At 45.1% G+C, this 121,721-nt stretch overlaps 1 protein-coding gene and 1 long non-coding RNA gene across 11 annotated transcripts; both read left to right on the forward strand.

The window, feature by feature from the left end:
- The first annotated feature begins 27,089 nt into the window (after positions 1–27,089).
- LOC309595061 lies at positions 27,090–41,781 on the forward strand. Its single transcript, XR_014229171.1, has 3 exons — positions 27,090–27,175; positions 38,715–38,794; positions 41,671–41,781. It is a non-coding gene; the product is annotated as an uncharacterized lncRNA (long non-coding RNA).
- Positions 41,782–44,522: 2,741 nt separating this feature from the next.
- Positions 44,523–118,087, forward strand: CHD2 (chromodomain helicase DNA binding protein 2). Of its 10 annotated transcripts, XM_082321527.1 has the most exons (42): positions 44,533–44,901; positions 47,568–47,639; positions 48,350–48,439; positions 52,660–52,720; positions 61,869–62,002; positions 75,890–76,097; positions 78,762–78,848; positions 85,240–85,301; positions 86,693–86,815; positions 87,138–87,287; positions 88,237–88,370; positions 89,027–89,252; positions 90,005–90,105; positions 90,765–90,809; positions 90,967–91,142; positions 91,819–91,943; positions 92,576–92,792; positions 93,417–93,506; positions 94,365–94,555; positions 95,582–95,770; positions 96,275–96,437; positions 96,825–96,977; positions 97,492–97,563; positions 98,777–98,926; positions 99,550–99,698; positions 100,227–100,323; positions 101,083–101,175; positions 101,649–101,822; positions 102,749–102,924; positions 104,429–104,470; positions 105,538–105,677; positions 106,428–106,566; positions 106,705–106,855; positions 108,165–108,287; positions 108,612–108,740; positions 109,493–109,633; positions 110,842–110,976; positions 112,361–112,539; positions 112,942–113,041; positions 113,565–113,781; positions 114,152–114,401; positions 114,520–118,087. In XM_082321527.1, exons 5-42 carry the CDS (start codon positions 61,941–61,943, stop codon positions 114,851–114,853), a joined length of 5,493 nt encoding a protein of 1,830 aa, XP_082177653.1. In that variant the 5' UTR covers positions 44,533–44,901; positions 47,568–47,639; positions 48,350–48,439; positions 52,660–52,720; positions 61,869–61,940; the 3' UTR covers positions 114,854–118,087. The 10 variants fall into 10 exon arrangements, with proteins under 10 accessions (XP_082177654.1, XP_082177653.1, XP_082177657.1 ...); XM_082321531.1 differs by lacking the exon at positions 78,762–78,848; XM_082321530.1 differs by lacking the exons at positions 44,533–44,901; positions 47,568–47,639; positions 48,350–48,439; positions 52,660–52,720 and adding an exon at positions 60,603–61,537.
- The last annotated feature ends 3,634 nt before the right edge of the window (positions 118,088–121,721 follow it).

Below are 121,721 nucleotides of genomic sequence, written 5' to 3' on the forward strand. Positions count from 1 at the left end.
CACTCTGCGGCATTAGTCCCGTGGCTTACCAAGTGCACCGTAGAGAATGTCCCCTTCGCATGGACAACGTGGGGTGGGTGGGTGGGTGTTTAGCACCCAGCAATTCTGCTGCTCCTTTGGCAAAGGATTGCTTCCTTCTGTAGCTGCCCTTAAACGTTGTACTTGGAGCCTGGAGGACCTAGATTTATTCCATGGTGTCTCCACTCTGCAGTGCAATGGGACATTATATTCCACCCCGTTGTGTGGGATGCTGAGGAACTGCTCAATTACAATTTAATTTTGTTTTGTTCTTTAATTGGGCCAGATTGGGCTTTGTTCCCATCTGTTCAATAGAAATCTCAAGTGACTGATTCTTAAGAAAATAATATCTAAGCTCTGATCCATTTTTTTCTGAGCTATACAAGGTATTTAGTGTAGTCTCTTCCCCTTCAGATGTTAAAAAGACTGAACCAGTGGAAGATGGCTCAACTTGCTTGAGAACGAGGCATGAAGCCCCAGGAGGCGGTGCATCTCCTGAGGACTTCCCAGCATCCCAGCTAACTTTAGACAACATAAACTGATCCAGCTGTCCTTGCTGTCTTAACTTCCTTTGGAGCCAGAAGAGGGAAATTTTACCCCAGAAGTGCAAATACTAAACCAGCCTCAAGAAATGCTATACTGGAAAGGAATCCCAAAACTGTAATAGAGAGGGGAAAGAGCCCTCATCTCAGCGATGGTCATGGAGTAAGATCTTCCAGGTTTTCAACCTTGCAATAAACCGCAGCCATTCAAAGACTCAGCTTTCAGAATAACATGATACTTGCTTTTCATATTAACATTCAAACAAGTAAATAGGCTGTTGGAGCAGAGGAAGCTTGGAAGCTTTTTTACAGTCCCCCTCCTAAAAATGCCATTCAAGTGGGAAGGAAGACATCCAAAATCTCTGTCAAATGGCAGTATCCAAAGGAAATATTTGCAGATTGTTGTTATATAAATAATCTGTAAATATTGCTCCTGAATTTTAAATTAACTTTGCAGTCCTAGCTCCAGATTCTCAAGATACTGAGGACTTTTTGAGTAAATGTGTTTGAGGTGAAGAGTCATTAACATGACATTTTTGGAGAACATAATTTGTTTCATGTGGCTTTAGGTTTTTTTGGTGGGTTTTTTTTGTGGGTTTATTTTTTTTTCTTGTGGTTGCTTTACTGATATTTCACATGTCATTTGCCTAATTTGGGAATCATTCCTGGTTCCTGGTCTGGAATGTGGGATTTCGCAATTCTGTTCTTCAATGACATCATGTGGTTTGTTCTGAACAGAGCGGTAATAAATAAGAGCAAGGGGAGTTTACCAGCCCTTCTGTAATAAACATTTTATCTGAAGAGTCATCTTTTGGGGATCTAAACTAATTTGTGGGGTTTAGATTTTACCTAGTAAGTCACGTTTTCCATGTATACAGGACAAGGAGTCCCACTTGGATAACAAGGAAACTACATCTTGGTTTCTTCACCCCCTTAGCAGTGCTTGATGTGAAAGCCGGCGCTCCCGAGAGCTTGGGTAGAAGCACGGGGCTTTGAGAAGTCGAGAGGAAATTCACAGTCAGTGAAAAATGCAGAAAGTATTTGGTTTCTTTTCTGATGAGAGCTTGCTTTTCTTTCCTGCTACAAGCATGAACCTGGAGGAGAAGGCTTTGCTGATTGCAGGGGTGGGAGCTGGTGTAGCTTTTCTCCCTGCTGAGCTGTTCTTCCAGTTTACACCTGTTCAGTACCATTGTAAGTTTGAGCTCTCACTAGCAATTGCACTTTCTGTAGAAGAGTCTGGTGCTGGCTAAATAGAACGAGCCAGAGTGTTTCTATATGCAATTGCTTCTGGGAATGGCAGATTTCTGTGTTTATGGATGTCTGTTACAAGAGCATCCCCATTTGTGGGGAAGGCTCTTCATGTATTGCTTAGCAATGCATATGAAGCTCAGGCTGCCCTTTCCTTTGTGCTCTCTGATGGCCTCCGGGCAGCACCCAGATGTATTTTTAGCTCTCAGAATAGGGGAGAATTTGCAAGGAATTGTGCAGAGAAGAAATAAACAAAGGAGTTGAAGCTGGCTCAATCGCTGGATTTAGGCAAGCTGGATTTGCAGGAATGAATACATGTTTCTGTGTGAGAAATGAAATGTGTACAAAATGAGGCAAACTACCTTCCCAAGGATTTTCTGCAGAAGTAATAAACCTTCTGGACAAAGACCGGAGTTCCAGTAAGGAAGGAAATAAACTATAACATGTAAGGGATCAGTGCTACATGAGCACATCTCTGACGTCTCAAAACTAAAAACCCAGGCTACTAGCAGAGATATGAATTCAAGGAGCGACCAGGTCTCCATCAGAGAGTCTTTGAGCTTGGATGTCAGACAAGAGAGCACATGGTAATTGCAAGGATTAATCATTCTTCCAGTGACTATCGATAGATAACCTCAACCAGCAGCGCAGTAAAACTGCAATGCCTCATCTATCACGAGTGGTCTGAGGGCTGCTGTGAAGTCCTATCGCTAATTAAAGAGCAGTGATCTAGAGCAAGCAATAGCTTCAGATGTACTTGGACAAGTCTGACTCCTTTGCACATTCCTAGTTAGCACATCAGAGTAGCCTGTTATTCTTATAACCCTGTAAAGCATTTATGGCTTTTTACAGACACTTAAAAGCCAGTGTTATTGCTGCAAAAGGCTTGCAATTTAAGTCTATGATAAGCAGCAGATTTCTTTTAAACAAAGATTGGTGCAATCATTAAGCTGGGTTGCAGAGATTATCTCTTGAACAGGTTCCTACAATATTGCTAATACGCACAATGTCGCAGTGTAGCAGTTAATCTGAAAAAAAAAAAAAAGGAAAAGGAAGGACACCAATAAACCACAAATCTTTGTTTAGATTGGATAATAATAATCAAAGAACACAAATGCTGATTATGACTTTGCCTCCCACTGCTTCGCTGCCTATTCATGCAGTGCGTCCTGGCTGGCCCACTGAAGTGCAACCTGAAGGAAGCCAACAAATAATTCAAGTCATTTTTTTTTTAAAGATAATTTGCAGATTGTGTCCTTAGACTGTTTTTCTTCATCTCAGCTATATGAAATAAACTCATTGGGGTGGTAGCTGCTAATCTTGCAGCCTCAGATGGCTTTGGAGGTTTATTGATGATGTTAAAGTGACTGCCAAGTAGCAGGACTCCATCCAGAATTACAAGTGACCTGGATATGAAAAAAACAGAATTGGATTTTAACCCTTGCGTATACGATCTCCTGGTCCAGCTGAACTATTGTCACCCTCAGACATGGCACTTATTTTGTCATTGCAGGACAGAGAAGTCAGATCAGGTCAAAGGGGATGTATGTGTGCTGTAATAGTATTTCTCATCCATCAGTACCTGCTCACCTATGTCTTAAAAGTCCTGCAGAGGTATAAGAAGCAGAGAATCCACCTGAGCCCTTGTAGGATGCTGCACTCACACATCGTGGTCATTACCACTGTGAAAGCAGCTCTGGGATGTCTGCACACCGTTTGTCACGCAGACATCCCTTTGGAGGGCGTAGCTGGTCTCTAGAAAGCCTGAAGCTCACAGAGTTGCTCTGTGACTTCCCTGTCCATCCCGTGGTGGAACATCTCACCGTGAGGGGTGCCCTTGGAGGGGTTATGCACTCTCCCCGTGATGCACCGTGCCCGTGGATTGGAGTGACCCCGCTGGTCCTGGGTGCTCCTCGGTAAAGCACATACCATGTCAAAGTGCTACAGCAGAGCTAGTTACTGAGAGCAACACGCCTTGCCAAACATCTGCTTGCAGTTCACAGGAATCCTAACAGCCGATGGAGCGGGGATGAGGCAGACTGCCTCCTGGCTCTACGGAAACATTCCCCTTTAAGCAGCAGACAACTTCTTTAATTCTGGTTTAACAGAGCAATGCCTGTAACTGTCATCCCAGCACCAGCCTTTCCGCTGGAACGACAGTGATCTTGAGTTGCCTCGAATAACTCTCCGGGTGGAGCAGCTCCCCTGGAAGCTGTGAGATTAAACCCTTGTGGCATTTTGTTACAGGAATCAGCAGATAGAGGATTATAGATGTGCAAGTGGCACCCGCTCTCTGGGGAAGGTAGGGAAACATCTGTTAACATCTGCAGCCGGGCTTCCAAATCCCCCGTGTGAGCCAGGCCTAAGACTGTTTCATGGCAAGATGGATACCAGGAGGACGACGTCCCAAAAGGTGTACTGACAGGAAAATCCATGAGCTCTTGCTACAGTTTGTTGCTCTCAAAAAGGGCCAAACGCTGTGGCTCGTTGGCGGTGGTTTGGGTTTGTTGTTTTTGCTGATTTCCAGAGAAGGATTTCTCTGTTTTTACTTCAGAAACATGAAGCCTTATCTTTGTTTGGCTGGAGGGTCTCTAAGGATGAGTGGAGAAATAGCAGGATTATGACCTTACTAGATCAAAAGATAAAAGATAAGCAATCAGGAAAGGAAGGATTATTTCTTAAATTGCTAGAAACCTGCTGTTGCTTGTTATCATGTTTAATTCAAATATCAGAAAGACACCTGGGGTAAGAATCTAGATGTTCAGAAGATTCAGATATCTCATCACTTTAAAAAAGCCTCACACCTACTTTCCACTCTGTTTAAAAAGCAAAGCAGAAAGGGAAAATGTCTTGATAGTTCTCAAATAAGAAACACGTTTTTCCAACTAAATTTTTAAGCCTCTGTTACACATGAAGAGTAGGTGTAAAATGTATTTGTTTCCTTTACAGAGCACATTTAAATCAACCAAATAAATGTCGCTTCCCTCTACACAAATTGTCACTTAAGCCAGCCTTTGTGAGCTGCATTTTCTACCCATCTCTTGTTTTTGCTGCCTGAAACACCATTTAAAATATTTTCAGCATCACCCCAAATACAGCTGATGATTTTTGGAAGCAAGCATTTCAAATAAGGTTGGCTGTAAAGAATTTGCCTGGCACTAAACATCTGCTGTCAGTGCTGTTACAGCACGGTGCCACAAACCCTTCCTCACCTGTGGGATGCTAATAGGTTTATTGCAGTGGGAGATGAAAGATGCCTAGTCCATAAGCCTATCCTGTTTCTCCCCATTTTCTTTCCCCAATCCAAACACCTGTGAAAGAAGGTAGTGTTTATGCAGGTAGAAATCTAATAGCACTGTTTGGAGCCAAAGATAACATACAATCCTCCCTAAGGAGGCTAATTCACTGTGGTCCTAGCTATGAGGATTTGCTAATCTAGCCTCTACTCCAACTCCTGTCCCCTGCCAAATTTGCTGTGCCTCTAAATCCTGAGCACCAAGACCCCTACAAGCACTTCTCCTGAGCCAGATGTACTTAGTGTCTTCCAGTGTACCATAAACTTAATCTCAAATCAAACCCCTTAAAATTTCAGTCCTAAACTTTGAGCACATATCTACCCAGTGAATCCTTACTGGTAGGGTGAACCTTGTTAGTGCGTAAACCTTCACACAGTCCAGGGAACGGCATGCTCATTCTCTAGAAGAAGGGCTGATAGAAAAATCAACTCATTTGAATTCAGCTTGGAAAAATTTCCACTTTATGTCATGCTTCCTGCCAGCAGAATGCAAAGCCTTTTTATCAGACTAAACCTTCTCCAAATCCCTGGGCACTGGGTAATAATGTCTCCTTCTATAGTGTACTTCAAAGCATTTCTTCAAAGCCTTCACTACCTGCACAACACCATAACGACCTTTAATTTACAGGCAGATAAAGCCACGCTCAGGAGCAGTGTAGGCCAGTGGAGTACGGTGCGATGGCACAGTATGCTCTGCGTGCAGAGCTGTACATGGCGCTTCGGCTGAGCGAGGTCAGTGGTAAATTGGAAAGTGCTTCTAGGTCACAGAAAAATGAAATCATGCAGACAGTTGCTCCGCAGGCTGGTGGGCATTAGCTAATGCCAGACAGGGTGGGGACCTACAGGCAAAGGTCATTCCTCTGCTCCCACCTAATACAAACCCTTTAGCATTGGGTGCTCTGGGGCCACCTAAAGCAATCTGGCCTTGGGTTCTCTTGTGTTCCCTGGCTGCACTGCTCCATCCTGCCATTCGTCTGGAACATCCTTCCCTGGCTGTTTGCGTAGACTCTCGGAGGGAGGGATGCCACAGCACAGCAGCGAAACCTGCGCAGAAGAGCTGCTCTAGACTGGCTCAATTTGCCCAGTTTCCCTAGGGCTTGCAGATCGATGATCCATTTGCAGTTGAGAGTGTCCCTAGGACTCCTCCGCCTGCTCCTGGTCCCCTTCTCCTCCAGCCAAGAGGTGCTGGGCAATGGGTTGAGGGAACTGCAGACTACCTGCCAGGCCACAGCAGATTCCAAGTCCTAAACCCTGTTTGGGATCTCTAGAATCCCTCCTTAAATAGAGGTTGTAACTTCAAATCGAGCCCCAAACACCTAAAACAAAGGAAAGACAGGAGACATTTTCACTTGTGAATTTTCGTCTGCCAGCAGAGGAGCGAGTGTAGATTTCAGAGAAATAAGAGAGAGTTAGTTACACTTCCTTGAATAATCCACTCTTGTCAACAGAGGTTGCTAATAGAGGCTCTGCCTGGGCATTTGGATGGAAATTAATGCATTGAGGAGACAAAGCCTTGTGCAGTTTGCAGACATGACACTAGCTCAGTGAACGGAAATGATACATCGAGTTTTCTTATAGAAGATTCTTGATAGACGTGTTTATTAAATGGCTTGCCTGCCAAAAGTGCTAAAGGATTCTCTCTTGTTTTCATTCTGGCTTGCTGCATCACATATCTCTAGGGCTTCAGGTGGAGCATCTCCCCATACATTACACTTTTTAGGCTTTCCCCCCCATGGCATGATGTTAACGAGCATCGCCTTTAAAGCCTATAGGCATCAGCAGATACAAGACTTCCAATCTGCCTGGCTCTGAGGTTCACTGCACTGAGATATTTTCACTCTGAGTTTCTAGTCTATCCAGCTTCCTTTGCATTATCTTTCTGGTTTCCCTAGTGTTTGTGATCCCTTTCAACTTCATGTCACTTTAGTGAATGCCTGTCATCCTTTTGTCAATCCTTCTTTAGAGTCATCAATAAAAATGTCAGAAAAAACCAAAGACCTGATTTCTGTGATGCCCTAATAAACATAATTCTATAACACAATAACTCCCTGTTTAGTATTCCTCTTTGTTTGCAGCCGCTCAGCTGTGATTCGGTCCATGGACTATTGCATTCAGATCATCCAAAGAGCTACATTTTATGATATGATATCAAATGCTTTACCAAATCCAAACATGCTCACAGATTTTTAAGATCAGAAAGAAGCATGAGAGCATCAAATCTGCTCCTTTCAATCCTCAGTTGAGCATGCTAATGGGTATCACTAAAGCATCTCTTCCAGAATGTCTGGAGTTGAAGACCCCATGAGATGGGATATCAAATCTTTGCTTCATTAATCACACATATTGCTTTTTTTGTTTTAAAAACTTACTGTTAAATTTAATCAGGCTTTACCTTCTAGACATTGTTTTTGTGTCTTTTTTCCCTAGATTAAAGATTGTCTAGTACCCAGTTGTTTCTTGCTATGCTTATTGATGTTTCATGCAGTGATCTTTTGGGGTTTTTTTTCTTTTTCTTACTAACACTGCTCTTGATTCTGCAAACTCTTCTTTTCATACGTACCTGCGTGCAGAAGTCAGTCAGTCTCTGTGATGAGGAGAATCTGCTTTCACAGGGCAATTGGCAGACTTTGAACTAGCGTTCCTAATTCTACCCATAAACATCTATCTGTCAACTCTGGCAAGGCTCCCGTTCCTGCACATCTTGCTATTGCTTGTGGGTTCCCTGATGTACTTTCATTTTCATCTCTCCATACATAACTCACTTTCAATCATTTAAAAGCTTAGGTAAGGTTCAAGACTATGTTTAAACAATGGTCCTGATTCCCTGCTCACTCAAATGTGGGCAAAGGCAGAGTAACTGCTTTGAAGTCAGCGATGGAAAACAGGTATAAATGTCAGGGGAGACAGACACAATCTCTTTTGATATCTCCGGAGCAGGTCATGCAGAAATAGCATCCCAAAAAATATCTATGACCAGCTGTTCATCCTGTGCCTCCAGTCATTCTCCACATACCTTGGATCCCATCTCCCAGCTGACAAGAAAACCAACTAATCCAAAAATGGAATTACCTAATTTTCTTCCCCATTATCTGAGACTCATAATAGAAATGTGAAACGACTTGCTGTATTTCAGCAGCAGAACCGAAGATGCTAGTTGACTTTCAGGTCTCAATTCTCACTACATCATATTTCCATTTGCAAAGGTCAGGGTCAAGCCTGGCGGGGTTTTTTGTTCGGGAAAAGCTCCCTACAGATTAAGGGGATTTTTTTGGCGTTAAAGAGGGAAGGGTGGGAAACAGGAAAGAAAGAGCTGCAGGATTTATTTAATGGAAAAAGGCTACTTCTCAGGTGGTATAATTGAGGGTAGTTCTACTGACTTACACCAGTTGAAGACTGGGAGCATCCTGTGCCTGTGCTCCACTGCCTCACCCCATAAACTGTGGCCAGGATGATCCAGGCTTCACTCTGTCCTTTCATCTCAGCCAACAAGGGCTGCATCACACCTTTCTCCGGGGGAAGGACAGTGACTCACCTGCCATGATGTGGGATTCCCCAGAGCCACCGGTGGCAGAGAGACAGGCAGCTCTCTCCTCACACTCGTACCTGTGATGAATAGTAATCCCACAGGCAGGGAATAGAGAAGAGGGAGAGATATTTAAACATTGTCTTTACTTGCTCAACCTCTGAGTCCAAATATATGGGTTTCTAGGTCCGGGCTTCAGCTTGAGAGCTGTAAATAAGGACCTATAAGCTATCTGAAGCTTGTAAATCTCCCCATCATCCTGAGAAATCAACTGACGTCGTCAGTCAGACAGACAAGAACACACTCCGTTACGCTCATTACTCAGGGTTGAAAGCAAGCTCCAGTGCAGCCCGTAGAGCTCAGACCTCGCAGAGCAAACAGAAAGCGGGGCGAGCACAGCACCCGCAAGGAGCCCACGGACCTGGTGTCACTGCCAAGGCCATCAGCAGAGCTGAGATGCTCCCTCTCCGGGGCTGTAGCATTAGGTGAATGCGGCCCAGGAGCCAGCTGCGATGCCACGGAGAGCCGGCGGTGCGTTCGGTTCCCTGGCATTGAGGTTGCCAAGGAAGCAAAGCCACAGGATCTTCTCCACGACCATCTGCGTTGTCTCAAAAGGCATCAAACACGTCAAGGAGATTTCTCCCCTGGGCCATCATCTAGACGCTTGCCAGTGTGTTTGACTTGCATGGTAGTGAAATGCCATGAAGTTAAATGAATGATTCCAAAAGCGGAGAAGGTGGAAAAGCTCTGCTGTGAGCTCAGTGCCACAGCAGTAGGAAATTATTTTGCTCTTGGTTTTGGGTTTCACAGTGTTAGAAAGGCCCACATTTTATATCTGAGTACCAGACCTCTACATCCTTGTTCATGTGCCTAAACGAGTGTCAGCCCCAGGCTGTGAATTCAGGCCAGGGCATGTTTGCCAGGGCCCCGCAACAGCTTTTCGTAACGTGCTGCTCTTGGAGCAGCTTCCCCGGTTGCATGGCTTCCCACGCACGGCACCACTTCAGGGGCAGGCGGGTGATGGGGGGCACGGGACCTGCCTGCCGTTTAGTGACCACAGCAGTAAAGACATCCTTTCTTCCCTGGCCATCCTTTTGCAGTGGGACTGTGGAAGCGCAGGTTTCTCTGGGGACAGTGAAGCCAGAGGGATGAAAGGGAGCAGCTTCTGTGAAGTGAGGAAGGGGAGAGTGAGTCAGGTAGGAGCACTGGTCCACATCCTGCACTGTGAAGCTGCTGTACAGCACATCGGGGGCTTTTTGGAGACAGAGGCCAAGCCCTGGCTGGCAAAGTTACATCCAGACAGTTGCGGTGATGAATGGGATGTGATTCATGTAGCAAATGTGATCCCGTGATGGAAATCACTGCTGGAGAATTGATGATGCTCGGCATAGGTCAGTTCATCTCTCCCGGTTCCCTGCCTCTCTGCCCTAGATCCTGCAGGACACAGAGACCACAGCTCACCCTCCAGCAGCCCCAAGCATCGCTCAGGTTGTAGGAGTGACTGAAGGGATCTCAGGGGGTTGGATCTATTGGAAGGATGGACGGTTGTCCAGATCCATTTGTGGGCAGCTGAGAGTTGTTGGGGAGCTTTGGCAGCCTGGCTGAAAACAGCTTTGCAGCCCCCACTGAAAAGCTGCCCATGGCTGTAGGGAGGCTGCAGTGACTTTATGCTGCAGGCTGTGCAGTCTGGGCTAGATAAGCAGATTGTGAGGGAGAAAAGGGGTCTAGAAGAGCGTGTTTCTTGGTTCAGACCGCAAGTAAGAGTGGAAGTTGCAATAAGGCAAATCCTTGGTGGGAAACAGGAGGAGGAATGAAAGCTGGAGACTTCTGTGCTACCGTGCGAAAAGGTGTTTGGGACTCCAGGGCTACGGTAGTCCTTTTAAGCTCCTATTTCATTCTGCATCAGGGTGCAGTCAAGAAACAATATGAGAACAGTGATAGGACCTGGGGACAGGACTCCAGTTCTCAATGAATAAGAGGTTAAGTCCAAGAAATTTTGTGACTTTCTTTTCCCAAGTTCAGGTCCATCTTGCGGAACCTTTGGGGATAAGAGAAGGAAATTTTCCTCCTTGTCCGAAGCATCATTGCTGTGCGATGCAGGCAGGCTGGGAAGAACCGCGGAGCCGCATGTGGTGGATGAACAATGCCAGCTGCCTCGGAGATCGGTGTTGCTGCAGCTTTCCCTCCTGCTATATTTCAAGAGGTTTTTAGTAACTCTTGGGTCCTCTTAAAACAGATTGTCTGATTCTTGGCAGTATATTTTGAGCGCCCAATTTGTTTCATGGCACAGAAGCATTTGTGGACCATGATGTTTCTATGTCAACACGTGCTTGAGGAGGTAATTTTTTCAGCAGAAGTGGCAGGTGTTAGAATCCAGATCAGAGCTCTCTCTACATCATTATTTTTAGTAAAGGACTTTTTTAATAAGACATGTTGATATGTTTTCTCTATGTAAGATTAAAAGCACTTTAGGCTCATGCACGGAATTTTGCTTTATAAATCTGTGGGAGTGCAGATTTTCTCCACTCTTGTCCACTCTTGTTATATTGCCTTTGTGAAATGGGAATAATAAACCTTGTCTGCCTCCTGAAGGGGCAGAGAATTAACTCTTTGAAGTTTGTAAGACCATATAAATGCCTTGCTATTGTTAAAGTTACTACTACTCGGGGCTTTTAAGCAGCTGCCACATTTCACTTCAGAGGAGGTTGCCTTGAACTGGTAGGTGAAGCGAACACAGTATATCAGGGTGTTACGCTGAAAAAAAGCTTTGGGATCTGTTAGGTTGAAAGGCACTATATAAATATGAGTTATTTGTAGAAATGGATTTTATAACCCTATCATTCTCCTCTGGTGTACCTCTTAATCTAAGGGTTTCAGTGTCCTTTATGAAGGTTTAACAAGACCTATATTAAGCTTCAAGCCTCTTCAGTGCACATATTTTACATTTACATCAAGTCAATGCAGCAGGGACAGATCCATTTTTTTGCCCAGCTCACACAGCAGGTCAGCAATGGACCTGACTGGCCAGCTTTGGTAATTAGTAATTCATAATGAGCCGCTGCACAGAAAATGGCAAGGGAAATGCCGTAGCTTTAGGAAGAGTGGCTTCTCAACGCTGTCATGGTTTTGGAAGATTCGCTGCCTCTTTCTGGCCTTGCAGCTTTTCTAGGAACAGCTGAAGACCGATGGTCTCATTTAACAAATATAGGCTCCCACTCCGTGGTTTTGGATTACAGGCACAAGGGCCAGTCTCCAAGGCTGGTGTCTGTGTTTGATCTGCTGGTGTCTGTGTTTGATCTGCATACACCCGTTCCCACACCTTTCATAAATACCGGGACAAGAATAATAAATGAAAGCCTGTGAGTGTCCCAATTAATGCAGTTATGGAGACACAATGGGTAAATTATACAGACTGGGAAACTAAGGCAATGAGCTGGTATTTCAGACAATTCTGTATCCAGAGTGCCAGACTTTTGTTTGCTAGAAGATACAGGATTTAAGCCCAGATAAGCATTTCTTGAAGGAAGATGCTGAGGACTTCACTACTCCTAGTCCTTACATTTCTACACTGGGAACCTTTTCAATCTGCCTTGAATCTTTGTCAACGGAGCAAAACCAATTTTTCTAACCTTTGATTTAGTATTTCTGCTTGAGGAAGAAAGAATCAAATTTTGATCTGTGATACTTCGGCAGTGCAGAACGACACTGATGGACAGTCGCTGTTTCAGCCTGTGTCTGGTAACTCTCCCTGAGCTTTCAAAGCCGCAGAGCAACAACAGGGCAGTGCAGCTCTCTGGCCTCTTCTCAGGCAAAGGCTCTTCTTGTGATGTCCTCAAGACAGGGTGTATGGGAAGGTAGCAGTGTGTAATGTGGAGTGGAGGAAAGCCAAGAAATTAGTTGCTTGATTTTTCCAGTGTCAAGCTCAGACCAAGTTCTGTAAGCCAATAGAGGCCACAGGGATGCATGGGCAAGCCCACGGCGCTTCTCTGGGCACAAGGTTGCAGGGAGGTTCTCCGTCACCTGGTGACCCAGCCCCTTTCCATGGGAAGCTTCCACCTCCTAGTGCTGGAACAAGGTCTGTGTGCACCATCTGTCAGGGGATGGAAAGCAGCAGGGTCAGAGTCCGTCCAGTCATCTCTGCAACCTGCTTTCAGGCCTCCCAACCTTGTCTTTATCTCTGTAATACTTAAAAAAGAGCAAACATTATGTTTCCCCTGTGCTTGTTAATGAAGCCCATGTCCTTGGCCATACCAGATGGTAAATTTGTCCGGTCTTAACTCCAGTATCTCAACAGGTGCACGCAGACCACAAATGGGTACGTACAAAGGAGACTGTTATTGCAGGGAATGGACTCTAAACCGCCTTGCCAGGAAGGTGCAAAGCAGGCAGCCACAAGAGCCTCTGCAAGCTCATACTGACGTGCCGCGGAGTGTGCCAGCCTGCCCACCTCTCCTTTCTCCTGAGTGGGAACAGCACAGGGAGCAGGATGCTGCTGACCGACAGGGTTGTGTTTGGATCCCTCAGCCCTGGCCTGAAGGGACCTTACCCATGGCCAAGGGGAGAGTTCAGTTAACGAGCCTGTTTAATCATGGACAGCTTTTTTTTTTTGCCAGTGAAGTCTTCGCTGGCTGATACGTTACACATCAGGCAGCTGCAGACCGGCTCACTCTTGAATTGCAGCCATAGCCACCAGTTCTCACATGATGCCCAGGCCTGGGACAGTGTTTTAGCACCGAGTGGCTCTTGATCCTCCAGCTGCTTCCCAGGAGCCCGAGACATTCAGTCCTTCTCTCTCCTTCTGTTGTGCCTACTAAAACTTTTCCCACTGCGCTGGCTCACAGCTGCTACACACTGCATCCGCTGCTTGGAAGGGAGAAACTGCTTGAGGCAGGGAAGGCCCTGAGCCGGCCTGGGCTCTGGAGTGATCCACCCACCCCTCCCAAGCCCAGACAGCTTCAGGGCATGAACGGTCTGATGAGCCTCTTCCCTCATCTGGGAGAACTGCTGTTGTGTTCAAATTTATTATCTGTGTAGCAGAAGGCTGTACTAACATATTTTTTATCCTGCTGCAAGCAGCAGCGGGCACATTTGGAGGGGGGTGCAGGGGTACGCACGTGGACGTATGTGCTCTCCCCTGGGGGTCAGGACCAGGACGTGGGTATCCAAGCCCCTGTGTTCTTCCATGCCATCTGGGTGCCTTCGCTAGTTTCTTTGCCAAGTATCTATTGATTTCAGGCACACTAAATGCAGCCCCTTAAATGCATTTGTTGCTTTATGTCTTCAAAGTACTCAACAAGCATTAGCTAATTCATCTTTCTAGTGTGGCCTGTAAAATAGGTAAATATTATTCTTGCTCTGGAGCCAGAGAAGTGAAAACAAGAAGATACAGTGGCTCCACCAAGCTGTCCCAGAAAATTGTGTTGAAGCCAATAGCAAAGACTCCTGACTGTTGATGGCAGCCATCATTTGTGCTGCCACGGGCATCCGTATGTGTGGCATCCTTTTCTAGAGGAATTAACAGTACAGACCTCATTTGTCATCATGGTGATGTGCCGAGATGCTGCACGAATGCTGATTTCTAGCTTCACCAAGTACGGAGTTGCCAGAAGTGATGAAGTGGAGCATGGTCCCCGTTCTCAGCATCACTGTGTATTAGATGCTCAGCTGTCTATGCTCAGCTGCATTTACAGGTGCCATGTGAGTTAGAAAATGAAATACTGTGAGACAGCCTCTTCTTTTACAGCCACTTCATTTACAGCTGCCGAGTAAATTGGATTTTGAAGAGGCATCTGAATTTAGGATGTTTCTTTCCACCAAACCACTGAAATTCCCAGACAGGTGAACTGTGGAGGCGTGACGGTACCCTGGACATGAAAAATAAAGCAACTTCCTATTGCTGTTCTCTGTTTGATCTAAAATTTCCCTATGAAAAATATGTAGCTGCCAGCACTGTGGGTGGAAATTATTTGCCTTACTTTTTTGAATAACATAAGTCTTAATAAGGAAAAAATACAGCCTAAGAGCTTGACACCGTTTTGCCCAGTTTGATGATCAAAAATGCTTTTGTTCTTTCTGCTGCTCCTGTTGTTTTACACGCAGAAGACTTCAGTAAACAGAGAGCGAGGCTGCCCAGGCAGCGGACGAGAAGAGGATTAAACTCCAGGAGTGAGGCACAGATGATACCTGGAGGTGATGCGTTTTGTACTGAACATTTCATTACCTTCCACAAAGCTGTCTAGCTGACGCCTGTTCATGAGCCACATACATCCCAACCCAATTGCCCATGTAGCTCTGCAAGGGATCCCATTGCTCGATCCCAACTGTGCCGCATACAAAGCAGGAAAGCTCCAGATTTCAAGCTAGCCCCTCAGTAGGAGATATAATTAGGGAGTCTGGTCCATCAATATTTCACCGCATCTCTGCTCCATGAGGGAACGGGCTGTGGGATGTTTCTCTGTAGCTCATGTGCTTCTCAAACTTATCTCCTTGACAACTCTTTGGTTTAAACAAAGATTATTTTGGAACTGGAGCTGTCAAAAAACCCAGCAGCTCCAGGAAGTTTTCTTGTTAAAATATGTTGGCTCGGCAGCACCATCTTCTGTTCTGCCCTTTAAACAGCCTTAGATGTCACACTTTAAAAATGAGCGCATGTGCCTTGGCTAGCTTGGGGCAAAAGAACAGTTTGAATAAGATTGAGTTAATGTTTTCCATGCTGGGAGTCGAAGCCATAAAACAGACAGAGCACAAGTGTGAGTCCAGCTCTGCAGAACGATGGGGAGGCAGCGGGGTTGCGGCAGGGACCGGTAAACCCTGGCACCTTGCAACCATGGGCAAATCGCTCCGAGTCAAGTGGTTTCCCAGGTGAGGTACCTTCACTTTGGTGGTTGTACTCCTGCTTATAGGATTTTTCAACGACCGTGACTCCCTTTTTTCTGCAGTGGCTTCGGGGGAGTGGGAACTCAGCTCCTGCTCTGCACAATCCATCTTGCATGCTCGCTGAGCCCCGCTTTCCCCAGATTTTTGCTGTTTCATTTGCCAGGCTTTGAGGGGAAGACATTCCTCCTTGCCAGAAAAGTTGCCCGATGGTTGCTCTTTGGTGGTGCTGTGTAAATGCCAGGTCCCACCCGGCAGAACCCGGGGAGAGCCAGGGGCAGGAGAGGAGGCAGGGAGAGGGCAGAGGGGAGGAAGGACTCGGAGGAGCCAAGGCAGGCTGGGGAGTTCTCATACAACGGCGAAAAATCAGGAATTACAGGAGGAACTGCTTCTTGTCCCCATTCTCCACAGCACATTGGGATTCAGCCAGAGATTTGTGGCATGAAGGTTAAATTAGGAGGGCAGCTACAGTAATTTCTCATATCTTCTTCTGGCTGGCTGCTGCCTCTTCTCAACGTCCTGCATACATCTTCTGGGCTGGCAGCTCACCTCCTTTCCCTCCAAATACAGCTCTGCTTCTTCAGCCCACCATGTAGGCAACTGCCCATATGTATCACTGTAGTGCGTGTGTGAGAAAGAGAGACAATACTCATATTTACCTTTTACTTCAAAGTATTGTTGCAGGCCCTGAGTAATAAATATCTGAGCAGCTCAGATCCTTGGGTGGCAATCATCACACATGAGAAAGTGTTCTCATGAAAAATACAACAACAAAGCCCTTAAATCTAAAACACAGCAGCTTTCTTGTAAGAGACTCTCTGTGGCAGGATTCTGCAACACAGCAGTCTCACTTTAATATACAGATCAGGGTAATGTAAGAAATACTTGGAGAGCAGCCACAGCTTTCACAGCAGCTGATGCTACGTTTTTGTCAGGATTAAGTTCATTTCAATTATAGAAAGGCTTGTGATCACCTGCTAGGAGGTTTTCAGCAGTTCAGGAGGCCGAGGGTGTGTATACAGCTATATTTAAATACCAAATGCGTAGCATACTCTGGCACCATCCCATTTGCAGAGTACTCTGCAGACATCCCCTAATTAAGTGTTTAAGTATAGATTCCTTCTTCCTTTATGGCTTGATATGAGTGGATTTTTTTAAAGATCCACATAAATCCTCATTTAATTTGGAGACAATTTAAAGGAACTGAGGAGACTGAATAAAATGGACATCATGCCGTGCATCCCTTTGTTATTACTGCTGCATTGCTCAGGCTGTGCCAGAAGAGGGCTAAACATTGTACCTTTTGGTGCTGCTTCAACCCTTCACTTCGTACAATGAAACCATGAAATGCTCTGTCCCGATGTAAGTGCACAGGTGCCAAGGCAAACCTCAAAAAGGAGAATTTTATTTTGCACAGAGGTTGATGGACAATGCAGGCAGCAAAAGGCTGAGAAACCCATGTGGGAGCCTGGAGCCCCCCGTGCAGCCTCAGAAAGAGAAGAGGAGGACTGGGAGCTGGGACAGAAAATGAATGTCCAGGAATGTCCACCTCCTGCTTTGCCTCCTGCTCCCCATCGGGTGGCTGTGAGGGATGTCACCTTGCAGGGCTGGCCAGCAAGGTCACCACGGATGCTCCCCCTTCCTACTGTGCCTGTCTTGTCATCATGAGAGCCTGCAATCACTGTGAAGGTGGCAAAAAAGGGACAGAAAACAAAAAAGCCGGAGGAGTCTGGCAGCTCAGGCAGAAGGGAAACCTTTCAGGGCGACAACAGCGAGCGCTTGGCAGCTGTGGGATGTGACTTCTGGTGAGAAGGTCTGGCACCTCATCTTCCGATAGCGATGCTGGCAGGCAAGTCACAGCTATCATTTGACCTGGGGAACGATGTGGTTTGATTGTCCTTTTAAAAATAAATTAGGAAATGGCTAATGCCAATTTTTAAGAAGTGCCAGAACAACTGAAGCTCCCTAGCACTTTCCAAAGTGCTGCCAGAAGGTTGATCTCGAAGGAATTAATTTTGCCTAATTAAATATCTCCACAGAGCTCTCCAAGTATCAAACCAAAACATCAACATGCAGCACTTTGCAGACTAATCGGAATCACACTGGAGATTGGCGTCGTGTGCTGAAGTGTTAACAGATGGAGCGGATGGTCACGATGGAGGAGTGGGAAGACAAACCTCCCTTTCCACCTCTGCCCCAAACAACGCGCTTCATCCCCCGTCTCGGCTTACCCATCTGTTAAATGCATGGAAAATACTTCCTATAGCATAGATTTACCCGGAGGGCAAACTAGCTATGGTCACGGAGCAGTGCAGCAGAGGCTTCGAGGGAGCTGAGAGCTTTGGGTTTTTTGGACGAGGTTCAGATGAGCGGGCGTAGAAGCCCTGGTGGGATCTGGAGGGTTACATCTCGCTCTTCGCTACAGCAGCGGGACTTTCATTGCTTGTAAACCCTGAGGATTCAGGCCTGCCGGAGGCTGACTCCCGAATCTCTCCGTTTTGTAGTACGTTGAAGCAGAGACGCACCGGAGGGTTGAGCTGCATCCTGGAGGCAGAGGAATGCCGCCAAGTCCTGCCCTGGAGCACCTTCTTCTTGGATTCACACAAATTCACACACATTCACACAAAAAATCAAGCATATTTGCTTTCAGCCTGATTCAGTTACTGTGACGGGCTCCTTTTTAAGTCCCTAGAAAGCAGAAGCCTTACGTTATAGCCAGCTCTGTTGCTGCCCCCAAGTTGTTGTTCTCAACTCCTCCCCTTCATCGAAGAACAGTGCGTTTACATGCATGGCCATGTTTTGGAGAGCCAGAGGTATTTTTGACACTTGGAAAAGAGAGCTTTTTAGAATATTTCTTACCTCAACACCTTCCATTTTATAAAACCTGAACTATTCATTAAAAATCAGGTTAAATGAAAAGACATGGGAAATAGCAAAACCCTCAAAAACGTGTAAATAGTATATAATTGTTGAAATCGCCGGTGCAGGTTGGTACATGGTATAATACAGCCATTCAGTGCAGGCTCAATTATTTCTCAAACTGGTCTGAAAAGCCCAGTGGCTTTGCTACCTATTATGAGCATTTACCCTATTTATAGGAGACATTTCTACACAGTGCAGACTCTGGATGAGAATCGACGTGGTGGCCGCCCGGTGCCCCTGGAAAGTCATCCCTGAGACAGCTGCTGCCGTTCGCAAGGCAAACGGGGGGCCTTAGCACAGCACGGGATCATCTGCCTGCCAGGCAGGAGCAGCTCACCCTCTAAAAACTGTCAGATTACTGATCCCTTGCAGCAGATAACAAAATTATCTCAGAAGAGGGGGGTTTTTTGGCTTTTTTAGTGGAGTGACAGACACTAAGATGAATTGTTTGCATGCTGGATGATCTCCATTGACAGGGATAATCTTGCTTGAAAATCAAAAGATTACCTTTTGTTTTGTAAAGCCACTGCAAATAATAAAGGAGATGAACATAAATTATCAGTGCTGTGTATCTATAGCCCTTAAAAATTTTCTGTTTATAGCATCTCACGTTGCCATTGGCCTGATCCCCAGAAATGCTGGGTAATAGCGACAAGTCTCCCAAGGGTGGATAGGGGCTAAAGATGATTTTCAACAGGAGGGGGAGCTCTCTCTGCACCAGCTGCTGGGGAAACCCTGCTTGCTTCAGGCAGGAAAAAATGTCAGGGGAAAAGCCACGCTCACCATTTTGTTCCCTACGTGTTTTCTCATATGTTTGCAAGAATTTCACAGGCTATTTAACTGCAGTGATTTGGTTTTATATATATAGTAATGCTCCGTAAATCTAATAGTAGAACAAGCTTCCATGCAAAGTGTGTTTTCATTTGGTCCAAGAAGAAACAACACAGCTGCTTCAATGCAACAGCTTAGGTTTTTGGAGAAGTTTGGCACAGGAAGGAGAGAGTACACTTGTCACATCCCTTGGAGGTCTGCAGTGAGAACCTTTCCCTTATAATTTCAAGTTTACAGAATGCTAAAAGCTGTGCAAGACACAGACACACTCGATATCTGTATTTCCTATTAAAAAAAAAAAGGTCAGGTCAGATAAAGTATTGTTGCCCTTTTGACCTATATAATCATTTTTAAAAATCAAGGACTTACAATTTATTTGGAGAGAAGGGAAGAGAGAAAAGAGAGGAGAGGAGAGGAGAGGAGAGGAGAGGAGAGGAGAGGAGAGGAGAGGAGAGGAGAGGAGGGAGAGGAGAGGAGAGGAGAGGAGAGGAGAGGAGAGGAGAGGAGAGGAGAGGAGAGGAGAGGAGAGGAGAGGAGAGGAGAGGAGAGGAGAGGAGAGGAGAGGAGAGGAGAGGAGAGGAGAGGAGAGGAGGTGCTGAACGATTCATTTCTTTGACCCAGTTTTGTGCATTTACAAATGTACAAAATCCTTGTTTTCTGAACAGGAGGGCTCCAACACCTGGGGACAGTTTCCTTCTTCAGAGCTCCTGGCCCAGATCTTGCTCAGTTTTTTTCAGCGTCGCACACCATGTCTTGTTCAGGCTGTTCTGGAACCCTCTTATTTCTCACTTCCAGTAATGCTACTTCTTACTTTTCGGTTTGTTTCGCTTTCTTGTCTGCCTGCGGCATACACCGACCACCCGCACCCCCCACCCGCTGCCTGCAGTCCTGCGGCCGCCCGGGCGGTTTGAGTCCCCGCGCAGCCCGGCCTCGCCGTTCTGGCGGGGAGGGCGATGACTTCGTGCCCTGTCGCTGCCTGGAACCAAAGCCGGAGCCTGGGGATGCGGGTTTCGGCCGGGCTCAGCCCCGCCAGCACTGCGACACTGCGCTCGATGCTGCATGCTCCAGAGACGCAAAATGCTCTTTTTTTTTTTTTTTTTTTTCCTCTGGGAGATTTCCCTGAGTTTCTGGGTTCGTTTTTTCCCCATTCCCACCGCCCCCCCGGCTCGGCCGCAGCAGCCCCCGCCCGGGCCGCGGCCAGGCCACGAGGTGGCAGCAACCGGTTTCCAGCGGCTCCGCCGGGGCCGGGCGAGGCGGCAGCGGCGGGCGGTGGCCCCCGCAGCCCCCGCTGGCCCTGCCCTCGCCATCCGGCCGCTGCAGCGGTTCCTCTGCCCTAGAGAGAGATGCTTTCCCACTACAGCTCCCCCCCGGCCTCGGTATCCCCCGTGAGGGGCCCTGGCTGCGCCTTACAGCGGGCTGGGAAGGGGCACGGCGGGGCTCGGCTCCGGCGTCGCCATGAGGGCAATATCATGAACAACTGGCGGGGTGGGGGGGGGGTTAGGTTTGAGGTAGCAGCCCTGGGTTTAAGGACTCTCGCTGCTCCTGCCGCCTGGTGAAATATCTCTCTGCTCCCTCTGTCCTCTGGGATCCCTAACCGGATCTGTGGGACTTCACTTGTGTTTTCTCTCCTATTTTGCGCTTCAGTTCATCCTGTCCGTTTGAATATCAGACGTAGTTTAATTCCCCTGGCCGTTAACACGCTGAGCAAGTGTGGCAGATTCGCAGCCCTTTCATTCGGCTTCCTAATTACTACATTTTTTTTTTTCTTTGCTATAGGAATGTCTTAACTCATAAGTGAGAATTAGTTTCCAATTTACTGCTGCAGACAAAGCAGCGCGCAGCAGAACGTGTTTCCTTTTTGCACACTGTGTTGGTTTTGGCTGGATTTCAAGTCTGAGCTCTCCCTGTGTATATATAGGTATATACTAGATGTGTAGGCACTATTGTGGTTGGTGCTAGACACAAAGCATTGCCAGACAAGCAGACCTTCTTTTTGCTTCTTTTGCAAGGGCTTTATCTTCCGCCCAGAACAGGAGCGATTTAAGTCTGCTGGTATCAATTTGATTAAGAACACAGAACATTTTTCATTATTTCCTTTTTTTTTTGTTTCTTCTCTGTTGGGATATTCCCAAGCACGAGGAAATTAGGCAACCAAAATGACTGTTTAATTGCAACAACTCATCATTGCAACAGCCTTTGGAGTCAGCTTATACCTGACTGCTGAAATAGTTTTAGTCACTGATAGAATATTTCTGTGTTTAAAGAAGAAAGCCTGTGGTACGTACCCGTAAAGCCATGACTTACGCTTCAGTCTTACAAACAGATAGGGAAAACTATAGGGTTTGTTTTGTTTCTTAGCCTAGGAGAGCCATATTCACCTCTCAGCTTTGGTCACAAAATTCCTGGCAGAGTAATGGCATTTCAGGACTGATTTAATCTCTCTGTATTTCATCGTTACTTCCACGAGGCACACAGAGGACCTCAGCATTTCACAGTGACAACAGGACTGAGATGTGGACCTGCCTGTGCAAATCTCCCTCAGCCAGCAGCAGATAAGGGTCTTGGGGCTAGAGCAGTCCCAGACCCACCTAGAAGAAGTAAACGGGGCCCGTGTACCACATATTAACCAGTTTCTGGCAAACCCTTCTCAAGAGAGGTCCACCAGTTTCCAAAGGTTGCACAAGACCTGTATTTATGCACACAGGCGAGATGGCGAGGAGACACCACACATCTTCTCATCGTAGGCCAGGCTCCAAATGTATGTCGGGCAGCACCACGCTGAGTGACTGCCTTTCTCTTTAATGGTAGCTTTAACAGAAGCTGGAACAGCAGGGATGAAAATTGATGCAACTCTCCCAGCAGGTCAGTGGTCTCGTTAGGTACATATTTAACAGGAATAAATTCCAGCGCTGAGCCAAACCACAGCATTAGAGGTGAAGTCAAAGTCCCTGCAAAACCCAGTGTTCTCTGAGCACTGCTTTAATCTCTCACCTACCTTTGGTATTTACATTCACTTCTTCATCAAAGGTTTTGTGTTCACCCAGGGTAATGTGTCATTCTTCCCAGTGGAGCTCAAATTTTAGCCAGGTGCAAGTCATGGCAGAGCTTTGCCAGATGACCCGCGGCACTGCACTTGATGACACAGGGAAAACTGCAGGTCCTCGGTGAAAGAGGAGAAGCCCTGGTGCTGGTATTTACCGGCACGGCCACGCTAACAGCAGGACACAGGGATAAGGCTGGGATGCCGATCTTTGACCCAGCCTGCTGAGGGACCTCCCCATCTTCTAATGCCCTTGCGATGGAGGGCCTCAGCCAAAATACCAGTTACCCATTACAAGTGCTTTCGGGGGTGCTAGAGTGGTTTTATGTGTGTCCTGCAAAGGAATATGCATCCTCTAGCATATTCCTCCAGATTTCCCCCATAAAGCAGACAACTGGGAGGTGTTTCTCCATGAGCAGGAAGTAAAGCTTCATTTCCTGCAAATCTGTCTCCTGTATTACTGCAAAAATCCCGACTCCCTCCCCATGTTTCCCGTCACACCCACACCAAGCAGAGAGTATGTGTTGTGATGATATGCACGCTAATTAGCAGGCTAAAATGCACGTGCAGCCTGGCCGGGCAGCTGCCGCCGAGTGGGATGGCAGATGGCCACGCTTGCAGCCTTCGTACCCCCAGCTCGAGTGTTTGGAGGTCAGGTGGGGGAAGGGGTTTTCGGGAGACACACAGAAACTTCTCCTCGGTTCTTCTACGTGTCGTTCAAGTGTGGCTGGATTCAGCAACGCAGCTCAAAGCGTTGTAGGAGGCACTGCCAGATCGTGCAGCACAGTGTTTCCATAGGGAAGTGGGATAACAGGGCTGGGCTGAGCTGAGCTGGCTGCTGTCTCACGTGACTCTGCAAAATCTCTACCTTCTGCATCTCCTAAACATCCTCAGCAAGTCTGGAGTTGCAGATGTCGTCGCACCAGAACAAGCTCCTGTTGGCTAGAGCCGGTAGCGGTTTCCAAACTTCACAGAAATACATGCTGGAGTTAGAAAATGCATAAATATTGAAACCAGAAGTGAGGCAACTTCTTTGTAAGAGTGAAAGAGTTGGTAGGATCCCTCCTATAGTTCCTCTTCCTATAGTTCCTCTATACCTGCCTGCCCCCTTAGATGGTCGTTTACTCCTGCATGAAGGCAATGCAGAGTACGCTACAGGCTCCTTCTCTTCCCCTGCTGATTTTGCAGTGCACTCGGTGTGTGCCAGCTTCGGAGAGAGCAACCGGCCGAGCCAAGAGCTGTGGCACTACGGGGCTGTTTCGGGGTCAGCGTGCACCCGCCCAAGTCCTTGGTGCTGCTGGCAGGAGGCATCTGGCACTCCTCTGTCCCAGTCCCCCATTCCCACTCTCTATGCAACTCAGGGAACCGTCCCAGCTGAAAAGTAGAGAAAAAAGGAAAAAGATTGAGTTTGAGTCTGGATTAATTCATCGGTTTGGCTGGCAGCATGGCCACTCGATAGCAAGCATCTCCTGAAGAGAAGAGGCCGCTTTCTCTTCGAGCAGCAGCTGATATAGAAGCCAGTTATTAAAAAAACAGCCTGAGGCTGTAGCTAGACGAACATCTTCCATAGGCACAAGCGCTGGTGGCAAGAGCAATCCTGCTTTCCTCCAGCCCCGGCCGCTGTTTCCCAACACGGCAGTGCCCCCGACTCGTGCTGATGGGTGGCTTCAGCCAGATCCGAGCTGGCTGGGAGCTCCTGGTTAGTTGTCAGCTAAATTAGCTCCCTGACCCAGCACCCTGGGTGGTCGCGTGTGGCCAAGGGTGGCGAGAAGGACATCCGTCTCTCCCGTTCAACACCACCATGGATTTGTGCCCAATTAAAATGACTATTAACTGTGGCTTTCGTTAGTAGGCTTGACAATGGCAACTTTTAATCAAGCATTTGGCTTGCGGAAGAGGCGGAGGACAGAAAGGATCACTTCTCCATTTACCACAGATATGTTTTAAGAAAAAAAAACAACTAAAAAAAATTCCCCATGAGTAATTTGAGTGTGATACAGCTGGATTTTAAAATTCAGGATTTAGGCGTGGGAGGGATAAAATACATTTTAAATCCCTACTTTCTCTCCCTAGCCAGATGAATTTTAGCAAGGATCAGGTTAAGGTGGTGACTGTTTTCCATGTTGGCTCTTGAATGTTTCTGCCAGAACTGGATTTTTATGTCTCATTTATAACGGGGCTGGAGCAGGGGAAAGGTGCTGTAATGGAAGTGCTGACACCACTTCATCGCACGGCAGCCCTGCTAACGATGCCCACGGAGCTGGAGGAGCCAACTTGGCAGCTTATACAGGGCCAAGCCTGACAGAAAGGCTCTTTGAAAATAACTTACTGCTCTAAAAATAAACACAAAAAGACTAAACTTCTTTGCACTGAATGGGCGGCAAAATTGCTCTCAGGTTTATTGGAATCCCAGGACGTTGTCCAGGGCTTCCCCAGCCAGCGCTGCCACGGGATGGGGTTAATTGCTTGAGGTGTGGTGGGAATTGTTGTGTATGATTCATTAACACTCGTTATCTGATATAAGAGGTACCTGAAGGAGAGAAGAAAAACTAGCTAAGCCGGAATAGCTGCGGCCTTGCTGAGGGTGAAGTAGTGCACAAGACTAAAGGTGTCTTATCTACGCCGCGTCCTTCTGTCCCGGTGGGACCGCCGGAGGAGAGCCGCTGGCCTCCAAAGGTCACCCCAGCCCTCCAGGACCGTGCCAGGCTGGTGCGGTCCTGCTCTGGGCTTCTTCACGCATTTTTCATGACTGTGATCCCTTTTGCTTGTATGGAGTGGAAATCCGTTCGCAGCAAGGAGGAGCAAAGGCTGGGTGCTTTAAGCCACCATGCGGTGATCTTCAGGGAGTTTCTGATTACATTCTTTGAGGAGCCACCTTTCTCTTTTCTCCCGTTGAAATGCACGTTGTGCCACAAACCACAGGGCAAACAGTCGGCAGAGCAAACCGACGGCAGGTGTAGGCAGCAACCGCTCTGCTTGGCGCAGGGCACACAGACCCGGGCAAGGTGGTACTACGGAAAAGAAGTTGCTATGTAACACCATGTGAAAGTGCTTCAGCTGGGGACACCACCATTTATCTTGATTTTTCAAGAAACCAAGTCCAAAGCTGAGTTTTGAGCAGAGCTGAACTCAGTTGTTTGCAGCAGGGAGAACTGTGCAAAAATCAGGAAGTTCTGAGGCTCGCTGAAGCAGAAACGCTTGTTCAAACCGCAAAATCTAAAGGGAAATTTAAGGGAGCCTGGGGCTTTTAACAAGAAATTGTTCATTTTACATAATGAGAGTTTCTCTTAGCCATGCACCAGTGTTTAGGCAGGGAGGTGACACCTAGCCAGCAGGACCCAGATCATGGGTAATGCAAGGGACGCTCAGGAGATGGGAGGCAATGGGGGCACCACGAGAGCTGGCAAAATTAATTCAAAATATGTATTTCAAGTGGACTTCTGTGGTTTGGAAAAGCATAAGGGTTACTTGAAAAGCAGGCTATGAACAGATGTTTTAAACTCAAAACACGTTAAGGTGAAAAGCCCCAACGCAGCCATGCTCAGTGAAGCCCCTGGCACGGTGCGGCACATCCCTCACTGCAGTGCACTGCCTGGCTTCGGAAAATGTATTTATTTAGTGGCAACCAGTGGTTGTGTTTACCCATTCCCCTGTGACAACGGTGCCCACTGCGTGGAAACCCAGGTTGCATTAGTAAAGCTAGAAAGCTAACAAAGCTGGGACATCTTTGCATTCACTCCTTCGTGCATGTTTACTGAGCTCAAACCCTTTTGCTTTCTTTGTCTCAGACCACGGCCTTGGAAATGCAATAGAAAATTCCAGCAATTCCCTCCAGCCGAGCAGAGGCTGCCGTGTGGGCAGGTCCATGCACGGCCACTGGTCCTCTCCACCATCAGACGTCTTCATGTAGCTCCAGACTCAGCTCTCACCCGGAATGCACGTTTGCAGTTCTTCCAGGGAGTCTCTGTAGGAAGCCTTGTGTTCTGTTGAAGGGTTTAATTTCATTTCTCTGTACAGCTTGTAAAAGGCTTCTTGGAAACCAGATCTTTGCATTTTACTTGAGTTTGCTTATCTGCCAAAAGCTGTTTCAAGTTACTCTTTCCAAGCCATGTTAAATGAATCCTTAGGTAAGAAGGAGGCAGCAACAACAAGTACTGTATGTCTTTGTTGAGAAGTCACCGCTTCTAATTACGTTCCCTCCTTATAAGCTTTAATATCAAGGACTACAAAATGAGGTCAACCTCTATTAAATGTAATGACTTTCCTTGTGGAGCTTGCAATGAAAGCAGCTTCACAACAAAGGTTTCTGTTTAAGGGGGGGGAGCTTCTGTTACAAAGAAGTCCCCTAACTCGGCGCAGGGGCTTCATTTCCACTTGCTGGCTACAACAAAATAAAAAGATTTGGGTTGAGACTTTAACCAGTGCTTGTGTGAGAAAAACACATAGGAGAAGATGAATTAAAACATGAAGATGGGGAAGAGCAAAAGCTACCTTGCTGCAGGAGCTGACCTAGAACCGGTCTGGCAAGCAACACCTTAAATTGCAGGCAGCTCCAGAGAGGGTAGAAAGCACAGCTGCATCCTTGAACCCAAGCAGGGCCATCATAAGCTGCAGCTGCAGCAGTGAGCAAAAGGAGCTTATAGAAGAGGAGCAGGTTTGCTTCATGTTTCCCTGCAGGTTAGACGCAGTTGGTTCCCTATAGGTGTCCTGAGGAACAGGCAGTGTTGCCTGCTCCTTGAGGAGATGAAATGAAACTTGTAATGGATACAGGAGCTAATTTTGAACCTGCAAAGAGCACTGTTTGTGCAGCAGCGCTGTGACCCTCTTGCTGGGCAGCTCCTGTGTCTGTGTGCCTGTCAGGCAGATGTTGCCCTGCCCAACCGGTAAGTCTGCAAATCTGATTTTCACATGGCAAAACTGCAGTAGCTTGAGTGGGCTGTTTAGTGCCTCTATAGCTATTTGTGTGGCTCTTTAGCTTGGTATTTTAAGTTAGGTAGGCACAGTGCTGTCTAAAGAAATAAGTTCTCTTTTACACTAGAAACTAGAGGTAAACATGGCTATAATTTTTAAAAATTGCTGTTGCCCCAATAATAGTCTAACAACTGGCAAAGTAAGTTTGCTCTTTCTTTAAAGGCATTTTTTTCTTCCTGCAGCCTTGCAGGCAGAAATTTGCCAGGCAGTTGTTAAAACATCGCGCCTGCCAAGTGCAAGAGGATTATTTTGGCATCAGCGCTCGGCTAACATTAACTGCGCTGTGTTAAGGTCGCCATGTTTGAGGCTGTGTTGAAAGCAGTTCTAGAAGGTGGCTGCCGGCTTGTTCGCCTCCTGCCTCTGGCTGCTCAGCTCTTCTCCCCCCCCACCCTCGCTGCTTAGCTCTCTGCTTTACATTTTTTATCACCGAAGTCAGCTGAAATATCATGCAAATGCTATCTGCCTTTATTAACGCCCCAGCGTGCTTGTGACGCACTGCAGCCTTTCTTGCAGGAAGCAAAAATCACCCTGGGGCGCGCTGGGAAGCGGGACGCGGACCAGCCCTCTCCGCCAGTGGAGATTCTCGCCCTTTAAGAAAAAGCCTGCAGTAATTTTCCATTACCCTGCACGGTCTTGTCTACGTGGCAAGAATTGTTTGTGGAGGCTGGAGCATCATGGGTGAGGCGCAAGCCCCGATCTGGCTGCCGTTGCTTGGCTACGCGCTCGGCATGCCGGCAGCACGCCAGGCTCCTGGGAAGCACCTTTGTTCCCAAGGAGGGATTTGAGTTGTGTTTTCATGCTGAAGGCAGGGGACAAATGCTGCCTTTCTCAAGCAGCCTGGCAGAACTGGGATTTCCAAATAGCACGAGCCAGCCAAAATACTCAGTAATAATAATATGTTCGGGGGTCCATCTCCTGTGATGGTTTCTCTGCCTTTGCACAAGGAAATGTCTTGTAATGAGCTTGTGTTGTTTGTTTGCTGTTGCACTGCAACAGTCACTTAATCAAGGCAGCGTGTTGAATCGGGGAGAAATAATGTCAGCAAAATCTCCCCCTGCTTTTGTTGTTTCCATCTAATAAACTAGATGGATAGTTGTTGTTCTGCAACTTGATAAACAGATTTTTTTTTTTTTTTTTTAATGTAAGCTCTGGAGTCCGGATGGGCAAGTCCGCTCTAGTCTGCGGAGGGTTGTCTGAAGTGCCTGAAATATTTCAAATGCCACTGGCAAAATCTGCAGCAGCATGGAGGATCGGGTTTGCATGCTTTCCCTGCTCGCTGGGGCTAGGCTTCACATACAGCAGCAGTGTTAGTGCAACAAGCATTTCCATGATGACTTGGGCATGGCTTCAGCTCCAGGATAGCTTATTTTATTTGTGTGAGGCTTGATATATCCATTAATAACACAGCTTTGTTTTCCTCTGCTAGCAGCCTGCGTTGTCAAGGACTCTCCTTACACCAGCAGCCAAGGCTACACTGATAACTGTTAAGCGAACAAGTCCTCCCCGTTAGGTAACGCTGCCATTTGCTTTCTGCAGCAGCTCCAGGTGCCCTCGGGAGCTGGTTCCCAGGAGGAATGAATGAACGTGTTGGTTTGGGGTGTCTGGAAATCTGAGAATTGAAAAACTTGGTATAGGTTGAACCCATTGAGCATCAGCCTTAATTTTGCTTCACGGCGTATGAAGCCAGAGGGGAATTTTATGCTCATAATCTGGCATCCTCCATCACACAGAGGAATGAACCGCAGCCAGCAGAGCCCTGGCCCAGCTGCAGAGGGGACCACCTACCCAGCCCCGCTCCCTGGGGGGCTCCAGATGAATCGTGGCTTTGAGGCATTGCTCCCTGGGCGCAGGTACAGCCCTCCCTGCAGCCCTCCCTGTAGCCCCGTCACCCAGCAACGTTTGCCTCCTAACCGCAGCCTCTCTGAGGTTTATAGTTTAAAGATGTTGGCTTCCTGGAGTTTCTCTAGAAAATTAGCAATGTACTCTACTTTCAGTGCTCCTTTTTGGTCCTGTTTCCTCACATCCAGCCTCTCTACCACCTCCTCCTCATCCCTGCTGCCGATGGCTCCGGTGCTGCCACCCAGCCGCTCAGCTGATGCCCCGGCCATCTGGGGACCCCACAGCGCTCCCCATGTCCCAGAGAGCCGCGCAGGAAGGGTGGAGCTGGGCATGTTTAGCAGCTTTGCTGTGTGCTGTCTCTCACCTGGAACTTGTCCTTCATCAGTGAAGTCTGCTTTGTATGTTGGGAATGACTGAGCTGATGTTTAGGATGGTGAGTTTCCATATCCCTCGGTCAAATCTTCCCATATGGATAACTTGATGGTTAGAAGCAGCACCTTATCCACCTTACACACTGCTTGGCTCTCTGTTCAGTTAACTTTTCTACTTGTCTTATCTGTCCTTGGATTGTTTAAAAAACAAAAGTCAACTACTGCCTCTTAGCAATTTTAGAAAACTTTGGTATTGAAGAAAAGATGAGTCTGGCTCTTGAAAAGCAATCGTTAGTAGTAGCCCTTTTTCTTTTCGTTGTGTTTTCAGATGTGAAAAGCAAAACTTCTGAACTCTTGAATTTTTTTCACAAAGGCAAGCTAATACAGAGGCTTGCAAGGGAGGGTCCCTTTCTGAAATACATTTGGCCCTGCGCTGTGTCTGCTATGATGTGCCACCCCCACGGCTTGCCTTTGCTTGGGATTTGCTCCGCACGATAAAACGCAGAGGATCTGGTCTGCCAGGAGGAGGGTTTGCCTCCCTTGTTTGAGCAGTTGGGAATGTGGGCGAGTCACTGCCTTGTGTGAGGAATGAAACCTTCCATCCCAGTTTCTTATGCCTTTGTTTGCTTTTAGAACTGCAGTGTTGCTGAAGGTAACTCGCACTCCCGTGGCTTCTCTGTGGCTGTCTTAACATCTGGTTTCACATTTTGTAATTCCTTCTTAAATGCACATAGATGAGATTACATCTTTCTATGCGCGCTCGGAAATCCATAGGATCCAGCAGACCTTATGCGATCAGAGCAGGCAAACCCACTTCTGTCCCCAGCGAACAACGCTTGTTTTCAGTATAACCGGTGCAGCAGGGTGTAGTTCTTCTACAGCAACGAAGCTAATTAAAATAGTGGCAATTTCCAAATACAAAATTAGAACGGTCTTTGAGGACAATTTGTTTCAAGAAGGCAAGAAAAGCAGAGAAGGAGAGAATTTGTAGGAAAGACAAAAAACACAGCACAATTTTCTAACTTTTCTAGCTTTCAACTATTTGATTAAGCTTAGGGACCTGTGGTCATTTTGGGAATGAATTATCTGATTTCAAAGGTTTTAAATACCTCAAATGATAGTACTACCTTTGAAAATAAGGTCCTTACCTTATGTGGATGCTTAAGGATGAGTTTAGGTTCGTTCTTTTATATTTTGCAGATTGAAAAAAGGAGATATTAAAAGACTCTTCATACATACGTTGTACCATTTTTTCCTTTACTGCAATTTGACATCTAAAACTGATCTTTTTTCCTTATGTAATGGATAGCTTTCGTTCTTGGGGCTTTTTTTTACATTTCCATTTAAGTCTGGCAGTTATTCCCAAAAGCTCAGTATTTATATTTATTCCACAGCAAGCATGTGACTTGTGTGACTGCATAATTATATCAAAATGAATTTGGGTTCCTTTTGTTGCAAAATGTTCTAGGGCTACAGATATGATTTGAATGCATGATAAGCTCTGAGTATTGAGATTACAAGAAAAACTATCTACAAAATCCTACGGATTAAGGTCATGCATGAGATATTTAATTCTCCCCCCTGTGAGGTTTGATTGCAAGATGTAGTCTGCTCCTGCTGACTTCTTACAATGAGAAAGCTTGAAAAATCGACCAGATTCTGTCAAATTTGCTTTGCTGCTAGAGGAGCTGGAGGTGTTGAAGAAATAGGGAACTGTGAGGAAAGAAGGGACCAGGAGGGTCAAAATCCCTGCTGGCTCACAGCTTGAAAGCGAGGAAAGCCACCAAGATGATCAAATTCTGGCAGAAAAAGAGTCCACTATAGAATTAACTATATCAGAAGGGGAAGCTTGTCTTTGTTGCTGTTATTGCAGCAGTGTTTCAAGGCTGCAGGTAGGACCAAGGCTCCATTGTGCTGGGCCAAAGAATTTGTGTCCTTGGAAGTAGAAGATGTAAGGTGAGGACGGGAGATATGTGGAGAGCAGAACAGAGATGAAGGGGGAAGCGCCTTGGCCCTATGGAAATTTAGTCATAGGGTTTTTCCCCCCCCCCAGAGGCAGATATATGATCAGACAATATGCCACAGAGCCTTGACTTGATGGAAGGCAAAATTGGGATTGCTCTCTGTTGGCCAGCCAGTCCCCAAGGCACTGAAGACCATTGCTCGCCTCCTAAATCTGCCAGTAGCTGAACTTTTTTTTTTTATAGAGGTGACAATTCTTCTGCTTGAATTTGCTCTGAGATCACCAGTTCTTTTCCACAAGCTATTGACAATCATCCGATGGGAATAACTTCCAGTAACTGATTCTAACATACAAATGGAGTGTATCCTTATGGAGAACAAGCCACCCTGTTTTTAACAGTTAAATATCTATCAGCTGCACACAATCCCTCTCAAAATAACCTGTGGATCTAACAGTTTCACCCTGTTGCAGGCATCAGTAGTCTCTTCTGTCCTTCATGACGCCTGTAACTAGGGCATCGCTGCTGCCTGACTGCATGTCCCAAGGGAGCCTGGCGGTGTTTGTGCAAGCCTGATTGGGCTGAGAAAGGGGTGGAGAAATGCAGTTCTCTGCCCAGGATATATTTAGTGAATGCAGCTGTGGGAGGCAACAGGAACAGAGAGCTCTTGTATTGCCAGAGCTCTGACAGCTCACATGCCTAAATAATCTGCTGTTTTCTTAGCAATACGTTTCCCCCCCTCTACAGTGTTTTTAATTTGAATGTAAACTTATACTTTAATGTAGCCAGAATTCTTCCTGGAGCTTAAAAGTGGTATGCGTTACAGTGCCAGCCTTGCTATAGCCCTGCCCGGGGAGCAGCAGGCACCTTTCACATGCACTGGACCTTCTCCATGGCAAGGAGGGAGATTTGACTTCATTTTCACTCATTAGAGAGGCTAGTGGTATAGGAATATGCCTTTCATGTACACTGCAGCACTTGCTTGGGCTGGAAGCAGCCCTGCAGCACTAGTACAGCCTCTCCCAAGCAAATAAACTCTGCTTTTTTGCTAGGGCTGATAAGCTGGGGTGGAGAGATTTGCTTTCAGTATGCCAGGGCACTTCATCGTGCTATGCAAACTCTGCTGGTCTTCCTGGCATCCCTGAGAGTCTGATCCAATATTCTCTGGTATGTCATGGAATAAAAAAAGAACACAAAAATAGGTTTACTGACCCGCTGGGTCAAGTGGGAGCGTGTTGCTGTTGCTCTGCATTAGGACTAATTTGTCTGTACTCCCTGGCCATGTTCAGACTTGCCCCTGGAGAAAAAGACCAAGGCTGGGAATTCCCTGTGCATCTTCTTCCCTGGCTTGTTCAGTAGTGCATAACAAGCCATGAGCTAGTCTGCCTCAGGCATTAAAAGTTTATGACAAATTAAACGGCAGCATATAAAAAGAACAATTTTTTCCATCTTGTTCTAATGCAGTTAAGGGGTTAGAAAAACAAGACTGGTTCAGGGAGGTCCAAAGTATGTCTTTGTGTCTGGGCGCAGCCCAGGGATGATGGAGACATACGTTTAGAGGGAGACGGACTACGCCATTGCTTTCTCAGAGCTTGCCCCAGCTTAGGGTGTTTTTCTGTCCGCGGCGGCATTGCTGGGAGCTGCTGCAGTGACACAGCCAGGTTCCCTCTGCCAGGGCAGCACCCGGACCCTTCCCACCCCACGGCATGGGTTCGCTCTTCCTGTGGCAGGGGCTTGTACCCACCCGAAATCCGTATGGGAAATGCAGCTCCTGTGGGTGGCTTCCATGGCTCCACCACAGGCTGGCACAGAGCCTGAAACAAATCCAGCTTTTGTTAAAATTGTGCGGTATATGTGTTCTGGACATAGCTGTCCCACCTTTGCGTGCTGTGGTCAAAGGGAGTTTCAGTGGTCGGTTTGTATATGGAAAGTATTTACTGAAGTGTAGAAAAATGCATCTGTGAACAAATCTGCACTGAGCTCGATGTCCTGGGTACCCACACAGTCTTCTCTGTCCCTAATCTCACTGAGACTGTGTCTGAGACTTGAGTTTTTCAGCAGTTAAATGGTTAACTTCAGGACTAATTGGCTCTGAGAGCTCCAGTCCTTTGCAACAGATTATTGGCATGCTGGTAAGAGCAGCTCCCTTCCTTCCCTTCCCCCATCATTATAAAAACATGTACTGTAGCGAGAAACCAAATACCACATGGCGTCCTACACGGAGCCCATCAGTGCTCCAGCTCGGTATTTAGCACAAAAGTCCCTTTATATTTGGGAAGCGGAGGGAGAAAATTCTGGAAACGCAAGATCCCGGTGATACTGGCTGAATCAGCAGATTTATTTGCAGAGTACAGGGCGCTGGAGCCCAGAGCCCAGCGTAGCAGCCCAGGCTGCGTGCACCCACTCGCCCCACGCCAGCGTGGGGAAGGGTCCCGGGTGTTCTCCGGAGGCTGAAGGCGGTTGGGAAGGGCTGGTCCCCGCGCAAGGAGAGCTCTGTGCGCTCCCCATCGCTTGTCAGAGCGGCTTTGCGGAGGGCTCTGAGGAGTCCCTGAGGGACTGGATGTAAAGAGAGAAAAATGAAAGCTTTAAAAAAAAAAAAAAAAAAAGTTGCATTTCTGGTTTCCTGCGGGAACGCCTGTGTTTTTAGGCAGCTGTCTACAGAGGCAGTCGCCATTTTGTGAAGCGGCGTTAATGCATCGGGAGGAGACATGTTGTGTTCATGGGAGTTTGTATTTTAAGGTTTTTCTCCTTGGTTTTAATCAAGAGACTCCACCTTCACCTTCTTTCAGTCCAAAGGCTTTAATTTTTAAACTTAAGGTAAAAAAGTAATAACAAGAAGTAAGAAAAACAAGGAAAAAGGGGAAAAGTTCTCCTGAGGGGCTCAGAGTGTACAACCAAAATCAGGTCTCTCTCTCTCCAGGAGACTTAAAAAATTTTAGAGGTGTAATGTGGTTCCAAAAATGCCAGCGAGCCCGTGGCGAGGATAACCGGGATGATAACGTGGCCGCACACCCAGCATTGCGGAGGCATAGCTGAGGTGTTCGGGGACAATGTAGTACATCAGGTACGTTTTAAATAGAGTATTTGTTTCTAGTATAAAAAGATGTCTGACTGGTCTGTGCACACACGCATCTGGCCCTTTTTGACTTGCATGGGCTGACTTGACTTCCAGGTATTGAGTTTTGATCTAAAATCTCAGGCTACCGCTAGTGCTGCAGAACCGCTCATTTGATCAAGAGAGAAAATACTGATTGCGGCAGGAGCAAGGTCAGACTGAACCCCTGTCCATGCAAAACTCTTAAAACAAGCAACAGCATTTTTGTTAAGGGTCTTCGGTGTTGGAGCTTACTTTTTCCACTCTGGGATCTTTCACATGCAAAATACATCATAAGGCTCATTTGTTTAACAAGTCGCTGGGAGCTGGGAGAGCGGGCACTAAGGCTGGTGTTTGGGAATACAAGCGATATTGTTGCATTGGATTTTGGTTTTGTGTCATTATTTTCTGGTTTCAGAGTCAGGAAAAGCTGCTCATTTATTTTTCATGTAGCTGTATTTTTATCCCGGCTTCTCAAGGAGGCAGGGCTTATGAAATCATGCTATTAGAGGCCTTGAGCTTTTGATCTGATGTTCAGTTTCAACAAATTTCCGTTCTAGAGTTTCTGCGCTTTGGGGGAGGCTGCAGGTTATAGAGACAAATTAGTGCTTCCGCTAAAGAACGAACTACAAAATGAGTGCAAAGGCTATCTTTTCTGCTTTCCGCGCTGACCAAGCAATCAGCATCTATGTGCCAGTTGACCGGTCAGTAATGTGTAGCTCAGAAATATCGCAGCCTCCACCTGAATATGGGACAGGAGCGGGGACGCTGCAGCAATGCAGTGCTAGTTGGGTACGCAGCTGTCGGCTATCAGAAAAGCAGGCCTCGTTATTTCAGCTGCTCAGAAAAGACTTGATAACTTCTATCAGTGATATTCAAATCCAAACCGGGATTGCAAAAAGTATTAGTCATATTTAAGACCAAGAGTACGTCAGATTCTGCCATGTTAACTGCAGTTGAATTTTGCAAGGTCTTTGATCTCCTCGCTCTGGGTCTAAAAGAGCATTTCCTTTGAAAGCCTGTCACCTGCAAAGATTTCTCTGAGACAGTGATTCCTTCATTACAGAAAAGCAATGTAAAGAAACCTTTTTGCCACCTCAAGATCATTATTTTCTTGATTGCCCTCTTGTAACTCTGCTAAGGTTACATTAAATCTGCAGGTCAAATGTAACTTGAATGCAGTGTGCACTGATGGCCAGCAACACAAGCAGTACAGAGCTCTAGTGTGAAGTTCATGCACATCTTTGATTTGTGCATGTAAGACTGTGCATTATAATGATAATATAAAGCATAAAATAATTTTCATATATAAAAATTACTTTTCCAGCATGTACTAATATGCCTTTCTGAACTTCTTAATTAGGTTATATTTTCTCCTACGCTTAATTCCATTTTATTAACAACACTTGAGTAGACTTTCTGCATTTAAATAATTGTTCTTCAACTTTAGCTTTGGTTCCAATTTTCATTATCTTTTGTGTGTGTGTGTATATATATATATAGTAATCCTTTATTAATCTTTTGAACAGTTTTCCTTCATGCAGCAAAAGTACTGTCCCTGAATATTCATTATCAGCATTTGATATGCTAGCCAGGAGCACAATATCTTAATAATTGGAGTTTAAGAAAAAAAAAGCCAGTTATTAAAGTCCCAGTGTTTCGGTTTTGTTCATGCTATGATTCTAAATTATTCAAGCATTTGACTTTATCTCCTACACATACAAACTCATGTTCCCCATACATTTTTTCCTCTAAGGTGTTCTGTGGTCTCCTTTATCTTCTACACTAGGTCAGAGTGTTCAAATGTAGTGTTTAATACCAGTAACATGTGTGGCTTGTTACAAGAAAATTTTAGATAGTTTCCAAATTAAATGCATTTTAGTTTGACCTATTTGCTTCTACTTAAGTCTAACACTTGGTCTCTTGATATTCTGTTTTATGGAAAGGTTTTAAAGGTATACTGAAGGAGATGAATAAGAGATGAAGTACCTAGCACAATTTAATTTGTTATTCCTTTTGCCATTGTTAATAAAAATAGGCAAGAAAAAGAAATATTGGGGAAAATACAAAGAATAATGATGCATTTATACCTGCATATACATTCTTGCTCTTACACTTGAAATTCAGACCTCTGCTTTATGTTCTCTTTCCCTTCTACAGATTGGGTTAATTCATGGTAGTTACATTTTCCAAGTATTGACATACACGTTCATTCCTAAATTCACTTCATATGCTTCCAAATCCTTAGGACAACGTTCCGTTTAGACACAGCAAGAAAAACCTGGAGTGATTCCACTGACCTAAATGTAATTACTCAGTGCTGAATTAAAGGCACAGGTACATGATTTAATACCCTTATGTTTGGAGGAACAAGAAGAGGCCAAAATCCTAGCTTTTGTTATTCATCTAAATGCTTCTAGACCTTAAAACAAGACACCTTTGTAGCGAGAGGTAATAACTTCTTGTTAAATCCACTATTAAATCTTGAAGCAAATAAGTCATCTTTTGGGCACATAGAATCTTTTTCGGGTCTTCTGCTGGGTGAAATTGCAATGAAAGTTGCAGTCAGATTTTTCAGACAGTGAAGTGCTGTGGGTGTCTCACCCAAGACGTCCTGTGTTCCCTTTGCTGCTTTAATTGTACAAAAAGCCATTGACCTCATTTTGCGACAGGACTGTACCAACAGGGTTGTCTTGGGCTGCTTACATTTTCTTACCAGCTCACCTTCTAATACTAATCTTTGACTAAATTTAAAAAAAATACACTGTGAATGATTTCAAGCTGAGACAAGATCATCACCGTTAATGGCTTGGTCAGAGAGAAAGAGTATTTGTTTCAGCATGCAAATCTGTTGCCTGCAACAGTTAAAGCTGCTAATTCTGGAGTTTAGATGGACGACATGCCCGACATGCACAAAACTGCTCTAGTCCCTAGGCTGATGAGTTCTCCTAGCTGGATAAAGCTCTGGCAGGAGCGAGTTTATAGCGAATCGACTGTAGGAAGAAAATATAAAAGCTCACGGGAAACATCAGTCTGACACAGAAGCTATTTCTGTTCAGGTGACATTCTAATCCAAGAGTGTCCCTGATATAGTATCACTACATCAAAAATTGATTGGACTCCACATCTAACAAGTATTGACAAATGTGAAGAAGTTTGTTTTGAGTTACAAATATAAGGGGTCTTCTCTTTTTTTTATATATATGTACGGTACATTACAACAAGGTGATTCAGTGCTTCATCAGGCTGTCTATAAAATAAAAAAAGTATATGCTTGTAAGATTTCAGAAAGAAAGGAACGGTTTCTTTTCACTGCATGTGGCAATTTGCTGAATAATGCATCATTTTGTCAACTATTATATAGCAATCAATAAAATGCCCTATGGTGCTACCTGCACACAAGAGACAAGAATGAAGATCGTTATGGAAACAGGCTTGAAACTTGCTTGAAATAAAAATCCCTTTTCTGTACTTGTGGTTTTGGAGGCCTGGGTTGTTTTTCTTTTCATTCTAGAGTAGCTGTAATTCATCTTCTTCAATTTGAGTGAAATTCATCATGTTTGCAAGCCTAGTATGAAGCCCTTTGCTTCCAAACCTCCAAGGAAATTTCCCAAGAAAGTACACTTGCTGTTATGCTCATCATCTAAACTTTCCAAAGTCTCCACTAGAACTCAAATGGAGAGTTAGTAAAAAATAAAAATTGGAGCTTATAGTTAGGGGGGAGGGTGTCCTTGATTTTGATATGTAAACACATATTTGTGCTAAGTCTGTTTTCCCTTTTCTGATCATATTCCTCAAACACTTAAGCAATCAAGCTTTGCTGGCTCATGTTTGCAACAAATGAATTTCAAGGATGGACAGACGAATGACTTTGGAAAATGAACTTTAAACCTGCACAAGGCTGTAATCATGCTAGGATTTCAAATTATCTACGTTTAAAACAAAACCCAATTATTATTAATTTCACTGTCTAGATCTTCTAAAATGTATTTTTTCCCAGCTACATTTAAAATCCAAATATTCTGAAGATTTTGCTTAAAAGTTATAAAATGTTCTCTTCTGACTCTTTACGCAACAATTGTGTGATACGTTGGAAAACGGGAGAACAATATCCTTATTTTGAAACATAAGATTGGGTATGGCTCTCTTAATCTTGCCAATGTGTTTGGTTTTTTTTTTTTCACAGACTCTTGATAAAACGATGACCACCTCCCAGCTCAGCAGAACGCTCCTATGACTCTGCAGACCGTATTTACAGCCAGAATGGTAAGATAACGAGCACTGTTTGCAGCTTCCACCTTTTAAAGAGATTTAAAACCCTACCAATATGTCTAATCCTTGCATGTTTCCAGTCCTGCAAGCTTCCAAGCAGCAAACTTCATCAGTACAGAGAGGTTAGTGTGTAAGTCAAGTCACAGAACCTGCCTTTGCATGCTGTAGCTATAGGTATTAAAGTTCCTGGGAAGGTGCACGTTAGTTTACTTGCTTTCAAAGGTGATTTCGGTAACAAGAAAAGTTGCATCATTCTTTTTTCATGTAAGGAGACGTGATACCTTGTTAGCAGTTGTATAAATTCTAGTGTCTAAGTAGGTACGGGCAAAATGGTCAATCAGTATTTTTTCTACCATGTCCAAGTCCTCTTATAAAAGTTTGTCAAGCCAAGCAGAGTAGTTTGTTACCTAAAAGCTGACCTTAAAAAAAACCCAGGTCATTTCATACAAGTACCAGGGGTTAAAAAAAGAGGTAGAGAAACAGGTTTGTTATTTCAAGCTCCAGTGGCTTACTTTGAGGCAATTAAACATATTATCAAACAATCACCCAAATTCTTTAAATTCGAAACAGTCTGGAGTTTTAAACTGTCATAAGATTTCATCAAAATAAGAGCTACTGTATCATTCCCACTCTTCTTAGACCTCTAAGACTGCTGTTTAAGGCAATCACTGTATGTTAAATGTTGACCAAATACAGCATAAGTACCTTGACTGAGATGGTTACTATATCTTGCAGTTAAGATGGCAACACGGGATACTTTGAAGACGATCTGTAATAATAACAAAGAACTTCAAGCTTCAAACCTCCTTAAGAAAAGTGGACTTGATTTCTCAAGAAAAAAAATATATATATTCCTTAGTCAAGTTAATATACAGCACAATAATTAATCCTCTCACTAGACAACAGTTACTGGTCTTTTATTTGCCTTATTGTATAGAGGAACTCATGCAAAACTGAAATAGCGAGGTGGGTAGGTTGTTCAGGAGCTCTTAGATCTAAAATTTGAGCTCAAGCCACAAGATCACGTGTACAGAAACATACTGATTCTTTGATGTGTTGTGACCAACAAGTTAAAAATTTGCTTAGGAACAACAGTTAAATTCCACAAAAGATATTGGTTCCATTTTTCACTTCCATTACGTCTTTATACTTTTTACTGATAACTTATTTTTCTTTGAAAACAGGAATAAAGAGAGCTGAATCTTGATTAAAATTTCTTCATTTTGAATAAACCGAAAAAGCGCTGGAGTTTGACTTAGCAGACTGAAAGATTTTTTTTTTCTTTACCATATGTTTATGAGACTGATAGGAATTTGTTTCTAATTATTCGTGGTAATAAATCTTTTTCTTGCTGCTCACAAGGTTCATCATTCTAAACATAAGCACCATAAAAGTGCGAGCAAACCCACCATATTAACATAATCTTAGTTTTCAGTGTTAAATCCTAGAAACAAAAAGGGCGTATGTAAAAGTTCTCTCTCTGTGTGTAGATGTGTTTGCAATTATTCATTACAGGCTGGAACAAAAGTCTGGATTTGAATTCCAGTTCTAGACCCAGAGCAGAATGAATAGCACGAGCCAACTGTAGAATTGGTTTTGATCCTTGCTGCTGCCGTTGTTATTGCTTGTCTTGTGACAGCAGCAAAAAGCTTTAGCTAGGATCAATATACCATAACCATCTTCACCAGTTGTAGAGGGAAGTTGGTTCCATGCTTGGAAGAACTTTGTCTTTATTTACATTTCTGTCTGTTGATGTTCCTCTCTGTCACTGCTAAGGAAAGCCTACAGGTGACAGCAGCGCAGGCACAGCCGTACTTTTACAGCGTCTTTGTGCACGCTGCTCCAAAATCCCAGGTTTTCAGAGTGTGATAGAAGGTAATTTGTATCTGCCTGTACAATTACTGTGATTTTAATAGTGAATTACTGAGGAAGGAAGCAGAAGGAAAAAAAAAAAAGGCAGATTGTTTGTTTTAGCAACATATTACAGGTTACCTACAAAAATAGAAAATAGAGCTATACTATATTCAGGACAAAGTGACAATTTCTGTGAACACCCAGTTCGGAGGAAGTTAAATGCCTACCACAAAACAGCTTGCTGTGTTCAAAGGGCATTTGATATCCTGTTTGCATATTCTCTATCGAAATTGGCCTAGGGCCTAGAAAATTGTTATTGATTTCTACTGAAAAGTGGTAGAGTTTTGGTGGAAGAAAAGTTTGGTGACACTGCACATCTCTCTGTCTTGTTTAGACTCCTGTTTTCCACTTCAAAAGGCAGATACAATACATAACTTTTGTCAAATACTGGTGTCAGATCTCTGGCCTTTCCATTATATTTGTGTCTCCGAAGAGCTGTATGCTACATTTGCACCTCATGTGTCGCAAAGAACAAGCTTCTTCACCAATCTTTTGGTATCCTCGGGTACAGAAGGCATGTTGGGGCAGGCAGGGAAGGGACACTGCCCTGTGAAATTACAGTGTGCTTTTGCATGTTGTCCCTAAGGGATAATAACAATCTTCACGGGAGCTGGGGGGAAGGAAGAAAGGTTGTAGAAGAAAACAGTTCGGGCGAGTACCAAAAGTGAGGTTGTGTGCCTTTATCTGGAATTCTAGCCACAGATGCAGTCTCAGAAAATAGTTCCCAAATTAGTAATGGAAACATTAAGTTGTCTCATTATTATCAGACATGTGGTTCATAAAACATGGCTGAAGTATTTGGTCTGATGATACGCAAAGCAAGAAAATGTGTTGTCTAAAACAGAAAAAATAAACTGTATGGAGGAATTTGCAGTTGTGTAGAAATGCTGAATTTAGAAGGAAAAAACTGGTGTAACCACAGAGGCAGTAGGAATGAGAATTTTGTGTTTATACAGAGCTGACCCTGGGAGATAAAAATGTATAAAAGGAGACTAGCACTGTTCTACTGTTTCACCGGGAAAGAAGAATGCAAACAGATCAACTGTTACCGGTTCACGAACAGCAAAGTTGTCCGAGTGCCGTGGCTCCGGAGAGAGTGACTGTACTTACGTTCACATACATATGTAACTCACTTGAAGCCAAGAAGCACAAGAGGTAACGGATACTTGTGTAAGCTTTCTTGGAGCTGCTTTAGGCCTTGGTGGCCAGGAAGCAGAAGAGCAGCACTGAATATATTTAATGAGGATATTAGACTTCCAGTAATTTTTTTGGTTATATGTAGCAGCAATACAGTAAGTGACTTTCAAAAACATTTCTGTCTGTAAATGTACATGAAAAATTTTTTTTTAAGAGAAATAGTCTATTATACTAGACAGTCTGGTATAGTTAGAGAAAATCAGATAACAGTGTGAGCATACAAGTTAGGTCTTGTTCAGTTGCAATCTGAAACTATTCTGGCTGGAATCACACTACTCTTACACAGTGCGATTATGTCTTGAATGCCTGATCTCTTTTCTCTCTCTCATATGGTTATTGCAAGTGATCACACCTTATATATTTTTCTAGAAATGTACTTGTATTCTGGGAAGAAACAATAGAAAGGCTGGAAATTGTACATTGAACTTCTCATCTTGGTCCTTGCTGCGAAGTCATACCTTGTAGTGTCAACTGAAAATGCCGACATAAGTAGAAGTGCTTTTGCTGCACCCTGCTTTTATCTAGTTCCTGCCTTATCCTTGGTTGCCTTTCCCCTTCCTTTACTGTTGGTAGTTTTCCAAGGAGGCCAGCATCTGGGTTCTGGCCATGCAAACACCTTTCCCTGCAGTTAAGCATGAGCAGCTCCACTGAGAGCAAGAGGATTAGCCTTCACAAGAATCTGAATGGGAATGAAGTTGCAGAACAGGCTTCTGGCTCTCCATAGTCTCTGTAGACCAGAACTTCAGTTCTTCTTGGGGGGGGGGGGAAGGCCTTTTTCCCTCCTCCAGTGAGACGCAGTGTCTGCTGTTTTGCTCCACCATTGATTCCTTGGCTGGAGGCTCCCATGGTGTGTTTATGCAGGCCACCACCATCCCTTCTTTGAAGTCTGTAACCACCTTATTGCCACTGTCCACAAGCCAGTAGATTTGTGCGTTCCTATCCCTGCTATCCTATACAGGGAGGTCAGCTTTTCTCTCTGTTTTTAAAGGAAATGCATAGCTCAGCTCAAAATCATTTCTCCTCAGGGACATTAGTGAGTGATTCTTTTCAGCTGACCACTACTTCTGGCTTTTCCAGGACCCAGCTCAGGAGATGGCTACTAAAGTCCAACTGCATGATTTCAAGTGCCAGACTAGCTCCTGAGACCTTCCATAATCATTTTAAGCATTGTTGGTTTAATTGCTGCTATAAGTACCCACGTTATTAGTATAAAAAAAGGAAGAATGGGACAGCTTTCTCTCTGCTTTTCATGGAGTAAGCTGTGCAGATAAAAGGAGGAGAAAGGCATGCATATCAGTCAAAGTGACTGCTGAAGTATGTAAATATTAATTATGCTGTTCTGTCAGGTTTGCTGGGTGAGCCTGTTGCAGAGGAACATCATAACCGATGGGCTGGGTTATGACAGGGGTTTATGATGGTGACCAAGAATGAGGGGGATGCCCCTCTATTGTGCCGATACCTGAAGTGGTTTCCATGGCAGTAGTCAAAATAGGAGACAGTGTCCTGGTGAGGTTGGCATACGAGACAGTTTCTATGGTGTTGGCTAAAAAAAGCTTGATAACTAGTTTTATTTGGGTGTCTGTGGTGTTTTTGGGAGGTGCTAATGAGGACTGGGGTTGATGCTGCAGACAGGCAGGTGATGTGGTCGCGCTGGCTCTTTCCACCGGCGGGGCTTAGGAGCGGGTTGAGGGTGTACAACGCAGAGGACGCCCAGGGCAGCTGGCTGTCCCCGGGTCGAGAGAACCAAGGCTTTTGTGGCACTGCTTTCTGTGGTGAGGCGGAGCCGGTGCCCGGGCCTGGCCGGCAGGTGGGCTCTGCCACGGCCCAGGCTGGGCTGCTGCCTACCAAGGGCCAAGGAGAAAACGGAGGTGCTTTTTGTGGGGATGGCAGTACAGGGCGCGGTGGCACGCTGGGCCGTTGGGTGAGGGGTTCTCGCAAGCCAAGTTCCCTAACTTGAAGGCTGAACCTCGCTGTGGATCGGTGCAGGCTGGGGAAAGGCGCCTTGGGCAGGCTGAGGTATGGAGGGATTTCTGAAGCCTGGGCTAGAAGAGAAGGCGGTGCCCAGCCCAAGCGGGGTCACGGCTGAGCTGAGGCGGGGTGGAGCCGGGGACGCCCCGGCCAGGTGGGGCTGGGGCGCGGGAGGCAGCAGGGCCCAGGGCCGCCGGCGGGGCGGGCGCTGCCGGCCGCCTCCCGCTGAGGGGAGGCTGCTGCGGACGGGGCGCGAGCCCGCGGCGGGCGGGGCGGGGGCGCGAGGAGGCGGGCAGGAGCCAATGGGGAGCGGCCGGCGCCGCTCGCCAATACTCGGCGGCGGGGAGCGCGGCCAATGGGAGGCCGGCGGCCGCCGTGCGCGCGGGCCCGGGGTGGGGAGGTCGAAGGAGGGCGCGGGGCGGCCAATGGGAGCGGTGCGCGCGCTCGGGGCTGGCGGGGAGGGCGCGGCGCGGCCAATGGGGAGCGGCGCTGGGAGCGCGCGCAGCCGGGGGCGGGGCGGAGGAGGAGGGGGGGCGGCTGCGCGCCGTGGGTAGGGGGCAGGGGCGCGGCCCCGCCCCTTCCTCGCCGCAGTGAGTAGGGAGCGGGCGGCCATGTTGTGCGGGGGGGAGGGGAGGAAGGAGTTGAGAGGAGACGGGAGAGACTCCCTCACACACACGGCACAAGATGGCCGGGGAAGCAGCCGCAGCTGCAGCCGGGCTCCCGGGCGACTTCCCCGCCGCTCGGAGCGGGGAGGCCCGGCGAGCGCCCCCGGGTGCCGGTCTCGGGGGCTAAGCCGGGCCCGGCGCTCGGGGGGTTCCGGGGCGACGGAGGGCTGCGAGCCGGGCTGCCGTGCGGGGCTGCCGACGGGCGGAGGGCAATGGCGCCGGGCTCCGCAGCTCTGCCCGCGCCTCTGCCTCGCCGGGCGGGCGCGGGGCCGTCCTTCGCCGCGGGCAGGGCGAGGAGGGGAGCGGCGCCCCGTTCTCGGGGCCCCCGTCGCCCGCCAGCGGGCTGCTCTTCGCCGGGTAAGTGCCTGGGTCTCCTGGCTTCTCATTGTCCTTTGTCCTTGGGAGGAAAAACAAAATGTCCTTGGAGCCGGGAGGGGGAGGGGGCGCCCGCCGCTCCCTGCCCCCCCCGCCGCTCCCTGAGGGGAGCCTCGGGGACCCCCCTCGGTCTCCGTGACCCCTTTCGGGTGAGGGGGGAGCCGGGCAGCTTGGGGAGGGAGCGGCGGGGGAAGGGGGTGCCGCAGCGGGAGCCCGGCTGGGCGGCCGCCCCGGTGACACCGGTCGGCTGCCGGGCTGCAGAGCGCTCCCCCTCCCCCCCGCTCCTGCAGCAGCGAGGGGGCTCCGCACGCCCCGTCCCCCGGTGCAGCACGGAGGAGGACGGGGGCAGCGGCAGGCGGGTTCCCCAATGCAGCAGCGAGGGGGGGGGGGCTGCAGACCTGTTCCCCTCCAGTGCAGCGTGGAAGGGGGGCATCTGCAAACCAGCTTAGAACTCCAATGCAGCAGTGGAGGGAGGGGGGAGAGGTGAAGACTGTACTACATCATCAGTTAAATGTTTAGCCCCGAGCCCGTCTCTGTTTAAAGAGCGTTTGTTGCCCGTTGCTGCTCAGATGGGGATATGTTTTCGTAGTTTGTAAGAACAAAGACGCCATGTCCTTTTCTCTTAAAAATAAAACTTGGTGTTTTTTTCGTGGGGTGTTGGCTTTTAACTCTTTCTAAACCAGTAAGAAAAAACAGGCTGCAGATGAGACAGCTTAGTACTTTGCTGAAACAATAGATAGAAATTTACTTCACTTGAAAAACAGCAGTTCAGGTGCAGAACTTTAAACAAAACTCTTAAGAATTACGTGCAATATGATTTTGCAATTAAAACGGCAATGCAAAAACTTACAAGCTTAAAAAAAAACAAAGCTCGGTCATGCCAAGTCTACAGTTTAAAGTTGGCAAAATACTACAGTTGTGATTTAGACGACGCTACGAGAAGAAAAGGTAGTTACTTAAATATAAATTACATGATAAGGAAACGAATGGGTTTGTGTGTGACATTAGAAGCTTTTAAAAAGCACTTACTGGGTGTCAGTTTTGTTTTTAGTATTCAGTTTATACATTTTTGGGGGGCTCGCAGTCATTTCTGTTTACGTAGCATTTTTATCGTTGTTTCGATGGTTAATAATTTAGAAGTTGTACAACACCTATTGCAAGACTTTCTAAAAATGCAAGTTTAAATGGGATGCCTGATGTTTGTTTTACGTTGGCTCGCATTCAGCAATTGCCAATTTAAGGGTAAAATTGTAATTCCAAATGTAGAAAAAGTCACTGTAGTAGAGCAAGAGGTAAATGTTAAGAACTTTAGTTTTAATTGGAGATTGTGTATAGCCATATTTGTCGGATTTATCTGGTGTACACTTGTAGAGGATTATAAAACACCGTGCAGGTTTTAAATTTTTCAGTTGGAGGTAAATCTACATTTTTCGATACTTCCTCTGCAAATACAAATCCGTCATTACAACAATGAAAGCTGGCTTTTTGGGGAAATATAAATACAAGTTTCAGAAACCATTGGACTTCTGTCACCTTTATGCAAAGTGTTCGGTATCTTTATTTTAGATTTGGATTATGGTGGTTTTATAACCCCAGCAACAGTTCTGCAGTGTAGAACAGGTTCTGACATATACACTTTGCTGAAAAGAAAGTTCTAGCTTTAGGTGGGTGTCTGCTGTATTTTTCTTTTTTTTTAATATATTAGGGGATAATTTTTTAAATAGCTTTAACTTGTTTCTTCCAGCGACTGAAATAAAATAGCAGTCTCTGAAAATAAATTGCTCTTAATTCTTAACGTAGCTTATTTAATGGTTCTGTATTTTTTGTATATATAAGGTGTAGGAGTTTTAATTTATATTTAGATATCTTCTTAATGTAACATTAAAATGTTTTTTTAAATTACCCACACATTTACAGAATGACTCCAGACTTCTTCTAGAGTATGAAATAGTGGTGATAAATATAACTGCTGCAAAATAAAATGTTAAGCCTTTTCACAAAAGGCGAGAAAAGTTGGCTAGAGGTAGTGCAAATATGGTGTTCCTTGTGTTGAAGAGCATAGTTTGGGATCTGATTAAAGGTTAAAGAAGCTGAAGGTTTTAAAACTGTATTCTGAAAGGCAAAAAAGATAATCTTTTTTGGGGAGATCAAGTAACTTATGACTTAAAATTCAGAGAAGCTGATGACAGAAGCCATTTTAAAATTACTTTGCTATCACTAGAGGTTTTATTTAATTTTGCATAGCCTTCTAAAGACTTTAATGTGGAAAAAAAAGTACAAGGACTGAGAAGTACTGTGTGATAAATTACTCTTAAGAAAAAAAAAATCTTAAATTGGCTAGATATTTGATCTTTAAGTCATTCAAAATTAAAGCAATGGGAGAAAAAGAGCAGATTGCAGTTATTCATGCAAAAATATAGATCATGCGTGTTGTATGTCAGTCACTCTTCATCTCCAGTGTTTTTCTTCAGCCAAGTATGTACAGCCACCCGTACTTTTATTTTTAGAGTTGAGTTCTAAAGATACAGTTACTGCTATCATAAGTTTTTCCTAACTTAATTACCTAAAGATCAATAAATTTCAAGCATCTGACTTGTTCTGCTTTTCTAAAGCAAAATGCTGAAAATTTCCATACTTTCTTTTTTTAGGTAGAATTCCATGAACAATACCTTATTTCCAGACTGGCTTCCAGAAGAATTGTTCATACCTTATTTCCTTAGGTAAGAGTGGTTATAACTTGTGGTAGTATGTTCATTTCCTTTTTATTTTTTTGATCTTGGGGATTTGCCTTTTTGCTACTGTGCAGATGGGGGGTGGAAATCTCATTTTTAAATTGGAGGGGACACATTTTGTAAATTATCTGGACTTCTTAAAAGCCTTTTTTTGAAGATATGGGTAGACTGTCTTAATGTGATGTTTATGCTGCTACTTCTGTATAAATTTTAGTTTACTAAGGCTATTTAATAAGTGGATTGTTATTTTTTTATGTATGTACATTGTATTTGATGGGAAATGACAGTATTTTCATATGAACCCAGAAGTTCTGTAGGTCTCATTTCACCAGTGAAAACATGCATCGAACTTTAAAAATTGTTTGGTTTTTGTACTTAATGCATTTGTAGCATTAACGCTTGGGAATATTGTAGAATTAGTGTATGACAGTAATAACCCTAAACTTCAGGTATTTATACAGAAGGAGATTTTTGGGGCCTATTTCTTGTTTTTGGAGACCTGAATGCTAATGCTTGGCAAGGATAGAATATTATGTTTTGGTACTGTAGGTAAAATTTTTATTAATCATAAGACACCTTACGTGTTCTGGAAAAGTTTATATTGGTTGAGAACATTAGAACTGTAGGTAAAATTTGTATGTACCTTTGTTTTCAGACAAACCTGGTGTTTTTGTTTCTTTTTTTTTTTTTTCTTAAAGGCTGTTACTGGATATTGTTCTTGCTTCCAAAGATTCAGATGGCTGGTTGGGTAAAAGACCTTGAGCCAAATTCCGTACTGTGCATACCAGGTATGTTATACTGTGTTGTGTTTTTGGGTTTTTTTTGTGTTTTTTTTATTATCCTGGAAGTAATTTTTTTTTTTTAATTAGCAAAATAAACATTGAACATTTAAGCTACAGTGTTTTGCCTTGTTGAATTTTCTTTCAAGTTTTAGTGCATTTGAAAACTGTTAGTGTGTACTAAACACAGTAATGTTAATGTCTCCTTATACATCTTCTAAGATTTTTATGGTTACTGATAAATAAGACTTTTTTTAAGAATCTGAAATGACCATGTCAACACATTGTAAAATAAAGCTGTGGTTATGAGGATTGCCATCTCTGCTGTGGACATTCAGTCTAATCAAACTTTAGAAATGCTTTTCCTTCAGTTCGAGGTATTTGTTCATTAGCAAGTGACACTTATAAGCTTTTCTTTTCCAATAAAGTGTTTTTATACAATAAACTTAGAAATTCTCTTTTCACTGTAAATTTTGCTCTAAAAGCCTAAACCTGCACCCAGTCGTTATGAAGTATCTTGCTGTCCTTCTTGCAGTATAAACAAATCAGCTTTCTAATGTTTGATTATTTTTTTTTTTTCCTACATTTTAAGGCTCTGCATTTAGAGACAGAGTAACACGTTACATTTGAGTCATGATTTCACCACCGTGTAATTAAAAGTTGGGGATCTTGTTTGCCTGTCTTAACTGGTTCCTTTTCACAGCTTACCATGCTAATGTACTTCAATACGTATTCAGGACCTCAAAGCATAAGGCGTCTTCGTGAAGACATGTATATCAGGATTCTCAAAAATACTCTTGATAATTTGCTTTTAAAAATTACATAGTTTATCACAATTACTTAAGAATACAGATCTTAGGAACCCCTACCTGAGTGCAGCTGTTCTGTTTGGCTTGGATGAAGGTTTCAGCCTGTTCATATAAGAGAAGTCATATACCAATATTGCATAAGCTTCTTAAAAATGTCTCTTTAGGTTGTAATAAACCTTTATGTGCAGCAAGTCGCTGCTAACATGCCAGACAGAATTCAGCTAGTGTTTATAGATAATAGACATGTACCATACACCATGGCTGTCCTGCAACAAAACACGGCTAGCGAACAAGGCTGTTAGGTATGTGCTAGAACTTTGTTGTGTAACTGTCTGATGTGAAGTTTGGGAATTAGAAGTTTGTGTTAGGAATGATCTGGTACCTTGAGAAGAACAGCAGAACATATTTGAAATCCCACGTGAATTTTCAGTCACCAGATACTGCACAGTTACGATAAAGGCAAGACTAGCCCGATTCACATAAAAGTCTGGTAGTAATGATGGGACTTAACTTGTCAAACTCAAGACTTATATTCCTAAAGTTAAATCCTTAAATGTCTAAAGCTGCAACTTTTAATTGACCTGCTCTTAAAAAAAAGAATTACAGTGCTCAAAAGCAGAGTCATCTTGACTGACCTGAGCATTTTATGATGAATACAAAATTGAACACTTTGATCTTAATGGTCCTACATATTTCCTATATTGTTGTGATGCTGTTTGTGCTGAATAGATATTATAGTAAAAACAGTTCTAAATGTCTGTTGTTACTTTCGTGAGCTCTTTCTGGCTGTCTTTTCTTGTAAGAACAACATGTTTTCATCTAGTAAATGGCAGCTTCGTCTTTAGGTTGGGTAGATCTCGGTAGGCTAGATGCACGCTACCGGGGACTTGAGGAAAGTTTTAAGTTTGTGACCACCCTGCAGCATACTAAGAAGGATTGACGAGGTCAGAAGAATGCTCTCTGGTCGAGTCTTAATAACTCTTTCAGTAGAGAAAGCTTTTCCTTTGTGGTGATACAAAGCCATATTAAGTATTCTCATAGAATTCATTTGTACCATTGACAGCTTATATGGAAAAACATTGGTGTGGTGATATATATCATCTTTGCCAAAATACTTTCTCAGTTTATCCTGGGAAAGAATCTGATGTCAGGTAAATAGCGTCTGACCTCACCTCATGCTGTAAAAGGAGATGCGCTTTCCTGGTTCTTAGCAGGGCCAATCTTTTGGTGAAGGAGTCATGGACCTATGATGCAAGGCATCTTTTATGTGGCGTAGGCCATACTGTACTTAAGACATCTCATTCTATAATTTGAAAATAAATATAAGCCATGTCTATAAGACTACCTAAAAACAAGTAAATCCATATTTATTTTTAAATAGGGGATGTTTTTTTTAATCACATAGGGGCTACAGCAATTACTGTGAGTAGTCTGATTAAAAGATTTTTTTAGTTTGACATTATTAAATAAATTGAATGTTAAATAGGAAATACAGGTGTTAATATGAAAGGCTAATTTTTTTCAGCTGAAACTTGTATTTACTAGCTTTGTAGTTCGTGGCTCTTGGCATAAACCTTCAGTTTTTGTGATGCATTTTATAGTTTGGGAGTGAATGTGTTTTGGATATTAAAATTTGAAAACTCAAAATACAGTGGTATATTTTATAATAGTGGAAAAATGATCGCTTGTGTGATCATATAAATGAAATGTAATATGTTATTAACATCTTGGTGCCATTTTTGTAAAAACTCAGTTTGGTTCATTCGTTCACGTCAGAGTAGAGAAGTCTTACTACTATGAAGGGATACCACCCTGACAAATATTAGATTCCTTTTGCAAAATTTTGCTGAGGTCAGAATAATGCGCTCTGATCAAGTCTTAGTAACTTTTTCAGTAGAGGAAGCTGTTCCTCCGTGGTGATATAAAGCCATATTAAGTATCCTCATTCAAGTTTCTGTGGAATTACCATAACTGGATGCTAACTCTAGAATTAAAGAAAAGAGGAACCAACTTGAATGCAGATGATGTATGTTTAGCTGTGCTGTAAATTATTAAAAATGGCTGAGAGCTGTGAGTTGAAAATCTTTCAATCATTAACTTTACCTGGTCTTTATATATTAAATTGTAATTTCTAAGTGGTGTTTTCTTGAGCGAAATGGGACAGGAGATTTAACGGGCATAAGTAAGCCTCTTTGCCTAGTTCATGTCTTTGCTTTGCATGACTGATAAGATGCCTCGTGGATGATCAAAGTTCAGCAACCATGTTGTGTTTCTTCCACAAAGTGCCCATCCACCATTTTAGAAGTACTTCAGTTTTGTGCTTCCATTTAATAGCAGCTGTTGGATCACATTTTGAAAGCATGTTTTAAACGTCTATATTTCATGTTCATTTGGATGTTCTGCATGTTTGTGCTAGTTTACTACTATAATTTTTTATCATTTCCCCTGTCTAAAGGGATCTTTTTCCATATTAATAATTTAAAGTAAATTATATCAGTAAAGAAATTACAGTTCTGTTCATCACAGCTCTCCTTTCTACACATTTAGCTATCAGTTTGAAGAGGAGAATTTAGAAGATTCTAGAAAATTATGCATACTATATCACTGATAGGTTCATTAATTTTTACGTATTTGATGCTATATTCCAATATAAGTAGATTCTGAGAGATCACAAGAGAAGCAGCTTGCTTGTATGTGTTAGGTGGATAACTTGTATGGCTCATGATAGTGGATGACTTCATGCAGTTGAAATTTACAGTAAAAGAAGAGGGGTTCAAAGTTGTTCTAGAGTTTTAGGTCTTATTTTAATCTTACTAATTCTGCTTAAGGTGATTTTGATGAAATGTTTATTGATGTGGATTGCCAATGAGCATTTCCAAATTTGGGCCTTGTCCATATATGGATAACTTGTTCCATATTAGCGTGTTAAATAATTCCACTGCATCTGGCTGATACCACCTCTTTGTAAAATGAGTATTTTAATTATTTTTATGTGAAGGACAGATCAGTTAATTTCAGCATACTTCCACTTGATGCCCAATTGATCTTTTTCAAAAATTTCAAAACAGGTTTTTTTTGTTGTTGTTGCTTTATTTCTCAAGGGATTTGCGTACAGGAATGGGTCTGAATTTCTTGGGTGGTTTGCACAGGTTCTTTGATAACAGGTTGCCTAGTGATACTTCATTTTTTTTTTTTTTTTTTTTATAAAAATGTCTTTTGTACCATATGCTATGATCTGCTGGGAATGTTTGGGGTTTTTTTTTTGGTTGGTTGTTTTTTTGTTTTGTTTTGTTTTTGTTTTGGTTTTTTTTTTTTTTTTTCTTCATTTGAGGATAGGGCTTTTGTAATAGGCTAGTGCTCTGGTCTTTATTTTTTAATTTTCTTTTAATTCAAGTGTTTAATATATCATTTTCCCTACAGATGTGTTGAGGAATTGATTTGCTCACTGTAAGCAAAATAACTGCTCTTGGTTGAAGCACTGGTAAGTTGTTATTCCTAATAACATTTACTTTTTAGCTTTAAGGAAAAAAAAAAACCAACAAACCAGATGAGCACACATGGCTATAATGTTTAACTTGCTAAAGTTTTTGGCTGAATATATCCTGAAGTTCCTTAAAGTTTGTCTGTGTGCACGTGTGTGTTTCTAGAAGGCTCAGTTAGAAGGACCACAGGAGCAGTCTTGCTGGGCTCTTAGGAAATAAAGCTATGCTTGGATAGTACTCTCGACCTGTCTCACTGGAAAACAGCTTTCGTACCTAACTGTAGTTCTTTGGTCTTCTGCTTCTGTGATTTGACTCCATATTTTGTTGAGAAGTATTAAATCATAGATTTGCTTGTTCAGAAGGGTTTGGTACACAAATGTCTGTCTCTGCAGAGAAGTACTACACACAATTTGGATAACAAATGGTGTGGAAAGTATCGTAGCAGGAAGAACTTGTCTTACAAGCATCTCATGTTGTCCTTTTATGCTTCAGTGAGGATTTTTGAGCAGATAGTAACTGTCTTCTGTTCGATGATTGTTCTGTTTCTGTTCTTCATTCATAAAGCTTCAGCTTTGCAGAAAATGGTATGTAATGCTGAGACAGTTTCCTATATTAAACTGCTAGCTGATAGACTTCATTTAGGAATCATTCCTCATATAGTCAAAATGCAAAATTGGCAGGCTTGAGTAGAAAAACTCATTCAGTTCTATGCTGGATGAATATGGGGCTAAGATTTTCTCCAGTTCCCTTTAGTAAAAGGAATTTGGTCTTGATGACCTTTTGCTGTCTCTGGCACGTTCTGTGACTCTCTTGGGAGTTGTCTCTGGAAAGACCCAAGTCCTTTTGTCTTCCTGTCTGCTTAAAATTCAGGCTTCTTGATTCTACGTTTTTAATTAGGGCATCCATTGCATTTTGTGTACATGAATTAACTTTTTTTTTTTAGTGGGAAGCTCTATGCCTGTAGAACTATGCTTCAGAATATATGCTTTTCTTTTTAAAAGAGACAGTTTCTTGGAGACAGTTCTTTCAGTATGACATGCTACCTGATTGAGTAATGCCTTCCTTAGGCTGCAGACAGCTTGAGAAAATGTCGTTCTCTCGTTTCAGTGAATAGATGATAGTGATTTTTAACTGTCCAATGGCTATGTGTGTTAGCAGAGACCTTCAGCAACCATGCTTGCCTTGTATAAACTGCCATCTATGCTGCCTCAGGTGCTCGAGAAGCAGCTGCTCCCAGTTTGTACTCCACAGTCCCATGCTTACTTCTCATCTACTCACATGATCTGGAGACTAATGTAGAGCTCTTTTGAAAGGAAGAGGGAGGGAGTACGTGGGGGTAAGGTGCAAACCTCACTAGGCCATGTTATCGTGGCCTTGTGCTGCTTGTTGGTACGTTTCATTTTGAACCAATTTTATCACTGAGTTTTCAGTCCTGAAGCAAAACAGTAGAATTCATGAACTTTGAGGAATTCATTTACATGTGCTCAGTTTTGATGATCTTTGATTAATGTTTCATCTCTTCTGCTGCTGTGTTCTGTAAGTTTTATTACTTTGTTCTTTCAGAAGTCTTAAGCTATTTTTCATATTGCAGGTATGTGTAGAACAGCAGATTTCCTGCTATGGTAGAAGTAAATGTTACTGCTTCGAACTATTCCTCAAAACTCTTCCTGTGCTGTCCACTGCTGCCTTTTTTCCCCAATCACCTGCTATAATATCTAAACATGTGACTCATGTTCCCTTTTTATATTAATCTTCATCTGTTTCCTACATCTTCCTATGCTTATTTTTTCTGTTTTCTCTCATTGGATTGTAAATTAGCTGTCATCAGATCTGGTTTCTTGAGCAGGAATTTAGCTTTTCAGTTACACACAGAGTAATTCTTCCATCCTTTTCTGTTTGATAATCCTTACCTAAAGGAAGGGGTAAATGTGAAACTCTTAATTGACTTAGAAACAGTTGTCTTCAAAAAGAGTTGCTTCAAAATACATTTATAAAAGCATCCAAAAGTATGGATCTTGAAAGATCTAGTATTACCCTCTCTGGTTGACATAGATAATGTTTAGTTGCAGCGCTGATTTTAATTTTTTTTTTTAATAGAAAGGGGAAAATACTTGAAAACACCAGGAGCTTTACTGAAGTTGGCATACTTTGCTAAATGCAATGAAATTTATTATTTAAAAATAATACCCACAAAAGAGCGCATCTGTGAATAAAGTCACATCTTACCCGAAATTAATCTCTAAATCTGATAAACCTGGCAAACAGTCTTTCTTAGCTAAAAATACCTGATCCTACACGAGTTGTGCTTTTACTGCTGTGCTTACTGAACATCTAGTAGTGGTAAAAGCAGACTTAGGACTGTCCAGAGTACTTAGTTACTTTTAAAGATTGGACAGAACGTCATTATGGACTTTAGATGTCGATAAAGGGCACGTCTGCTTTTTCTTTGAGTGTAAAAGTTACCAGAGATGTGTCTTTGAAAATAAAATCTTGCTTTAATGAACTTTGAAGTGTAGAACTTCAGGTTTGGTTTGCTTGGAACCTCATTCTGTCCATTCAGCTCCCTCTGTTGGAGTGAATTCCCTTTACTAGCAGTATGTCACCTTGGTTTTTAAGTTTAAGCTCCAGTGTGAGAGATTTCACTCTGGAAAACTTTGTAAATGTGCTGGTGTCTTACGCACCTCTGGTGATGCCTGGGTGTTTTACATGTTATTGGCCTTCAGTCTTATATGTAAGAAATGCAAGGTTTCAATAGACGTGAAATTGCTGAGGCCATGGTTTTGGCCATAAGAAACATCTTTTTATTGCTGTGTTCTCTTAATAGGTAGGGCAACAAATAAGGAATTACAAAAAAACGAAGAGAAAAACTTTGTAAACTCGTATGTTTCAAAACTGTTGCCTTAAACCTTTAGGCATGGTTGTGAATGGTTTTTGTCTGTTGATACAGAGTGTCAATATGTTACCAGTGATTTCAAGGAAACTTTGAAAGTTTGAAACTTTGAAAGCATGACTACCCAGGTCCCTTATTCATCATTACCAAAATGCTGTGTTTGGAAACAAATGCAGTAAATAATAGATAATAAAGCTTGAAATATGGGATAGTTCCTATCTGATGTTACAGAAGGAATGAAATATTCATGTCATCTAGCAAAAAACCTGGGCTATTCGATGGCTACCTTAAGTGTAGGATCACTGCATATGTCTTGGTGGTGGTGGAGTATATTTTTGCAACATTATTGAAACTTCTCAGTAAAATGTGCCTTAATTCATAAGTAAACAAATGCTGTGAAATCTTTTAAAGCAAATGTAGATTTCACGTGAAAAAGTGTACAGATTGCTATTAATATTTTGGCCATTACTGTGGTATCTTTTTGATGTATGAATAACTTTTAGAACAAGGGCTCTTGTAGCACGTTCTTAATTACAATATATCATCAGTTCCGTTTACTGCTAATTATTTTACAAGGTCAAGAGAAGAGTTTAAAATGAATGTGGCGGGTTACTTGCAAAGTTTTTGGTACAACCAAATGTAGGTGAACCTCGTAGGGAAACTTGCCCTTAAATTGCTTTTGGCAGATCTCGTTAGTGTCTAAGGCAGAAGGCTAACCCAACTGAAAAGGGCCTTTCAAGGTTGACTAATATGTTACTAAATGACATTTTTGAGAGGTGGGGAAAGCTGATGCCAGTAATTAAATTTCCTCGTGCTAAGCTTCTTACAATAACTATAAAAATTATATTAATGGTCTTATTTATGAGGGTTCCACTGTGCTCATGTTAGTACTTCTGAATACGTGATTGTGACAATAATGGGCAACTTTCTGGTGGTTTATTTTTCATGTTTTGGTACCTCAGTCAAGGCATTAGCATTAAAAATTATTCAAAGTTTTAATTTACCTTCAAATGCCTAAATGGGTTTGAAATTGGACTAGTATATCACCAAGAACTAAAAAGAGCCCCAAACCCAAGACAACCCCCAAAAACTGTTTATTCAGTTTTGGGGGGGGGGGGGGGGGGGGAAGGGGAGGAAATATTTCAAAATATTTAATTCCTGTCTTAACTGAGGATGAGTTGAATGCTTGAAACAAAGAATTTCTGAAAACTTGAATGTTCAGTTTCTGGTTCTGAAAATGTGAAGATCCTGTGGTTGAATACTATTACAACTATGCATGTTGCACAATGCAAAGCAAAGTGAATTACCAGATCCTGCATTCCACTTCTATGTGCTGTACTTCTTTTCCATTGTATTTAAAACAAGGAAGTCTATAGAGGAATATAAAAGAGGACATATGGGCAGTTATGAAAGTCAGACTGAGGCTTGTTGCACTGGTTCCATTGCTGTTTGCTTTGCTGTAACTGGTTATTTTGAAATGAGAATGGGGAAATGGGAGTGGTGAGGCAGAGACCACTAGATGGCTCCACCGATTGTTGCTGTACTGTGGGTAATTTCTGCATCACTTCTTGTAAGAATCTGCCCAGGATTATCAGGGGAACAACATAGTGGTGGACTTGGCTTTCAGACTAAAATGAGGTTAAAGCTCTGCACGTTCAAAAGAATAAATTGACGTTGGAGTGCAGATACTCAATCATGAAGACATTTTAAACCCTTTTTTTCTATGTCAGTCTCTTCTACAGTTAGCATTGGTTTTAAAATGATGCTCTTAACACTTAGTAACTTCCTGTACTTAATTTTTTGCACGTTAGGAGGAGTAGTAGTATTTTTTTTTTTTTTTTTTTTTAGTATATGAGCTTATTTTTCTTGGAAGAAAATGTTCAGATGGGGACATTTGGTTTGTATTTATCCATGTGGAAGTCATTTGATCAGTTTGGTTTGTCACTCACCTGTGGGCTTGGTTGCTGTTACATGAAGAGTAAAGTTGGAATATGGATCAGGAGTAGTATGGCGGCCTTGCTAAAGGCAACTAGTGTAACTTGTTATGATTTTCATCTGCCTTCTGACACATCCTTTCCCACCAGTCACTAAACCAGTCATTGTCATTCCGTTTGTTTATAAGTGTGTGTTTGCTGTTGCACTGTATGTCTTTCATGAGCTGGAAAACTGGGTTAAGATGGTGGAATGTCTTGTCTCCAGTCACCATCTGTATATAGGAAACCAGTTTTCATGCCTATTACATTGGTTTGGATGGATCTATGTCTTTGAAGAAAGGAACATGGACAGTAGTTAAAAAATGTGGCTTATTATAATAAACTTGGTTTTCCACTAAGCAGTATCAGCTTTAGTAGATGGGTCAGTCCAATAAAGATGGTTGCCAGAGCAATTATCTCAGATTTCCCACTTGATTTCTCTGGTGTTTTAACACTATAGAGAAATTTCAAATGGAACTACGGAGCCTGAAAGGGTTCTTGAACTTCTAATTGTTCCTCCCCTACTTCTTTATAGTTTTGGTTAAAGTTTATGTTTTTGACTCTTGAACTGATGATGATTTGACATTGTTTGTTGATGATAAAAGTAGATGTTCCGGAATGTGTAATGTGGAATGAAGCATCAGTTATATGTTTAAACTATCTTCAAGATACAGTAGTTGAATGTCTTAGTTTAAAGATATGACCTGTATTCCAACAGCATTTTTCTTTTAATTTTCCATAAAGAATCCAATCAGATGAAGAGTGTCAAAAGGAGTCTACGAATGAGACACCAAGATGGCAGTTCCACTGTTGATTGAGAGGTTGAGGAAGTGGACTAATGCATGAGTGCTGTGATATGTCTGTCCAAGAAAAGGATGTTAAAACGTGGACTCTCGTGTTATTAAACCAGAGAAGATCTGGGTTGTGACCATCCTATCAAAATGGACTTTGCACTTGAATTAATCAGGGGACTGTATCAGTGACTATCCAATGATGGATCTGTTTGAGGACTGGGTGGCAAAATTTTACTCTTGGGTTGTGTATGCATAACAGGCAAATTCATTTGCTAAGAGATCTGTTGCTACCCCTTTGGAGAAAATGTAATGTTTTTTTAAGTGACTTAATAAAAGGTTTTGGTTTCTTTCACACTTTGTGTTTGTCCTTTCTGGCTGAATATTTTTTATTATTATTATTGTGTTGATGTTGAAGTGGGTTACGTTTTTGGTTGCTATTAAAGTGAGAAATACTTTAGCTGCTAAGCACTAAAGGCAAGGTAAAATTTTGCACTATACTTGATTTAAAATGTGGTTTTCATTTGCAAATGATTTTCACTTTGCCATGACTTCCAATGCATTTTTATTCGCTGGTTTGTTCATTCAGGTGCTTAATGTTAGAGGTTTTTCAGTACTTGGCCTATTGTCAGGGTACTTCTGCTGAACTTTCTGAAGTTATTTTAAGATGGAATTGATACCAATTGAAGGCTGGGCAAATATGACAATAAAGGAGTACTTGAATGTTTTGTATAACTTTTTTAGGTATGCTTCTTCGGTTGTGTATGGGTACAGAAACTTTTCAAGGTGTTTCCTGGACATCATACTTCCTCAACAGTCTATTCTGTCTTAAAATTGTTCTGTACAAGTGTCCAATCTGCTTCACTGCTATTTAATGGAGGCTTAGCTGCATGATACTGTACCATGTATTTGATGAGAAAAAATGGTTATTTTTGATATTGCTACAGATGACATATTAACCTTTACAAATGAATTTTAAAATGATTCTAATGTTCAAAAAACGATTTCCTTTCAAGTTTCTTGTGGATCAAATGGTTAAACTGTGGCCACCTTCCTATGTATGTTTCACCTGAAATCCATAGTTGTCTTTGGTTTATGCTGGAGGGCCAAGATGACAAACCTGGCCCTGAGATAACCTGGGTGTTTTCTTTTAAAAACAAACAAAATACAAACAAAACCAAACAAACCCCCATTGTGTGTGTTTAACCATTTGGCTTGCTCAGGCTTCTTTGTGAATATCCATTTTTACCATGGTGAATTGTTCATACCCATTCAATCCAGCTGTTTTGATGATACACCAGTTTGCTTGCTGAGGTTTGGTTTTGTCATGTGTTATGTGGTGGAGTTGGATACTGGGACCAACCTAAAGGGATCCCTGTTCACATGAGTGGATTTCCTTAGCGTTGCCCAAAATTGCTTGGAATGGTCTTGTTTTTCAGTTGTTGTAGTTCAGGTGCAAGGGGTCTTCTGTAAATAATCGGTAAACTGAAATTCTTTAAAAGGGACCGTAGGAACAGAGCGTACCTACTCAAACCTCTTGATGTGAAAAGATGATAGGTTGTTGGAGGATGTGAGTGGCAAGCATGTGGAGGAGTTGACAGGACTATCTTGGTTCTACTGGTAGAAGCTGGTGTTTTCAGGCTGTTGGGATGCTGTGCCATGGATGTCCCCATAGAAGCCCAAACTAGCCCGGTACCCCCTTCCCCCCCAGCAGTCCCCCAGTCTGATTTCACTGTCTTGTTGTGATGCTTACGAATGTGCAAGGTGTCCTTGCATTTTAAGGAGTCTGTTGCTTGTGGGAAGACAACTGGTAGTCGGAATACAAGCGGTTAGGGGATGCTTGGATCTTCTCCATCTCCTCTGGGATGCATCCTCTCGATACTATGGTGTTGTGTTTGAGATGTGGCTTGATTTCCAGTTCTACAGCTCGGCTATTATACAGCTTTAAATTCATTTGTTGCGTTAAAATATGTTAACAAACATTAATGGGTTAAAAATGTGCATTCGAAATAAGCCTTTTAATGGTGTCAGACTTATTTTACAGTAGTACCTTCGCCTAACTGATGAAAATTGTGTAGCTGTTGGATTTTTGTTGTTGGGGAAAACCACTAGGGAGGCGCTGTCGAGCTGGAGGGGGCTGTTGGCAATGCGGGGCTCTCCTGGGAGCGCCTGCCGCTCTTGTCCCAAGCTTTAAGTGGAAGTGTTGGGTGGCGAACGGAGGACCTATTGTCTGGGGATACTGCCACTGAATTGCAAAAAAGCTACCCCTTGGGTGGGGTGAGCCCCAAGGTGGGTTGTTGCTGGCTGCATGGCTGTTAGCTCCACTTCCATTCTTTCAAAATGGCTTGTAACAGCAGCACTTCCTGTCCAGGGAGGAAGTAATTTTAGCCCAGGCACTGAAATATTTAGCAAATCTTTAAAACAAAAGGCACAAATTCCATTTCTTTCTGGTTTCAAAAGGGTGTCTGAGCCACATGGGGTTAAGGTGCCCCTTCAGCTGGGGTAGTTGGAAGAAGCCAGGGCTGTGGGGGTAGCAGGCACCCTTTAGGTGGAGGCTATCTCTTTTTTTGGTAGAAATGAAGGGGTGGGTCTATGGTACATCACCTGAGTTGTGGGGTAAATGTAGAGAGTGTCAATCAAAGGCAGAGCTCAGAGCTGGGAAGGAGCTCTAGATGGCGGCTGTGCCTTAGAGAGAGCGCGCTCAGCTCCGTGCCTTCCCCAACACTTTACGCAACTTTCCCTAACTTTCGGGCAGCCTCAGGGGGCCCCCACAGCCCCTTGCCTCTCCTAGGCACTAATCGGGGGCCGAGCGGACCTTTTTCGGGCAGAAAAGCAGCTTTTGAGGGCTCCCTTTTCGTGCCTTGCTGGAAAGAAGAAGCCGTGGAGAGAGCCCAGGTCGTTGTTTTTCCAGCTTAGAAGCCATGGCGTACCTCCATTTTTGTGCGCTCTCCTAATGAGCTTTTTCCCCCGGACATTTTTGTACTAATTATCGCTTCTTTTGCTTTATCGGCAGCATATTTTTGGGATTAGAATATATATTTTTTTTCATTCTCTGAAATTCGTCTTTTATCATTATAACTCAAAATATTTTGGATCTAATGTTTTTCCACTACACGAAACTAATATCGACTTGGTCCTGGCGACGGTGCATGGATCAGGTAGGTGAGCAATTAATAATAATAATTTTTAGATTTCTGCCGTTTTGAGTACTTTGATTTTCGACCGATTTGAGCTGTATTGGGATGACGCAATAAGATACAGAGATTATTTGCATCCAGTGTTACTTTGGGAAAGTTTGCAGGATGCTCCTCTGCTGTGTTTATTCTCGGATTTTTCTTCTAAAAATGATTATTTGTATTAAATCTCCGTTTTGCCGTGTTGATCAGTGTTGTGTATTGTTATAACAATATCATTGCAGCGTCAGGACTTTGTTCCTGATAATGAAAGCTAGTGAAACGAACTGGGACCTTACCTTTCTTTCAACTTTTGACAGTAAATACCTGGGCACAGGACTTCAAAGCAAACAGACACCCCTGACCCCCTCTTAATATTTAAGAATAAAAAGATGATGAGAAATAAGGACAAAAGCCAAGGAGAGGAGGGTTCAGTCCACAGCAATGCATCGAGGTATGATCTATCAACTTTCTTTTTTTTTTTTTTTTGTAAAACCTGTGAATACCCTGTTTACTTTGACAGCCTTGGGTTACTGTCAGTGCTTAATACAAAACATTTTACTGATTTTGCTTCCTTTTTAAGGAATGACCTTGAGATTGTTAGCATGCCACACCCTAATTTTTTTTTGGTAGCAATTTCTGAAAGTTGTGTTGTGACTTAAGGGCCCATGTCATAGTCAAAAGGTACTGTACCTTTATTCAGGGGAGCCCTTTCCTCTGTATTATGTTTTTCCAGCTTTTGAATTTCAGTTTTTAGGTTTTTTGTGCTGTGAAAAATGACCTTGTCGGTTTAGCCATTGCTGCATTGCACCATTTTACATACAAGGCAAATTTTTCTTTGAAGAATCTCAGAAGTCTAAACTTTAACTGAGGGCCATACAGAAGCCTGGTGTAGTAGTAAATTATAGTAAATAGACACAAGAAAAAGTTACATGAATGAAAAAAAGCTCATTTTAAAATATAAACTGGAAAATGCCTGTTTGTCTGATACCCCTTACTTCAAATTTTATTTGAGCTTGTAGAACTTTGATACTGTTTAGGTATTTTAGAATATTTTTATACAATTTAACCAGACTTTCTCCTGCTGGTGAGAGCATTTCATATCATAAAATATACACTGGGACTGTTAACAAGAGGCTCCAAATGCTTTGCTTGTTTGTTTAATGTGTTTTTGCTCGGAGTGTTTTTATTTACTTTTGTTGAGTAATGAGATTATTTACAGATTTTTATAAACTTAACCTTGATGTGGGAAAAGTATGAAACACTGGAAATGTTTTGTTTGCTAGGAATGCAGAAGTATAACTACTGAATTGCTCATTTTGTATTTAAAGGGTCGGCTTTTTTGAAAATTGGAAATTAAACTATATGCATTTTTGTTTTCTAGTTTGTAAATACACTTGAGTTTTGCATTTTGTTAATTTTAATTGAATCATGGCCTGTTTATTTTTTCTGGTGTTGTCTTCAGTAATTTTTAACCAACATTAATAAAAAAGAATTCTGAACTGTCTGTTGTATCACATGTGCTCTATGTGATGTTTGCAGGTGTTTGAATAGTATTCTTGATGTCCAGTATTTAACCTTCCTTAAACACACAAACTTGAAATACTGTGGGAATATATATTATCAAATTACTGTAACCTTCTAGCATAAACTTGGATGGTATTCTGGATGTATTACAATTGCAGTCAAATTTTAAATCCTAAAAATGGATATGGGTAAGTTTGTTTAATTTGAAATTATTATTAACTAAATTAGCCTCAGGGACTGTTGAAGCATTACATGCAGCACCTACATTATTTTATAATAATGCAGTTTAAAAACACATCAGACTTTCAAACTGTGCTGTCTTTATATTACTGTAAATATTGCACACAAAATATTGCTTAAAAAGTGGATTTTTAAAAAAATTACTTATGATTCAGCTTATTGAAGTCTTTATGCTTTTTCTGAAGTGCAGATTCTCAGCAAGAGCAATAATAGGTATAATTTGTTCAGGAAATCTAAATTAAGGTATTTTATCGGTGTTAGAAATATTATGCTAAATAGGAGATGAAATTGGAGACATCGAGCAGTAGTTCCACAGAAAGACGACCTTTGGGGTTTTTTGTCCTTAGGGGTATTATATTTGCATAGTGTCTCGTGTGCTTTTGGTGTTTTCATTGGGAGGTTATTTATCATAATTGATCGATTTACATGTAACACCTGTTGTGTGAGGTTACCCTTCTCCCCCTTCACAGTTTTTTCTCAAAATAAGCTTGCTGTGGGTAACATCCACTCACCTGAAGTGTGGGAACAATTGAGCACAGGATATTTGTAAGTGAGCCCTGTTGAGCTTATTTCTGAGCTGTGAGTCAGCTGAATGTCGTAAAATGGGCTTTACTTCCTGAGGTTGACTTGAAGTTGTAGGGGAAATGATTTCTAGGAAGTAAAGCCACCACTTTGCTTTACTGTAGCCCAGAAATGCACTGATGTCTGCACTTCACGTGCTGCTGGCCAGCTTTCTGCCCGCTTGTGAGACCAGCTCGGCATCCGTGGAAATACGTGAAGTCCTGTTGCATAAACCCTGGTGGGAGGCCTGGCTGATGGAGACGGGTGGAAAAGGTAGATACGGCCGGTGCCGTTCACCTGGGCCGGAGAAGCAAAAATGCAGAGAAAGGTGTTAAAGCAGAAGAAAATACAATTCCTGTACACCACCTTAGTGTCTTAACTGGGGAGTATATTTGGAATGGACTCCCACCTTTCCAGTTCTGAGAAAGTGCAAAGGCATATGCTGAATAAACAAAAGTACCTGAGAATTGTCCCGAAACAGGTGATTATTCTTGGGAAGGGAAATGGGGTTAACTCTTCACAGTTTGTAAGCTGAGGGGTGTGCTTGTGCTTTTCTAGATGAACAGCAACACCTGTCCTTTGTATATTGACAGCCAATCTTTCCAAACTTGAAGCTGATTGATTTGATGCAACTTTCTCCACCTAAGGTAGAAGTTGGGATGCTGCAGTTGCTCATAACCACCACCTGTGTATCTGGGACTCGCATTAAATAATTGAACAAAATCCTGGTGTGTTTTCTAGCATCTTCTATGCTGCATTTCTGAAAGGCAGGTGGTGTGAGAGGGTACGTCCGTGGTGCAACCCTAATGTGAACTTCAGAGGTGAGAGGCAGGCTGGGGTCCCCCTGAAGCCCAGGAGTGAGTTTTGTAGGGGATAGCAGGTAACACGCGGTGGATACGTTGTTCCTCTAGTTTTCCCGGCCCGCACATGTTGCAGTTGCTCTTGCAGCTCCTAAATGCCCCGCTGTGGGAATGGTTTCTGCTACAGAAGCTGCAGGGCTGAAAAAACCCTTGCATCTGTATCCAGCTCTTGGCTTCTCTAGCACTGAAACATCATTTTTGGGGGGAAAAAAAAGATTGTCGTGGGTTAGATCTCAGCCTTTTTTCTGTTCAGAGAGCTGGAAGTCCGAGGTCTGAAATGGCGTTTTTTTTGCTCAGCGGCCACCTTACAGAGGCAGAGTGCTCTGCAGCGTGTGCTGCAGCCTTCGCAGAGCAGAACACCCTCGTTTTACGTGGCAGCCATTTTATGAAGATGTAGTTACATACGAAAGAGGATTTGGGGGGGGAGGAGGAGGGAAAGGAAGACATAAAACAAAAATCGCCCTCCCTGGCTGCCGATGAAAGCAGAGGGCATCTCTTTCTCGTTTCGGTAGCGGTCGGGAAGCCCCGATTCCCGGTGAAAGGAGAGGGGAAGGCTGCACCGCCTGGCATTTTGGTGCGGGTCCAGTTCAGTCACAAAATGGCTGTTCCTTTGTGCCGCATAGCTGACAGACATACTGCATTGCACTGTGTGTACTCTAAAAACAGCAGGAAGTTGCTGGTGGGGAGTTCAAAGGCCATCTTGTGCTCGCTGGGGACGGGGATTGGCTGCGCTCGCCTGGCAACAGAGCCATGGCTGCGCGCGATGGCTGCGCGCGCCGCGCGGCCTCTCCCACGCCTGCCGCCGCGCGCCGGCCCCGCGCTCCGCTGGGCTCTACTGGGATGTACTGGGAGCGCGGACCGGAGTGCGTGGCTGCCGCCGCCTTCCCTCGCTTCCCCTCATCTGGCGGGCACGGGCTTTTATTTTATTTTATTTTATTTTTTAATAGTGCAGGCTATTTTGAGAAGCAAGTGACTTGAAAAGGAGCAGGGTTATTTGTGGTGTGGCTTTTTTCTTTTTTCTTTTTTTTTTTTTTTTAACTTCAAAAGGAATTGTAGAATATCGTAGTATTCCTGGAACATCTGGCCTTTTTTTATAGCATTATGGCTTTCGGCATCCTTAAATCACTAAAAACTCACTCTTGCTTTCAACATGCATTTTGCAACTCGTTTTCTTCGAGCCGAGTGGAAATGTTAAGCACGTTTATTAAAATGCCTCTAACTATGGGTTTCAACTTTTCATCCAGGCTGACGGGTTATTTTTTAGCTGTTGTGGCCATTGTGTACCTACCGAGTCTTTCAGTTTCATTTGCACTGCTGGATTCTTTAACAAGGATGGGTTCCCCCCCGCCTTTTTAAGCTTTAACCCTTTATGAAACTGTCCGGAGGCTTTTTTGAAAAGGGAAAATGCTTGATCAGTGCAGGACACAAAAGGAATAATGTGTAAGGAATTCCTATGAATAATGATGTAATCTGTGTGCAGCACAAAGGAGACTGTTCTTGTTTTGCTTTGTTACTTCTGTTTCACATTAGAAGGAAATGTCTCATCTAATTACCAGTGCACAATTCTGAGACTTTCAACTTCTCTGTTTCCTGTTTTGTGATTGCTGCCAGGAATGGATACAATATATAGAGTGCTATAAAAAAGGCTCACCAACTGCAAGAAGCTACATTTAGCTGAAATTTAATCTCTTCTGGATTGTTCTTTTTAGTTAAACATCTTAAGCTAATTAATCAGGTTTTATGTATTCTCTAAATGCATGACTTTTGCTGAATAAAAGTGGAAAAATAGGAATAAAGAGCTCACCTGGGTAATTCTGTAACCCTGCAAAAATGCTGCTGTGGCACGCAGCGTGCCGGGGCATTGCTGCGCGTGTGCGCACATGCCTGCGCGCACGCCCCCGCCCCCCTCCTGCCTAAGTTCAGCAGTGCCTTCAGCCAAGAGAGCTCCATGTGGCTGAGATTGGAGGTTAGAGCCCATTCCGCTTTCTGGTGGGTTGATGTTTCACCTGCTGTACTTTGAGGGCAACAGTTGCCCTTATCTGCACCTTCCCCCGTTTTCCTGTGTGAGCTGAAGCCGAGCTCTCCCACGACTCAGGGAGAAATGATGTCGCCTTGCAGCGGCGCAGGGTCCTACACCTGACTGCTGCTGGGGGTGGCACTCCTGAGAGCACGGCATCTCACGTGTGCGTCGCGGGAGCAGCGTGGCTGTCCCCATTTGGGCTACAATAACCACGCTTCCATTTGCGTTAAAACAAAACATTTCCACTGTTAACTTCGCGTTAGGGCTTTGAGAGGGCCCGGAGGGAGGGCCAGGAAGGCAGTGATGTTTAATTTTAATCTCTCCAACTCGGTATAGGGAGAAACAAGTTCCCATCTTTGTTTTCATGTGTCACCCCTCATCTCAGAAAGCTGTTGGTACGATTAGCAAGTTACTGAGTTGCTAAGCCTGTCTCTGAGGAATTTTTATACTGGCATGTCTCTTGACGGAGGCTTATCACTGCTAGTTTTAAGGAGCAGATGCGGGTACCCGTGGCAGATGCAGTGAGAGGAGCCAGGTGGTTAAGTACCTGGGACTGAGCAGGAGCGTGGGGACTGAGCTGAAGCTTCTGATGCCATGGCCTTGCTGCTTTTGAACTCGAGACAGCTAAAGTAAACCTACTTTGGGTGGGTTTGGCAGCTTACGCTGAAATCGCATCTCCTGATACATAACCTGGAGCTGTGTATATCCACTGTATCTTGTTTCGTCTTGCAGACAACGGTTCCAGCAGGAATTGCAATGTTAAATTAGGCTGTTAAGTTCTGAAGATAGAGAAGCTCTTCTAAATCTCCAGTGCCCTTAGCTGAAATCCAGCTCGGGAAGGCGGTGATAACGGATGGAGAAAGATTCTGTTCTGCATTCTCTCTCCTCTCCTTCAAGGAAAACAAATAGAAACAGAAAGGCACTGGGGGAGGGGATGGCCTGGATTACCATAATTAGATATAAGCAGCCTTCTAGCAAAGGATGTGCTGTTCTACTGACATGGTGTCTTACAGAAATTTTTCTGGTGTGTTTTTATTAAAAGACGTGTGCTGAAATGCCATTTTGAAGGTGCTCTTTCAACAGGTGGTGGTGTGCTTGTAAAGTCTGCCTTTGTATCCTGGAAAGGATCCTTGAAATGAAAGCACAATGACTAGATGAAAAAGTCACATCTAGTGACTTGCAATAAAGCTTTTGTAAGCCTGTCATGGTGTTAATGCCTCCTTTTCTTGGAGCAGGGAGTGTCTTTTGGATATAATAAGAAGCAAACTGTTGATGAGTCTTTCCAAATGTGCAGCAGCTCTCATTACATTACTGCTTGTGCAGCACTGCTGCCAAATTACAATTTTCAATATTCAGCTTGCTTTATATTTACCTGTGGGCTGAGATAATCTGTGCTGAAGTATATGTGCTTTTCTGGCCTTGACTTTTAAGGTTAAAAAAATAAAAAGTTTGCAACAGTGATCTCGGATTCCCTTCTGGCATTGTGCTGGTAACGCTCGCATGGCGTTTTCGTCTTGGCAGGGCTTCTCCTGGAGTGCGTGTGCCAGGAGCGGGCGCTTTACAGGCGGGATGCTGAACGCTTCGTGGCTCGGGAACCTGTACCCCGGCTCTGAACAAGTGTGTTGCAATGTCAGGAATCCACTGACTCCAGAATACCTGGCTACTTAGGGAAAAGTTGTGTTGTAACTATTTGTTTTATTGCTAGGTATAGATGACTTAATAGAATTGCTAATATATTAATTACAGGAGGCATTTGCATCTCTTTCATGGGGAGGAACCTCTGCTCTTAACTACAGAGTTGTCACCAGTTGAGAGCTTTGAATGCTGCGTGCTGTCTGTAAAACGGAGGCTTAATGGCGAGCCTTAAATCTCTCGGTTAAAAACAGCTTTTAACAGTCACTTGGAATAAACCCCTCAGGCCAGGTCAGGCTCCCCTCTTCTGAACTGCAGGTCATCTGCAGCCAGAAAGGAATCTCTGCACCTTCATGTTCTCGTTCATGATTTTGGGTCCTAAATTTCCATATTCCTGCATTTCTTTCCTCTGTTAGGTCTTAAAGGAAGTTTGCAAATGTTAAGGGAGAAAACCCAACCACCCTTTCTGTACTAATTGAAACCAAAATTGGCTGTGCGAGCTCCAGTCCCACCCCCTCCGGGCACCTCCGCCTCCTTTACAAGAAGTCGGAGTTGCCGTGTGCGGAGTTGCCGAGGGCACGGCGAGTTAACCCCTGCCCGTCCCTCTGCCCCGGGCCCCTTCCCCGCCCGGGGGCGAGGAGGTTCTCAGCCCTGGCTGCTGCCGAAACGCTCGGCCGCCTGCCCGGGGGGGGGACGGACACCGGCCCCCTGCCCACCCTGGGAACTGCCATTGTCCTTCCCTTTCTGCGCAGGGACGGGAAGGATGCTGCCCTTGGAGATTCTCAATGGCGCTCCTTAATCAAGCAGACAGGTTTTGACTCCTTTTGTCCCTGTGCTGTTTTTTTTTTTTTTCCCCTTTTTTTCTTTTCCCACTAAACATCCCAGGCATTTTCAGCCTCTGGCTGAAAGATCAGAGAGCGAGAGAGCCAGCTCTCACAATCATGAATGAACTGCTCGTTTTGCTTGCTTATGCAAGCATAATGTGGTGCCTTTGTAGTGGAGAAAAAAAAACCACTTTTGGAAATTACTTGTCATTCAAGATAGCCCAATGTGCTTTACAGGGAGCTGCAGCAGAGCAGTGAGGGATATATTTAGCTCACTGTGTGCTCAGGATTGCTTTGCCTTTGGCATTTGGGAGTCCTGTGCTGGGGCAAGTATTGCTGGCCAGGATGCGTGTGAAGATTTCCCTCTGCCTCCTCCCCTTCCCCTCCTTTCAGCCAGGCTGGAAACCCAGCACAACCCAGTTGGGATGGTTATTTAGATAGGATACCTGCTGAGTGCATAATCCCTCCGTTGTTACGGTAGCCCCATGGCCCTATTGTGCCTAATGCTGTGTAAGTGTAATTAACGCCCCTCTTCTGCAAGCAAGGTTTGCAGTCACATGTGGAAAATGTGTATGTTCTCCATGGTAACTCTTCTCGCTTGCCTATTTAAGAAAAAATAGTTGCCAGTCACAAAATGAGGTTGGGGAAATATTTTTCTGGTTTTTGAAGGACATGTTTGTTACCTGGCGGGGCAACCCTGTAACCTTGGGAGTGTTTGTTGTCCCCCTTGAAAGCCTGCCCAGAGTTGGCCGTTTTTGGCCAGAATGACAATATTGCGAGTATTCAAAATCGTTTGAGACTCACTTCTAAACAGTATGAAGAGCCTGGCTGCGTTTGGTGTATTCCAGTTTAAGTTCCTGCTTTGAGACAGATCGTTGTTAGAAATACATACCGCACACGGGTACGGATAGTAGAGTGGCAGGAATATTTTTCTTCCCTCCCTTCTCCCCTTTGCCTGCAGGAAGTAAGTTGGGAAAAGCTCTTGCATTATTGACCCTTCTCAGCTCTTATCACTCAGAAAATCTTTGCCTTGGGAGACAGGCAAGCACCAATCACTCTTTTTAATAGACTTTCAGAATAAAATAAAGGTAACTCAAAAAGCTAGGGATGAATTTATCTTCCGTATCACAATCTGAGTGTCATTGACTTAGCTCTCCTGCAAGCTCCATGTACTGTCTGTACGGCCTTGGCTATGCTTACTATAGTATTTGCTCATATTTATTTTTTTTTCCCCAAGGCAAGGGATAGATCCGATGAAGCTGTTCTTAGTCCTCTGTGGTCCACGTATTATCCTGTCTTTATCACATGTTATCCTTTCTTCATTAGATCATCTATGGCCAGAATTAGTCTTGTGGTGTTATCCCTGACTTGTTTAGCCTGGAGGTGAAATTTAATATGGTTTGGTGCTTTTTACAGCTACCTGAGTGCATGCATCAACATTAACTGATGGTGCATATTTTTACTTGCAATATATGTAGGCATTTCATTTATATTTATGTATAATAATAGTGAACATCATATTTATAGATCAAATATTCAAAGGAAATGTTAAAGAACAACACAGTATCCAGCTGGGTCAGTGTGTTAGCATCTTCTGTGGTTTGTCACTGTCCCTTTGTGTGTATAACAGTTTGTGTATAGATCACTTCAGGAAGACACATCTATTTAAATAGTTTTAAATTGGAGGCCTCCACTGGCTTTGCTGATCTGTGCTTTAGAGTAAATCTTGAGTCGGTGCCACCAGCGGAGGGGTGTGAGGCTGGTAGCCCTTGCTGAAGAGCTGCGGGGGCTGAGAAGCCTCCTTTACTGGTAGAGCTGGATCTGACAGAAACGCCTGGTCTGGAGAAGACATCTTGCTCGCTTCAGAGAGCCGCAGCTCGGCTGCCCGCCGCTGTGCCGCGGGTCGGCAGTGCCGTACGGCAGCAGGTCCGGTGGGCTGACCCGAGGTTCCGGCCCGTGGCCCCACTCGTGTATGTTTGAAGGTTGCCACGGAGTTGGAATGTTTGAGCCGTTCGCAGACAGTTTGCTTGGCTCTGCCAGAGAGGGGTGTTGAGGACCCAGGGGTGGTCAAGTTGAGCAGCTGGCTTGCAGCTGGCTTGCTGCTGCCCCAAAATTGGGGTCTTGCTTGTCCCTTTCCTCCTCTGCAACTCGTCTGTGCTGCCAAACGCAGTATACTTCCACTGTTCCTGGTTCCTGTAAAGGCTTGCTCCTGATTTTGCTCACTAAGCCGGCAGAGACCTATTTTGCTGTTTCTCTGGGCTAGTCTTTTGATGTTTTATCAAGTTCAAGTGGCTCATGGAGGAGTCCAGCAGCCCAGTCAGTGCTGGCGTAAGCACAAGGTGGGTGCTGGGAACGTGGGCTGCGGAGGGCGGATGGGTGGGAGAGGGGAGGGGGTGTCTCCCAGCCACCTGCCTTTGGCCTTTCGGTGGCAGCGAGCCGAGACGTGGATGGGCGCCTGGGCGTCAGTTATCCACAGGACACGAGAAGCTGTGCCCGACAACGCGCAAGGGTTAAGTGTTTGTTTGCCAGAGGGGAACAATAAACTTGGTTTCTGATATTATCCAGCCCCTGATATTATCCAGCCTTGGGAGTTTGTTCCAAGGCCCTTCTCAAGCCTGGGCGGGGTGGTTTCGCTGGTGCGAGTCCCTGCTGAGCTTGCGGAGCCCAGTGGAACACTGCTGTTTGGATTCAAACTTGTTTAGATTCAAAGTGTTCACAACAGTTCTTAAAGCTAGGAGGAGCTTGGCTTGTGGGAGGATCTTGGGTCATTAATCCTCCTTTATCCCCCTGGCTGAATTCAAGTTCTGTCCATCAAAAGCCAAATTTTGAAGTCTGGGGCAGAATGGTCCCAGTTAGAGCCATTCCCTTCTCAGCTCTTGGTTCCAGAAACTCATATTGGGTCATTTTTTCAGCTTGTCTTGCACCTTCTGGAAACATATCTACTGTTTGTACTTGTTGAGAGCTTATAAAGTGTTTTGTTGCTGTTAGCAAAGATGATCCCCTATAAAATGAAGTCATATGTGAAATGTTAAACGCTAAGGCTGGAGGCTTCAGGCACGCTGTAATTGCCTTGTAAACTTAGATGCCTGATTGTAAAGGGTCTTATCGCTGCTGTTCAGCTACTTATTTCTTGGAAGGAACGTGTCCTTCTTAGTAAGGGATGACTTGGTTTTCTTCCCCCTCAAGTCAGGAGCAGGCTCTTAATTAAAACAGAATTATAGCCTGAAGTATTTCTTGGAAACCAGGGGAACGTATTTGGCTGAGTCTTAGCAGATCTCAATTTTTAGAGGAGTTTCTCACTTCGAGGGGGTTACTGACGGTCCAACTGTAGCTTTCTTGATGCTCACGGGTGTTTCTCTGCTGAATTTGGAGGGGAGTGAACTGGTTGAATCATGATTTTGCGACACTTCTAGCTTATCCCCCGCTTATAGTTTAATTGAAAGTAGGTCTTGTTTGGATGTTAACTTTAGGGGCATTAAAGCAGGGCATATTCCAAAAATAGCTTCTGAAAAGAGGACTTAAATCTCCAGTTATGTACAGTGTAAGGCCTGACTTGACATACAATGTTGCTAATCTTTTCTACTCTGTTGACAGGTAGAAATGCTTCCTGATTGCCTCGGTGATAGTTAGAAAGGATTATTTTATGGAATGAGCCTTTTCAGTTCTCTTTTTTAATTCTGTTGATGTAGAAATAGAGAGAAGCACAGATCCTTTTGCCTTGATAACAGGCCATTTATTAAAAAAGAATTATTTGCAACAGCCTTCAAAAGGACATACCACTTCGCATCTGCGTTTCTTTCTGTAGTAGGGCAGGCGCATGCATACCTGTACATGCAGATGTGTGGGTCATCTGTCTCTTTCACTAGAGAAGTCGCCCTCTTTTCAGATGGCACAGTTCACATCTTGGGGAAAAAAGAATTACGGCGTCCAGATAATGTGGATAAAGCACATGACTTATGGCTGTTGATGTGCAGAAAGGCTGTGTCCCTGTGTCCTTGAAATAAAGCTTAAAGGCCTTGAGAAACAGAGCTCCGGAGCGGGAGGAGGCCAGTAATTACTGTTCTGCCTTTAAACAAATACTACCAAAGCTGTCTGGCCTCAGTCTAGCCTGGGTTGTTGTAATTTCTTCCAGCTATTGCTAATAAATTTCATTGAAGAAAAGTGTCTTCCTCTTCCGTGTGTCCCCATGGAACATGGGATGCCAACATGACTCAACCAGAGCCTGATGTTGTCACTTTGCATCGTGACAGTAGAGGTTTGGATGCCTCCAGATCCCATTCTTCTGCGGAGGTCGAGTCCCCGTCCCCGCAGGAGGCTCTGAGGGACGGTGTCCTGCCGAGCCCTGCCCGTGGAAACTGGCTGTCTCCAGAGCTGCTGGAGTGTCATTTCCTTGAGTGGTGTGGCAATGCTTCCTAATAAAATTCCCTTGGTTTTCTTGAAAAAACCCTGGAACTCTGAAAATTCTCCAACGGAGAAATTTAATCACTCGCTCTAAGTAGACTTGGTTGCAAAGCAATGTGGTTGAGCGGGACGCTGGGAGCAGATGTCAGCAGATCCGTGCTCGATGAGGAACTGCGGAGAGCTGCAGGGCGGCAGGCGAGGAGGGAGAGGCACGGTGGATGGCGCCGGCAGCGGGGCATAGCAGGAGAGCACAGCGATGGAGGGCCGTGGTGGAGAAGAGGGGACTGGAAAATGCAGAAAACTTAGAGGAAGGGACAGGCAGCGGCAAGGTGTAGCGAGACAGCTGTGCGTGGGGCTGTGCCTTTGGTTGGCATTGATAGGAGTGGGACAGGCAGGAGTGACCGGGCAGCCTGGAAGGGTGGCAGTTCAACTCGATTTTCCAGCCCTCCTAGGAGGGAGCGATGCAATACCCCCTTCTCCTTCAAAACCAAGCTGGGACGATGAAACCAACAACCATCGGTGATGGCTCACGCTCCGCTCCTTCCTGAAAAGGCTCCGTTTCTGTTACTTCAGCCTTAGAAATTCTTGCTCACCGCTGTTTCTTTTTTCCCCTGTGCATGCTGCACCCTTCCATTTTAGGACTTGTGGCAGACCCAGAGCAGCAGCAACGAAATCGCAAGATGGTGGAAGAGGGATGGCTGTAAAATGGCGGCTGGGAGCCTGGCTGCGCGCCCTGCGCCGGAGGGATTCCCGGAGCAGGTTCCCGCGGCGCTCGGCTGCTGCCCTCTGCCCGCTCCCTGGGAGACGGCAGCCGGGAGCTGAGCCGCTGCGCGGGCAGGCGGCAGCAGCTCTGCTGATCCCTGAGCTGCTGGGGACCAGCCCCGTTACATTTCACAGATAACTTGAGAATTTTTATCTAAGAGTGGAAACTTGCCATGGTGTAAATTAGCTCTATTTGTATGTGGATATACCCATGAATAGCAGCTGACTCTAGTGATCCCGTCTCTATAGCGTGCATCGATTTCTGTAGAATTGTATGCAATTGTACACGTGCTTTTGCTTTTTTTGTATTATTTCTTTCTCGAATTGTGAAATCTGAGCAGAGCCTTTGATGTACCTTGTTACTTTTGTAGTTTTGTACAGAAGGAGAAAAATTAAAAATCTGGTTTCCCTCTGCAAAGTTTTCCTGACTCTTCTTTTCATGATGTTATATCTCTGGCATGCCCTTAAATATTATGAAAGCATCTAGCTTCAGATCAAGAGCTGATTTGGAAAGAGATGCTCCTTGTTCAAAATGTTTGTAGTATCATTATTGCCGCACTGCATTTTGGTTTGTGACGGAGTGGGATTTGTAATGCTGCCTTACTAGCATGTATGTTATATGTTGTAATGAGTTTTCTCTTTTTCTTTAATTGGATTTTAAGTGAAAAATATATGTTGGAATAATTGGGCAAAGGTATTTGAGTATTTTGGCCACCTAAAATAGTTTCACCTCTCTTTGTTTTGTTGAGGAGCCTGCATTTAAGTGAATATTCTGTATATTAACCCATTTTAATGTAAAGAAAAAAAAGAGAAATACAGCTGTTCGATGTTCTGCTCTCCTGTTACTGGCTACTTGAGAAATGCAGTCTTCACAGTGTTGGTGTAATCCTTTAATCAGGAACTGCCCCAGCCACATGCCCGTATAAGCGCCTTTTTGCTGCTCTGCTGCTGAATTTATTCTTTTTGCAAGAAACATGATATTTACTATAAGATATAGTGTTATGCATACAGTATTTGGTGCTGGTCTCTTTCAGAAATTGGATGTTGAATTTTTGAACCACCGGCCATACTAGGGTGTAGTGGAGAGCTGTGCCAGAGCAACTGCCTATCTTTAATATATCAGGATGGTCTCTGGACACTCCAGCTCCCAATAGATCTTACTCTTGCTCTCTCTGAACAAGCCGAATCCTCCCTGGAGGACCTGTGCTGCTGGTATTGCTAATGCTTCTCTTCATGGTACCACCACCCTCTGTTTTGGCTGATGAGCGGGAGATGCTGTACAGTGATTTGGAGATCCCTACTCTTGCCCATGTGTTCAGCGCCTGTCCTGGGAAGGAATTGTTTCAGCTTCAACGTGCCAGTGCAGGGTGTCTGTTTGGGACAATGCGGTTCTCGCTTGCGTTTAGGCTGTTCCAAGCCTGTCATTGTAGCTTGGACATGGCTCAGGTTTGCTTGCTGCATACTTGAAAGCTGTGACAGTACAGTTAAAATGTAATTTCTTTCTCTACCATCAGTCACTCAGCATCCGAAGAAGCCTCTGGCTCTGACTCTGCAAGCCAGTCTGAAAGTGAGCAGGGCAGCGAGTCAAACAGCAGCTCGGAGTCCTCTGAAAGTCAGTCTGAATCCGAAAGTGAATCAACGGGTTCAAAATCCCAGCAGACCCCTCCTGAAACCAAAGAAAAACCGGCCTCTAAGAAGGAAAGGATAGCAGATGTTAAAAAGGTATTGCCCTCACTGCTCTGCATAGTCATGTTACCCCTGTACCCACCGCCAAAGGGCAGAAAACGGGACCTTATCGAAGCTGGCTTCAACTTCCCTGCCACTCTGACCAAACAGCCTCCAGCCTCTGGTGTCCCCAAGTCACTCGTTGGCTGTTTGGTCTGCGTGCTTGTGCCCTGCTGCTGTCATCCTTGTGAGCAGGAGCTTGTGTGTTTGGTGGGACAAGCCTTTGGGCACCACATAGGTAGCGATGGGGCTGACTGGTGTGGATGAGGAGCAGGTGCCTGTCATCAATATGTGACCCTGTCATTTCATCCTTTACCTCTGTCTTTCCACTCCTCTCTTCTGTCTCTTCTCTCCCTCAGAAGTAATGAAGCTTCCCCATGTGGTATATAATCAGAATGTTTGTCTAGGATTTGGGCCACTTTGGTTTGTTTTCATCAGTGTCTTCCTCCTTGAAAAAAGTAAAAAAAAAAAAAAAGAGGAGGCAAAAGAAAGCTATTTAGCTTTTGTTGTTTATTATGTCCAGAACAGTGGTTCTTTGTTGTGTTTTTTTTCTGCAGCTTCCCAGCTACCTCCTAGCAATACCCGCCTCAAATAGCCAGGTTTGCCCTCTGCCTGTGGCTGCACAGGAGGAAGAGGGATGGCAGGTGTTTAATGCATGTGGTGCCCCTCTGGTTGGCGAGCACCTGCCCGGTGCAGAAGCTGTGCCTCGGGTACCTGCTTCACCCGAGGGATGGAGGCACCCGGGTAACACAGCGTGGCGTGAGCTGAGAAAGAGGAGCCCAAATCCCAATTTGGAGAGAGGAACTTGGTGAACTGAGTTTACTTGGAGGAAGGAAAATCAGGTTAGGTCAGGGTTTTGTTTGTTTGTGGTGTGTAACTATCCTGTTCTTCTTAGCTGTGGTTTGCACTTTGCACAGCTTGCTCATGAGAGTGAGTTTTATGGAGAAAGTTGCTACGTATGTAAAGACTGAGGACAGTGCTTTTGGCCTGCGCTCCCCACGTACCTGCAAGGGAGAAGTGAAGGATTTTGTTACCAGCTGTTTTATTGTTGATAAGTGGGGACTGAAGGAAGTTTTCTTATCTTCTATGGGCTTCTAAGAGCATGTGCCTAACAATAAACATTAAAATTATCCTATGAGGGAGCACATCCATACGCACGATGGTAATTGGCATGGATGAAACATGAAAAGGTCAGGGCACCCTCTAATAAGAAAGCCTCTCCCTTCCTTAATTTCTCTGTTAATGGGTGTTTGCCTTAGCTAGGTCTAGCCTGGGCATGTTGATACCTGTTCTGCTTGAATAACCAATGCAATTAATTATTATATTGTTGTTTATTTTGTATTTCTGTCTAGATACACCCATGAAGGTGAGGTTAACTTGTGTTAGGTGCTATTCAGATTTGTCATGAGAGTTGATCCCTCATCCCAAAACTGTGCCATTTAAAAGATGAAAAGACAAGTTCTTCAAATGGTTCAGGGAGTATTTTGAGTTTTTCTTTCATGTGAATTTATCTCTGTACTCGTATGCCCAACAGATACACATGTTCACAATCTGTCCATTGCAGCGTTATTGTATTACTCCTTTAACAGTAGCAGAAAAATTGCTGGGCTGCAGCCTTATGTTCCATGCTCTCAATCCCAAGTCGCTGCTGCATCTGGCAGTGTATTTTGATTTCCTTTTCCTGCCAGTGGCTTGCAGAGATATTTGAGGACTGGAGGGAGAGAGAAGCAGGAGAATGAATAGGTCTAGAAAACTGTAAGAGGATAAACTCTGCTGAGGGAGAGAGGGATTGTTGGTGCAGGTGTTTGAAAGGCACGTTGGTGGTTTGTATCTGCCCTGTAAATCTTCTGGTGTCCTGTGTCACCAACACAGCTCTGCATTCATGTCCCTCAAGGCATCAGTTCCTGTCTCCCCCTTCTCCTCTTGTCCATCCAACAAGAACAAATGCATGTTGTTATACACAGTGTATTAAACTATTTAGGGCCTGGTTACAGCAAATAGAGCACAACCATTCCCAGTAGCCGGCTCTGCACATCCACACGTCCTGCGCTGCCAAACCGCATTCACATCAGTGCATTCAGGAGAAGAACCGTCAGTCCTGCCACCTTTACTCGCCAAAGGACAGCGTGCCCTGGTCCATTTGCCATCCAGGCTGGGCCACAGAATTCACTTTTGAAGTTGCTGCTGGCGATGTCTTGTCCCCGGGCTCCTCAGGCAGCTGGTGGGGTTTTCCCTATGGAAAGGAATTGTGGTGGAAGCTGTTAGTGACAGTGAATGGTCCCTTTGTGTTGGTATGTCCATTCATTCCATGCGCAAGGCGTTGCCTCCTTGCCTTCAGCACCATTGCTTGCAGGGGCTGGCTATCTCAACACTCTGTCCTTCAGCCTGAATGAGCTGGAGAGTAATTTGTACCCTGGTGGAAGGATGGACCACTATAAAGATAACGCTGAGATAAAACATGCTGCTTTAGAGTGTTACGAAATACCCCAAAATTATCATAATCTTTTTCAGCCAGTTTTTTAAAGTGTCCATCTACTGGTTGCTAATTCCCTAATCGTTTTATGTTGATTTTTCTTTTAAAAAATTCGCCATCAAACTTCTCTAAAATGTCAGAAATAATTGGGGTGAAGGAGGCCTTCTGATGGTCTGTTTATTTTGCAGATGTGGGAAGAATATCCTGATGTTTATGGGGTTAGGAGGTCAAACCGAAGCAGACAAGAACCGTCGCGATTTAATATAAAAGATGAGGTAAGGAAAAAAAAAAAGGATGAGGGATTACTGAACATATAAAAACAACCAAGCCCAAAGAGCAAAGGCAGGTCTCATCTGCATTGCCTTGTAAACACCGAGCCCTAGCTTGGTGCGTGGATGTTGGAGCTCACGGTTAAGGTCCCAGTCCTGCAGTTGGATCCGCTTGGCCTGAGACCTCTGGAGTCAGCAGGACACTGCGTGGGCCGAGATCTGCATGCACTGATCTGATTGCTGGAATGGGGCGTAATGCAAGTCATGCTCTGCTGTAGAAACGTCCTGGAGAGAATGAGACTGTGTGAAAAAAAAATCAAAACCAAAACAAAACACAACACAAATCCAACCAGGAATAAAGGAAACTTCCCAGAAGCACCTCACAACAACAAAACAGTCATTGTTGCCCATCCCAGAATGGATCACGCTGATAAATACATTTGTGTGTATTCAGCTGTATGAACCATCACTTTTCTTTGGTTGAATATTGGGGAGTCTTTTATGCTTCAGTTGGAGGTGACAATGGTCAGAGCCTGGCAGATAAACCTTCTAATGGTTCCTTTTTCGGAACATTTTTTTTTTCTGAAGATGCAGGAATTAGCTGCCACCTTCATTAGCATCTAACAGGCTTTTTGCATAGAGCTTTTCACCTGCAGGTCTTCGGGAAGGTTGAGGAGCTATAGCAGAGGGGAAGGAAAACCAGAGAGAGGCTTAGACTGAAGGAGAAGCTTGGGGCTTAGAGCAGGTACAAAAATGTACAGTTGGGAATCTGAAGAGAAGTAGCCAGATTTTCAGCAGAGCGGAGCCCAGCAGTGCTCTCTGACGGTCAGGCTATTTGTGCTTCGCTGCCGAAATGTGTGTTTGGATGCTCGAGGGGTCCAAGTCGTGCGGCAAACGCAGGTCTCTGGCTCCCTGCTCTGGTGTGTTATCGTTGAGCCTTGCGGAACCCCCAGTGCCACCGCCTGCCCCCCCAGACTCCTGTGCTGGATGTCCCGCATAGCAGCAGGTTAGGAAGGGGCTTGGGGCACGTCATTGACTTAGCTTTTGTTTTCCTTTTCAAGTTCGGCAAAGCCCAGGCTCGCTGGCCACCTCTCTGTGCGATGCCCCGGCATGCACTGTGCTGGCGATGTCACACCCACCACAGACCTCCGCTGCAGACCCAAGTGCCCTGTTAGGGGCTCAGGTAAGTCCCATCTTTTTTTGTTTTACAATATTACGTGGTTTTGCAAATGTTGTTTTCTTTTTCGATATCTTTATTTCCTACTACTTAAGGTACGATAAAGTTTAAAAAAAAAAAAAAATCCGACATGTAAAAACTTTGCTATACCACAAAATATTGTAAAAAACAAAAAAAACCTGTCCTCCAAATGACCCCGCAGCCACCTTCGTGAAACGGAAAGCCAAAATTAACAAAATTGGACCACCCCTTTCCTCCCTCTCTCCCCAAAGCAATGCTGACTGGTCCCCATAGGGCAACTCCCATCTGCAGCAGAGTCCGATGGAGGGTGTGACGTGTCAGGAGCACAGTGCTGAGGCCTCGCAAAGAGCAGGAGGAGATGGAAAGTCTTGCTTTTGGAAGACCTAAACGCCAAGAGAGAGGAAATAGCATAGCTGGAGCCTGCGTGGTTCTGAGCACTCCTTGCTGCTGCTGGAGCTGGCAGAAACGCAAGGCGCTTGACACCTGTTAAGATTGCTTTTTACCTTTACAGGGTTAATCCTGTCGCCAGTGACCTGCTCTTGTCGCTTGCTGCTTGGGACTTCCAGCACAGTGTCTAGGAGCTTTTAATTGCCTTCTTCCCTAACATTTCTCTGCGGTATTAGCAAACAGCATCGCCCAGGCAGCGTGGCAGGCTCAGAGCGCAGAACGAGAATCAGCCATCACACCTCCCCGTGTGCTGCCCCGTGACTCACCCTGGTTGGGGGAGATCGCGCGTAGGTGGAGGTTATTCAGTTTTTGGGGCACTGTTCAATCGCTAGTCTGTCCTCTGAGACCAGCAGCTTGGGCAGGGTTATTTCTGCCTTAGAAATGATTGCCTTCTTGGGAACTGCGTGGTGGCCACTGGGCACGTTGTGTAGGTCTCTGAGCTGCCATCAGAGAGGGTGATAACTTGCCATCAATACGGAGGCGTGGGCTGGAAGATCAGGAACCGAAAGTGCAGTTTTGCATAGGGGTACAGAACTGCTCAGAGGACAAGAGCTGTCTCCAGGAATAAGAGCCCGGGTGTGTTTTTTAGTAAAAACAGTACTTGCCCACACACTTTCTTTGCAGTTAATAAATCAGCTTCAGGTTTCAGCCAGGGGAAGTGAGACATGCAGAGCCAGGTGCCTTTCAGAGTATTCTGGGGCAGTCGAGAAATAAATGTGCCCAAAACAGGCACAATCTTTTTGCTATAAAAAGAGTGATTTGAGATTGGAGTTAGTAATAAATGGCATCTTTTCTGTGAGAGAGAGGCCCCAAGTCATGTACCAGAGGTGTTCCGAAAATACAGTTGATTTTATTATTGAGAAAAAATTCTGCTCATTTGCATTTTGATTAATGCTTCGCCTCATGTCTTCGCTGAAAGTTCAAACACTACCGCTATCACTGGGAGAGAGAACTTCAGCAGACATAAGAAAACCTACCTGGCGAGCTGAGATTCTCCAGCTTTTCTGGAGCACTAGAGCCTGGCCTCTGTTAAGCCTGAGATAAGCAAATCCTCACTTTGACTTTAGTCTGAAATGTATCTTGCCTCCGTTTAAGCAAGTCTTAATCTCTCCTAGTAGGCAGCATGAGCTCGAGAGGCTCATCTGGACCATACCAATGGCCTTGAGTCTCTGTTTCTCCTGCCCTGGGCCAGCAGTGAGGACACTCGCGGACAATCTGTAGGACCAGAACTTTAAAAGCTGCTTCTGCGTTGCCCTGCTTGGTGCTATGTGCAAAGCATCATTACATTTTGTACAGCATTGCTCCATGGCAAAATACAGCATAATTAATTTAGTGGAAGCGTGCACATTTTTAAGTGCTGGGAGAAAGAAAGAATAAATTGGATGGGAGGAGTCAGCAAGGCATGGAGAAGGGAGGCTGATCCCTTCAGCTGGAGGTGGAGAAAGCAAATTGTGAGAGGCCAGTTCCTAGTCCGGTTGGAAGTAGTGGTGCAGGAATAAGTTGGCCACATTCACAGTGTTTGGTAGGGAAGGGGGAGCTGGGGAAGGCAAGTCATCTTTCCCCTTGGCCACAGCAGCAGCACCCCAGAGGGGCTGCCTGAGCCCGGAGGAGTCTTGCCAGCGCTGATACGCAGGCTCTGAGAGCGAGGAGTGCGCTGCTGGCTGACAAAAACCCTGGTGGGGACCGGAGACGGATTTTGTCAGCTTAGCTTGTGTCATTCAGGGAGATGACATTATTAAAATTGAAGTTGCATGCGATTTCTCAACCAGCCTGCTTCCTGATGGCGGTGGGTGGCAGGCTGGAGCGCAGACGGGACCTCAAGTGCGTGCTCAGGGCCTGGCGTGCTCCCAGCTCCCTGGTTATCATCATCTGCACTTCCTTAACCGAGGAATTCGCCACCAGCCAGCGCCTGTGGGTTGATGTTGATAACGGGGTGTTACAAGCACAAGCTCTGTTTGTGCTGCAGAGGCCAGGGCAGAGGTGCAAATCTCACCCTTGGGCTGCTTTGAGCAAGTCAGCATAGAGTTTTGCAGCTGGGTCCTGAAATGTGGATTTAAGCGGAATTAAGAGGTTGCTAAAATGTGCTTATGCTTTTAAAAGACAAATTATTATTATTTATGTATAAAATGGTAGAAAGCAGCTTTCAGCCAGGGGCTGGAGACTGGCACCCCAGGATCAGGATGCCAGGAGGAGCTGGTGAGAAGGAGACACGGGTCTGCGGTAGGCGAGGGAGCGGGGAGGAGAGGCTGAGTCACCGGTGGCTGCGCGCGGGGCTGCGGGCACGGCGCTTCCCGGCGCTCGGGCAGGGAGGATGTGGGAGCACACGGCAGGCAGATGACTCAGGCTGGGGACTGGCTGTGTCAGAGGAGATAGAGCTGGGCTTGACAAGCATCCAAAAAAGACAATGGTGTCTTTGAAAAGCATAACTGAAGGCGGCTGAATTGCAGTCACAAGTTAAATTGTTCAAGGCAGAAAGAGGTGAGGAAAAGACGAGTCATTAAGAAATGAGCATCAGCTTCGTAGAGACAGTGACAGACCAGGGGGAGAGTAGACGCATTAGGAAAATGGACACTAGAAATTCGGAAAACAGGATTTTAGCAAAGAAGTGGAGTTAGTTTCAAAAAGCCAAAGGTCGTATTTGGTTTTCTCCAAATCTGATCTCTTCTGACGCAGAGCAGAAGAGAAATTCACCTCTCTCTACTTGTGGTTTGCCAAAAGACAGCAAAAAGTAAATGTGCATTGAGGGACAGCTCTCAAAAACCATGCCAAAATGGGGATGGCACAGCAGTGCGCTTCAGAAAGCAGATAAGAGGTTAAAAGAGAAAAAGAAAATTGAGGACTTTTGAACTTTGCCATGTCAAAACTAAACTCTGTGGAATGCTTGGCTTTCGTTGCAAGGGTAGGTGGGGCTCTCCGTGGTGTTCGCCAGTCGCTCGCTTCCCGGATGCTTGGTCTATGAGACAGGGATTTCATGCAGGGCTGTGAAACAGGTGGATGAACACACATTCGTAGTAAGATACGGTGCAAAAGGTGTTACTGTGTCACATGTAAATCTGACACCAAACCACGGTGAAAGTCAGCAAAGCTCTTGGTCTAACGTGGCATCCAGTATTTCAGTGTATTTTAATGGAAAGGCTGACGCAAGTGAGAAGGAAATTTCTGTTGGTGGAAGGGAAGCTGGAAAATGGAAATAAAGGATGCAGAAAGCAAGCAGAGGGGTGGGCCACGGCTCTCCAGAGCCTCGACTTTTTCATGTTGCAGCTCACACTATTTCACAAAATTGTTTGAACTGCTCTCGGTTGTAAGCTTTGCTAGCTGTAGCTAGGAGGGTGGTGGGTGTACCAGGAGATGCAAACTGAGGTACCCTTGGTGATGGACAGACATTACCTAGAGCTAAGCTGAATACTGCAGCAAAAAGCAGTATGAAATGGAAGATTTCCAATAAGTGTGTAGAGCAAGCATCTTAGAGACTACTTCTATCATTTCCATACTCCTTTAGAAATCTCACGTTGGTTTCTTCAGTTTCCTCCCTGCCAGTTTGTGTTTTCTGGGGCAAGTGTATAAGGCGAAGTCATCTGTTGGTTGAGGGGTGTTATTTCTGTGGTAATCTGTTTTTACGGGTGACTAGTTTTTACAAAAATGGGGTTGTGTACAACTCCCCTAGTTGTTGTTTTTTTTTTTTTTTTTAGCCATCTTGGTCTGTAGGAGTTAGTGACACCCACGTCTAAAATAGTACATCAAGTAGTTAGAATATCTCTAGATATATTTAGCCAGAAAGACTTCACTGGTGGAGACTGAAGGATTAGGAGGAAGGAAAGCAGCAGGGCACGGCTCTGACCCAGCCAGGTCCTCAGTGACTCAGGAAAGCAAGGACACTCTTGTGATGAGAATATTGTCTTTTTGTAAGAATTTCCTTCCTTATAGGAAGTTTCTCTAATGAAAGCAGAGATCGTAATGCATTTGTGTGGCTGCGACAGTTTCTGCAATCACAGAAACTAAGCCTGAACGCCCCCAAATATTGCAGGATTCCTGCTGAAATGGGAAGCATGGGCGCTCACGAAAGTACATTCAGCCACAGCACTTTCAGTTAAAAGCCTTGTAAAACAGCTGAGCCTTGGCACTGCAGCAGGCCCTGAAAGTGCTGTCCAGAAAGCATGCGGTCACGCTGCTGCCTGATTCTTGAGCATCAGGCAGGAGCGATGCTCACCTTGCACCATAGGCAGAGGTAGCAGCAGCTGAGCTGCCCTCTCTCTCTCTCTGGGGTAGGTTTTGCCTCCAGCGCCAGGCAGTGCAAGGTTTGGTGGGTTAAATTCACCCTGTGATTTTGTAATCCGTGGGGTATCGCACACACTGCAGGTCTGCCTGGCCACTGCCACCGCTGAGACGGCATCTGCCAGGTATTGGAGGTTGATGCTGAGGGGTAGGTGGGTCGCAGCCTTGCGCCTCCCAAGCTCAGGGACTCCAGAAGAGATGTTGTAGTAGAGCTCTCCAGCCTTTCTGCAGAGTTACCTTCTTCATGCTGAGAGCACAGCGGCATTAATCCTGCAGCCGAGGCGGTGCAGAGGGAATGGTGCCGGGGAGCTGGCTGCTCTTCTGCAGCCCCGTCGCACCAAAGCATCCTTCCAGTGCTGCAGTGAAAGAGCAGTCGAGCCGTGTCTGAGCTTAGACTGCGTGCATGCGTTTCAGTTGCGTCCTTGAGGAGACGGTCCAGAGTGAAGCCTACAACCTGATTTTCTTTCTTTTCAATTAAAGGCAAGTAGTGAATCTGAAAATGAGAGCCCAAAAAGAAGAGGCCAGAAGCAAATGAAAAAAACGTAAGTTTCTAGGGAAAGGGTTTTGAATGGTGGTACTTTGTCTTTTTTTTATTTTTTAGAACAGTAGTATTGAATGGTTTGGTAGGCGTTGTCAACATGGAGGGCTTGTAAAATAAATTATTTGATAGGCGTTGTCAACATGGAGGGCTTGTAAAATAAATTATTTAATATTTCCAGTAATAATATTTGGATGACTAAAATTGAAGTACGAATATGGATCTACAGATGGATGCAATTTCCCAACTTTTCTTTTGTTTATGTTTTCCCACTTTGCCTGTGACAGAATCTGAACAACTCAGGTTCACTTTCTGTTGTCAGTCTTTCACTTCTTCATCAGGTTACTTCAGGGATACTTAAAACAGTTTAATCCCTGCTCTTCTCCCCTTTTTGATTAATAGAGAATAAAATGCCAAATTGTCCTCCTTTATCTTTCATAACCCTCTGCTACAACAAAAGAGCTTCTATAAAGGATATTTTGGATGTCTGATCACCATAACGGAGTTCACTTACAGTCATATTTTACTGCCTTTTTCCATCTAGTAAGTACCTTCTAGTTTTTCCAAATGCTAAAGTGAACTGAAGGGAACTACAAGCTTCCTGCTACAGAAAACTTAAACACAGCCACATGATCCAGCTCTCTTTCTCCTGTTTCATGTCTTAGTTTTTCATTCAGTTGTACGCACCAGTGCAGAACAGGAGGGAAGGTAATAAAGTGCAGGGAGGACTGTGGTAGCATGGACCTCTCCTGGGCAAGGGGAAGAACCTCTGTGGACTCCCCATGTATCCCTTGGAGGGAGGAGAGGCTCCTTCAACGGGCATTTCAGAGCTGCAGCTTTGCTCTGAATTGCCCACAAAGACCTGCTTCCTTCCACTAACGGTACAGTGTGATTTGGCTTCACGCTTTAATTGCCTGAATTTAGATGGCAGGAGACTTCTTGTTCCGTTTTCTGGGCTACAAGATCATGTAACTGTGCACGTTGTGGCTCATACTCCGTAAGTGAAGGTGAGCACTTCTCTTAAGATTTTTCCAGCTCATTTCAGAAATGCAGAAGTGAAATGTTTCAATATAAATTGGAGCACTTGCCCACCCAGTTGTAAGACGTACAGCTCTGCCACAAGTACTGCTGTAGTATGTATTAAGAGCCACTCTCACTTAAGATATACTGCCCCTACGTGAACTAAAACCTAGGTGACTGAGGCCTCTTCCTAAAAGCAGAGAATCACACCATAAAATCCCCCATGCGTTGCACTGAACAACTAAGAGTGCAGTTTTGAACTTTTTCTCGTAATTATGCTCTGCTAGTATTAACCTAGATGACTTGGATGTCTGCTTAGCCAAGTACTTGTGTGGAAATATGATTGCCCTTCATGACCTCCATTTCTGACCATAGAAATAAATGGAAAAGAGAGGTCTCTGGTGAAGAAGAGGATGAAGATGGAGGGGAGCAAGGCACCAGTGGAGAGAGTGAGCCTGAACCGAAGAAAGTTAAAGCAAGAAGACCTGCCCAAAGGAGGTAAGGAGTGCTTGGTTCAGTCTGTCTCTTTTTCTGCATATGTCTTCTCTGGGTGGAGAGGTAATCTCTCTTTGTCACTAAAGAATGCTTTTTTTCCTGCAATATTACCCTTGTTTACGACCTAGTAAACCTAGGACCTAGCTACTCTCTCGTCTACCCATTTCATGCTCTGGTGAGTGATGCAGTGGTTTCCATGGTAGTTAGAGCAGACTAAATCCCTAGGAGTCTAATATTTGAGATTCATGCTTTCTTAAAGACTTACTAAAATGGATGTTTACGTAAAACATGCAGTATTATGGCTTTTTATTAATTCTTATTTTAGAACAGTGGCCAAAACCAGTGTTAAAAAGCCTCACAAACCCCAGCGTGGGAAGAAGAGAAAGAAACAGGACTCATCTGAAGATGATGATGACGACGAAGATGATGAGACACCCAAGAGACAAACTCGACGAAGAGCAGCCAAAAATGTCAGGTATCGAGAAGTGTGGGGTTGCTTGATGATGAGAGCTGGCTGGCTGGGGAAGAGGGGGCACCAGAAGGCCCTGACTCCGTGTGCGACCCTGCAGAGAGACCCTGCTCTCCCCGCAGATACCCATGGGCTGAGATGTGGTTCTTTTGACAGGTTCATGCCGCGAACACCTGACTTCTCTTTACCTTGTCTTGCCATTTGTAAAGGAGGGAATATTTACCAGTCCCTCTTAGAGAAATGTGAGGAGGTTTGCATAATGTTTCTAAAGCACTCTCAGATAAGATTAAGAATTGCAAATAATAGATTAAAATGAGTAAAATGAGCTGTGCTAGATTGGACAGTGCTAGTAGATGAAAATAAGTAAAATGAGCAGTGCTAGCTGAGAGTGGCTGATAAGTAATGCCTTGGGACAGAGCATTGAGACATGGTGGAGGTAAAGCATTATCCGTTTCCCAATATACCTTCTGACCTTTGGGCAGTCCTTCGGACTTGCAAAGAGCCACCCGAAGAATTTTTTTTGGTGGTTAAGTGTTCATCAAAGATGAGAAGTGTTGTTCCTAGGGCAGTGTAGGCACCCATGCAACTTTTCAATGCTCTGCAGCCTCCATTGTTAAACATAAAATAATCTTTCACCGGATAGAGGAGACTTTCTCTGTTGATGGTCTTGCTTCTGCTGCAGGGATTGTTCCACCTCCTCATGAAGCATCTGGTGTTGGCCATGGTCAAAAAAAGTATATGGACAAGATAGAGGTTTAATCTGCTAAGTGTAGCTATCTGAGTGTCTCAGGGAAAAAATACTGAATGACTAACTAAAGAAATGCATGTGCTGAACATGCACTGAACCCCAGGATAAATGCTGGAGAAGGCTGGCCTCCAGTCCATGCTGTTCTGTGTGTTTCTGGACTGGGAAGAGTCAAGGGCTTTTTATCAGTTTGGTTTTGATCTTATTCAGTTACAAAGAAGATGATGATTTTGAGACGGATTCTGATGACCTGATAGAGATGACTGGGGAAGGAGCTGATGAACAGCAAGACAACAGTGAAACTATTGAAAAAGTCTTGGACATCAGGCTTGGAAAAAAAGGAGGTGCGTAGTTCTGGAAAAAGCCTTTATTTCTGATGGCAATCATGTGCGCTCACAGTTTCTCTTGTCCTGGTGCAATGCTTTTGCAGCTTCAAAGTGGGATCAAGGGTTGTTTCGGTGCTTTTTGCCCCTTCCTCTATGCCTCTTATTTATGTCTTCTAGCAGCTTTTGTAAAATCTAGTATTGAAAAGTCTAAAATGTTAAGTTTATGTGCTTGGCAGCTTTCATTTAGCATGCACGCATTTTAAAGATGCATTCATTGTTCTGCAATTCTTGCTTTTCTCTTCTTTGAAATATAAAACAGATCTTCCAATAGAGTCAGTTTTCATAGCTCCATTGACAAAGCCATAATGAAAATAAAGTCGATGTTTTATTCTCATAGCCTTACAAAAGTGTTTTTGTAAAACTGAATGGTTGTGAACATTTTCAAGAGACCTTTGAATTATACTGAAAGAAAAAACATTTATGATAGAGAGATTGAAAAAGATTCTGTTGTATGGAAAACTTTTGCGTGCTTGTCTTACTGGGTTGCAGAATCTGTAGGATATTCTTTGTGCTACTACAAAAGAGGTATTAGAAGAATAACTTTCTGCTCTAATGCAGTTCACGTCCAGTGCTTGATAACAAAGGTACCGACTGCAGCCTGATTTCTTTTGCAGCCACTGGTGCTTCCACCACAGTGTATGCAACTGAAGCCAACGGCAACCCAAGCGCTGACTTTGATCCTGAAAAAGATGAGGGAGAAGTTCAGTACCTGATCAAATGGAAAGGCTGGTCATACATCCATAGCACATGGGAGAGTGAAGAGTCCCTGCAGCAGCAGAAAGTGAAGGGCCTGAAAAAGCTAGAAAACTTCAAGAAAAAAGAGGAGGAGATCAAGCAATGGTATGCTTTACTTCAACCAGGGATTTGGCCTTGGGCGAATCTTTTTTAGGCAGAGGTTTGCAGAGTCAGGACTGAAAACGTTTGATTTCTTCTTGCAAAGCATGTTTCATCCAAAGCAACTGTTTTTGGTGCACAACACTCACATCTCTCTTTTCCTACTGATGAGCATCCCCCACTTGTAGAAACGATGTCTGTGTCCATGGTGTTGAAAGAGAGAAGAGATGGCATAAACTCCACAACATTGCCACTTCCCAGCTTAAGAACTGGGGTAGCTGACAACAAATAAATGGTGCAGATTCACCTGGCCCAGGAGGTGACATGAGGGCTTGCAGCCTTATTAACTGTTATTAATTGTGGGCTTGTCTGTATGCAAGTTTTTCCATCAGTTTATGTCCAACCTCCCCAGGAACTATAAGGGAAGCTACGGTGTGTTTCCAAAGTGATAAAGCTGGAGTAGCAGCTTCCATCTCTGTTTTATTCTGGTTTTGAGACTGATTCTTGCAGCAGAATAAGGCGTCATTTAACAGGGAGACAGTATGAACATCTATGACATTTGCTTCTCGGTAATGATTTGTAATTATAGGAAGCTTTAAGAAACATGTCATATAAGCTGTATTCTGCCCCAGCGACTTTTGTCTGAATGACAGAACGATATAGGAAAGTACAATTTCTATATGTGGTCCCCATGAGCATTATGACAAAAGCATTATAGTGGTTTTTTATTTTGGTTTTTTTTTTTTTTTTGCATATAGGCTGGGCAAGGTATCACCTGAAGATGTGGAATATTTCAACTGCCAACAAGAGCTAGCTTCAGAGCTGAACAAACAGTATCAAATAGTGGAGAGAGTAATTGGTAAGTGAACCCAACGCTTTTGTAAAGGGGTGAAGTAAGACATGGGAACTTTATTCTCTAGTGACAGCAGAATGAGGATATGGTGCTCTTGTCTTCCCTGTCCTCCAGTATCTCTGAGAATAGAACTGGTGTTAAGTGTATTTGTGTGTGAAATTCAGGGTTTTGAACAGTAGAAATCCAGGTTTACAGGTTTGTATATACAAGCAATACGAGTCAATCACTCTCCTTGCCTGGCGTATGAGATGATACGCTAGTTTCCAAGGGGGTGTTCAAGTTGCTGCTGCTGGTGGAGTTCTTTGACTTGCACCCTTTGGATGCATTGTGTTTGCATCCAAAGCAGCAGTACAGGACTGACTTTTGTGAGGACCGCTTTCTGTGACGTTGTGGTTGAGGATGTGGTTAGGCTTCAAGACAGCTCAGGGGCTAGATTTTTGTGATTACTTATTAAAAATAAAAACAGAACTTACCACAGTCCTGTCAGTCAGAGGTGCCGGCATCCAGTTGCTTTGGGAATTGGCTTGGAGAGCTGTTTAACCTATTTCCAATACAATTCCTATAAAAACGCACGGGGCTTGTGGCAGTGACAGCCTGGCTGCCCTGCTCCCTCTGGTGGCTGCCAGCACTCCAAACCCTTCCTTCCCTTCTGTCTCCAAACACAGCTGTGAAGACCAGCAAGTCTGCAACAGGACATTCAGATTTCCCAGGTAAAAGAGCATTTTTTGGTCCCTCTAAACTTTTCCTACTAGCCGAGACCTGTCCTGTGGTTGTACGGCTGGTTCAGACTGCCCCTGTGAACCACGCTTGTGGTTCAGCCACAGAACCACAGTTGCTGAGGTTTGGGCGTTTTTGCATATTTTGCAGCAAACAGTCGCAAAACATCCTCGAATGACCCCGAATACCTGTGTAAGTGGATGGGGCTGCCCTATGCCGAGTGCAGCTGGGAAGACGAGGCTCTGATAAGCAAGAAATTTCAGCACTGCATTGACAGCTTCAACAATCGTAACAACTCCAAAACGATTCCTACCCGTGATTGCAAGGTTTGCTTGCTTCTCTTCTCTCCTGTTGCTGGGTTTCTCTAGGCTGGGTGATGACGCAAGCAGTGGGAATGTGAAGTTTTGTCAGGATAAATGTCAGAGAACATTTTCCCATCCTCCCACCAGCGTTTGAATGGCTGCTTGCTGTTCTTGTATTGTACTTTAGGCAGAGATGTGAACCCCCTTTTGGTTTCATTTACTCTGTGCACAGCGAGAACGTTATGTCCCCCTGGGGAGTGGGAGGCTTAATTAATCCTTGCAAAGTGCTTCCTCCTCAGAAGGAGCTGCTGCAGAAATGCAAAGTTTTAATATCAGTTGGATGAAAAAGCAGCACACCTGGGAAAAGAGAAAACCTGCAAGATGCTGATATAGTGGAGGAGAGGGACAGACAATGGGAGAAAAAACAAGAGGACAAAAAAGAAAGTGGAGCTTGTTCCATCTAGTGTGCATTATGTACAGCTTACCGCACTCTTGGAGGGACTCACAGCCCTGGTCATCAGAACCAGAGGACAACAGGCAAAACATAACACTGTGAAGTGGTTTTCTGAACTGCAGGCATAAGCACAGACTAGGAAAATGTGGATGGGCTTTAACCAATTAATAGATGTATAGTCGTTGCTGAGTTTTCAACCTTACTTTGTCTTTTTCTTCAGTGGGCTTACAGCATCTTCTTTTCCAGGTATTGAAGCAGAGACCAAGGTTCGTTGCCTTGAAGAAACAGCCTTCTTACATTGGCGGTGAGAACCTGGAGCTGCGAGATTACCAGCTGGAGGGCCTCAACTGGCTCGCTCACTCATGGTGCAAGTACGTACAGATGCTATGCGACGTTCGTTTTGTCTCCTTATTTTTGTCCCAGTAGGATCTGGCCCTCTTGTTTTCAAGTGAGGTCTTTACCCGCCCTGATTCTGCAGCTTGAAGGATTTCAAATGTTATCATGTCCAGCTGCATTGCAGACGCCACAAGCAGGAACTATCTAGAGCATGAACTTAAGAAACCTTGTGCGAAAACAAAAAGCGTTTTCCCTGTTTGGGCCTGTTCACATGCTGGACTTGGCTGCTGTGTGAGCATAGTGCATATCAGCCCTAATTTTCCATTGTCCTAACTGAAAAAAAGGTTTCTGGATCGGCATGCTTGCACACTTGTTGAAGTCTTTGAGAAATGTACTTCTAAAATTAGGCCACTGACTCCCCTCTCCCTTTGCCTTTGTCCTTGCTTGCCAGTTTGGAGTGATCATAGTCTGTTCCTTTTTCCAAGTTATTGTGCCACGTACAGTCTGGATGTCCCTGGGATCCACTTGGAAGTGCTGAGAGAAATGTTTTTGCACTGCCTCCTTTCTGTCCCTGCCATGGATTGCTATTCATGCTGGTGCACAGTAAATTAGTAGTGGCGGAAACGCACACTCAGGCAGGATTTATGTTTGTGCTCTTCCTTTTCAGGAACAACAGTGTGATCCTGGCTGATGAAATGGGCCTGGGCAAGACGATTCAGACAATATCATTCCTGTCATACCTCTTCCACCAACACCAGCTGTATGGCCCTTTCCTGGTGGTGGTGCCCTTGTCCACTCTCACCTCATGGCAGAGAGAGTTTGAAGTGTGGGCACCCGAGATAAATGTGGTGGTTTACATCGGAGACCTCATGAGCAGGAACATGGTGTGTAATCAGAAAGCAAAGGGTGCGGGGCTGGGTAGAAACGCTGGGTGCAAAGCAGCAGCGCCTGTGTAACGTGTGTGACATGCATTCTGCTGGAGAGGCTGACGGATAGAGCTGGTGTAGATGAGCAGTTGGGTATAATTTACTGCTGCAGGGACTTTTCTACCTTATTTCCCCTCTTAGAGTGAGCACAGGAATACTGGCTTCCCTCAGAGGGTCTGGAAAGCACTACTGCACTGGGCTGAAACATGCTGCAGTAAGGAGTACAGCGGTGTAAAAATGCTTGCCTCCTATGTTCTGAATTATTCAGGCAACAAAGCACACAAATGTTTTCAGTCTAGTGGTGTCACTAGTGAGATGATGCATTCATTTGGCAGATGAGGGGTAATGTCACAACAGCAAGTTGTTTTGACCTTGTGTTGTTACCTGTGCAAGGGCAGTTGAACCGTGTGTGCACTAAAACAAGCTGCTCCTTGGGCACCCTGAGCTCATCAAATGGCACCTTGAACCACAAGGGTTTTGGACTTGGTTGAAATCTCTGGCTATAGCTACACTAAAATAACAATTGTTAACTCTTTCCTTTTGATAACATTGGTCGAAGTTAACATTTGTCTCCTCTCACAGATACGTGAATATGAGTGGATCCACTCTCAGTCTAAAAGGTTGAAATTCAATGCACTTATTACAACGTACGAGATCCTCCTCAAGGATAAGGTAGGTAATGGTCCAATGATTTTTTTTTATTTAGACTTTCTCTCACTTGCAAGGGGGGAAGCCAGCCCCCAGCTAGTGGGTTTCACCCCTTTCCTCTGCAGTGATGGAGAACGTATAGCTACTGTTTGCTTTTGCTTGCCAGTAATGCAGAGGGAATGTGGGACACCCATTGGAGTGTCTTCACTCTTGCACTGTGGCAGTTACGTTATTCTTTATACTTGTAAGACACCAGGCAGGGCAGTACCTGGATTTTACCTGGTTTAATTTAGGCTAGTTAAGAGGACAAAACATTGCACTGAACTGCTGGCCACAGCATTAACAAAGTCTGGAATTTTTTACACTTAGGAGAAATCTGTCTGCTTAGGAAATGCTCATCAGCCCTGTCAGTGCATCACTGAGTCCTAGCAGAAAACAAGCAGCTTAATACTAATAAAAATAAAAAAAAAAAAAAGAAAAATCAAAACTCTCAGGTTACCTTAACTTTATAACCTTGTTTGTCTGCCCTCCTGCTGCTGCTCCAATGGGGCTAGTGCTACAGCAGGGCTGCAGGGCCATGGAGCAAGGGAGGAGTAGGGAGCTGGGGGAGGACTGTGCTTTCTGGGTAAAGCAAAGGTGGATTAAAATAGGTATACTTGCTGAAAGACTATTCAGATATGGCAGGAGTGCTATACAGCATGGCTAATTTTCACCTTTCTGAGGAGGCAAAATTAGTCTAGGGCTGGGGCAGGGTGCCCAGGAGAGCACGTGCTGCAGTGCTTGCTGGCCACGGAGAGAGGGGCATGTGCAAGGTGGTGGGGCTTGTCTGACCCAGCGTCTCCTTGGGGCCTGGTTTTTTTTTTTTTTCTTCTTTTCCTCCAGGCTGTTTTGGGAAGTATTAACTGGGCCTTTCTAGGCGTGGATGAAGCACATCGGTTGAAAAATGATGACTCTTTGCTGTACAAAACATTGATTGATTTCAAGTCCAACCACAGGCTGCTGATCACCGGCACCCCCCTTCAAAATTCACTCAAAGAGCTCTGGTCCCTGCTGCATTTCATCATGCCGGAGAAGTAAGTCTCCTTTTGGTCCTTCAAAAAATAGCTCTGTGTCCATTCTTGTCTGTTAAATAGACTCGAGGGAGTGCAGAATGGCAGAAATCCATGAATTAAATCTCTGAATTAAACTCAGTGGAGTTAGAGCAATGAAAGGAGAACAAACATTGGTGGGGAAAATCAGAGGTTAAATGACTAACGCAAGGAGTATTTCTGGCAGCAAATTGAATGGGGAAACCTAATACATGTCTTTCGAATCTGTCTGCTGTCTTAGAGCCATCTCTAAAAAGCAAAACTTGTTTTAAGCAATCATCTCAACCATTTCTGAGGTTTCCAGTACATTGTGGTTCAACCAGCCTCGCCAACCATTTTATGGCAGTCTCGAGGAGTGTTGCTCCAGGATGGTGCTGTCTAGCCGATTGTTCGCGTGTCTGCATTATAACAAATGTTTTGTTTTCTTTAAAACAAAATGGGCCAAGACAAGCCAGCCCCAAGACTCATAAAAATTATATTTGACTGCAAAAAGAGCTGTCCCCTAAATTCTTTTTGCAGGATTGCAGAAAGAGTGAAGGAAAGATTTGAGGTCTCCCAAGTGGAGAAGAGCAGATCTCCACATTTCAAAGGAGCTGTTGGAGGAAGCAGCAATCCAAAAAAGCCTTCAGAGCAGTGTAAAACATAGTCCAGTTGTCAAAGCCCTGCCTAGGGGAGGGCACTGTGGAAAGTTCAGAAACTGCTGCCAGGTAAACGCCAGCAGGAGACGGCAGAGCAGAACACTGGAAAACCTGGGATTTTGCATCCTGGGAGTCAGTGTGGAGCTCAAAGTTAAGATGTTAAGAAGGCACCTAAGCCCAGAGAGCTTCCAGCTTTACCAGCAGTCTGTTTAGTTAACCAGACTAGAGTGAACCTTTCATCCTCCACTGTATCTCCATCAAATTGGTGATTTCCTGTCTTGTTGTGCAGCGGGAGCATAGCCGGTGGACGATGTTTGGTGCGATAAGACAAGTGGTATTCTGACCCCTCTCTGCTCCTCGTTTCTGTTGCTAGATTTGAGTTCTGGGAGGATTTTGAAGAGGATCACGGAAAAGGTAGAGAGAATGGCTACCAGAGCCTTCACAAAGTCCTGGAGCCGTTTCTCCTACGCAGAGTGAAGAAGGATGTGGAGAAATCTTTGCCAGCCAAAGTGGAGCAGATCCTCCGCGTGGAAATGTCTGCTTTGCAGAAACAGTATTACAAGTGAGTCATTTATTAAGTTACTGGGAGAGCCAGTAGAAATGGGCACATCTTTCTATGGGCCTTGGGAATATGTTTCAGTATACCTTGTCCTTCAGAATGCAATGTGACAGCCATCACCTCTGGCAGCAGGGTCTTCATGGTGGGAATCTGAGGTAGCTTGTTGTGGTATCTTTTCCTCTGTAGTAGTCTGGAGATGCTTTATTAGGGTGATACAACTCAGCTGGCCAGTTTTGCAGGACAAGGGCAATGGGTTTTTTTGGGGGGAGTAAAACACTCCACAAAATTGTGGTGCTCTTCAATGTTAAACTGTAATAATATCAAGAGGAAAGTAAGATCAGGGTTTCTAGTGAGGAAGCAGCATCCTGTAGAAGTGAAGAGAGATGGAGGGAGGGGAGTAGGCTGATGCCTGAACAAGATGTCCCTGAAGGTTTTGGTCCTCCCAGGCTCCAGCATGCCCAGTCTGCACTGTGAAATGATCTGGACTTTTTGTTTTTCTGCCTGCAGGTGGATTTTGACAAGAAACTACAAAGCTCTTTCAAAGGGAACAAGGGGGAGCACATCTGGTTTCCTGAACATTGTGATGGAGCTGAAAAAGTGCTGCAACCACTGCTACCTTATCAAACCTCCTGAGGAAAATGAGAGAGAGAACGGCCTTGAGACATTGCAGGTGGGCAGCGTCTTTGGTTACCATTGGTTTTCCTTAACTTTCCCCTTTCTCTTTTCCTCCCACCAAGATAAGATCTGGTGAAGTGTTAGCTTTTGCTGTTTCTCCATTAGAAATAGTCCTCACAGCTGAGCCACTGAATCTCCTGCCCTCCCCTTCCACTGGAGGCAAAGTTTTGTGGCCATCTAGAGTGGGATGTGCATGCAATATAAGATCTATCTTGGATGATTCATTTTGCGCGTGGCCTCTGCTGTGTAAATCCAGGTGATTTGATTAGCGATGTATGGGAGAAGCATGACCCCAAAAGAACCAGCTCTCTGCATGTCTCTGTGTAGTGTACGTAAGGGTAAGGTTGGAAAGCATCAGCTGGAATGACGGTTACTTCTTCAGTCTCTGATCAGGAGCAGTGGAAAGCTAATTCTCTTGGACAAGCTGCTGACCAGGCTGCGGGAGAGAGGCAACAGAGTGCTGATCTTCTCCCAGATGGTGAGGATGCTGGACATCTTGGCAGAGTACCTGACTATCAAACACTACCCTTTTCAGGTGAGAAACATCAGCATGGAGAACAGTGGGGTTCACTTGAAAAGTCAAGAAAATGCAGCGGGAGCCTGGGCAATGGGAGTCACTGAGTTTCCCAGAGGTTGGTGGCTGGGATTACAGGTTGCACTTACTGAAATACACTGGAGGGAACTGGGAAGTCCCTTCATTTCAGTGCGGCCCCATCTCTGCAGAACACCTCCTCTGACAGGCCCCTGCTTTGGCCTTCGTCCTGTGATAAACCCCGAGGAGAGGATAGCAAACAGAGAGACCCTGGCTGGGAGCCTGTAACGGGAGCTGCAGTGTCACCCGCTGCGTGACTAGTGCCTGAGCATATCCCCCTCCTGCCCTCACGACACAGCGGGCTAAGGCAGTGTAGTTATTTTTAACCGGCTGTTATTTTTAATGATTAAATGCTGCAGGCAGGGAAGGGGGCTGTAGGGCTCCCAGAACTTGGGTGCAGCAGTTCCTCAGGGCTCCTTTACCTTCTTTCTTTTATCATTATTGTTGATTTTTCCAGCGCTTGGACGGCTCGATCAAAGGGGAGATCCGAAAGCAGGCGCTGGACCACTTCAACGCTGACGGCTCTGAGGTACTGCAGCTGGGGCTGTCCTGCCTCCGGAGGGTCCGGGTGGGCTGCCCGAGCAGCGGGCATTTATGGCTGAGCCACAGGTTGACTGCCAAGAGGGGATTAGTTCAGTCCATTTCTTTTTACAGGACCCTAGATACTTTTAAAGACACAGGTATAGTAAGTTTTGCAACTAGCCATATTGCTTATTTTAAATCTGCCATATCCAAAGAACAGGGCTGCACGTCACATCTCCAGAAAATCCCAAAGAGGCTGGGAAGAGCCAGAATTTAGCAATTCTCTCCCCATGGTCTGTGGAATGAGATGGCTGTTAAATGATTCCTCCAGTCTGAAACTGTTTTTGGATCTGAAATGGCAGAGGCAAAAGGGGGATTTTAAGTGTTGGCAGGCAGTGGAGTCTGGTGTTGGAGGTGAAAGTCTCCAGCGTAATAGGAGAGGGCATCTCAAGCCTCTCGTCTGGGCTTGCTGACTCACAGTGACTGGTGCAAGGCACTTGTTTTGTGCCACAGTCAGCCCAGCCGTGAGAAATACCTTTCCTCACTCCAGAAGCCTGGACCGGAGGGGGATTCTTGGCTGACACAGGAGATACGGCTAGGTGCTTTATGGTTGTGGGAAAGTTAACCAACAAAAGTGAGAAGGAGACATCGGTGCAGGTGGGAAAGGAGCAGGAATGCCCATAGAAGCTGCCCTTTCCCCTCTCCTGGGGGCATCCATGGGGGCTCAGGCATCCTGGCTCTAACCTGGCATCCTGTGCCCTTGGGCAGTGACTCAAACAGTCTGTGTTAGTCGCTGATCTCACCCCCAGCAGGCTTCAGGCAACAAAAAGCACGTGTTTGCCTGCTGCCTTTGTAGGAGTCTGGTGGGCAGCGTGGTCCAATCATCCAACCTTCAAAAGTGACTCCAAGGTGCCCTTGCCCTGAGCTGTGTGCGTTGTTCTCCCATAATGATGCATGCTGTGCCCTTCCTGGAACAGCACGCCTTTCACCCCTGCCAGCGCCGCCTCACCTGGTGCCTCGGCTTAAAGGCCAGTGGTACTTAGCCTGTGTGAGCAGGGAGTGTGGGAAGGAAATCCTTCTTCTGCTTTCTTAAGAAGCATGAATGCAACAGAGCCCTCCCTCCCTTTCCTTGCATAGTTTTGAAGTCGTCATTGCTATTTTATGTCCACAGTTACAGGCTGGCTAACTCTCAGATGCCTTTTTCCCTCCCCACCCCCCAGGACTTCTGTTTCTTATTGTCAACGCGAGCTGGAGGGCTGGGAATTAATTTAGCCTCTGCTGATACTGTTGTTATCTTTGACTCGGACTGGAACCCCCAAAATGATCTTCAGGCTCAGGCTCGGGCTCACCGGATTGGACAAAAGAAGCAGGTGAGAAGAGTTACCTGTGTTGTTTTCTCTCTGGCTTCAGTGTGTGCATCTAAATGAGCTCCCACCTTACCAGAGCTTCTGAAAACATGGTCTTTTTACCCCCAGTCCTGACTCCAGAGAGTACTGCCAACTCAAGGGAAGCTCATTTAAAAGCCAGGAAACAGAAAATCAGCCCAAATTTGCCAGATGCATAGTCTTTCTGTTGGCTTCGGATCCTGGCATGGTTCAAAACCAAGAACCCAACCCGTGGCACAGCACTTCTCAGCCTAGTGGACTCTGTTCTTTCTTGCCCTGAAAAACTTGAAAAGTAGAACAGCCACCATTACTAGGGTTTTATTAGATATGTGAAAATTTGGATGCTAGTTTGTATTTAGAGTGATTGTTTCAGAAGATTTTTACTCTCTGCTTAGTCACACTGCAGGGTCTGTGTTAACCAGCCTGATTTTAGCTGATGCTCCTGAGATATAAGGAGTATGTGATGGTTTTTATTCTAAAAAGACACATCTGTGCATGAAAGGACCATGTCAGACTAGTCTCCTGTGAAACCACTGAGGGATGCATCACTTTGTCAGCACAGCGTGTTCAGGTCCAGGAAATAGCTCTGCTCTTTTCTTGCCCTTCAGGTGAATATTTACCGCCTGGTCACAAAGGGTACGGTAGAGGAGGAGATCATTGAGAGGGCCAAGAAGAAAATGGTGCTGGATCATTTGGTGATCCAGCGTATGGACACCACTGGCCGGACTGTTCTGGACAACAACTCTGGGCGATCCAAGTAAGTGATTGTGTCAAGAGGCAGAGATATGTGGCATGTACAGCATGTGGCATGACCAGCTTCACCTGCTGGTATCTCACAATGTTTGTTTGATAGGATACAGGGCAGAAGGATAATAAATAATGGGAGCATCCGCTGATTTGGCTCATGCAACCATTAATTTGGACATGTAGGATAAAAATGATCAGAAATCGGAAACTAGTTTTAATGCATTACCTGGTTTTCCTTCTGTATTCCTCTCAGAGATCATCCTGGTCTGAGGAAACTTGGTGGTGGAAGAGCTGCAGTTTGGCAGTGACCTCGGACTCTCCCCATTTTCCCCCCAGTAGATGGAGGCTGTTCTCTGTGCAGTAGTCGTCTGTGCTAGAGCAGGAAAGAGATGAGGGACTGAATAAAAAGGCTTTTTATAGTGCTGGGTAGACAACTTACTTCTTGCTTTAATTAGGAAAAACTTTGGTATGTTTTTTTGCTGTAGCAGTGCTGACTTAACAGCTCAAAACACATTTTCTTTCTCGTTTGTTCTTGCAGCTCAAATCCTTTCAACAAAGAGGAGCTGACAGCTATTCTGAAGTTTGGAGCTGAAGATCTCTTCAAGGAGCTTGAAGGGGAAGAGTCAGAGCCTCAGGTAGTTTGAAATTGAAATCACATAGCTGTTTGTAGTCCTCTGCATGGGGGATCGTGTGTGGTTTGCTCCATCTTTGTACTTGCCCTGGGCATGAGAGCAGGTTGGTGAGTAGGGCACGTGTGAGTCCAGAGAAGCTGCAGGAAGAGAGCTCTGGGGTTGGGGGATCCGGGGTTGAGAAGAGCCTTGTTGTCAGGGGTTAAATACTAATGGTCACCAAGAGAGTCCCTTGGCTCCTGAGCATTCATTAGCTAGTTATAGCACAGCCTGCTGAAAGCTCTTTTCCCTGGCTCCTCTGAGCACCCCTTCAGCATCCCTTTTTCGGTTGTTCTCAGAGAGAGGCAGGAGTCGGCACAGTGAAGTCGAATAGGTCGCTCTCTCCTGCCTCAGCGCAGCATTGCTTGACAGCTTAGTATTGAGTGCTTTGACCAATTCTCTTAATGGCCCGAGTAGCAGAGCTTCCCCCCCAGTGGAAACAGTCCACAGTTAATACGTGTCACTGTCTGGAAATTCTCCCTGCTGCTAAGCCTTGATGTTCCTTTTCTTCTGTCCTATTGCCCTTATTTATACTCTTTTGTACCACTTGAGGTAGTTCATTCCTGCCCTCGGTGATGACACCCTGCGGATATTTGCACTTTATTTAGCTCATATCAGCACAGTGCGTGTTTAGCTATTGCACCCCATGAGTCTGTTCTCAAAGCCTCTTCTTTCCTGCTGTGCTCTGCACCCTCCACTTTATCACTCTTTCTTTCTGACTGGTAGGAGATGGACATTGATGAGATTTTGCGTCTGGCTGAAACACGAGAGAATGAAGTGTCAACCAGTGCCACCGACGAGCTCCTCTCCCAGTTCAAGGTACGGACCGCCAGGCTCTGTAGTGGGGTGTTGGAATGTGGCTCCCCACACCTTGCCACGGTGGTAAGGTCAGTAACAGACAGGACAAATCAGGCCCAGCGAGAGGTGACCTGTACAAAGCAGCTTGCTGAGGAGTTGTCTGGGTTTGATAGCTGGGGAGATACGTAGGTATTAATTTAATTTCAAATAAGTGGTTTTGAAGACTGTGAATAAAATTCAGAATTTACCAAATTTGGAATCAAAACCGATAACTTACAGATGCTCAGCAGTACTTCTTAAACTGCACGTACTTCCTCAAAAGCCGTTAGCCCAAAGATGTGGCAAAGAACATAGTGACATAAGGATCAATTATAAAGTAGTTATGGAAATGTTGGCAAAATTCCTACGGGGAAGGAGCTGAGGCTTAGCAGACAGCTCTGGGGTATTCCTGCCAGGGGAGAGAATTTCTAAAAGCGTTCCTTTGCTTATAAAAGGTGGCCAACTTTGCAACCATGGAGGAGGAAGAGACAGAGCTGGACGAGCGGTCCCAGAAGGACTGGGATGATATCATTCCAGAGGAGCAGAGGAAAAAGGTGGAGGAGGAAGAAAGGCAGAAAGAATTGGAGGAAATCTACATGCTGCCTCGAATCCGGAGCTCGACTAAAAAGGTACGGCCCATCTCAAGGAGCTGAGAGGCAGGAGGTGAGAGATGGCAAAGGCAGCGCTCAAGGGAAGCCTTCGTGCCATCCGAGTGCTTCTTTCCCTCCTCCAAAGTTGGTTAGGAGTAAAGCACAGAGGTAGCACATTGACCTCTTGTTGGCATCATGCATTGGGCCCATGGTTTGTAATGCAGTGTGAGGGCCCATGTTGGATTTGGTACAACTCGTCTTAGCAGACAAAATAAAGAGAACCTGTAGCGAGCACAGGGCAAAATATCCAACTGTGTAATGCAGATTTTACTGCAGTTTATGCCGTTTTCTGGCTGTTTGTTTTTCTTGGGCTCTCTAGCTCCCTGGGCTGCTCTTGCCTAAATGTGGCTCTTGCAGGCGAAAGCGATGGTGTCTTCCCAAGTTCTTTTTTAGGTGATGGGATCTACCCCAATCCAACAGAAAGCAGACTGCGCAAGGAAGCTCTTCTGGGATATGGGACTTTAAGGTGTTATGAACTGTTCTGTGGGATAAGCTGGGGAAAAACATTAAAGTGAAAACTAGAGAGAAGGATAATTCATATCGGATGGTTCCAGATTCATTCCTGAGGAGTCCTGGTTTTCAAAACAGCCTAAGGGACAGAGGCACAAAACCACAGTAATCAGTGTGTTTTAATGTAGCTTATACCTTAGTAAATCACAATGCAATTGTGAAACTGCAGGCTAGAAGGCTCTAAAGGGAGGATGACCACCAGAGCCTTAGCTAGCTGGAAACTGCAAGGGTGTGTAGCCTCTCTGGGTTGATTACATGGGCTTCTGCATCTTCAGGAAGAGATGCCAAAGTGTTTTACAGTCTGACCGTGAAATAGTGCCAGTGCATGGGAGGGACAGAAAAGGTTGGCAGATTTGCAGTTGTTAACTGTACTGCTGTTTTTCTGGTACATACAGGCTCAGACAAACGACAGTGAATCAGATGCAGAAACCAAGAGAAGGCTTCAGAGATCATCTGGATCAGAAAGCGAGACTGATGATACTGATGATGAAAAGAGACCAAAGCGCAGGGGGCGTCCTCGAAGTGTTAGAAAAGATACTGTGGAAGGATTTACTGATGCTGAAATCAGGAGGTCAGTGCTGAGTGCAAGAGACACTTCAGAAAACAAATACAGAAATCCCATACAGGTGGAAGAAACCTCAGATTAATCCAGGGGGTGTTCATCTGTAAGCATGTCAGTGGTTTAGGGAGAGCTGGTTCACTTGGCCAGCTTCTGCACCTTTGTACAATTCAGTTTGCTCCCAGCTGATGACCTTAACGTTCAGGTCTATGCAAAATGGACTGGATTGTCTTTAGTCAGGCTGCAGTGAAGCTGGTACCTTCCTAAAATTAATCCTTGTTGTAACTGCCTTTCCTGGGCCAAGTGGATTGAGCTAATTCCATATTACATGTGAAGTCTTAGATGCCATGAGATACAGAGCTGGAGAAGCCAAGGACTCTGGCCTTCCTGACATTTTTCTGGCAGTAGTCCTGCTGATTTAAGCTTTAAGTGAAAGGCCAGCTCTGGGAAAATAACCCCATGAGAAGCACTGATCCTGTTGAGCCTAGCAGTTGTGTATCCTCTTCTGCACTGTGTCTCTGAAGTCAGCTGGGAGCTGAATTCCAGAGCATTATTTTCTTCTCGTATCTTCTAATTCTTGAGCCTTTCCCAAAGATCTTTGTCTTATGGCTCTGCCCAGGTGTTCAGCCAAAGATGGAAAAGAGAGGGTTGTGAGTTTTCCTTGACTCTCTCCCTGTGTCTGAGTTGATGTATTTTTAAACAGCAGATGGTCAGACTTTTCGGATTGTGGTAGCTGCCCCGTACCCAGCCTGAAACCATAAAGAAGGAAGGAGGTGGTGTGGTGTGAACTATAGCGGATGTTTAGGTTATTGTGATGTAGCAGAAAGAAGCTGAAAGAGCACAAGATGAAAAAAAGAAGGGAAGAAATTAACTCATTTGAAAAATAATCTGTAGTTGAAGCCATTGGGTCTACTCCCAGCACAAGGCACTGTTCAGTTGCAGCAATGGTGTCTGACTCTTGCCCTAAAGTCATGTGTTAGCCATGGCAGTAATTTTTACAATAAAAATAAGACATAAAAATAAATAGCAATCCTTGTCTGCAAACCTCTGTGATGGATTGCACCACATTTGGCTCCTCTGTGATGGGTTGTTACACTTACAGCCTGAGCGTTAAAATTACTAATGACATTGATTTAATGCCTCTTTTCTCCTTGGAAAAATGAAGTTAATAATTACCAAGATGTTGGGAGCCAATGCTTTCTTTCGATTTTTTTTTTTTTTTTTTTTACACTACAGTTATGACGCTTTTTTTTTTTTTTCCTTCATCTGTGAAACATCCAACATTCATCATAATGTTGTGTTCTTCTCCAGCTGAGGTCACAAAACTCTTTGTGGGGGCTAATGGATTAGGCTTCCCAGTCCTGAGTGATGCTTAGCTAATCAGTGTGGAATGCAAGGTTGATAACTTGACAGGCTGTAATTAATATGTTCAAGCGTATTTGTGATATTGGACCCACTTTTTATGGCAGTTGGTTTAGTTTCTGTTTTCTTTTTTTTTTTTTTTTTTCCCCCTTAGGTTTATCAAGGCTTACAAGAAGTTTGGACTCCCTCTTGAACGGTAAGTCCCAACCTGGCCCTGCTCCAGAGGGTTATCACAGGGGGATGTTGTGTTTCTAAGCACGACCATAAACACATTGCTATAGGTGTTTGATACAACCTCCACGGACAGCACAAAGCCTTGCTATTGTGTGATCAGTAGCCCAAGCACTGCCATACAATCCCTCATGTCTCAGTTGATGGGCACTGATGAATCCTGGCCAAAAAGCAGCTAGAGCAGTAGAGGCGCCGGGCTGTACACAGCATCATCCTGTTGGCAAAGTCTGGCCCTTGGGGCATTTCCACTCTGCCTAGAAAGGAGAGAGAGCAGCTGTCTGAACAGCAAATGCTACCCAAAACACTTGCCAAGCCTCTCTATGTATATTAGTTTCAAGACTGAATTCAGAACATCTTTCTCAGGCTGCCATATCCCTCTTGAAGAGAAGCGGGGAGAGGCACACAGTGTCCTCGAGCATGGGTCTGCAGAGCCCTGCGCAAGTTCTGTGCCCCAGCATAAGTGAGGGAAGAAGGGAGATGGGCACATGTGCTGGGTCTGGAAAGCTGTAGCCCTTGCTGAGGTCTTACAGCTGAGGCAGGGATCCCTGCATATATTGTATGAGAAATGACTGGTTTTTCAGCTGGTTGTACTCTTCTGTTGTGAAACACAAGGCTTGCATATGGGCCTTGACATTACTAATTTCAGCCAGGCAAAAGGGACAGCAGATGGCAGCTTTTGACCATCAAATGGAGTTAATATGGAACTGGGAAGGCATGAAGGAACACTGGACAGTCACAGAGGGTGCCTGTTGTGCCCAAGATAGACAGTTCTCACCTTTGCTTTAATACTAAAAAATCCAAAGGATTGGATCATTTATACTACATTAGCACTGCACTGCAGTTGTTAGACCTAAAAAAAAAAAGACTAAAACTGTGTTGTTTCCTGCATGGACCCCACTCGTGAAGGTTTCGTACTTTCATGCATATACAGCATTGACTACTAAAAGCTATGAAACGATTGCTCTGGAAGTAACTGGGAGCAGATATACTGTATCGAATACAAAACTTGCAATTTTTTTTCCCCTTTCCCAGGCTGGAGTGTATTGCCCGGGATGCTGAGCTGGTGGATAAGTCTGTGGCTGATCTGAAACGGTTAGGGGAACTCATCCACAATAGCTGTGTGTCAGCAATGCAAGAATATGAGGAGCAGCTGAAAGAAAATCCAAGTGAAGGTAAGCAAGAGGGTTGTGTGCTGCTGTTATGATGTTTTTGGGCGTGTTCCATGGAACTGGTGAGAAAACCATTCCCTCGCTGGATGGGGAGGCATGGCACATTGTGACTTAAAAGCAAAGAACAAGCACACACATCCCATCTCTGTCAGGGAGCTCTTACCAACAGAAAGAAACCCCTGAATCTTCTGCTCAGACTGGAAAGTGCCATTTGGGTCTGTTGGCTTCTGCTGAACATGAGTTTTCGTGGGGAGAGGCTGAAGTCATCACCTTATTTAATGCTGGGGCACAAGGCAAAGCAGACCATATTTTAACTGCTCCTAGGACTGGGAATCAAACTGGTGCTGTGTACTCCACGGTAAAGCTGGATCCACAATTAGCACTTCCCAGAGCTGGCATCATCAGCCCCTCTCTGGCTGTTCTGTGCTGTTGGTTTGGAGATACAGGGGTCTGGGCTGGATTTCCCACTGGGTCTCTGCCTGTTGCAGCTGAACAAAGCTACTGAAGCAACAGCTCCAGTGTACTTTGATGTATTTTTAAGAAAATGATACTGGGAGGTGTTTGGATTGCAGATCCAAGTGAGTTAGTGGAAAAAAAAAAAAACCTTATATTTTGGGCCTGCCTTAGCAGACAGCCTTATGTTTAAATAAGAGGTTGCGGGCAAGGACTTGATCTCTGTGTGTCTAGACATCTTTACAGAAGCGCTTCTTTTTGTAAGAGTTCTCTTAGTTGCTATGTTTTGTTGTTGAGCAGGGAAAGGACCTGGAAAAAGAAGAGGTCCTACTATCAAGATTTCTGGTGTCCAAGTCAACGTGAAATCCATCATCCAGCATGAAGAGGAGTTTGAAATGCTGCATAAATCCATTCCCTCGGATCCAGAGGAAAGGAAGAAGTGAGTTTGGCTAAGCAGGCAATGCAGAAAGAGGCTCAGGGAATTTCGATTTTGTAGTGGAAAGAGAATAGCCTAGATATGTGGATTTGCTTTATCCTCTGCAGCATTAAAAGTAGCTCATGTTTGAAATGCCTTCAGGTACCGCCTGACGTGCCGTGTCAAAGCTGCCCATTTTGATGTAGACTGGGGAGTGGAGGAGGATTCTCGCTTGTTAGTGGGAATTTACGAGCATGGTTATGGAAACTGGGAGCTAATTAAAACAGATCCGGAATTGAAGTTATCTGATAAGGTAGGTTGCTTTGCTTGTTGCTTGCATTGTGTCCATCGCAGTGTTCATAGAGAATATGTTTGATTTACTCCAGAAACAGATGTTTATGTTTGTAACCACTCCAAAAATAATAATAAATAATAATGAGGAAAACAGCAACCTCCATGGAATGTTGCATGCTTGATGGAAAGCAGAGTTGTGTTATTTGATTAGCAGTAAATTTTCTTTGAACAGTACCATATGAACCACACTGAAATGATGCAGGAAGAAAATGGTAATGCTGACATATGTGGTTACATGCGCAGTATAGAGAGTGCATTGCATAATTGTGACTTGATATTTCCTTGAGCATCTCACAAGAAGCTGAGTCTGAATTTCTGTGTGGAAATAATTTTTCACAGATTTGACACTGCTTATGTCAAGACTGGTCTGTGTTAGCTTTGAGGGTATAGTTACATGACTGGCTATGGCAGCAGAGCCAGCTGGAAAGCCTCCATCTAGTTCCTCTCTTCCTCAGTCATTCCCATAAGAACTGTTTATGGGGGCCATGTTGAAATGATCCAGGTTAAAAATAAGCCACCATCTGTTGTGTCAGCACAATGGAGGGAGAGCAAACTGCAACACAGGGCTGAGGAACATCGAGACTCTACACCAGCTTTGCTGCCAATATGCTGCATTCCCATGATGTCCCCGCTAGTGTTTGTAGCAAAGATTGGGCTGTGGCTGAGAGCCCTCCTACATGAAGTTCAGAAAGGCATTTTACAATGGAAACAATTGCCTGAGACACACCACCTAATTTCCAATGAAGTATGAAGCTAACTGTAGTTGGCCAGCTGAGATACTTCCTCCACCGACTGGCACCTTGCAGCCTTGTTTTCCGCTAAAAATTCTGCATCTCTATCATTGCTGTAGCAATGTCTCAGGTTACCAAAGAGGACCAGCCTGCTGTGACAAGGCTGTCACAAACAAATCTGATATGTCAAGGAGAGAGGACTCAGTTTTGCAATATAAGGTCCCAAATATATTTTGCAAAGGGTTTTGTTTTTTTTCTTTTTGCACACTTACAAGAAAGATTGTAGAGAATCTAGAGAGCTGCCTGGGGGTCCTTTCACTTCCGCAAAAGTGCTTGCTAGGAGCCTCGCTTTTGGCTAGACAGGGAGAGTCTGTGTGGGAGCTGGAAGAAATGCTTGAACCTTCTTGTTCCCCCAGAAGGTGCAGCATCTCCAACCGTTTGCTGGGCCTGGAAGGACTGCTGCTAGTGTGTGTGCATCTTTTTTTTCAAGGTTTCATAGATGCATGTGGGTGTTTTATTTTTTCTTCTTTATCAAAGATCCTACCTGTTGAGACAGATAAGAAACCTCAGGGAAAGCAGCTCCAGACCCGAGTTGATTATCTACTGAAACTGCTGAAGAAAGATCTGGACAAGAAAGAAAACATGAAAGATGGGGAAGAGGTGAGATGTGTTTGCTTGGTTCTGGGGGTTTCAGGATGAGTGGCTGGCTGATGGCGGGAGACAGCCCGTGTTCCCAGGTCACTGAACATCATCTACGTGAAAGAATGTGGATTTGTCTGTTGTCTGATTGCATTATGATACTGAAATGATAATTAGTAAGGGACAAGTAATTAATTATTACAGTTATTGAAGGACTTAGGCTCATCAGGCTTCCTGCCACCCTGCAGGACCTGCAGCTGTTTGTGAGATGTTCAGGAGATGGGGTATATCCCCAGGAAGTAGCTGTAGCTATTTTCTTGCCCTGACTTGTTGTGTTTGCACCAGGGCAAGCTAAAGAAGAGGAAACCACGAGTAAAGAAAGAGAACAAGGCTCCCAAAGTCAAAGATGAGCATGGGAATGAACTATCCTCTCCTCGGCACTCAGACAACCAGTCAGAAGAAGGTGAAGTCAAGGTGAGACAATGTGGTGGATAGTGGCTTTTCCAGGTTTCCCTGAACTATGTTGTTACTGCAGAAACTCACTGTGAGAAGCACCCCTAGCAAATGCCCTGTGGAGTCCAGGGGCACTACAGAGTGCATTCCCACAGGAGACTCACAAAAACATATATACAGCTGTCAGGGTGAAAGAAGGACCTTTCCCACCCACTCTTTTAGGTTAGTGCTTTAAGTGTTTTGGGGGATCCTAGAATGGCCACACACATCCACATATTGACTTGGAGGAAAGGTTGTCTCAGGACAAAGTTTGTTGCCCTTAGAAAGGAGAGAAAGAAGAATTGTTTCCCTTTCCTTTTCAGTACGTCAACCAGTGGTGAAGCTGGAGTTTACCAAGGTCATGCTGTTGCTTAGAAAACCTTCTGTCTTTGAGTGGTTTGGCTTGTAGTCTAAGGCTTTTTGTTCATGTGCTGATCAGTATCTACCTTAGGGGCTGGGCATTCTTGAGCACAGCTGGCATAGGAAAGCAGTGCTTATCTACAGTTTGCCAGCTAGTTACAGACCAGGGCTTGTCTGTTTTTTATACTCTTTTGTCAATGGTTGGGTGGATTGCGGCTGGTTAAGCAGGGCTTGCTCTCTGGTTAAAGAGGTGTGAGGGCAAATTTGGATGGACCTCAAAAATTGCCTGTGTTTCAAGGATGTAAGTTTTATGGAAGAAAGTGTACATGAGGTGAGGGGCTCCAACTTTGACTGTGCTGTGACTGATTTTCTAGGAGGATGGCTTGGAAAAGAGCCCAGTGAAAAAGAAACAGAAGAAGAAAGAGAACAAAGAGAACAAGGAAAAACAGACAACCACTAAGAAAGAAAAGGAAAGCGATAAAGAGAAAAAGAAGACAAAAGACAAGAAAGAGAAGGTATGTGGTACCCTCAGGAGCAGTTTAAGAGACAGGAAAGTCTCTGAGCAGAAGGGCAAGCTATGCAACTTATGATTCATTAAAGGCCCTCTGTGAAGAGACATCAATGAAGCACTGTTGGGTGAGGTGCTATCCTTTTTTCAACCCTCCTGAATTCTTATTGTGATGAATTGCAATAAAAAGTAGAAAAGGCAATATATCCTAAAGCTTGATGGAATGCGAGCAAAAAGGAAGAGATTTTTGTCAGACTGCCTTTAAAGCACAGCTGTCCCTGTGACAGCGATATGGCCAAATAGCTGATGTTAAGGAAGAAGAGGAGAAAGAGCCTGGAGCACTCAGATCAAAGTTCTGTTCAGCTGTGATTTATCACAGGGTTGGCAGCTTCTTGTCTGTATTCCCCTCTAATTTAAACTCACCCCAAATAACCCATCTGTCCACACCATCAAGCTGTAAGTTGTCCTTGTCGCTGTTCAGGACTCACCAGAATGAGTGTTTCAACATCAATGGTATGTTGTGGCCTAAAATGTCCCTTGAATTTTGGGTACAACTGCCCTGAGGCTGGATTCAAATTGGAAGAGGGGTAAAAGCTTCTATAATAATGACCTGAAGTACCTGTCCAAGGAACAGGTATGTACTGCCTGCCCAGTGTGTTTTGACACTGAGGTCGTAAGTGCAAACCAAGAAGCTTTGTTGCATATGTAGGGGAAAGTTTGCTTTCCAGTGATTTTTGGTATGACTTTGATTCTAAAGGGCTTTGACTGCAGAGAAGTCATATAAGTCAAATTTACACTAAAAGGCCATGATTTAAGGTTGCTTTCCAGAGAGTCTGAGAACTAGTGACATCACATGAAGTTGCAGATCCTTGTAGACATGAGATGACTATGAGCTCTGTCCTTTGCAAGGGACATATATTCTTTAGCTTAATCTCTCTTCCAAGTCTTCAACGTTGTTTTTTCTCTCCACGAGTATGGACATTGTATTCATGTCCAAAATGTTGGCTCTGATTTCTCTCTACTCCCTCAGGGATGATGTAAAGCTAAATAGAGGCACTGCAGCTAAACAGTTTGAGATCTTGGGAGGAAAGCTGTAGGAGCAGTGCCCGGGGTTTAACAACTGCCAGTAACAATAGTGTGGAGGTTGTTAGTTGGATCACTTGGGATCCTGCAGTCTGGCTCGTCATGTGATGTGTGTAATTTGTCCTTGTAAAGCCTAAAAGTGGTGAAGCCAAATCTGGAAGTAAAGGGAAGAGATCGCAAGGTCCCGTCCACATTACAGCAGGGAGTGAACCGATCCCCATTGGAGAAGATGAGGACGATGATCTGGACCAAGAAACATTCAGCATAGTGAGTATTTTCCTCGGGAGATGGGAAGGCAGTGGCAGAGAGCCCAGCAAGGCAGCTGGGGTTTGCTTGCACATTATCGAAGGACATGTTTTAGGTGTCAAGGTGTGAGCCCCCTCGTAGTGCCCCACAGTGATTTCCTCTGGCCAGTCTGAGAGCGTGGCAGAACAACCCTGTACGAGAGTTGTCCATCAGCCTCCTCGGTGCCTACCAGCTGGCTGCTGTAAATGGCACTTCAGCTGCAAGAAACTTCAAAGCTCTTCCAGCTCTTGATTCTCACCAAGCAATTGCACTGTTAAAAGGTTCAGATAACCCTCTTCAAAATTCAGCTTTGCGTGGGTGCGCATTATCCCCTCTCTGCCAGGGATGCCAGCCAGGGTAGAGGAGGGCAGCATGTCACCAGAGCATGCAGAAGGGCTCTCTTCTTCAGCTGCTAAGTTCCCACTGCTCATTTGACAGCCCTGGATAACAGAAGACCCTGCAGCCTTATGTGGCAGTCTCTCTCTCCTCTAGAAGCCAAGGAGCCATTGGGGCTCTTCCAGGCAGAGAAATAGAGGAGTTTTGAGGGTGACCTTGTATAGCTGTAGGAGGTACAGAGTTGTCTGAGCTGTAAGCACTTCCCTAGCTGTGTAAATGCTCTTGCAGCAAAACATGCCTGCAAGAGCATGTTTGCTGCAAAAGCTTGTTGTAAAATTAGCCTTTTTAGTAAAGTTGCCATGACAGGCTCTCCTTGGCCTGACTTGCACAGGGAAACGCTGAAATACCAGTTTTTAAAAACAGTTCTCTAAATTAAAAGCTGTGTACTCCCTGCAGGTCCTGTGTTATTTTTGTCTGGTTTTTTTTCTTTAACTTTCCCTCTGTGGTGCATGAAGGGTCCAGTCCAGCAGTAGAAACCTGTCTGATTTACTGTCTGTGCACCGTGTTGATGCACACAGACAAAAAAGATGGTGCTTTCATCTCATGGCTTCCAGTTTTGGTGAAAGCGATAGATTAAAGTGACCACAGATGGGGATGGGCAGGGAGGCTATTGAGTGAGCGCTCATTCAGCTGGGGCTGTTGGTTCAGCCTGTCAGTGCTTGGTTACGCTTCCCTGCCTGCCGTGGGATCGCTGCGAGAGCAGACTGTGTGCAGTTATGGTTTGCAAAGCAAATTGTTCCCCTCTAAAAGGGGGGTCAGTGGAGATGGTGAGACTCATCTTTCCCTGATTATTTTCTGCAGCATGTCTAACAAATTGCTGTTTTCATAGCTGATTTCTCTTTGCCTAATGGTCAGATAAAGCTAATATCTCATGCTAATGAACTTCTTCCAGCTCTGTCTGATTAACAAGGGAACAGTGTAGAGCCCTGTGCCAAATGAATCACTTTCTGCTCTCTATTGTTTTTCCAAGTGCAAGGAAAGGATGAGACCAGTGAAAAAAGCACTGAAGCAACTCGATAAGCCTGATAAGGGATTGACGGTTCAAGAACAGCTGGAGCACACACGCAACTGCCTCCTAAAAATTGGGGACCGCATCTCTGAGTGCCTTAAAGCCTACACTGACCAGGATCATATCAAGCTATGGAGAAGGTGAGGGATCATTTTGTTTTCTTTGGCTGGTCTATGATATTTAAAAATGGTAGTCAGAGGCTGCTGGGTTTTATGTGGATGAGTGTGCCATTTGTCTTTTATTTAACCTGTGAAGTCTTGCGTTCTCTAGCCCACTCAGTCCTTGACCAGTCTCAGGTGATGGCTTTGTCTGCAAGTTGTGCTGGTTTCATTTAAATTGATTTCAGAGCTAGTTTAGATAAACCAGTGCAAACCTCTTTATTTTATTTTGAAGAACTTGGTTCTGACTCTCCTGATCATCCTGTCCTGAGCAGGGTTGAGACTTATCCAGAGAGGGTAGAACTGATTTGGTGTTGGTTTGAAAGCAGATGGCAGTTAAACTGCTGATGTAGCAATTAACAGAAAATGTTCATGTCCTCCTAGGAACCTATGGATATTTGTGTCAAAATTCACAGAATTTGATGCCAGAAAACTGCACAAACTCTACAAGATGGCTCATAAGAAAAGATCGCAGGAAGAGGAGGTGAGATCTGAAGTGCCTTCCCTCCGGTTGCTGTCTTTACAACTTGTTGCACTTGAAGCATCAATACTTTCTGTCTTTTATCATGGGCTTTCTTTATTGTTATTGACATTTTCTTAGCATCTAAGCAGTCCTGGTTGTGTTTGCCTCCTCTTCTATGTGGCATTTCTCCTCTCAGCCAACAATACTGGCCACTTTGTCCTGGCTGTTCTGACCATTGCTTGGTGTGGCACGTTGTGTTGAGTTGACTTTTTGAGTCTGGGAGTGCTGCCCTGTAGAGATAGCACGTAGAAGCAGAGACGCGTGGGGCAGAACTGCGCCTGTCCTCCACCACACTTGTACCGTTGCCATTCATACCACGCTTGGGCACAGTTGATCCACAAAGCCTTCACGAAGAGGTGGGTGGCCCACAGCGTGAGGAGTGTCCAGACAAATCCAGAGCCTGACAGACGAGGCCATTGCTCACATACCCTGAATCTTTTGGTGGAAGAGCAGTTGAGCTGTAACCCTCTCTTGCACCTTGCAGGAACAAAAGAAGAAGGAGGACATGTCCAGCATGAAGAAGCCATTCCGCCCAGAGCCTTCAGGCTCCAGCCGCGATTCTGTGATGTCCCAGTCTCATGTGCCTCACAATCCTCATTCCCAGAAGATCCACCTGCCCCCTTCCCACACCCAGCAGCAGATGCACGGGCACCCGCGTGACAACTACGGCCATCCAAACAAGAGACATTTCAGCAACACAGGTGAGCACTGGCACGCCAGGAGAACCATCCCTTCTAACCTAATGGCTGTTTGCTCTTGGACACAAATCCTTCTGGGGCTTGCGGCCGGTCAGGTTTAAAGGTGATGGGATCGAACATATATTATCACTGTACTTATTGCTGGACTAGAAAACATGATGATACCGTGATAAAAAGAGTGTAAGAACAGGACAGAATAAGATTTGCTAGAATAATGATAAAGAAATTCAAAGAATAAAATTGGGGCCACATAGTTTAGAGAGGAGAAGGTTAAAGGGGCACAGGAATAGTTATCATTTTTTTGAGAATTCAGCAAAGTAATGGGCTTAAACTAAAGTAAGAAAGACACTTACTGGTGCTTTCCGCATTGCAGACCGAGGAGAATGGCAGAGGGATCGAAAGTTCAACTACGGTGGCAACAGCAACCAGATGTGGGGTGGGGAGCGGCATCACCAGTATGAGCAGCACTGGTACAAGGACCACCACTACGGGGATCGGCGATCTCGTGGAGAGCCCCACCGGAGCTCTGGGAACTACAGACCAAATAACCTCTCCCGTAAGAGGCCATACGAACAGTACAACAGTGACCGAGACCACAGAGGCCACCGAGATTATTACGACAGGTAATTAATTCCCTTTCATCTCAGAAGGGCTGGGAGGAGTTTGCAACGATGTACCCAGCTGCGGTGGCCAGGCTTTCCTTGGGGAACTGATCTCCATCCGTTCGTTTTCTCTCTGCAGGCACCACCACGATTCCAAGCGTCGACGATCCGATGAGTTCAGGCCTCAGAACTACCACCAGCAGGATTTCCGACGGATGTCTGATCACAGGCCACCCATGGGATACCATGGCCAAGGACCTTCGGACCACTACCGGTCCTTCCACACAGACAAATCGGGAGATTACAAACAGCCTCTCCCTCCACCTCACCCTGCAGTGTCGGACCCTCGCTCGCCCCCCTCTCAGAAATCCCCCCACGATTCCAAGTCACCTCTCGATCACAGGTCACCTCTGGATAGGTCGTTAGAACAGAAAAACAATCCAGATTATAACTGGAACATTCGGAAAACATAAAGTGACTGAGAGGGGGAAAGCGCACGTCTGAAATACTTGGTTTGATGCAACAGCGGCTGGTTTCTCCAAGCCAGCAACCAGAAACTCTGAACATGCTGCTATCATCTTGCTGGGTCAAGGAGGATTTTGGGGGAGCAGGTGGAGGAAGATTTTCCCTAGCTCTCGGTTCTGGTTTGGATTCCTGTTTCCTTTCCCCTCTTCTACCATTGAATGCTGGAACCAGCCTTGCTGCCTCATTCTTTGTTTTGTTTTTGTTTTCCCCAGTCTGATGGACCCAAGGGAATTTTCCCCAGCCAGTGTTTCCCCAAACCGAGAAGGCGGATCGATGCTGCTTAGGATTGTGCAGAAGGCTGTGTGCCTGCTCTGACTTGATGTTACGTGACAGATGCTGCTTTGGGATTGGGGATAAACTGGTTGGGCTGGGCTTTGTGTGTAACCAGCATAGGCCAACGGGAGGATATTCAAGGAGGGACAGGAGAGTCCCTCAGCAGCCAAGCTTGGTTGAAAGAGGGACTCGACATCCCTGTAGAGTGACTCCAAAGGAGCTGGAGCCATGCTGGTGACAATCCATCGCTTTTCTGGCCACATTATCATTTTCATGTCTTTATCCATTTCAAGAAACTGGCTCTGCTTTGAGTGCTGTTGTGTCTCTTGCAACAGCAGAGGTGCAGGGCATCCTCCTCCCACCTCAGGGCTGGAACTGGCAAATCTTGACTCCGGGAGGGTTCGGGATATGTGAGGAAAAAAAAAAAAAAAAGACAGACTTCCTTAGCAAAGGTGTAGTTCACTTCTAACCAATAGGAAAGAAATTGGGGTGAGAACAGTATTTCCCAGTGGACAGGGCTCAGGAATTCATAACAAAACTCCTCTTCTCTTCTGACATGGACAGCTTGCATGGTGATGCTGACTGGGAGCTGCAAGGTCAAAAGACAGCTCTGGGCATCTAGGGATCCTGGAGCTCCTAACCTCCCTGTCACTGCGGTGCTCTAGTCTTTGGGCAAGTCATTTCTCTCTGCACTTCACAAAACAGTGATTAGAAACCTTTACTGCAACCAAAGGATAAGGGGTGGTAGGGCAGAGTTAAATAGGAATCCAGTGGACTGATCACTGTTCAGCGAACAGTCGGTCACCTTCCTGCCACCGTTGCAGCCGTCAGCAGTAACCCTGAATTGCTAAAAGCACCTGTGCTGAACGACCTTCTGTCTGTCTGAATTGGAAATGTGCCTAGGGACTTAGCACCTCAGTGAGCAGGGAGAGAATGAGGAATTTGGGACTGGGTCCTTAAAAATCCTTGGAGCAAATGTCTTAAGCGCCCAGCATGGCAGAGGGAAAAGAGGATTCTGCAGCCCAGCTCAGTGGACTTCAGAGCAAACACTCCTCCAAGTATTCGAGCCACGGCATACGATGCAGGACGGTGTCCAGCCTGGAGACTGTGGTGTGGTGAGAGGGGTTGCACACAGATTGCTGGCCAGAAGTAGCTTGGGTGATTATTTTTCAGGTCCTAGGTCTTTATTCGTGGAGTCACATCCCTGGAGACCACAAAGCTCTCCCAACAGCTGGGCTGCCCAGAGCGTGGTGCCTGGGGATGCCTCATCTCCTGGAGCTCAGTGTTAAAGACCAGGCTGTTCCAGACTCCTCCTCTTGGTGGGGGACAGAAGCTGGGCCTCCTATTAAGATGCCAGTATCTGACCCTAATAAGCTGTGATGTCCTTTCCCAAAAAGGCTGAAGGGAGATGGGTGTTCAGGGCTGGCCTCCTGACTCCAGCCAGCGCCTCGGAAGGCGCACACAAACCGACACTAATACCCCCATGTCCCCCCTCCACGCAGTGTCTCCCTTGAAATCCGCTGCTGTCACTCCTTTCTGCGCCCGCTGCTTTAACGGGACACGTGGGAAGTGTTTTGCTCCCCTTTTGTTTTTATTTTGCAAGATTTACATTAAAAGCAGGGCAATTTTGCTTCCTTAGGGGGGAACCGGTACGGGCAATGCCGTACTGCTCCGAGAAGGTGTTACACTTGTGTTTACCTGTGCAGGAGGAGGTGAAGGCGAGTCTTCCAGTCCCCCTTGGAGCTGCCGGGCGATGGGAGGTGTTGAGAGAGCGTGTTTCCACTGCGTTTCTCACTAAGCTGTGATTGCAGGCGCGCTTGCTGTGATATTCAACAAAGAGGTCCTTTCTTTTCAGAGGTATTAGCTTTTAATGTGAAAAATGGAAGAAACCTCAGAGGGGCAGAGGGAATTGCTCTTTGTGGTCACCAAGTGGTGCTATCGTGATGGAATGTTTGTGCCATACACTTGTAGCAAAAGGCAATACTGGCCAGACCAGTGTTACGGTTGGTGCAGGAAAACTTTGAACCCCAGCAAGAGGCTTTTTCTGTGTCCAGACGTGGGTGTTTCTGCTCATCCCGGGTTCCAGGTATGAGGTTGGTTGGGGTTTTCTTCTTGTGCAACAGCAAAAGCTTTACCCATATCCACCAAAGAGCTGTCGCCACTGTCACGTTAGCCTGATAGTGAAGTCACACAGTTTTGTTCACTTGTGGCGGGTGGGTCTTCACTGGGTTTGGCTTTAATGAAGCTGGAGAACTAGCTTTGGGAGAAAGTCCTCCCCAAGCACACGCACGCACGTGTTTTATGTCCCCTCGACAGGGACCATAACCAGACACAGTCACTTGGATGTGAGTGGGATCCGAGGGGACAGGTCCACAGCCATAAACTCCACTGCGGTGTTTGTGTCAACATCAGGTACAGCTCTTCCTTCCAAACCAGCTGTGGGATTCCCTCTAGCCTCTTTGCAGGAAAAAGTAGCAACTTGCTGGGTTTTTATTTAAAAAAAAAAAAAAAAAAAAAAAAGAGTTTTTCAGCCTGGCCCATTTGGAAATGGTGTAAAGTTGTGAATTCACATGGTGGAAGTCCTGCAGACCAAAACCTGCTGTGGACAGGCGATGCGGTGCCCAACCAAAGTGGATACTTAACAGCTCTCTGAAGTCCTTACGTGAACAGTTTAAGTGATCCACACAAAAATACTATTCTGCTTTCACCCGTTTCCTCCCGACCTCCGCCTCCCCTCCGGGGAGAGAAGGACTCTTACTGTAAAAATGTGGACTTTTAAACCTGTTGACTAAAAACAGTAATTAATATTAATTTATATTTGTGAAAAAATGCCACTGTCCTAGTGATTTCTGATGTAAATATGTTGTTTATATAGTATGTATTAAATTTTCCTACATTGTAAAACTGCTGTACTTTTGATTCTTGTATATTAAAAAGTGTTACTGAGATTTTCAGAAGGGCGCCAGCGTGGTGTGTCTGGGGGGTCCCGCAGCCCCTCGGCAGGGCGGCAGGTCTGGTGGAAGCACGGGGCGAGCGGTTGCCACCGCGGCTGTCGGGGGATCGTGGGGCCCTTTCCTGCCAGCCGCGGGCGTGCCGGGGGGGTGTTTTTACTGTGCAGGAATAAGCACGTTCTTCTCGGCTGTTTTACATAGTTTCGCAGTCTGCGGTGATAGAGGCTTGGAAACCCCTTCGGATGGGAATTTCCACCCGATCAGAAGCAGCTATGCATTTCCTCACCCATTTCCACCAGGATTTCACTGGGATGGTACTGATGTTTATGTGTTTATCCAACCTCTGTCTTTTCTGGATCTCTGTGGGTGTGTAAACTTCTTTTTGACCCTTTCTTGGGAGAATTCTCCTTTTCCTAGGAGAAGCGCTGCTGCTGCTGCATCAGTGGAGTTTTCTGCTCCATCCCTGGCCCCTCCCGGGCAGGACGTGCATCTCCCCTCTCCCCAGGTGGGATGCGGTGGCATCCTGCGGGCTGCTTTGGTTGGGTCTTTACCCTCCACCCGTTCACACTGAGGCCCACACAGCAAGACACGGTGCAGGGATTGGAGCCATTTCTCCCAAGTTATAAGAGCTCATTGTAAAAAGGGCTTTTCACACCTGTAGCCACTGGGTCCAACCCTTCCCAGCCTCTCTGCTGCTGAGCCAAGTTTCAGCCAAGAGTGAAATTTCACAGCTGAGTTACATGCCCCTGAAAAATGGGTTTCCTAATGGAAAGAATGAGTGGCTGTTAGCCGTGGGGCTGGAGCAGGGAGAGAGGGCTCGGCTGGAGGGAGGCACAGGGACTATGGGGAGCTGGTCCGGGTGTCCCTGCCCGCAGCACAGGGGTGTGAATCTACCTGAGGCAGGTGATCTTTTTCATTCAGCACTGGCTCGTCTTTTTTCCAGGAGTATCCACAGGAAAGATGGAGAAGCAGAGGCCTGAGGAACCGGAGCAGTGGGGCAAGTAAGGATACGGGCACCCTGATTCTGGGGGACATCGGCATCAGCTCCATGGCATCCCCCTGCCAACCGGTACCCGCAGCACCATGCTGCAAACAGTTAAATCCTGAGGCCTCGTCAAAGCTGATGGGGAAACAACTCCTTGGCGTGATGCAACCTCCCACATCTCTGCAGGTCCAGTCGGTCCCAGGGGAGCATCTCCTCCATAAGGACACGGTTCATGCGGTGCCGTGGCCAGCCCAGGGTGCTGGGCAGCGTCCACGTTGCACCGGCTGGAGCCGTGGTTGCTGCCGCTGGCTTATCTCGGTGAGGGGACCCATTGCCCAAGGTGGTCGGCAAAGCCGTTGTGCAGCCACAGGGAGCAGGACCCCAGCCCTGCCTCCCACCCACCCCAGCGAGGGGACGGGGAGGCCGAGAAGCCCCTGCTTTTTGCTTTACGCCGTGCCAGAGCGGACCCTCTAGAGGGCAGCCGGTTCCCAGCAAAAAGCCATTTTTTGGTGAACAATATTCTGCAGTTGGGGTTGTTCGCAGACAGCCGGGTGTCTGGCTGGGTGGCTGCGGTGTCCCCGCTCACCCGGAGTGGTGGGATGCAAGGCTCAGAGCAGCCAAGGCTCTGGCCAGAGGCCAGGGGATGGGCAGGCACAGCCAAAACGGGGCTTGAAACCGTACCTGAGACACCAGGCTGTGGCACGTAAGCAGCCATCTGCCACAGGACGACGTGCTTCAGACAGAGGGGTAGGATGGGACGGGACCTTGGAGCCCGCAGGGCTGCCCGCAGCGGCTGGTGCTGCACCCTCACCGTGGAGCATGACCCAGAGAGCGATCTGAACCTCTCAGAGATGCCAGAGGGTCATTGCTGCCACCACTGCCCCTATGCCCCGGTGTCCCTGCACAGCCTGTGCCTTCCCCACTCACCTCCTGCCACACGCGATCAACGAGGATGGGGCACCCTGGTCACTCCGGGGTCACCACCCCCTTGCATCCAGCACTTTGTCCCACCAGGAGATGCAGGCATGCTCCTGCTGCCCAAGGCTGGCAAGCAGGGGACCATCGGTGATGTCTCGGCGGGGCAGTGAGTGAGGGAGACCCCCAGCCCCCCGTGCTCCAGGTGTGTTTTCTGACTTTGCAGATTTGGCTAAAGCCAAGCTCCTGTGAGCTGGTGCAAGTGGTGGCAGAGGGAGCGGGTTTGGGTCTTTCCGAATGCTGCCGGTTCTTCAGGGCTCTGAAGGAGGGGGAGGTCGGGTCTCAAATCTCTGGTGCTGGGTGGCTTTGCATGGATTTGCCCAAATAACGTGGGTTTTCAGTTGGTGCCGGTGTCCCACCCGGCCTCAGCACCTCCCTGGCCCCAGCTGCAGGGGCAAGGAGTCCTTCAGCTTTTCAAAAAAGGAAAATGAACAAGAAAAATTGCAGTTTTGCTTTCCCTCATTAGAGGGCAGTAACAGACCCGACTGGGGCCAAGAGCGATGCCCAAGAAAGGGGAAATGATCGGGGCGCAGGCCCCAGCTGCTGGGGTGAGCAGGGGGACGGTGACGGTACCCGCCTGGGCCCCATTGCTGTGCGACTCCTCTCCCAGCGGGGCTCAGCTCCAGTAGTTCATTATCTATATTTTCTCCCCCCACCCTCTTTTTATTTTTCTCATTTGGCTGCAGATAAATAAAACCCCCGAGTGGAATTCTCAGGAGAATTTAGGACAGCTCTCAACGGGTCCTTGGGTTACAGATGGAAGAAAGCTGCTTTAGTGAATGCAGAAATGGGGCAGCATTCACATCTGGAGTGGCGCACAGCACCATCCAACGCACCGAGAACAAAACGAGACCCATTCATTTATTCTCAAAAAACCTCAAACTTTACTTGTGTTTCAATAAATAATTTACAGTATATACACGCGGTGACGCTCCCGTGGGTCTCAACGCAGGGAGGAGGTGGGGGGGGGCCTTCTCATAACACCCCCCCCTTTGCCTACGTATTTTTTTTGTTTCCAAGTATCGGGTCTTTCTTGGCCACACTTCACCTTTAACCAGAACTGGGTCAAACACAACCAAAATAAAGTGCTTCACTGTTTGCTTCTAAAACAGGGATACCCCAACCACCATAGGACAGCTGGCCACCACTGGAGTGCTCACTGGGACAGTGGGACTGAGCCACACCATAATCAGATAAGACTTTCCTTGGCTGGGAATTACCCCTAAATCACAGCGCATCGTGCCCTAGGGTGATGGCTTTAGGAAAGGTGATCGCTTTATAGGAAAGGGAGGTCTTAAGGGAAGTATTGACTTGTTGGTACGCTGTGGCTTGGCCAGCTAAGACTGCTTTCAAGAAGCACTGTGTTGTCGTCAGAGGGATGCTTTGCACAGCTGCTGTTATCTATGGGGTAACACAGCAAGAAACAAACGTTTCCTCTTACCCAGGGACAAATTTTGGCTTTCAAAACTTGCATTTCGAATTTCTAGGGAAGACAAAAACTTGATTCTTTCTTGAACAAAGGAAACAAAAAGTCCAAATCAGCCTGGCTGAGCAATTAGTGCATTGGGAAACTAAGCTGTCCTGTGCCACGGTCCAGTGGTTGCTCTCCTCTGTGGTATCCTGTGATACCCT

The sequence above is a fragment of the Platalea leucorodia genome (genome assembly GCF_965183815.1).
Source record: "Platalea leucorodia genome assembly, chromosome: 9".
Lineage (NCBI taxonomy): Eukaryota > Metazoa > Chordata > Aves > Pelecaniformes > Threskiornithidae > Platalea > Platalea leucorodia.

Excerpts from the sequence above, each read along its gene's own strand:
- CHD2 (XM_082321527.1), top strand. The coding sequence starts at position 61,941 with ATGATGAGAAATAAGGACAAAAGCCAAGGAGAGGAGGGTTCAGTCCAC. Across the intron at positions 90,106-90,764 it reads AATAGTGGAGAGAGTAATTG|CTGTGAAGACCAGCAAGTCT; the intron begins GTAAGTGAACCC and ends CTCCAAACACAG. Across the intron at positions 92,793-93,416 it reads ACCTCATGAGCAGGAACATG|ATACGTGAATATGAGTGGAT; the intron begins GTGTGTAATCAG and ends CTCCTCTCACAG.